We start from the raw sequence: 144179 nt of genomic DNA on the forward strand, positions 1-144179 counted from the left end.
TATGGAATGATCTCGTTCAACATGGTTCCTAGCAGATTCGGGTACTACGGAAAGCATGGAAATTGGAAAAAATACAGCCCCTGTTGAAAGTAAAAAAAAATCTAAAGCCAAAATAACTGAAAACAAGTTATGAACTGTAAACAGATTTATGATTCACATAAAAATGTAAACACTAAATATTTGAGATATTATAAAATTTAATTGATTTGGTGTTTTTGTGCAAATTTTAGTGTGATTTACATATAGAACATTAAATAGTCGCTCACTTCGCCTATTAAAATATTTGTTTAGGAGAAAATAAATCCATTATTTTGGCGCCAGATGGCTGTCGTGATCGATATCTCGTAAAGTAGCGATAAAAAAATTTAAAATTGATGCTCGTTTTCTAGGTGGCATTTCACACTAAAAAAGTTTTTTTGTTGTTATTATGAAAATGAAATAATTAGACGTAATTTGCTTTATACCGCCATCTTGCGACCTTTTAAATAAAAAAGAAAATATCACAAATACTAAGAAGTACCAAAATCCCCGAGTACAATTTTGTATTAAGAAAAACAACAGTGATAATAATTTGGTGAATATTAATCTTCATATTAGCTTAATATTAATTAAATATAGCTTTTTGTGCATTTATGAGCCTCGACATTGACTTTAGTGCGCTACTGTAATAGACTTTCCTCTTAGAATTCTATATATAATCTGAATCTGCTAGAAATGATATTGAAGCAGATTTACCCGCCCTAATGTATAAGTAAATCTACAATCGAATTATTTGTTTTGATTTATTTATTTATTTTTTCCTTTGGAGAGTTCAAAGGCAAATATTAGTTTATCTCGCGTGTTTCCTCTCCTCATTGCCGTTAGCTACGGTAGCGGCGATGCTTATTTGCTAATGTAATTTGCGTTTGATTTATAAATTGCAGCAGTAACGACTGTGAAATTGAAACACGTTTTTTGCAAATAATATTTTTTTTTAAATTTTTTTAGTTTTTGTTGATTTTTTTTTAATTGTTTTACTTTTTGTTGATTTTTATTTCATTTTTTTAATGTTTTGTTTAGCTTTTATTTTATTTTTAAATTGTTTATTTTTACCTTAGCAATCATTAAAGTGTACATAATCGTAATCCATAAGTGAGGAAAAAGGGAAATATTTGAACGGAAATTGCAAGTGCTACGCGCACTGCTGGCAAATACCACAAATAACTACAAAACCAACTTAAGCCACAGCTGGTCGCCGTGTGGGTTTTTTTCGCTAAATTCCACATTTAATTGCACGCAACATAGGGGCAAAAAAAATAGCTCCAGTGGAACTGAATTTTGTTCAACCGCTGGCTGCAGGCGCGCGAATAAACCCGCAAAACACAGAATGCAAACATATTTATTAGTATGCTTACACATACGTATGTTTGTAGCGTGTGTTTATGTATGCGTACGCCACTGCATTGCATTTGTTTCCTAGCTACACCACTTGAAAATGAGCTCTACTAATTTTAGTAATTATTAATCGGCTTATTAATATTATTATTTTCGGAAACTGAGTGCCAGATTAAAAAGCAGCTACTTGCTCTGCAACAAATTGACCTTGGCTTTGCATAATTCTGTGGCGTTTAATTGACGTATGAAATCGTGCAAGTGATCAAATTTGTGTGCTTATTAAATGCAATTTAGCTGATATATTAAATTTTGGAACAATTTCCTATTATTATATTATGAATTAATATTATTAAAGAGGAAATTGATAATTGCAATAAAGGAAACCAGGAAACGACTCTTGACTTCTTCAGTCACACTTTTCTGCGTTGAATGGGCTGGTACGAGGGAGTAGATGGGAAATTCATTTTTCATGCCTTGATATACTTCCTCTTTAAGCAAGAAAGAGCATCACTTATCATCGTAGTACAGAGGTAATGTATTTATGAAGGTTCTTGATCAGAGAAGAAATTGTTTTATGAGTGGCAAAGTGCATTCGAAGAACGTAGAGAGCCAATTAAAAACAAGCACCGCCCAGCCTGGCTGATTAAGGTGGCGCAGTTAAAAATTCTTTCGAAAAATGCACATTTGAAATAGAAACACATCATCAACAAATAAATGGAGGATAATCTACAACCATTTTACTTTTCTTGTGCCTGAGTTTAGCCGAACATGATGGGCGCAGTAAAAGCTAATGCCACTTCAGAAGCAATAGAGCGGCAGGCGTACAAGCGGTTTTGCAAATCTGTTTCACGCGAGCATTGATGAATTTGTGAACCTGGGCATCAGCGGGAATGTATGCAGCGACAAAAAAGGTACGTCGCCCTCGTAGAAGTCTACTATGCCACAATCGGTTGAAAAAAAAGCGAAACAAAAAAAAATTTTTTTTTAATTCAAAGGCATCTCAGTTCTATTATAAAAAAAATCGCTATTAAGAAAAATACTACGCTTTCAAGTACCAAATTGCCCTGAAGGCAAAAAGAAGGGAGAATAGGTTCGAGGTGTGCAACTGCCCCACACAAGTGTGGCTTCAAAACACTTAACCACCCACGTTTTTTGTACTATAAATTTAGGCCCTATAAATTACTGTTATTAAAATTATAATTTTATTTTCTTGTTTTCGATCTGTTCGATTCGAAAAATTGTTCTTTTTTCCTTTTTCGTTGTTTTTTTTTTTGTTCCTTTTTTGTTGTTTTCTTTTCCATCAAAAATGAAAAAAGGTTCGCGATGATCGTTATGAAGTGAAGTCGACTATTTCAACCTATTTGAAGGACTAAATAAAACATTGTTTTGCATAAAACAAATAAAATAAAAGGGAAATGTATCGAAAAGAAAAAATACTTCTCATTTGTCTTAATTCCTTAATTCCTTATTTACACTGCATATATATTTTTACAAAATTTTTATGACGAGCTTTTTCGGAAGATTGCCATTGCCTGCCGAGGGGCCGCCGCTATTGGAAATCATTTAATAAAGTTATAAGGTTCAGAGATGGCTGATTTAGCTTAAAAGGCGAACATTAATTTTTTGGGAGGCATTTACAGATTGCCTGAAAGAAGGTGTCCGGAGGAAATACGTACTTTTTAAGCTATACTCTGAAAATATTTTCTATCGTTTCCGAAAAATAAATTTGTACATTTCATGCGATTATTCCGTTTTCATAGGTATACGCGTGATATTGCACGCCTTGAAAAATCTCCGCATTTCAATGTCGCGTCCTTAGTGTGCATGCGACTGAAAAACGCTTAGTAGCGATGAAATATCAGGCTGTCAACAGAGTGGACTATATCGAGAAAACAAAGAAAAAGGCGTGATTTTATTTAGAAAAAAAATTCCTCCGAGAACTGTGTATAGCATTTTGACCAAGTTTTAGGACTTTGTAAACTTACTTCAAAAGTTAAGGGACACAAGCTGAAGGAAGATCACCAAACCGATCAATGATTTTACACCCTGCTCCAAATAATCGGAAATCAATTGAGGAGTTGCTTCGTACAAAATCAGCAATCGGAGAACACTTTTTTTACAGTACTACTTTTCAACGTCGTAATACTTAGTAAGTGTATCTGTACTGAATCTGTTTGGAGGATGATGAAACCACAGAACATGTCTTGTGCACATTGGCAAAGAGAAAACTGCACATCTTTCATCAAGATCAAGTGAATCCGAATGAAATCAAGAATGAATGTGGCTTTCAACCAACTCCCAACCTGAGGCAGGAAACATCCAGGTTAAATAGAGCATTCACAGTAGCAGTGCCAGTCAATCGGACTAGCATTAACTACTTCTAAAACATGTAGTAAGACATAAAGATCGTTTAGGTCGAAGTGTCGGCCAGGCCATTGAGCACACTACAATACAAAATTATTATTATTAAGTGTAGATGTACAATATATACATACACATATACACACATAAGCATATATACCGCAAGGTTTGCATGGATGAGTAACTGATTCCATCCCTTTCCTCTTTGAATAGTCTTACCGTTCGCCCGCTCTATTTTACTCTACCCTATCGCCTATTACTTAGGCATATATGTACATATGACAAAATTGTTATTTTTCAAATATCACACATTTTTCTAATTGCACCTACCAACTGCTGAAAGGAAGCCGCACCCAACGTATATAAATCAAATTTGCATTAAAATGCAAATGTTAATGCAACGCCATTGTATCCCACTAACAAAGTTTCAATATATGCATTTGTGTTTGTGTCTATATAAATATGTATGTGTATGCATTGGGCGGAATAAATATGTGAAGTGAAAATGTGAAAATCACACAAACTAACATATGAACAAATAAAATATGCATACATACATATATGTATTATATATGTGTAAATACCCAGCAGGGAAAAGCCATGTTAATATTGAAAATATCAAATTTAGATGCAGGGAATCATACCAGTTCGTCATTGACATGAATAATTCCAGTAGTTCAATTTGGCTGCAAATTAGTTGATAAATACAAAAGTAGATACTGATGAATAGATATACGGTGTACTCTCTCTTAAGCGGACACCTAAGGGACTGAAAAAAGTGTCCGCTCAAGCAAGGTGTCCGTTTCATGTTTTTCGCTATAAGGCGGAAAAAATAATTTTTTATGGAATATACATACGATAAATTTGCTTTATTTTCTTTTTCCTAATAGAATCGAATGCGTACCGCCCGATAAGACAGTCGAGGGGAGGCCAAAGGTGGTAAGTTCGTCGTGAATGTGTTAAAACGCCAAAGGAAAAAAATACCATATTGATCACAAAGTTCCCAGAACAACCGCCAGGTGACGCTCTAAGTCAACTGAGTTGAGTTCTGCTCTTGTTTTGTTTTTGTTTTTTTTTTTTTGTTTGGTTGCCACACATCTACGATCAACATTATTGCTCAAATTTTACCGCCGTTGTTTGTAGAAGTTACGCCGTCTTGAGTAAAACTACCCTGCGTGTGCTTTCAATTTTCTACTATTTTAAAAATGGATTTGAATTTGGAACAACGAGTTTGCTTTAAATTGTCCGACAAATTATATTCAATGGTTTGAAAAGCTTAGAAATGTTGCGAAACTGTTTCGGCAATGTTACTCTAAAGAAACAGACGTTTACGTGTGGCATAAACGTTTCAAATGAGATGGTGGATCTAGGACGACGAACTTAGTTTCAGGCTATCGACATAGAAAACTAATGAAAACATCAATAAAGTGACAGAAAAGTTGATCAATAACCTCAAATTAACCATCAGAGAGTTGTCAGAGGACTTGAAAATTGCTTAAGGGCCCGTTCAGGGCATTGTAGTTATGGATTTGTCGCTGCGAGGGTTTATTGAATCCCACAAAGCATTCATTAAACGCATCACTACTGAAAAAGAGACGTGAGTACGACACGCCATGCAGAATAAGTGGAGAGCTCCGAATGAACCTTTGGTACTGGTTGTTTTCAGTAAAAAAAGCGATGCTCATGGTTTTTATGGATTATAAAGCTATTGTACACCACAAATATTTGCCAGAAGGTCAGACAGTTAATAAAAACTATTTTTGGGCATTATGAAAAGTTTACGTGAAGCAATTTGCCAGAAAAAGAAGGGCTTGCTAAAAAACATCTCGTGGATTTTGCACCATGTTAACGTACCGTCCCACGGAGCCATCATTATCCCTAAATTTTTGACAAAAACGAGACGAATACCATCCAACAGACATCGAATTCACCTCATTTGGCTCCCCCTTATATCATTCTTAAGGAATAAATTTGTATTTTGAATTTTCCGAATATATTCCGGTAACTTTTTGATCAAGGTAATTTATCCATATATATTATATTTGGCACGTACACCCTTTTTGGGTGTTTGGCCGAGCTCCTCCTCCTATTTGTGGTGTGCGTCTTGATGTTGTTCCACAAATGGAGGAACCTACAGTTTCAAGCCGACTCCAAACGGCAGATATTTTTTATGAGGAGCTTTTTCATGGCAGAAATACACTCGGAAGTTTGCCATTGCTTGCCGAGGAGCGACATCTATTAGACAATACTTTTTCTTAATTTTGATCTTTCATCGAGATTCGAACCGACGTTCTCTCTCTGAATTCCGAATGGTAGTTGCACACCAACTCATTCGGCCGCTGCAATTGATCCATATACTTTGAAAATAATATAAGATCCACTATTTTTGCCACAACTAAAGTTTTTTTTCAAGCAATTTATTCCTAATTGTTCGCAGAAAAATCTTCTCAGGCATCGAACGCATAAAATATACATACGAAATTTATACAGCATTAATTTTATTTGATCCTGAAGTAAATACCTAAAATTTAATTTCTTTAATAATTTTTTTTAAGAATTGGTTTTAATTTTTTAAGATTACTTATAATGTTAGTACGAACCAAGCACTGAATGTTAAACAATTACTGTGCCTGAAAGAAATTTCATTTAATTTTCAGAAAAAAACATATTCTGTATACCTTTTAGAATGAAATGGAATATTTTAAAACGCTAGAATCGAATGGAATGGATGGTTTTTATCTTGCATTTGACCTGGTCTGAAACTAGTCTTGACTATTACAAACTGGTATTTTGCTGGCATTAGGTAGGACCTCGCCGGGTAAAAACTAGTCACTTTCCCCCACGGAAAAACGATAGATTACGAACTTGTTGAGCTCAAGAATGAACTAGTGCTATTCTCGCGCACAGCTAATATAGTATTTTCCCTGCAGGGTAGATATGGATCCTAATACGAGTATAATATTTGCTTGCTTTATTGTTGGAGGATTTACAACTATAAGATCGACTTAACGACATCAATAGATGATACTAACTCATATGAATGCATTGACATACAGAGACGTGTTCGCACGTTAGTTATAAAATGTGTTACAAAATGTTTATTTTAAAAACACAGTCTATAATTTATTGCACCAATAAACTAGTTGAACAAGCTGGCAATTTAGCAAAAAAATGTAGAGAGAAATGTAAAGAAAACTCAACACAGATGCCTAATGTACGACACAAAATAAAATTTACGTGCCTCAGCGTTTCTGTGTGACATTTTTGCGGTCCTACTGTGTTATTATTTGCTCTAATTCATCCAAAACGTCTGATTTTCAACACAAATTGGAAACAAGAATTTTGGAATTTAGAATCTTTTGCATTTATGAACTAGATCATTAACATGCTGATACGGAAGCTGACTAGTTCATTAACTGTGTAAAATATATTGATGTCATCTTAAAAAATACCAATTTCTAGCATTAAAACAAACAAAAAATTGTACTACTTCAGCAGCAAAGCAAACTGATAGTAAAGCAGTTCAAGATTACTTAGTAGGTTTGACTACAGGGTAGCACTAAAGTACTAACACTCACACCACAAGTAGAAGCGCAAATACTCGTAAATATCCACTCGCGACAAGTGGTTGACACTCAATCAGCTTAGCATCAAATTCTTGCCTAAGTATTGTATTACTCAAGTAACCACAATACGGTAGACCGATATTTCAGCTATTTCGCACACACTCTCTCGCTCAGCCACCCACTCACCCATGTGTAGTTATCTTAACAGTGCATACTTGCACGACATACGCACAAGTGTCAAGCAAATCGAACCAATCGGCTGGCAAAATGTGTAGACATGTCGGCATCGGCTATTGATCGCCTTATCAAAGAGATTATGACACCGACGGCTGATTTGCTCATTTGTTATCATAGGCGCTGCTTCTGTTCCATTGTTTATGTGTTATTAGCGGTATTTATTGATATTATAAGCACACTCACCTGCAAAGTAAGAAAGAGAGAGAAAGAAAGGCATAAGTAATGGTTTGTTTAAATACATGAATAAAGATAAATATAATACTTATATATGTATGTAGATAGTTTGAAACGAATAGATGAAATATTTGGAATATGGAAACAAAACAAAAAATTTAGGAAACAATTTTAGTTAGCCAAATATTATCTGACAACAGATAAGGCATTGAGCATTTTTGAATGCTTGATGCTTATTTGAACAAAATTTGCCGAAAGTATATACCTATGTAGAAGACATAGCAGACCGGTGCATGCATACTCTCTTAATTATCTCAAATGAGAATTGGTCGCGAATCCAACAACAAATATGTTACAGATTTTCATGCAATTATATTTCAAATAATTTTTTAAAATTTATTTTGATCGAACTCTGATCAAGTGCAATTTCTTCAAACAAAATTTTATCGGATGACTATCTAATGGAAGGCACATTGAATAATTTTTGAGAAAATGTTAAATTCAGTTACAAGCCAAAACCGTTTGTTACTGTGTTATGTGAGTCATTAGGATGATGCAACAAGAATGGTCTTTATTTTTATTGGCGCAAAGTGCATGCATATCTACTTTAGATGCGATGAGATTCAAAAGTCAATAGAGGTACTATGGAAAACATATATAATATAAGTAATATTATCAATATTTTCCGTGTAAGATTGTAATTTAGTTCTTACAGCGCTCATCCGCAATACTAAACCAAAAGCTTAAGAAATCGTTTGATACCGAAATCTGCGCTTCAAAGGCTACTTTGGCAGAACTCTAAATGTCTGTATGAGTGTAGATATGTTAATCAGAAAAACTCATCTCGCATCTAAAGATCTTTAAGGCGGTACGATTGCTACACTACGGCAACTCGAGTTACCCAAACGAGTGCAAACGATAAATAAGATGAAAAACTGTTTTGTTCCCACGACAGTCGCATTCCTGCATCCGTCCAAAGACTGTCACTTCAGCAGCATTCCCCGTATATGTATGTGGAAAGTTTATCTCGCTACAACAACAACAACAAAAACGAAGAACTCTTTTAGGAGCTGAAACTAACACCCACACATTTCTTTAAATGACGAACTAATCTTCATTTTAATATAAGATCACTTTAGTTCACTCGAGTTGAAAATTAAAGACATTTTTTGGAAAATTTTTTTTGATACAAGCTATGATAGTCATCACCTAATTGCGAAAACGACGACAAAGCCCAAAGTCTTTATTTAACTACGTTATTTATGAAGGTCTCCTTCGTTGCTGCAGCAGCCTAACTAAATCCTGCTTCGATAGGTGCTTCGAGGTCATCTAAGGATAGACCCAGAAAACGTGCTGTTTGCACGAGTTCGACCCAAGGGAAGGAGTATTAAATGAATTGGTTTGAGTGGGCGCATGAATGTGTTAATTTGTTAAATTTTTGATACTTTTGTACAAAGTTAGGAGCTTTCAGTTATATGGTTTTGTTTGATTTTTCACTGTAGAACAGACTATACTTTTAATAAAAGCATAACAAAATTAAATACAAAACACAATAAATATGAAAAATAGATACAAGAAAATTAGATAAAAAAAAAGTATAAAATTAAATATAAAAGAAATTTTAAAACATGGTAATTCGTCGCGCTCCTATTATTTTGAACACATTTGTATAAATATAAACAGCGCTATAAATATACTTCGCTTTCACTAAAATGATTTGTGTCGAAATGTGTCTAGCTTTTCCTCCCTCACTTTCAATACCTCAAGCGAATTTAAGATAACCAATTTTTGCCGGCTAGCGTTATAGGTACTACTCTTCACTACTCACATACGCTCCGAATGATACGACATAAATCTTCATAACTAAGAGTGCGCACAACATCCGTTTTTTATGTGGGTCGCTGTGTACGTACATTTGCCAGTTATTTTTGCAAGAAAAAATAATAAAAGAAAAAATTAAAAATTCAAAATTACAAAAAAAAATTAAAAATTAAAAAAAAAATTGAAAATTACAAAAACAATTTAAGATTACAAATGCAAAAAAATTTACAATTGAAAAAAAGAATAAAAAAAAAAACATTTTATCAAACAGATAAAAATTAAAAAAAAAAATTATTAAACAAATAAAGTTAAAAAAAAATTTACAAAAAATATTAAAAAATGCAAAAAAAAATGTACAATTGAAAAACAAAATTTAAGAAAACATTTTTTGATCATATAAAAATTAAAAGAAAAAAAATCCGAAATTAAAAAAGAAAAATTAGAATTAAAAAAGTATTAAATATTAAAACCAAAAACAGTATTAAATATTAAAAACAATATTAAAAAACATAAATAAATAAACAATAAAAAAATTACAAAAATAAATTTAAAAAAGTATACACAGAAAAAAAAGAATATAAAATTTTTCGCCTTCACGCGATGATGAGACATTGCATGAGACATAGCACTTTTGGTTTCTTTTCCAGTGCTACGGAAGTACGCAGCATTTTTCACACATTTTTTTATTGTAATTTAAATTTGTGTTTGTTGTATTCTAATTATGCGTATTTTTATGCGACACTCGGACTTTGAAGTTTTACTACACTCACGCAAAGGCAGGGTATACGTGCGTGCGTGCGTGCGTGCGAGGGCATGGAATAACCTACACACAGCGCAGCGCAGTGTTGCATGCAAATGGCATGGCGCGCGTTGAAATAACTCCAATTGCGTTCAAGTAGAGAGAAGTAAAGAAACCCGCCTAGGCGAGTTTCTATTGCGTTCAAGTGCAGCAATTTGTTAGTTCCAAAAATAAAATATATGCAAATATACATACATATTTGCATGTGAGTGTACGAGGTTGTAGTGTTTTCGAGCGCCTTGAAACGCAACCCACTCGAGCACTTTAAAAATTTAAAAGATAATGTTGTACAATAATAGTGATGACTTTGAGTGGTGCCTACTTACTTACTAACTTGAGCAACTGCTGCTTTGGCAAAAGTCAAATGCCCCAGACATTTATTATAATATGTTTAATAGTGAATCGGATGCGTGTCCACCTACTTGCAAAACTAAATACGTAAATAAAAAAGGAAGTAAGTTGTTTTTACAAAAACAAATGACACGGCAAAGAGCATTACTGCACTTGAAAATGCGGAGAAAACGAATCTCAAGTTGGAGTTTACAATTAGCAAAGGTTTCAGTATTTTATTTTTGCATTGCATGTAGCCACGCACAACTATCGAAGGGCTTCGGAAACTTATTTTATTATTTAGTTTTCATTACTTTGGCTCTACCAGTGTCGCTGGTCTTTGTCTTAGACAGACCTGTCACTGTCATACTAAACAAGTGCGCCTTCGCTTTCGTTTTTCTTTTTTCTTCTTGTTTTTAACTCAGGTGCCTACGACATTCATTACTCATATACCTAATATGTGCGTACGGCCAGCACACGCACCGGTTCACATTTTGTTTACCTCAACAGTCGGCGGTACGCTTACAAATCGCGGTCACTTAGCCGCCTCTGATTTGGTGTCTCTTTTTGACCATTGCCATTTCCCCTTCTTTTTTTTTATGGCTTAACAATAACTTGGAAAGACAAACTATTTTATGTAGGTTGCTGTAATATGTATATTATTAAATATACAGTTGTGGGCAAATTAATAGGATCACTCCTAACTATTCTTTAAAACTAAAGAAAAAAAAGGAGTCGTTATTGATTCAATTGAAAATTGTTTTTCATTTTACTTTGGGTGTTTCCTATTTCCCAAAAACAAAAAGTGCAGAAAGAGTTACACGTAATAATTTCATTGGACATACAACCCTGGTCAAAGCAAGAAAATATTATAAAACCAAAAAAAAAAAAACGTTATGTGTACATTTTTAAATTAATTTTTCGTAGAATATTCTTTATTATCTATTCAGTCCATGCACTGTTTTTGCATTGATTTCACTAAATCCTGTCCCGTTTGTCAGCAGAATGGAGTACCAGGTATTTTTTACTGCTGCCCACAATTCATCACCCTTATTTTTAGGCTATATTGGTCCCACTATTTTCCACAAATTCTCTATACGATTTAGGTCGAAGATTCTGCCAAAGCCGTTTTTCGTTTTGAGTCGTTATAGTACACCAATATTAAGGCATTTCCCTATCAGTAACAGACAGTATTAGTTGCTGAAGTATTTGAACGTGAAGCTATTTGTCCATATTTCGCTTAACTCTTTCCGTCTCGGTGGTTAGCGTTGCTAACCACCTATTTTTTATTTTTTTTACGACGGTTGGGGACATTTATGTTTTTAATTTTGCACGAATATTGATTATTGCTTCCTTTTAAGTGAAGAGGACGCTAATAGCTAGAAATTCACCCACCACGTGTTGAGAAAATTTAAAGTAAAAATCGGTGGCCGCGCGTTTTTGTGAAAGCTAGAAGTAAAAATTCATAATAAATTCAATAACGCAATTTATGGTTTGATTTTTGTGCAAATTTAGTTCTTGTGGTGTGTTTGATACACAGTGGTTGCTTTCTCGCTTAAATTTCGATTATTTTACGAATATTTCTTATAATCAGTGGTGGTTAGCAACAGTAACCACCGTGACGTAAGTGTACCTAGAATTTGCTTTTTTATACGGTCACTATGAGTGGGACTTTCTTTGGTATTTACAATATTTTAGGCAATTATTTCAATAATGCAACTATCATTGACGCAAAGGGAAATTGAAGAATGTTTGTGTGAAGATTTACCTTCAGGACCTGATTGTGAAGCCAGTTCCGATGAGGATGAAAATTTAGACTCGCCTGAGTGGCCAGTGTCAAAATCGATATTGGATGTGCGTGGGGCAGATGTACAGAATATCCATGAAGAGCTATTCATTTCATACCATTATCAAACTTTGTAAGTCAGAATAATAATGTTAGCTCTACGATCTTGCAGCCTCCTAAATGGAAAGGACCTTCTCTATGGATATACCTGGCGAGTTTGTTGAGAGTGTGGGCTTAGCTGATCATATAATGGAAGATGTAACACCATTCCGATTGTTTCGCATGTTTTGAACAGAGGACTTGGTTGAGGTCATAAGCTTTCAAACTAACCTATACGCAACACAAGAAGGTAAACCTTTTTCTCCTACCAGTTCTTCTGAAATACAAACTTTCTTGGCCATAAATATGGTGATAGGTATAAAAAGCTACCGACAAAGATTACTGGTCTTCTGCTCCTGATTTACGTGACTCCTACATTTCCTCTTGTATGCCCCTAAATCGCTTCAGCTGGCTTCTTGGATGCTTGCATCTGAATGACAATAATCTCATGCCTGCTAGAAAGCATCTAGACTATGATAAGTTATATAAAGTCCGTCCAATGCTTGAAATTCTTCGCCGCAACTTCAGAAATAATTATAAACCATCCGCTGTAAAGAAATACAATAGCAATATGAACTTCGTTGATAAATTCGATCAATTAAAAGCGTGTTACTCCATCGACGGAAAATCCCAAAAGTGGTGGCACCGAATTTTTTTTCATTTCTTGGATTGCTGCGTTATCAATAGCTATATAGCTAACAAAGAGCTTCAGATTAACAGACCTCATTTGGATGAGATGACATTGAAGGACTTTCGCCGCTCAATTTATCAGGGGCTGTTAGCAGCTTGCTACGTAAACAAGCGAGCTCGAGGAAATTCCGCGATCAGCAATGGTTCAAGCCCAAGATCTCCTGTACCAGTTGCTATAAAACGGTATAAGCCTAGCGTGCCTGCTGAAATCCGCCATGAGAGTAATCGACACCAACCGCTTAGAGGCACACCTAGAAGATGCGCCTTTTGCAGTACCAAAAGCGTCCCTGTCCGCACAGTATGGCAATACAGAACATGCCACGCCCCACTTTGCCTCCGAAAAGGAAAGACATGTTTTTCAGATTTTCACAAGAAATAATTATTTGTAAATTTATTACCAAATTTTGTATTGTCTTTTTTCTAAAAATAAATAAAAAAGTGAAGTAATTGAGTGCATTAGTTTTAATAAATTTTTGTACCCTTCAGTCATGGTGGTTACTGGTGGTGACCACCTTGTTTCTCAAAAACCTAACGATAAATATTTTTTTTTTGCATTCGTGTGTTACTTGTATGCCATATTCACCAATTAACAACAAAAAATAAATTTTTTATGTCGCAGTAAAGAGCGTGACGGAAAGAGTTAAACCAAAATATGTGACCAACTCCAAGGCATAAAAAGCATCAAAATAGTTATAGCTTGCTTACATGTTGTAGTGGCACAATGTGGGTTAGACGATTTATTTTTTGGAAGTCTCACAAAAAGTTTTTATTTCCAAGAAAATGTATTTTGCTTTCGTTCGGCAAAAGCGCATTTCGCAACATTTTGCCATTATGAGCTCCTACCCAAACGTTTACTCCTATGTCTAGAAATCAGCGTCCGCCTTTCGCGGAGATTTTCCATACAATTATTATTTTTTAAATAAGAATACAATTATATTAAAGCCATCGATCTTATCTTTTTTCCACGCACTAAAACCGGTTCACGTGATTTTGCGAATCTGTTAGATCTACTCTTTATTTTAAGTGTTGTTAACTAAATAATTTCGAGAGTTGTGATATGCAAGGTTACCAAAAAATTAAATATATATTTTAATGAAATTAGTGGCCCTATGGTTTTGTCGATGACTGTATGTGCATACAAAATGAGTCCAGTTTTGTTTGTAACCGGAAAGCCCACGAATTATTTCAACGTTCACTTTTTTGTTCAACAGTTTTCAATTCCCTTTCATTGGTCAGTCACTTACTCGCTCATTTGTGCTCTTCTTTGAAATGAGGAGAAAGAAAGAAGCTCTGTTTAACTTTAATCTGAATGTCAAATTGACGTTTTCAAGTTTGCGACGACCACTCGATTTGCTTAGAAGTATGTACACTAGACCGAGAAAGTTAACGTACAGAGCCAAATGCAATTTTTTTTTGTGTCGGAAGGCTTTTGTTTATAAGGAAGGAAACAACAAACACGGTCAGATTTTTGAGCTAGTTGTAACTTGCACTTTTTTTACCAAAATTCAACGAGCTATAAAAAGTTGGATTTCTTTATTTTTCAAGGTCCTTTTGAGAAAACTACTGCTGTAGCACAAAGTGTTTTTGAACAGCCTTCAACATCGAATCGACGCTCTTAACAATTAGGCATTCTTGAATCGACGTTTAGCGGATTTTACCTGTGGACGGCTAAGGGTGGTTAATTAAATGATGTTATTTTTCACATGTAATTGTTAAGAGCAGTATTTGGAAAGAGAAGAAACGAGAGCCCGAAATACGTAAGTGCGAGGAGCTCGAGATGCTGGCCAATAGGAACAAAGCCCCAAAATTCTACCCGAAAGTTCGGCGGCATACAGAAGGTTTTAAGACCGGGGCGTTTTCCTGTAAGAACAAACACGGCGATCTGGTAATTGACATCCAGGGCAATCTTATATTATGGAGAGAACACTTCTCGAACCTGCGCATGTCACAGAGAATGTGAAGATCCCGATACCCAATCGTCGACGACGGAATTGAAGTTCCGCTACCCGACCATGACGAGGTGAGAATAGCGATAACGCGGCTAAAGAACAATAAAGCCGACGGACTGCTGGCTGAGCTATTCAAACAAGGCGGCGAGGAGCTGGTAAGGTGCATGCATCAGCTCCTATGCAGAATATGGTCGGATGAAAGCATGCCTACCGATTGGAATTTAAGTGTGCTCTGCCCAATCCATAAGAAGGGCGATCCTGCAATATGTGACAATTACCACGGGACTAGTCTTCTAAATATCGCCTATAAGGTTCTAGCGAGCGTATAGTGTGAAAGGCTGAAACCCACCGTCAACCAACTGATTGGACCTTATCAGTGTGGCTTCAGACCTGGAAAGTCTACCATCGACCAAATATTCACAATACGCCAAATCTTGGAAAAGACCCATGAAAGGAGAATCGACACACACCATATTTTCGTCGATTTCAAACCTGCATTCGACAGTACGGAAAAGAGTTACTTGTATGCCGCGATGTCTGAATTTGATATCCCCACGAAACTAATATGGCTATGTAAGATGACGTTGCTCAACACCAGCAGCGCCATCAGGATTGGGAAGCACCTCTTCGAGCCGTTTGATACCAAACGAGGTTTCAGACAGGGCGACTCGCTGTCGTGGGACTTCTTTAACCTGATGTTGGAGAGGATAGTGCGAGAACTTAATCGCTCAACCATCATTTTTTATAAGAGCGTACAATTGTTGGCGTATGCCGATGCCATTGACATAATCGGCCCTAACAACCGCGCTGTCAGTTCTGCCTTCTCCAAACTGGATATACAGGCAAAGCGAATGGGTCTGGTAGTGAACGAGGACAAAACGAAGTACCTCCTGACATCAAACAAACAGTCGGCGCACTCGCGTATCGGCCCCCACATCACTGTTGACAGTTATGATTTCGAGGTTGTAAAATCCTTCGTTTATTTAGGAACCAGCATTAACACCGATAACAATGTCAGCCTTGAAATTAAACGTAGAATCTCTCTTGCCAACAAGTGCTACTTTGGACTAAGTAGGCAATTGAGTAGTAAAGTCGTCTCTCGACGAACAAAACTCACACTCTACATGGCTCTCATCATGCCCGTCCTAACGTATGGCGCAGGAGCGTGGACGATGACAATATCCAATGAAGCGACGCTTGGAGTGTTTGAGAGAAAGTTTCTGCGGAAGGTTTTTGGACCCTTGCACGTTGGCAACGGCGAATATCACAGGCGATGAAACGATGAGCTATATGAGTTTTACAACAACATAGACATAGTGCAGCGAATAAAGATCCAGCGGCTACGTTGGCTCGGTCATGTCGTCCGGATGGATACAAACGCTCCGGCTCTGAAAGTATTCGATGCGGTACCATCTGGTGGTAGCAGAGGAAGAGAAAGGCCACCTTTGCCTTGGAAAGATCAGGTGGAGAAGGACTTGACTTCACTTGGTGTGTCCAACTGGTGCCGGTTAACACGAGAAAGAAGCGACTGGTGCGCTTTGTTAAACTCAGCCAAAACCGCGTAGGCAGTTATCGCGCCAATTAAGAAGAAGAAGAAGTACTATTTTTTGAAAAAAAAAAAAAAAAAAGTTAATCCTGAAAGTATCACATATTTTATTTTAAAACAACGTCTAGGCACGTCTTTTGAAAGACCTTTTATATTCTTGTACAAGGTAGAAAATGTTTATAATTTTATTAAAATTAAATTTCAAATTACTCAATATAATTTCCACGCCATTTAATTTCAATTATGAGGTCCAAATAACAGAAGTACGATACACCTACATACACACACGACTATACAGATGCAGTTTGTAGCCATAGGCAGCAAATTTTTGCTTGGAATTGTTGGCCCAAATGAATTAGCCAATGAATATCACTTTATCGGTTTTTATTGTTGTTACTGTGGTGTGTTGTCACTGGATCGCGCAACGCTCCGCTGGCGATAGCTTGAATTTTTTTTATATTTGCTGCTTCTGTGCGCTTTGATGTTCTCCAAAAATGGTTAGGACAACTTTCACTTTCTTCATATTTGGGCATCGCCTGTGTTGCGCGGCCGACCAAGTGAAGTTACTACATTTATGAGTATCGTTCGCCCCCGCACTCCCACACGCTCAAAGAGATAGTGTAAAGTTAATATGGCATTATGGTTATTGGCGAGTTGATTCCCAGTAATCACAACAAGAAATACAACAAGAAGTAAGAGAGAGAAAAAAGTTAAGCGAAGACAAAATATCTCAGCAATTTCGAAATAGTTTTAATTAACGAAGCGAATTGTATGTGTGAGAATAACTTAAAATAAAATCAATAAACATTTTTCACCAAAAACAACATTTACCGAAAAACAACAAATGCAGCATTTCACTGGCATCATTTACGGTATCAAAATTTCATACCGTCATAGGCACATGGTTTTCTCAAAATTTTGAAAAAAAAAATTATTGATTAAGGGGGGACCCTCATTTAGACGGTCGAAAAATGCATCATTTTTGGGATTTTTTTTCTCAGGTAAAATAACTTCAAACGTTTTGTAATTCATAAAGTACTTTAATAAATGTCTTGACTGTCTACAAAAATTTTCGGAGAAGAAAAAAAACATTTTAAGTATGGAAATATACACCTCGTCCATGGCACCTCATTCTATCTGTGTACATTCTAGCGCTCTGAATTTTTTTCTGAAATAAAAAAACCAAATTTTTTTTAAAACTTTAGGATAATACCTTCGATGTGACATTTTGATTTAAAAAAAAAATGTCGAAATTGATATTTTTTACCCAGTTTTATGTTGAAAGTGATTTTTCATGCATAAAAATTGACTTTAAAATTACAAAAAAATATGAAAATCTTTTTTTTTAAAAAAACACTTAATGTCACATTGAAAACAATTTAATTATCTTTAAAATGAGCTATTTTAAAGCCTGATTGGTTCAATACAGCGTTCTCAATTGTGTACACAAAATCGAAAAATGATGTTTCGAGAAAAACGCGTTTAAAGTTTTGGATACAGGCGATCAGGCCACCCGTCGCGTCCTGTTAAAAATTTTGTCACTCCTTCAAAAATACAGATATCGACTTGAAATTTTGAAAGTATATTCTTAAATAGTTGTAGAATAGATTAAAATTATTTCCAAAAAATCGATTTTTTTGACCCGATAAATGAGGGTCCCCCCTTAAAAAACTCATATTTTTATGCACATAAGAATGGGAAAACATTTATTTTCAAGCCTATAAAAGTGAATATATGTATGTATATATGTATGCCGTTCGAAGCAGAATTTGGTCATCATATAAATACATACACATACATATGTATAGAGTAATTACAATTTCACATTTTGGCCACACAGATTATATTTTAGTTTTAATTGCTTATATGTGTACCCAAACATACATACATATGTACATACATATATATAAATTCACAATCAACAGACCAAGCCTAAAGTTATTATAGAAGAGTAAGAAAGTAAATAATCGCTTATCTTGCTGGTATTATTTTATCTATAAAGGAAAATGTCACCACGCGTATAAGAAAATAAGTGCATATCTCAGTAATGCTGTAACTAATACAGCATTAATATTCTACGCATACATAGATAAGTCCCTATAGACGAGGGGCATGTGATAAGTGCGCAGGCTAAGTAGTTAGCAGCGATTCAACATTTCGTTACAGATAAACACTAATTTCGGCATTCGAAGGTATTATTACTTTTATTTGTGTACTTTTGATAAAACAGCTTAACTCAAATTATCACTTTCTTTCTGACAGTCACTACAATTTTTCTTTCTTATGCGTTTATTTTTCTTACTCTAAGTCTACTATTAAGAAATTACTCATAGGACTCTTGCCATAAAGTCTTTGTTTGTATCTATCTATTTTATAGTCTGTAAGCATCCTGTTTGTTGTTAAATAAATAAATAAAATTGCTTGCTTTTTTCAAAATATTTAGTGAATCAATTATTTATAGCCCTACGTGAAATAACCATATCAAAAACAGTTCAATAAAATAATTTTGAAAACAAAATTTTTTTTTTATATGACAAATCAAAATGTGACATGAAAGCGAAACCGCTTAAAGTCACATAAATTGTTACGCTCAAAGTGCAGACATGTATAAATTGCATGTACTTTCATGCACAATAAACATCACCATATCGAATGAAACTTGAAATCCTACAATTTGGAGTACTCTAACTAAGAATGGAAATTATGCTGGAAGGACATTTTTGAGGTAATGCCATGGATTCTACAGAATTCTGGCCCATTACATACGATAATCAGAATACTTTCCTAACCTCGCTCATTTCAACAAGCACAAGAAACTCAAAATGATGACAAGCTCCTCAAAATGTATTTCGTATTATTTCGAATGCAGAGCTGCGCTCAAAGACAAATGCATATAGCGAGAGATTTGCTATAGTAAATGGTATAGGACAAGGATTATCCTCTTAACTCTTTTATTTATCGCAGTACTGGATTCTATATTAGGGAGAACAAATCGCGAAGCCCCAGATGGTATTCAATGGCGGCTGTTCCAAAAGCTTGCAGATCTGGATTATGCAGTCGGCATTTGCTTTATGAGTAACACATTTGCTGGTGTTCCATCCATATTTGCAATATTAATGGCAAATGCAGAAACCATACGCCTGAAAGTAAACATACACGCCCCAGATTGTAAACTGGTAGGATTGTTGAAGTAGAAGATATTAGCGAGTGACTGCTATCAGGTTGGCATAATTGCCAAGAACTGAGATATTGAAAGTGACGTATCCAACCATAAAAACAAATACAAAGCAAGTTTTTATAAATCGAGCAAAATTTGGGCTAGCCGAAATATTAGTAGACGTACGAAACTAAAAATTTTTAATACGAGTGTAAAAACGGTCCTCTTGTATGGTTAAGAATCCTGGAAAGTCACTAACAGAATCTGCCAGAGTATGCAAATCCTTGTACACAAAAGACTTCGACGAATTTAATGTTGATTGGGCACAATTTGCAAAAGGAAAACAACGACAACGATAGATGCTGAATGTCAACAAAATGGTAGCTGGCCTTATATTCGTATTCGGAAAGTGACTGTAGCTGAAACATAGTTCAGATTAATACGATCAAGAAGCCAAATGCTAGTCAATGTAATGGCTAAAGAAAGGAGGAAAATCGCCGAAGAAATTCGCTGTTCATGCTTATGGCGACCATCTGTTGGGATAGCAGTGGGATATTGTAAATTTATTATCTATCACCAGGGCGACCACAAATATGTATGTTCCTGTCCCTGCCTCTCATCACGCATACTAGAGCAAAAAGCTGACAAATTTTAGAAAAAAAAATAAAAAAGTTGAGCTTAATTTCTTAGAGTATATTTTGCAATGAATGTATATTTTGTTGTTCAGCTTCGAGGTTATAATAAACGTTTCTGGAATGTCGAGAATTAAATGAACATTAAAGTTCACATACAGCGAATTTATATAAGGTGGACCAAAATGAATTACTTAGTAAAGAAAAGTTATTCAAAAACCAAACTGGATGATAATTTTGCGCCGAAACCGTCGTAGTTGTTGTTGTTGTAGCGTTATCACTAGGCCCTGCCTGTGCGGTGTAGTCACGATTTTAATGTAGATTAAATAACCAATACACTTAGTTTTTCTCTTATTACAGGACTAATTAGCTACTTTACGTAATTTTTTACTACCTTTAGGCAAGAAGGGGAAAACATTTTTCCCTCTTTCTCCATCCTTCGTAAATGCAGCCCTAAAATAAGGGAGTGTCAAAGCGCCCTTGTCATTACTTACCTAACCTTCTATAATTGAATCATGCGGTGTAGTCACCGATCGTCATCGTCTAACTCATCTCGCGGTAGGGCTAGGAAACATGCTGCTTCGACAGAATGGATCCAGAGGGAGAGGAGTTTTAGGTGAGGACGATTAGGAGGGCACATGAATAGGTGGTTAGTATTGCGCAGGGTACCTTCACATACCAGACGCGTATAGAAGATGTCGTGGCCAATTCTGGATACGAAGAAGTTTAACTCGCAACAATATCCAGGCTCTTATCACGAAACAGTGGCAGTTTAAGCTCTTCGTCTGGAATGGGTGGTAATTGGACACCGATACCGGCATGCAGTAGTCGGCAGGAAGGTGGCAAGAGTCTCCCAATCAATGTAGTTTAATGCCTGTTTATATACTGTTCGGTCCGGTAGTTCTCGTTGTGTTTGGTTTTAGATAACGTCGGTATAGTCAAAGAGATGCCTCGACAACGCTGGGTATAAAACATGCAGTGCAGCCTCTATTGTGGCCTATTGTAATTGAACCTGATGAATCTGAGCACCTTCTCAGGCTGTTTGCTCCATGTTATCAATGGATTCAGAGTCATACCACCTATGTGTGCGACAACGAAAACGCATCGCAAAAACACCTACAGCCTTTCGAAAACGACATAAAAACGTAGGTCAATCCATTTAAAAGACAACAACAAGGAGTATCTACACTTCGAACTAGAGGCTGAGGCATGTGAGGCATAAAAGACGCGACGAAGACAAGACAAGACTTTTTCAGAAAAAGTTTGAATGGCATATATAAAATTTTCAAAGTGTCAAATAAGATAGAAAATTTTTAAATTTTTTAAAATATTAAAGAATAAAAAACAAATATTTAAAACGAGATTTTTTTTCATTAAATGCAAAAATTTATATTGCAAGCTCATTCGCCGCCCCTCGTATGCACGTAAATATATCAACATGTTTGTTCGCATGCTTACGCCACACGCTGTGCAAACACACTACAGATAAAGATAATTTCAACAGGTTCATTATGTATCATAAGAAAATATTTATTTCCCGTTGAGTATCAAATAGAGCAATAATGCTTCGACAAACAAATTAGCCAGCGCTACTGCCAACGATACTGCAGCAAAATCGAACAGCGAAGGCTGTTAAGAGTAAGAAAAGAAAAGGAACAGCTAAGGAGGAAACAAAAATGAGAAACGAACCTGAGCAACCCCTAAAATCAACATAACAAAGAAGTGCTTTCATATGGGCGGCCAGGGACATAAGACACAGTACTCTCCATTAAGTGAGCAGCTATAGCTAAATCCAATACGTCGAGGTTATGACCTCTGAGTATAGAAATTATAATGCGTAAGTGAATAGGTATTTATGAAGAGGGTCTTTCTAGTGAGAATATCAATTTTAACCTCAAATTACACAATTACTTTGAATTGGAAATTCGTTGCCAGTTGGTGATATCTGTAGTAGATGGATTACAGTTTGGTTTACAGAATGGTACACATTGATGTATTCTAAACATAGATGACTAGATGTGAAACTCTTTTTCTCGTGAGAGCGCTGAAAAATGTGCATTTTTTATAACATTTTCCAATATTGCCACACCGATGGAAACATGAATTGGGTATTTTTGAACCAAAGGTCTGGAATTTTTAGTTTCCACACAACCATTGAGGTTAGTATTTAGTGTGCGGTTGCCCAATAGCCTTATATATTATCACTCGTAAACACCTACATATACTAAAAATAAGCACAATCCGTATGAAATATGTACACAAATAAGCAAAAAATTTAAAAATTTATATGTAAATGAAATTATTTAAAACTGAAATACAAAAGTAATTTAATAATAATAAAGTAATGAACGCGAAAAACAACACAAATTCAGTTCCCTTACCTACGCTTTTCAACCATAGAATATTTACGTATATAAATACAAATTTACATAAACCAACACACAGTTTTCAATAAAATTACATTATGTACATAAGACTAATTAAAAGTAGAAGTCGAAAAGGATATAACGAGCTTTGGATTCTACAAACTCACTTAAATTCAAAGTATTACATTTCAATTGAATTAATTTTAAGACAAATAATTGTAAACATTTCAACACGTCATTTCTCCATTAAGCAAAAACGAACTTTTTTCGTCTGTTATTTTTGGCGCGTTTCTTCTGGCAGTCTGCCATTTCGCCTATCAGCTGTTCAAAATCCCATAATGTGTGAGTGCTGCCAAGTTTTGAAACGTCCTGATGGGCGCACTCTCTCTCAAAATGAATAAGTTTCACATCTAGTTATCTATGATTCTAAATCCACAATTCCACTGCGTGCTTGCTTACAAATGTCAATTCTTTTGGTGAAATTTTCGCTGACACTTAGGCATAATAAGGACTCTAGGGCGACAATTTCGTGCCAAATTTTTTCGTACAAAACCTCACTTGTTTTCGGTTTATTCACAGAAACTTTATCTTTCAGAAGACACCGTGTGGCTTGTTCCACCATCTTGTTGAATCTACATATCGTTAATATCTACACCATCAACAATACAATTAACATATCACGAAATACTGTGAACACCATTGACTAATCTTCATATCCTTAAATTTTCCTCCTTGCAGCAACGATATTTTCAATTGAGCGGCCGGGACGAACGTGCTGTTGTGTTTTATACCACGCAAGTCGAATTAATTTTTCAATTTAATTTTTTATTCCGGTTCCTTTTTGCGACAATTAAAAATATCCTCCATTTTGCGAAATTCTGAATTCTCGCAGATGCATCATTTCCGGAGTGGATTTTAATGAGTGAAATCAAACTCAGTTTAGTTTGAAAGACCCTTTACTGTTCTGTATGACTAAAGATCATCTTTAAAGTAGTGCTATATTTAGAACGCATGGTAATGTGATTTGGCCTTCGGGCCAGGAGTCGAGAAAATAAAGCGAAAAAGTTAATTGCTGGCCGCCATAAATGTACTCATATGAGTACAAACGATAGAGGCAGCCAATGGAAGAAGAGATTTTCCAGTATTGGTGATTATAACAATTTTTGATTTCCGAAATTCAGCAATGACATTGAGCTGACAGATAAATTTAAATATATTACCACTCGTTGAGTGCAGGGGAGGAGTTGTTTGGATGAAGAAAATGTTGAATTATTACCTAAAAACCTTTTTTTTTTATGTTGTTGAATTTTTTAACATTTTCAAGCAGATCCCTTAGGCTTAAACTCTTGTCATCATCAAAACAATTTTTGGAAAATATATTTTTAAAAACTAATGTTATTTATGACAATTTTTAACTATTTAAACTCGATTTTGAACGCATTTTCAAAACGGTTCAGTTCACGTAAATCTTAAAGTTTTTCTGAAACATTTTAGCAGAAGTCGGTGCAAAATCTGAAATATTTTTGATGTTCTACCGAAATATACTTAGATACATTTGCAGATCAACAGGCATTTTTAATGATCTCCACTTGAGATTCATTTAAGATCCAAAACTGATAAGTATTAAAAATTAGAAGAGGAGGACCTACTTGAGCCCAAATAGCATGGCGGCCACCAGAGCCACTCGAAGTCGGCAGCTTTCCGCGAAACGTGAGCTCAATCCCAATCTGTATCTGTAAAATATCGTTCGAAAATGTTTCCTATAGAACTTTACTGAAATATCTAGCATCGGTATTGATCATTATCATCGTTTGGCGCTACATCCCCTGATGTGCCTTGGCCTGCAAGATTTTTCTTCATATTTCCCATTTTTGTCAGGTCTTCTCCTATTTCGTTACTCCAGCTTAGACTCCTTGGTCGTTCTTGGCTTCGGACGCCTAATAAATTTCACCACGGGTAGAGAAGTTTCAATTCCGCAATGGCGCCATTATGTAGTAGGCCAAGAAATATTAATCAAAGACAGCAATTTATCCAAATAGCTGATTTGTTTGCTATTCCGCATGAGATGAGTTATTTCCAAATTATTAAACATGAGTTTCTGCCTTCTTGCGATAGATCTATGAACTTTAGACCATTCTCAACTGAATGAGATGCCAACCAGGCCCAGGTTCCTTAGGATGGGAGACATTACAATTCTAGATCCCATTCCTATGAACAATACTGAACTTTTCAGCTATTAAAACAAATTCTTCACTATTTCTTCAGCGAAGTGATTACTACTGTCATTCTACCAATAAATTTACTCAGAAACCTGCGGGTTCCTTCCTTCCATCGCATTTGTCGAGCTGAACATATAAGCACTTTTATTTCATTTATTTTTATCACCAACTTCTGTGACAGGCAAGCTGCGATTAAATTCCTACGGTGTAAAATCATCACCTAGAATGCGTTGCTCGAATCCAAGAAGTCGTTGAACAAGCTACATAGGCAGGACGTGTTCCAAGCCTCTGTGGATACTTTAGAGAACTGATGGGCAGGCGAGAAAGAAAAAAAATGTACAAATAGTAAAATCAGCACATAACTCGGACTACAAACTTTCATATATTTAAGCAACTAACAGATGAGTCAAGGAACCCAGGAAAGTCATGTTGGATGAAAAGGCTAATCCAGCTGAGAATCAAAGAAAATGGAGGAGTCTGTTGAATATTACTCCACCGAATCAATAATAGGCAGTAGTGCAAGAGGTTATCTGATGGGGGTGCAAAGCAAGCGAAGGAGTTGCAGGGATACAGGAGGACCCCGATGAACTTCACTGAAGCGGATATTTTGTATTTCCAACATTTGATCAAGAAATACTTCCTTCAAAGAGCAAACTAATCGGTAGACATGTGAGAAATCATCTATGCTATGGCAAGCCAATAGTAGATGGACCCCAGAGCCCACTTGCAAAAAACCTACAAAGGTTTGGCCTAGAAAGAATGAGCATAGAACTAGGTCCCTCATCAATCTCAACCGACCTTCCAGAGCTTGATATCATCGGTGCCTAATGGGTATATAAATTACTTCTGTCGCAGCTGCAAGAACGAGGAGGTAGAGAGCCGCTGCCCCTGCCCCGCTCTTACCAGACCCCAACATCGCTGTATAAACTCTTACTTCTTTGGATGTTTAGCAGACTTGGAATCGGCAGCCATCCACAATATTTTATCGTTCATCTGAATGAAGAGGTGGATTCATCACATTGGGAATGAGAGGCGGGACTTAAGTCCAAACCAGTGGTATCACAATGGGCCTACGCCCTTATGGAGAGGCGCAATCGCTGTAACCTAAACCTGAACCTAAAAAGTTCGTAGTTATATGCCGCCTTCATACAGAAAAATTTCATCAAGACACGGGCTCAATATTGTCTCTTAGAGAAGGATCACTAATAGAAAACATTTTTTTTACGAATATAATTTTCAAATATGCGAAACTACTTCGCATCCATTATCTTTGGACAAACAGACCATATGCCGCACACAAGCACACTTGACAACGACCGCCGCACATACAGGTATTTGAAAGATCTACGGGGTCAAAAGTCCATTTAACAAAACAATAAATACATTTACAAAAATGATTTCCTGAGGTACCTGACCCTTCCGAGAACAAAATCCAGCCCCTCCCCCGCACCCTACAAGCATTTGACATACGATAACGGCAGTCGGAATTCGATCGTATCACCTCGTGTACGTTATCTGTTCTCGGCACTCTTGCAAAACCCAAACTTTAAAAGTGATATTTTATGTTTTTGTGTTCAACAGTGGAGTAAAGAGTTATGGATTCTGAAGCATCAGGTTAGTAATGAATGAAATCAATTAGAATCTTTATAATTTTCAAGTATTAAAGTTAACTTTTCAACCCTATAAGTACACACCTTCTCAAACTACTTTTTTTTTCTTAAAATAATATTTGTTAGTCAATAAGTAATACTATCGAGATAGATCCGGTTAAGATTCGATTGTAATTGTTTAGTGTGTACCTTGTTTTGACAATTCATCAAAGAATTTGATCCGGATAAGTCCGGATAAACGGTATTTTAGTACTTTGAATGTTGTTGGTAAAATTTTATGAAAAAGGTCTTTTCCATTACAAGGGATTAAGCGAAATATTTATTTGTTGTAGGTTCAATGGGAACTTCGGGAATGAAGATTTTGACTAGAAAATACTTGTTTGACCTCATGAACAATGAAAATTTACCCAACATAGAGGCAAGGCTAAATTTCTTGAAATATCAGTTTATGTCTATTAAAGGAGTCTCTGACAATCAAATTGAGACGTTGAAAAGCAATTTTGCACATTTCAAATCAGAATTTAAAAATCGATGGACTAAAGCTCATTATAAAGAAGCGGTATTCCTAAAAAGTAATGAATCTTGGCTGAACGGAACCCTCGCCATTCCCGTTGTTGCTGACAGTCCTTCAAATCGAACAGGACGACCGAGTAAATCTTTTGGAGATCTGAGCGAAAGAAGTAAAAGAAAAACTGAGAAAATGCGCTCTAATTTTGATCAAAACCTTATCGTGCATGCTGCGCAAGTAGAATTAAGAAAGTCAGGAAAACGAGATGCTTCGAATGTGCTAAAAGAAATCATTACTTCGCCAACTCGCGCAACCAAATATAAAAAGGCCTATTATCGAACAGAGTCATCAAAAGATAAAATTTGCCCCTTATCTGTCCAGGAAGCAATGCAAATGTTCATCGATGCAGATCTAACACGTGACCAATACGAGACAATAAGAAGAACAAATAAGAAATTATTTCCTTGTTATAGTCTTTTACAAAAAGAAAAAAAGAAGTGTTATCCGCCACCAGAATCTTGCACTGTAAATAGTACAGGTGCGGAAGCCGAATTGCAACCTTTGGTAGAACCTTACCGTTAGACGATTATCGGACTACCTGGAAGAGGTACTAACAACATTGAAGGTCCAAGAATGTGAGACCCTTAAATTAATTTGTAAATGGGGTTGCGACGGGTCCCAACAGACCCAGTTCAAACAAAAGATTGAAAATGATACGGATTCAGATACGAATATTTTTCAAAGCTGCTTTGTTCCTGTAAAATTAGTATGCGGCCAAAACATGGAAAAGACTATATGGCAAAATCCAACACCATCTTCTCCTCGATTTTGTCGGCCTATAAGATTTAAATTTATCAAAGAGACTACTGATGTAACGGAGCAAGAAATTAATCACGTCAATAATCAGATAAACAGTTTGGTTGCAACAGAATTTGACTTGAGTGGCAAACATTATTCAGTGAAAAACGAATTTATAATGACAATGGTTGACGGAAAGGTCTGTAATGCTACCACAGGAACCACATCAACCAGTCCTTGCTACATTTGCGGCACAACCTCAAAGGATTTCAACAATTTGGATAAAACAATAGATGTTAATTTCGAGGCTATTCAATTCGGCCTTTCGGTACTACATGCCAGGATAAGAATATTTGAGAGCATTTTCCATTTGGCTTAAAAGTTGCCAGTAAAAAAATATAGAGCAAGAAAAAGAGTAACTGAAAAAAGCCTCGAGAAAGAGAGAAAACAAGAGATCCAGGACAGGTTTCGCCAAGAAACGGAATTGTTAATAGATATGCCAAAGGCGAATTTCGGTAATACCAATGACGGTAACACAAGTCGAAGATTTTTCGACAATCCTCAATTAGCATCCGATACAACAGGCATCAGCTACGAATTAATATATAGACTGAAAGTTATTCTAGAAACAATTTCTAGTGGTCATAAAATTAATCCTGAAAAATATGATATTTATGCAACAGAAACTGCTCGATTATATGTGGATCTTTATCCGTGGCATCCCATGACACCCACAATGCACAAAATACTTATTCATGGAGCTGTTATAATAAAGAGTGCTTTGTTACGAAATAAGCATTTCCGCTCTTACCGGCTAGATTTTGACCGAAAATTTACTAGAGAAAATTGCAACAGGGATATTTTTAACCGCCTCCTTTTAAGCTCGGACCCCTTAATGAGCTCTAGGAGGCAAATAAAAAGAAGAAAGTCCCAATCATTTCTGCCAGAAACATTGGAAATGCTCATGCCTGCCGATCCAAACCTAAAATTTTCTTCACGGAGCGATGAAGAAAATCTAGATAATAGCATTTGATTGGATGCTTTTTTTAATTGTTTATATTTTTTTATGTTTGATCTTATAAATCTTTCTTAATTCTCATATTATATTTCATTCAATAAATGTTTTAAGTTCATTATTTTAGTTGGTTTTATTCAGAAACATCCACTAGCACACGTTAAACCCAAAAAATACTTTTGGCCCCTTAGATTGTTCAAATACCCCTATGTGCGCCGCCAAGTCAGCTGAAGTCTAAAAAGAACTTAATTAGAACATGAAAGGAAAGCAATTACGACAAAAGTGTATGAGTTGAGAACAGTACAGATGGCAAATAAACATATCGGATGCGTTGGAATTCAATACAATACGCGACTATGATGCCAACTGGACGGAAAAGTCACGACAAGTCAAAACAAACTAGAAACTTTTTGAGCGATCGCAACTACTACACGTACAAGCACAGCACACAGATAAATGAAATCCATATGGCAAGACATGTGTTCGTTGTGTTCCAAAACCACAACCACACAACCACAATCAATATTACCGGTGCGTCAACATATTGACATCTGATATTAAAAAACGAAATTACAGCGCCATTCAGTCGATTTTCCAAAAGAATTCAACGCAATACCAAAATCTTCTCATCAAAATAGTTGAATGACATCGAAGACAACACATGGACGGCAGACATATTTGTGAAAATAGCGCAAAACTAAAACGGGTGGCATGTCTGCCAGCCTGCCGCCACAAACAAACGCGCAGACACACACAGCAGCAGCGAAATATTTGTACGTATTTTTTTCTTCTTAGGGGCGATCGAATGTTGCTTCTCACATTCACAAAAGTAACGAGAAATAAGCCAATAATATTTATGCATACTCGTATATGTACGTATGTATGTGTGTATGTATGCACAAGAAAAGTATTGAATAAAACAAATTGAATAAAAACAAAAAATGCGCAAAAGCGAAAACAGAGACGATTCCACGGGAGGCAGCCGGTTATTTGGCTATATGCGATCATGCAACACACACTGCAGCCGAGTCGAGCGTGCGGAGCGGGCGGATCGGGCGGATCGAGCATTTGGAACTTGTTGCCACATGAGAACGCCATGTAGGAGTAGCCACCAGATGATTTTATTATACAAATGCACAATTGAGTATGCGTTATTTTGCTGTTACTGGAACTAGTTAGTCACTTTGCTACTGCAAAGCGATCACGCAGACAGACAGACAGTCATACACTTGGCGATCACTTTGTTGGCACGTTCAATGGTTGCGACGAACGATCGCAATTTTAGTTTTTTTGTGTTTGTTTTTTTAACATTGCATTGCGCGTTTGTCCTGCAACAAATAACTCTCAATGAATTTGAGCACTTGGCGAGCGCAGGTGGTGGGGTTTGGTAGGTACAACTTTTTGCTAACGGGATGTTTTTGTGTACTCATTTATTGTATGGAGTTCGGTGCGTTTGTTTTGAATTAGAATAATTCACATACAGATCCCAGTTTCAGATTACCAAAAAGTAAAAGAGAGTTCATTGTGAAACATACTTTCCACTTAAACGATCCCGGGCTGCCGACAGTGCCGACTAAGTAGGCGGGCGGACCGAAGCGGCTTTGAGCTAATGTCAGACATGTTGCTGCATAAACGGCCACAATCAGATACGCGGCTTTTTGTTAATCAACACGTACTATATAAACTATTCGCATGTATGTATGTATGTAGGAATGTATGTATGCGTGCGAACGAGTGTGTTGCAGTTCCTACAAATATCGGGCCAAACATCTTTCGGTAAAGTGTTGAAAGGGCCGTACGCGCTGACAGACAGTCAAACATATGAGCGCAAGATTGTTTTTTTTTTTTTTTTTTTTTTTTTTTTGGTTTTAAGTCAATTGCCGGTTGTGCGGATCTCATAAACAAAGTACACTATTCTTTCGATTTGGGTAAATTTTTTGTTAAGAGATTCTTTTTTTTTTATTTTTTTTTTGAAATCCACATAATTCTATTTACGTACGTAGTTGCTTTTTAGTCGAGTGACGCATACATACTTTACGCGCAATGCTCCACTCCTCCTACCTAGCGACTGATCTTCTTCGCACGATGTTGTATGCGTCTATTTTCATTTCTATTGTGCGTGCGATTATTCGCTCATTTGTGTGTATGTATGTATGACTCGGTGGAGAATAGCAAATTGTTTCTTTGTAAGTATTTCAATGGTGGCGGTATTTTTATAGCAATAACACGTTCATCGTGCTTTGCCGACAAGCGAAAAGCCACAGCATGTCTTAGCTATTAATGTTTCATTGGCCATCATTTGGTTTTCCTTTTCAGATGTTTGGCAATTTAACGCTTCGAGCACATTTGCACGTTGCGACTTTTTTGAGATTTTTATTTTCTGGCCAATATTCCAAGATTTTTTTAGTCTCTGTATGTTCTTGCGGATACCTTGCAGCCCCTGCTGCTTGTCAACACATTAGCGCATTTGGTTCATGTCGGCTTGGAATCGTGCCTTGCTTCTGTTTTTTTTTATTTTATTTTTTTTTTTTTTTGCTGTCTTAATCACTCAAATTCTTGTGTTAACATTTTCTTGCTGTAGTCTTTAGAATTTTTTATTATACAAAAACAAGCACAGCATACTTTTCACAAAAAATCAAATGAGCTTTACTAACCGAGTAGTTAATTTATTTCTTACTTTAAAGTATCCGTTAACTATTTTCGTTTTCTCAGTTGTTAAGTTTATCAGTTCATTTACTACTCCACGGCTGAAACACAAATTCACTATTTCGATGAACTATTTTCATATCCGATAATGCGGTTGAACAAACCCAACAGCTCTTTATGTACTTACGCCGCCTTGATTAACTTCACTTAATTTTACCTCACTTTAAACCCAATTATAATTTTTGAGTAGCTCGCCAAATCAACTACAGGAAAGTGCAGAAACCTCTGGATATGATTGACACTTGCTGCTGTGCGAATGGGCTATCGGCAAATCCCTAAGTCCAGCATTAGATACTCTGATTAGTCTACCACCACTTGATGTTTTCATCCAAGAAGAGGCCTTGAAGGCCATCTGTAGGCTGAAACACAATGGGAGTTGGTACGTCCCCTGTACGGCACTGGACAAAAGGGTAGGCATGGACTTCGATCCAACGGTCCTTGCCATGCCCCTTGACTCCATGCCATCCAGAGTCGTGCTTGACAAGAGATACAGTGTAGCGTTGCCAGAGGCTCAACTGTGGTCAAACTCAGAAAATGAGCCCGGCAAACACTGTTTTCTCAGTGTCTCCGTCTTCGGCTCTGGGGCCTACGTGGAATCCAGCGGGAACTGCTGCACTGCGCTTTGCTCTTGGAATGTATGCATCTGTGTTTCAAGCGGAGGTGTACGCTGTTCAAGAAGCGATGAACTTTGTTGTGGAAAACAGATGGAGAGGCAGATCTATATCTGTCTCCAGCGACAGCCAAGCTGCGCCCCCAACCACTTCAAGGGTAGTCGAGTCCTGTAAATCCAGGCTGAACTATGTCGGTAGACATAATAGCCTGATGCTAACAAGGGTACCGGGACACGTGGGTATCGCGGGAAATGAGATCTCTGACTCTTTAGCTGGGCTGCGCTCTGAGGTCAAATTTTTTTACCCGGAGCCCGTTCTTCCACTCCTTTATGCAGCCATCAAAGCCATGGTTAGCAAACGGGTTACTCTAACCCACAAGCGAGCCTGGCAGGCTGAGAGAGAGTGCAGATGGGCAAAGCTGTTGTCATGTCCGATCGACTGTCGCAAACCCTTCTGTCATTAAGCAGAGGGGAGTGCAGACGGCTGGTTGGACTGATGACGGGCCACTTTCTATGGGCAAAGCACATGGAAGAGGTGTGCATCTCAGACACTGCACTTTGCCCAGCATGTGGAGAAGAGGATGAGACGGCGGACTACTTTCTGTGTCTGCCCCGCCTTCACTCGAACCAGGCTTGAGGTCTTTGGCACTGTTGTGTTAAGAAGCGACCACCTTGGCTCCTTGGCACCACAAGATCTACTCAGATTTCTTCGGAAAAAATTAAAAAGGGAACCCGAGGGCAGTACAATAGATTTAACTGTGTCTGAGTGCTGCACTAGCTAGTCTGTCCCGACAAACAAGAAAAAAAGTAATCGAAACCCAACCAACTGCTTGAAATATGAATAAAACTATGAAAATAGTATTTCTCACACATGAGAAAATCGATATGTTTGCGATAATATTTCCTAATGGCAGTAAATCTGCGTTTTTAGTATTTCGCTATCACGTGGAATTTCTTTGAAGGACCTCAAAATATCAAAGTGAACCCAGAATTAATAATAGGACTATGTTTAAGTTCGTGCGGTTTTTTTTCGAAATTTGAAACTTTATTGACGTAAAATGGTTACAAATTTAATATTCAAAGTATTGTCCATCGCTTACTACTACTTTTTCCCATCTTTCTGGCAATTCACGGATTCCCTTTGTGAAAAATTCGGTCGGTTTTGCCGCAATCCACGAATCGATCCATTTTTTGACTTCATCGTAATTACGGAAGTGCTGGTCAGCCAGGCCATGTTGCATCGATCGGAAGAGATAGTAATCGGATGGCGCAAGGTCTGGACTATACAGCGGGTGGGGTAGGACATCCCATTTGAGCGTTTCTAAGTATGTTTTGACCACTTGTGCAACATGTGGCCGAGCATTGTCATGTTGCAAAATAACTTTGTCGTGTCTATCGGCGTATTGCGGCCGTTTTTCTCGCAGTGCTCGGCTCAAACGCATCAATTGTCGTCGGTAGACATCCCCCGTAATCGTTTCATTCGGTTTCAGTAGCTCATAATACACAACACCCAGCTGGTCCCACCAGATACACAGCATAACCTTCAGGCCATGAATATTCTGCGCCGACGTCGATGTTGAAGCATGGCCAGGGTATCCATACGTTGCCCGACGTTTTGGATTGTCGTAATGGACCCACTTTTCATCGCCAGTCACAATTCGATGCAAAAAACCCTTTCTTTTGTGCCGTTGAAGCAGTTGTTCGCATGCCATAAAACGGCGTTCAACGTCTCTTGGCTTCAATTCATACGGCACCCAATGGCCTACCTTTCGGATCATTCCCATGGCTTTTAAACGTTTGGAAATGGTTGATTGATCAACTCCCAAAGTTTTTGCAACCTCTTCTTGCGTTTGAGCCGGATCTTGATCGAGCAATTCCTCCAATTCGGTATCCATGAACTTTGGCGGCGCACCCTCGCGTTCTTCGTCTTCCAAGCCAAAATCACCACTTTTAAAACGTGCAAACCACTTCTGGCACGTTCGCTCAGCTAGAGCATGCTCACCATAAACTTCCACCAAGATACGATGACTTTCGGCTGCTTTTTTCTTCATATTAAAAAATTCCCGCAAAAACACATTATTTGGCACGAAATTCGACATTTTCAAGTGTGGTAAAAATATTGTTGTTTACGCTTCAAATAAAAAACTTATACTGACGTTTGTGCCTTACGACAGAAGCTCTCCAATGAATGTTTGGAAATGTGGATCGATGGAATAATAATCAAGTTACGCCATCTGTTGTAAAACCGCACGAACTTATCGATAGACCTATTAAATTATCCTAAATCTATAAAATTTTATGACATACAGGTATCAAATGCTAGTAAAATTTAAGAGAAATCAAAGAAAATTTGTTTCCTTCTTCAAAACAATCCCAATCTTAACCGAGTTCAGCCGTTTGGTATAATAAATTAATAATATGAATAATTTTGAAATAATAAACTGAAAGCGCGTTAACAAAAAATAAACAAATTTTGAAAGGAGGTCATATTTTGCCAATTACATTTCTCCGACTTTAAAATATTTCTCACGACAATCTACTGATTAATAACCAATCGTAACTGAGGTCAATACAAAAAAACACTCCGTAGTCCATTGAAATCACTTTGCAATGCTAAGCATGGATTACATGAGAAATAATATGTCCACATTTCGCAAACATTTTTTAATAGATTTTAGTTATTACATACAATCCAATAGCTACGTTAAAAGATTTCGACCGACCCAAGAAGTCGGTTGGGCATAGAGAGTGAGAGAGAGAGAAATGTGAGAGCGATTGCTTTAATTTTTTGGAGCAATCGAAGGTTTTAATTTTTTAATTCCAACTGTTGTTCCTCGGTTAATTATTTGTGCAGTCGAATTTCTGGGTTGTAGGAATAAAACCTTGCAATTTTTTGCCACTTAAATACAATCTTACTAATTAAAAATCGATCAACAGATTGTTTGCATTAAGCTTACCAGAAAAAATTGCAGTGGTTGACTTATACGTGACAGATGAACAGGTAGGTTGGAGTGGCTGGCGATTAGAGCTATAATTTCATCCCCGCTTATCAATTAAAAATATATCAGCAAATCCTAGGAGTTATATTCCGACTTACTCTACAGCCTCCATGATCGCAGAAATTTGAGGCGGGAAAAAACTACAGCGAACTAATAATCAGAAAAAGAGTATATGAGGTTGACCTTGCGCAACGACTCGAAATCCCACCCCTCCTTTAACCTTTTAAAAGTTTTTATCCACAGTAAGACTATAAGAAACGCGTCGTAATTCTTAATCCACACTTTAAAAGTTAAGTTACTTTCTGTGCTGCAGGATTGGAGCATGAAGGAGTACCTGTGGGTTTCATTGACCTGAACACTGAAATGTCTATCTGAAGTCGAGTGCAGCGAGAGTTGTTATATGACGTGCTAAAAGATCTATATTAGGTTGAAGAGATTTACATAAAATTCAGAGCACCATTTTGGCGCTGATCTGAGCGCTTCACTTACACCTGTGCTCACAATAACAGCGGCGCGACTTATTGCAAAGATTGGCCTATTTATTAATTTCATATTTTTTTTATAAAAATATAAATATATAATCATCCTAAACCAAACATTATACTTATGTTTACTCAAAGCTTTAAACTTTATACAATACAAAATAAGAAAAAAACTAAGAAAGTTCAGTCAACATTTGAAACTTTTTAATCGCAACTTCTAAAAAAAATTTCGGCTATGCAGTTTTGTAACGCACTGAATAATTGTAAATTGCAAGTTTGAAGTGACTCAAAAATTCTGTCGATTTGTGAATACTTTTTTTTTGTGATGGCGATCTTGAGCATTTTTTGCATGTAGAAAACATTTTTTCAAGCTTTGACCAGATATAAAACCAGATCTTCCGGTAATGTTCCGACTGCCGTGGAAACGTCCTAGACTTGGTAGCAGATGTTGAGATCTATACTACCTTTTTTTTCCTGTTTGTTTGTTTTTAGAAATTCGGAGGACTATGGCCTATTGACCTTTATGTTCTTTCCAATGCAACTTCTTATTCAAAACAACGCGGAGTAGCGAAGGTCATTTAGTTCTGATGGAGTTGCCGATGGCATTTTTTAACGCCACTTTGAGAAGGAAAGTTTTCTTTAATCGAGTGGATGCTTAAGTCGCCACTAATGGACCATCTGATACGTCTCAAGCCTACGCAGCATCTAGGCTTAAATTTTTTGCGGAAATGTGACTCTTTGCGGCCACGGAATTGTGGCATCAATGGCATAGGCAACACCCTTGGAGGTGCTACCATACTTTGCAGTGTTTTGTATTCAAAGAAAGAACAACAGACAGGCCTCCCATCAATGGGACCATTGTATTGTATGTTAATTAGCTTGACGACTTTACAAAAATTACGAAATTAGGATAAGTGAAATCTTCCTACTTGTCGAAGGAGGTAGCTGCATTTTAGTGGTCATAAAACAAAACTGCCTTTCAATACATAAAGTGGAGTCAACTGTACCAACTTCAAATGTAGAATTATTTGCTCATTTACTTCTTTCTCTTTTAATGGCATCCACGCGGCATACTACAAATCAATTAATTCAGGAAATCAATTAAATAAGCGCGCTCGTATCGATTAACAATTTCACTTTAAAGCGTTTAAGGCAAAAAAAAATAATAACAACAACAATAATTTATTATTGAATGGTGATAGCGGCAGAAGAGAAACAGAAGTTGCGCATTACAACTGGAAAAGCTAAGCAGCAGCAGGGTTGAAATGATCAATTCAGATAAGAAATTAAATTGAATGGGAACCACTCGAACATAGCATAAGTGAAATGCACACAATGGCATATGCAAAGATAAGCGAGCGTTGCGCGTGCGTATTACGCGTGCGCGATATGGTGGCGAATTAAAAGAAATGGAAAGCATAAATGTTAATATATGTGTATGAATTGATGCCTGTATTGACTTCAACTGAAAACGTAGAAGTATGAGAATAACGAAAACTTCTGCTACAGCTGCCACTCAAATTGCAAGGCGGAAAAACAAAACGAAAAAAGTACGAGAATGCTGATACTAGGAAATAAAAAACAAAAGTAAGAAAAAACACCACCAAACAAACGAAGGCCAACAAGTAAGTAAGCTGTGCGCGTAATGTGGGTACAGATACGCCACCAAGCTACCCACAATGAATGCCCACCACAAACACATTCGATTCATGCATGCATACATACATGCATACATAGATACATGCATACATGCATATTTACAATTAATACAATTGTGTAATTAGTACTCGCATTGTTGGGGTGCAAAAGGGTTTCAAAGCTGGAGTGAGTATCAGAAAAGTGAAACAAACCGAGGGCGTCGATAAAAACTTCAAAACGAATTCCAGCATACCAGAGCATTCTGCTGCATGCATGTAAATATCCGCAGCCAGCGATGACACTAAAAATATCCATGTATGTAAGTGTTTGCTATAGTCAGTCAGTCAGTGGAGTCAGCAGATTGAAACAATAGTCCAAACACACATTTGGCGAACATTTGTTTTTGTGCGCTTTTACACAAACTATAAGTACTTGTGAGTAAGTACTCATTACTTTTTATTTGTGATACTTACTGAATACGCTCATCGACCGTCATAGCTCTATATTTGGTGAACAATGAAAAAGCTGAAAATAATTTAATTACACAAACACGCGCCACATGCAAACAAACCTCCTCACACGGCTGTATGTATAGACGATACGCCCGCCAACGCAGCAGCGATCGCACAATTGTCACTTGAGGTAGCTGGAGAGTATCAAATTCCTTAGGTTAGATAAACGTAATGACGTAACTACACAAAGGAGAAGATACATACTATAAATACATGCGTACATATGTACATAAATCTAAGTATGCGCATAGCGACGTTTTGAGGAAGCAGCAAAATGAGCAGCGAAAATTTTTATTATAGGTATGTGCGCGAAAAAATCGCCAGAGCATGACAGTAAACAGATGCGTTTAAAATTTAAAACAATGCATAAAATGATCTTCAAAAGAAGTGGAGCCTCCTTGTTCGCGCTATAGAATACATAAGAGACGATAAATTGTGGCGGCTTAAGTGCAGCGGCTAGACTAGAGTAGCCCATCCAGTACCAGCCCCTCCCTAAACGATAAATCGCGCATGTGCAGGGAACTATAGAGTGGACAAGGCAATATACTCGTTTATATGTATGTGTGTATGTATATGTACCGACATACCCTGGTTTGTAACCTACTAGTTGTGAACTACATACCTTACAACGAGATTGCTTTGTAGCTGAATTAGAGGGTGGTCCATATAATGGATGTTTTTATTCAGTTGTTACCTTGGCAGAAAAAGCTCTTTCCACGCTGAAAATCCAGACAAGAAGTCCATATTATAACTCCGTGGCACGAGATTAATCGCTTTAGGCCTGAACAACTTGCGGAATAATGCAAAGTTAATGTTGCAAACTTATTTGCAAAGTTAGTGTTGCATAGAGCCCAAAAAGTGCATTTTTTGAAAAGGGGTCAAAATTATATTTTCTGTGGAAGCGTATTTTCATCAGTGCGACTATGTTAACAAGCACAACTGGCGCATGTGAGGATCATAAATCCCGCACATGACCATCGGGAGATCAATACATCCCCAAAGAGCAACTGTTTGGTGCGGATCTTGGAACCGAGGCATAATTTTTCTTTACAAATTCTGCTAGAAACACCATTTCGGACGACGGTGAGCACTACAGGGACATGATAACCGATTTTTTTGTGAGCGGAAACCGAAAACATGTACTTGGGCGATCTTTGGTTTCAGCGAGATCGCGCTCCATGCCACACAGTCCATGCCACAATCGATCTTGTGAGTGCCAAGTTAGGTAATCCGGTTAAAAACCGCCTCAGCGATTCCAATTAGCAACTTCCGAGCTGCGATTGACGAACTTTGTTTGTGGGTGCCGTGAAGGACCAGTTTTATACGAACAATCCATTAAAGATTGAAGCCTTAAGGCGAATAATGAGCAAGCCATTCGTGAGGTGGAGCTAGAAACACTCACCAAGGTTTGGGCGTTACCGGAACGAGCCGGATTTATATCCGACCAAGGACTGTCATCCCAGCAATATTTTACGTTCGTGTACGAAAAATTTGTATGCTGCTACACCAACAAAAACCAAAGTCTCGGAAAATGGGCATGTTTGCTCCTTTACAGAGACCATTAACAGATGGAAAAATTGTTTTGTTTTTTAATTAAAAAAAATTAGTATATGAACCACCCTGAATTACATCTGCTACATTCTGGATTCAAATTCAAGTTTTAAGATGGCGTCATTTGCCATATACCAGTTATTAAACTAGTCAAGCTATGTACTGGTGGAAATTAATCATCCAATTTTATTTTTCAATTACCTTTTTATTATATAAGAGATACTTTACGCACTCCATTGCTTTTCTGTTTATATACTGCAGCTGTAAGCTCACTAGTGCATACGCGCCATTTGCAAAAACTATACAGCTTCCGATAGATGGATTTATTTTGCGCCACCTGTTATCATCATCACACCATTTAACGAGCTGGCTGGTCGACTTCTGCACCAGTTTTATACCAGTTAACGAACCAATTCGTAATGCCCAAAAAAGCAAAGGTAGGTTAGGTAGGACTAGCTGATCTGCAAAAAGGCCTCACTTAGACACCTCAATGCCCTATTGTATTGGCAGAAAAAAAAGAATTGTCTCCAAAACCACTAATATTCGTCTAGTGCTAGTTTCATTCATCCTTAACGCTCAGAGCATTCTTATGTATATTAGTAAAAGTACATTTGTACTACCCGGGAGCTGTCGTTTGTTCATTTTGCAACTGGTACAATTCTAGTCACTTTCGAACTAGTATGACTGCTCCCATTATATGACATTTGATGAACTAGAATGCCTGTCTTAGTTTGGCTTTTCTATCCAAAGCTATATGCACACACATACACACTTACATATACCTATGCAAACATACATACTTACATGTACTATATTAAAGGCGCGCATTGAAACGGTCGGAAAATGAACGATTTTTTTTTGTAATTGACAACAAGCGCAACAATTGTCTACGATCGATAGAAATACAATTATTTTATTTACGGCAAATGAGAAAAATTTAATTAAAACTCGTAAGTGAAGCAGTGAAAATTTCAAATTATCAATTCATTCGCTTGATTGAACGAATATAAATAAATACATGCAAGGGGTAAATTAAATGAAAATCTAAATATGCAATGAACACATAAATAAGTCTATTAAATGTAGAGTATTGTGGATAATGTCAACGTCATGAACGATCAGCGTCATTGTCAGCTGGTGAAATCATCGACATCATCGCTGGCAACAAGTCAACTGCCAGCGGAGAGATCAGCACCAATGACAGCAACCAAAATTCGTAAGGCATGACACCGTTGGCGTTTTTATGTTTGAATGCATGTATACATATATAACTTTGCTTTGTATTGTGAAGTTAATGTTTTTGTTGGTATTGTACTTTTTCCATAAAAGTGACAGCGGAAATAATGCAACAATTTGTAAACAAATTTGTTCAACTAAATGTTTCCAGCAAATAAGTGAGCAAATGACAGAGATAATATGCCCAACCATAATTTGGAGTAATTAAAGGGCATTACTTCGGAGCTATTTAGGAGCTTTTAAGCTCATGATGACCTCATGTAAGAGTACGAAAGGAATGCGTTTCCCTTCCAGAAAAAGTCTATATTATAGATTATAAATAGACAATTATTTTTGAATTATTTGTAATCTCGATATCGTTTTGGACTCTTTCTTATTCCACGATATGAAGTCTCGAATCAAAGCAACTCAACATGGCGGCGTACAAGAAATCAAGAAAGCTGTAACGGCGGTGTTAGAAAGACATAGTTTGAATGGCGCCATGACGAGTCGTAATTTTACTGAAAATCGAAGTTGGAATAGGAAGTATAAACAAAAATTAAAAAAAAAAAATTTATGGAGAATTCTTTAACATAAGTATCTTCGATTTTTTCCACATTTTCATTTTTTTAGCTTTTTTTAATTTTTTATTTTATTTTATTTTTTAATTTAATTAAATTTTTTAATTTTAATTTTTTTTTTCTTTTTTTAATTTTTTTATATATTTTTGTTTTTAATTATTTTTTTTTTTTATTTTTAATGTTTGTTTTAATTTTTTATTTTTTTTTAATTCTTTTTTTTTAATTTTTCTATTTTTCTTTTAGTTTTTTTATTTTTTTTTTTTAAATTTTTTAAATTTTTTTTTTTTAATTTTTTTATTTTTTTTTTTTAATTATTTTTTTTTTTATTTTGTTACATATTTTTTTATATTAATTTTATTTTTATTTTTTAACATTTTTTTACTATCAGCAATCCGTGGAAGCTTCATAGTGCAATTCCCATACCTTTTCAAATAAATGCAAATACATACAGCGAACCAGTCAAAAATACGATGTATCTGCTTAGGAATGCACATAGCGGCCGATTTGAAAACGGAGTATTTAGAATTCATTTCTCACTGGTTCGCCGTACGTATTTGAATATAACTCGAAAAGTTGTGGGAATCCCACTATAAAGCTGGAAGGAATTACCGAATATAATCGGCCGCCGTAGCCGAATGTGTGTGTACATGACTGCCGTTCGGAGTTCAGAGAGAACGTAGGTTCGAATCTCCGTGAAACTCCAAAAATAATAGGAAACGTTTTTTCTAATAGCCTTCCCCCTCAGCAACAATGGCAAGCCTCCGAGTGCTTTCTGTCATGAAAGAGATCCTCATAAAAAAATATCTGCCGTTCTAAAGCGGCTTGAAACTGTTAGGCCGGATTCACACTATGATACCGATCACGGTCCGCTCTCGGTCCAGTCTCGGTCCGGTAAAATATTCACAAACGAAAAACAATGACTGTATTCACACTATCCGTGCTGTTCAAGTTTCGGTACAGTCACACTCCAGCATCGATCAAGTTCGAAGAATATTTTGCTGGAGCGTGATCGAACTTGCCGCAACTTGTACTGATAGTGTGAATAACGTTGCGTTCTCGGTTCAGTCTTTCGACAATAGCAAAGGAGTGCAGATCGAAGTTTTTACAATGACAGCTGAAAAATCTTGGTCTTTTGAAAAAGGTAAGTAATTGCATACAGGATTTCACGCGAGGAACGATGAATCTCGACTGGACCGATGTAAGAACACAAATGTAGATGTCGAAAGATTTTACCGAACCGAGACTAGACCGAGAACGAACCGTGATCGGCACCATAGTGTGAATCTACCCTTAGTCCCTACATTTGTGGTACAACTCGGAGCTTGGCCAAACACCCAAAAAGGGTGTAAGCGTCAATTACGTATGTATGTATTGCCACCAAAAATCGGCAATGTACCGGTAAAATTAGTCGTCTGACAATCCTTTAGGTATATAAAATCTATAATTTCAAAGCAGAATTTCACTTTCATTTAAACTACCCATTCGTGCTATCGTGAAAATAAGGTTCATTACTTCTCTTAGCATATTTCGGATATACTCGTTGTGATATGCGCATATGTTGCTCCTCCATTTTTTATTATTAGCGTTTGTTTAACGTAAATGTAGATGACTCACACGCTTGATTAATTTTCTAAAATTCAATTAAAACCCCCTTTTGTGCGAATTATTTGTCAACAACACGTCACCACAATGCCACCAGCAATCGCCAGTCAATCCAACTGTGAGCCAATCAATCGCAACGACTTCTGGCGGCCAAGTGATCCCTTTATGCTTTAGTATTGATCAACTATTTGTGCTATTCATTTGTTGCTTTGTTGTACAAATTGGAAACTACCAATAAATGCTATCTCATCGAGGCCCATCAAGCGGAAATTTGAATATTGCCATAGGCTTGGAAATCACTGTCATAATCGAACCGACGGCAATGGCACAGCAGTAACAACAGGCAGACAGAGAACAATGTGAGGTTTTTGACGTGCATATATGCAAAAATGATGACAACAACTCAACATATGGAGCGGTGGGTATGTTGACAACAAAAAAATACAAACAAAACAAATAAAATTAAGTCAAAATACGCGCTCGAAGTTGAATGGACTGCTGCTGTTGGCTATGTTGTTGAAAATATAAAAAGTAGGCTATGCATAAAATTTTATGGCGTTTAATCGATCGGGCGCATGTGAACAAACGATCGATTACTTGCCTATCAACGACAATCGCTATTGGACAACACAGAGTTGCACAAGTTGCACGTCGTATGCAAAATACTTGTACACTGATTGTTGCGGTACTTGTACTAAAGTGAGAGCGAAACTGCCAAAAAGCGTGTACGATCAACGCGCGATCACCACAACGCATGCTGGCCGGAAAGAAGCAGTAAGTGCTGCATGTAATGTGCTAGCAAATTGTCGACTAAATTAAATTTAAATTTAAAATTAGTCGAAAACACGACATGGCAGATAAAACAAAAGCACGGCATACGGACAGTACATGGCGATCGACGATGGAGCGCGATCGCTTCATGCCTTCGGCGTATAGGCGTATGCTCGGTTAAATAAGGTAGCGGAATGAAATCTATAGACAATGGAGGAGTGGTATGCGCCACAAGCCTTTCAAGAGCAGATGTGTTAGCATATTTGGTTTGACCAAACACTCGATCGATCCATGCATCCATCAACTGGTCTATTGATCGCACAACTTTTGAACTGATTTATGTATGAGTAGCCTGCGCAGATGGAAATGCTGAATTGGCTTGACGCTTCGTTAAGCGCCGTTCGTTCCTCTTCACCATCAATGCCAACAATATCAACACCATACTCTCCGCACAGCACATCTGTTCTGTTCTTAATGGCTACTGTTTACCAGCCGCGGCTACTGTAAATTTGTAGTTCGGTAAAAATTTGTACACTTTCGCGGTTTCGGCGTTGGGATTCGTCGGCTTTTGACGCTTCCACATTGAAATTTAACATGTCCGATGCTGGCCGAGTCAAATGACTCGTTTCTACTTCAGTTCAATCGAAATTCGTTGTGTTCACGATATTTTGTTTTATTTATTTATTTATATTTTTATGAGCCTCAATTGTTTTTAAAGCACTAAATTCTAAACTGATCGCCAATGAAGTGTGACACGCCGCCGCCATATATGCATATGAGCACAAAGCACGAAGCAGGGGCAGCGCAGTAGAAATAAATGTGAGCTAGTTCGAAAAAAAAGGATGGGCGTAGCACAAAACCGAGAAGCTGTATTATTTTTATTATCATTTTTATTTTTCAATTTTTCTTTGTTGTTGTTTTTTTGCACTAACTTATTTTCATTTCTGCATGTGGGTGCCATATCGTCGCTGACCCAAAATCACTGCCTAAAATGCAAATGCGAAATCAGCCAACAAGTTAAGTCAGCAAATTTTCTCGAACGCCGGTTGTTGCCAGCTGTAGCACAAATCCCAAGAAGCAATGTTTTGATTTACATTTTGAATTTGCTATGTATGTAGGTGTGTGTATCTATACATGTAGGCATATATGTTTGTATGTACAAGCAGCTCCTGCATGCCCACTAGCACAGAAATAAATGCTTTAATCCAGCCCGAAATTCAGTAGGTACTTAGGGTACCAAACACGCATATGGCTGGCTGGCTTTTCATTTCTCGGAGCGTCATTAGATCAAATCTCGCTCTTCATAACCGACCAGCAGCCATGATACAGAACACAACATCAATTCTAAATTTAAATATAAACACATTTTTAGGTGAAAATAATTTCTGTTTTTTTTTTGTAATTTCCTCGCACACTCATTTGTCTATAAGGCACGACGAATGAACGTACGTCGGCCCGCCTGTGGCCATGTTGTTTGCTTCGCAACGTTGTTGTTGAAAATTAGTTTTACGATTTCTTATATGATCGTATGCGGCTGTTGGCTGACTTTGTAGCGAGAGAGAGGAGAGCTCACACATTTTTTGAAAAAGTAAAATTAACGACAACAGCAGCAGCAGCGGCGGCATCAGCATCAATACCGGCGAAAACAGTTCAAAACGAAAAAAGTGGAAATAAATTCAAAGAGATAAAAAAAAATGTATATAAATGTATCAGGTGAAGTAAAAGGTTCTTAACGTTTTTTTTTCGCTTTATTTTGACGATGAAAGAAGAAAGTTATAATTATGAAAAATTTTTGCAAACATTTTTTTAAGCAATCGCCAACTTTTTAGACAGTCGAATAAGCGCTCACATGCCGGTTCGACTCGGATGATTTTTACGATTATAAGGACTTACTAAATTTTCTTAGATATTTTTATTTTTATTGAATTTATTGAAATAAAACTAATTTTGTTCTCTTATTAATTATTTTTATTTTTGAACGATATAAACTTTTTTATATAAATAAATAATAAAATAAAAAAAAAACCTGATATTTTTGGTTACATTTTTATGAAAAAACCGCCCGTCAAGTGGTTAATCGAGTTCAATAGAATTTCAAAATATGTCGAAATTGATTTTTCAGTTTCTAAAATTCATGGATTCAAATCATGGATTCTATGAATCCTTATTAATAGTTAGGTTAAGTTTTCTCTTGTTTTTACTAACATCGAAAATATGTATGTACATCCTAAATTATAAGAATTTCTAATATTATATTCATGGGCGAGTTAAATAAATAAATACTGGAACTATTGCATCCAAAAAGTGCTTAAGTTTGTTGGGCAGCCTACTCCGAATTTTAATTTTGGTCGCAGTGGTACTCAAGTACATATGTACATATGTATATTACGTCTCGAATATTCGATTTTTTACTCTCATTTTGGAAACCTGTCACACACAGCGAACGAATGTTGGAAGAAAATTACCAGCATCGTCAATAAAAACATTATCAAACATCTGAGCGAATTTTTAGCCACTTTAAATTTATTGCCAATTATTAGCCACTTTATTGAGCCAAAACTTAATGGGTTCAAAAACTGCATGCCCAGAATCTTTCTAAAAATTCTGACTAAGATGCTTGGCATGTTGATGAAAAGTTTATAATTTTTTTTTTTTAATTTTGTACAAACTTTGAAACTATTGTATAAGTTCTATTTTTGTTGTTGTAGTAGAACCTATGATGTTATACAAAAACAAAAAATAGATAAGTGGTCCAAACTTTGCATTATGTCGCGCTGCTATTATTTAGACCTAAGGGTTTTCCAATGACAGGTGTTATCTATCGCTATCGAGAGATGATTAACGATTTTTTATGGCCGAGAGCTTGTGATTTAACACCTTGTGACATTTTTTTCTTTGGGGCCACGTGAAGGAAAAGGTCTACGCCAACAGCCCAGGGTGGATTCAAAACCTGAAAGATGGAATTCGTGAGGCTATCGAGCATATAGGGCAGCCACTTTGCAATTCGGTTATGGAAATTTTCATGAAAAGGATATTGTCCTCTAAGCGTGGTCAAGGTGGTCATTTGTCTGATGTTATTTTCCACTATTAACGGCCTACCTTTCACTTTATAATGAAATAAACATCAGATCATTTAATAGCATTTTTCTTCGAATATCAAAATAACACCTCTTATTGGAAAACCCTTTATAAAAGGATAATTTATTAAATCAGCAATCAATATATTTATGTGTAGCATGCATCAAAATCTAAATAAAAGTGTATGCATTAGAACCTTCTTAACAGCACTAAGAGGCATTCCTTCGTCATTGCTACACATACACACACCGCCGATCACGTTCAATTTACAGCACACTGATCTCTGCCACTATATACATACATATGTACAAATGTGTGTTTCAGTGTGCTGTTTCCACGCTTTATTTTCATGCTACCACAAACTTACCATATACCCCACCAAACACACCGTACCGTGCCTACTGTATACTACATACATACATACATACGTACATAAATATATACATATACATATATATATTGGAAAGATACAATTTGGTTAGTGCATATTTTCGTATTCTTCCGAATAAGTGACCTCAGCGCGCTCGATGATGCTGATGCTTTCTGAACTTTTACTGCTTTCGTTTGTTTTTCATAATATTTTTCGAATATTTGCTTTTAATTTAGTTTTGTTATAATTATTTTAATGTTTTCTTTCTATTTTTTATTACTTCTACGGCAAACTATAGTTTCCTGATGTTTTCCGCTTTTCGTCGTACATACAATGTTTTCGGCAGGCATTTTTGTCGCCATGCAATGCATTTCGAATAAGCATGTGCCACATTCGAAATTAGAATAATGCTCACCCACTCGCACAGCGGTTTTGTGGGACGTAGTGGGGTCGGTTGGCTGTAGAAAAAAAGTTTGCGTGGGTGTAGAAATCTAGAAATATGATTATAGCCGCGCGTTAATATGTTTTTCTCTTTCTTTATAGCGTGTACATTTGTGTGCGTGTGAGTGTGTTGTGTGTGTGTATTTGTGGTTGTTGCAATGGGAGAATATCTTCCGAGGGCTTGTGCGCTCGTCCAAAATTGCTTATTTGCCACCTTCGTTGATTTCAAGTGTTTGAGATTTGGTATGTTTTCTTGAGATTTTATGTTGTATGTCGAACGTGTCAACTGCCAAAATTTATGTTTATGACTATTTTCAATCAAGTTTTTAATAGATATCACACACACACATATATATATATATATATCCACCATACAAACGTATGTGAACGGATACTAGACGATGAAACGATGCCAGAAATAATCAGAGTGAAATAATAAAGTGAATTGAATTCAACGATTCGCGCCTTGAGTGCATAAATATGTATGTCTCTTGGGGTTTCATAAAAAGAACTAACTTTAGAAATCTTCAGAAAATATAAAAAATGTTGAATTATTGCTTCAGAGTTTAATTATTTTAGGCACCAATTTATTTGAAGATGCAACGGCACTAACTGGAATATATTTAAATTTCCTTTTGTATGTACAGTTGTGTGAAAATGAACAGGGGACAGTGATATGTAAAATCGAAGGCTGCTGTAGGTACAATAAAATTTGAGTATTTTAGCTAGTTAACAAATTATTTGCTTATAAATGGCTAACACAATTTCCGCCGCTTTGAGTTATTTTTGGGTGATGTAGATAGTTCTGAGCGTTTTTTCGCTTTATATCGGCGATGAAATTAACAGAGTTATGATTAGACCGAACATCGATTTTTAAGGCTGGTCGGAACAGAAACGAACTTCGGCCAAATTCAGCCGAGGCGGAATCTAAAATTTTAAATAGTCCAAAGTAATGTACAAGTAATGATTTCTTAAAAATCCCGTAGTTTCATTAATAAAAAAGCCATAAACGGGCCAAAGACTCAATCACATTAATTTCAGCTCATAACTTACTTATATTTATAAAAATAGCAAACCCTGTGTACATTTATGTATTATTTCATGCTCATACTTGAATAATTTTATACTGATAATGTAAACAAATTTCCCACACTCATTGGGAGAGCAGATATATTTCACAGCAATTAAAAACAGGGAAATGGGTTTTAATACCACTATTCAATAAATGTTATAAAAACTAAATTCATAAAATTTTGGAGCAAAAAAATTTCCAGAAATTTTCGGCCAAGAGTAGACTCTCTATCGGTCGAAGCCAAACTGAAACCGAACTCAAACTTTGTGGCCAAACATTGCCGAAGTTCCGTCGTTCTCTAACTAGGATATATGTAGGTATAGTACCAATTTATCTGAAATTACATGATCCCTCATTTTTCTTGCTTTTTCACTAAAAACAAAAAAACAGGAAAAAACAAAATATAAAAATCCAAAAAGAAAAAATATAAAAAAACCAAAATAAATATAAAAAAACAAAAATAAATATAAAAAAAGAAAAATAAATATAAAAAAAAACAAAAATAAATATAAAAAACAAGGAAAAACACATGAAAAACAAAAGGCAAGAAAACCAAAAACAACAACTGCAAACACATAAAAAAGAAACAAGAACCAAAAAACCACGGAAAAAAAATTAAATTAATTAATTAAAAATTAACGCTTTAGGTACACAATTACTTGATAGAAATTCTGCGTTTGGAGTGCAATCAATTTTATGCGCACTTAAAAGTAGTGGATTTTATGCAGGAGCTCTTATATTCATCAATATCACTACTTTCTTCAAAGCTGTCGCTATCACTTCATTAAAATATATTCTCTATTTCTGCCATTATGGGACTGTGAATCCCAAATAGGGTTCACCACGGTAGTGAAATTATTCGTTCTGTTGCAACTGATAAAAAGTACTCTCAAATAAACAAGAATGAACATGTTAAATATTGCTTCCAATGCAGTGATGTATCAAAACGTCATGTGCGAATTTGGTCAAATTAATGCATGACGTTCTGTTCAAATGCACCCAAAGGATTAAACAAGTTTTTTACTCATGAAATTAAAAAAAAATGGTTTAATAATAAAATAAAATTAAAAAAATTTGAATAATAAAATATAAAAAAAAAATTAATAAGAAAGTAAAAAAAGTAAAATAAAAAATCTTTTAATATAAAATTAAAAAAAACGGCATTTTAATAACATCATTGAAATTATTATTCCGAAAGAACTCTTTATGCAAAGTGAATTCATAGATAGTAAAAACACTAGAGCTAACAATGTCAGCCTTAAAATCCAACGTAGAATCTCTCTTGCCAACAAGTGCTACTTTGGACTAAGTAGGCAACTGAGCAGTAAAGTCCTCTCTCGACGAACAAAACTAACACTCTACAAGACTCTCATCATGCCCGTCCTAACGTATGGCGCAGAAGCTTGGACGATGACAACATCCGATGAAGCGACGCTTGGAGTGTTCGAGAGAAAGATTTTGCGTAAGATTTTTGGACCTTTGCACGTTGGCAACAGCGAATATCACAGGCGATGGAACGATGAGCTGTATGAGCTTTACGACGACATAGACATAGCGCAGCGAATAAAGATCCAGCGGCTACGTTGGCTGCGTCATGTCGTCCGAATGGATACAAACGCTTCGGCTTTGAAAGTATTTGATGCGGTACCAGCTGGTGATAGCGGAGGAAGAGGAAGGCCTCCTCTGAGTTGGAAAAATCAGGTGGAGAAGGACTTAGCTTCACTTGGTGTGTCCAATTGGCGCCGGTTAGCACGAGAAAGAAACGACTGGCGCGCTATGTTAAACTCGGCCAAAATCGCGTAAGCGGTTATCGTGCCAATTAAGAAGAAGAAGAACAACACTAGAGTAACAGCAACATTTGCGTGTATTTTGTTTTTGCAATTTGGTAGTCTGTTTACTAAATTTCAATGAGAATGTAAGCAAATAAATAAGGCTACGACAAAGAAACAGGTGACTTGACATTTAAGCTAGCAAATCACAAGAAAGCATACAAATCAGCTACTAGAGCGAAGTCATCTTATTATTTCCTACAACAGAAACTCCTTCCTCGTCTTGAAATTGTCACCACAGCGCTTTCCTAGCAGCAATATGCTGCTCTGAACTGAAGGGTTACTATTTTCGATATTTCAGCAAAAGCACTAATTAGGAAGTCTCATAGTTGTACGAGTATAACTCAATTATTCGGATTCTAAATATCTATATTTTTTGTACGATAGAGCACGTACATAGATTATTTTTAAGTATATATATATGTATGTAAATGCATAGGGTGACCACAATATGGTGTTCTCAGACTGCTAATAAAATAATCAGCAGAGGTGGTCATAAAGTAAAAGCTGTTAAATAATTTTAGTCACACGAAATTTCATTACATTGAGTGCAATGAAAGTAAATGTCTCTGTAGGAAAAATGAGCGATGGGAGAAGTGTAGGTAATATACCGAAAACTAGGGAAAGATAATTATTTATTATCTGTATACATTTTTATTATCTTCTCTTTTTTGCTTGTTTTTTTTTTTCTTTCTTGTAATCAAGGTTTCCTTTCCGTATTGCTCAGCCGTAGTTGGTGACTATGAAAATATAATATTATGCTTGATTATACAGAAATGATGAAGTATTTAAAAATTCTACACGCATTTTCATTTCGCTATTAATTGTTCTCTCTTCCTTCCCCTTTCTTCTCTACTATTCGACATTAGGTCAGTAAAACGATTTGGCGCTGGCGCTCGCTTACGAAAGTACTCGTGCACGGGGGGAAAATTAACGCTTTTATTATTCCTGCTAAATAACTACATAGCTATGTATGTAACGATACGATGCGCGCACGCCTGCTGCCAACTTTATTCAGGCACGATTAGCCATTATGAAGATGGCCCATTAAGGTGAATGAAATTATACTCGTGCATAATTATGCTTTTATTGCATGTGAAAAAAGATGGAAAAAATTTATTGAAATAAGCAGATAATTGAGGTCTTTTTTGTAGAATTTAACTGTGTATTAGTATTAGATGAAGTAAAAAGTTGTGAACGTTTTCCGCTGGACGCGTTTAGGGAGCCGTACCATAGTTCATGATGTACATATATATGTATACTTTGTTTTCTTACTGACATTTAAGCCTTTTATTTTTTGTTTTTTTTTTTTACTATTGCATTATTTTCGTAAGTTTTGCTTGTATTCTTTTTTATATAATAGGACTATGAATAAGTTCGTGCGGTTTTACAACAGATGGCGTAACTTGATTATTATTCCATCGATCCACATTTCCAAACATTCATTGGAGAGCTACTGTCGTAAGGCACAAACGTCAGTATAAGTTTTTTATTTGAAGCGTAAACAACAATATTTTTACCACACTTGAAAATGTCGAATTTCGTGCCAAATAATGTGTTTTTGCGGGGAATTCTTCTTCATTATTTTAATATGAAGAAAAAAGCAGCCGAAAGTCATCGTATCTTGGTGGAAGTTTATGGTGAGCATGCTCTAGCTGAGCGAACGTGCCAGAAGTGGTTTGCACGCTTTAAAAGTGGTGATTTTGGCTTGGAAGACGAAGAACGCGAGGGTGCGCCGCCAAAGTTCATGGATACCGAATTGGAGGAATTGCTCGATCAAGATCTGGCTCAAACGCAAGAAGAGGTTGCAAAAACTTTGGGAGTTGATCAATCAACCATTTCCAAACGTTTAAAAGCCATGGGAATGATCCGAAAGGTAGGCCATTGGGTGCCGTATGAATTGAAGCCAAGAGACGTTGAACGCCGTTTTATGGCATGCGAACAACTGCTTCAACGGCACAAAAGAAAGGGTTTTTTGCATCGAATTGTGACTGGCGATGAAAAGTGGGTCCATTACGACAATCCAAAACGTCGGGCAACGTATGGATACCCTGGCCATGCTTCAACATCGACGTCGGCGCAGAATATTCATGGCCTGAAGGTTATGCTGTGTATCTGGTGGGACCAGCTGGGTGTTGTGTATTATGAGCTACTGAAACCGAATGAAACGATTACGGGGGATGTCTACCGACGACAATTGATGCGTTTGAGCCGAGCACTGCGAGAAAAACGGCCGCAATACGCCGATAGACACGACAAAGTTATTTTGCAACATGACAATGCTCGGCCACATGTTGCACAAGTGGTCAAAACATACTTAGAAACGCTCAAATGGGATGTCCTACCCCACCCGCCGTATAGTCCAGACCTTGCGCCATCCGATTACTATCTCTTCCGATCGATGCAACATGGCCTGGCTGACCAGCACTTCCGTAATTACGATGAAGTCAAAAAATGGATCGATTCGTGGATTGCGGCAAAACCGACCGAATTTTTCACAAAGCGAATCCGTGAATTGCCAGAAAGATGGGAAAAAGTAGTAACAAGCGATGGACAATACTATGAATATTAAATTTGTAACCATTTTACGTCAATAAAGTTTCAAATTTCGAAAAAAAACCGCACGAACTTATTCATAGTCCTATTAATTTTTTTGTTTAATTTCTCTTATTCGTTGTTATTGATTTTATAAATTTTTCCTTTTTTTGTATTTTATATATTTAATTCATTTTCTTTTTAACTTATTTTTTCTGACTATTTTATTAATATATATTGTACTATTTTTTTTTTTTAATTTTTTAAATACTGTACTATTTTTAAATTTTATTATTTATTTATTTTATTTTTATTTCCATTTATTTTAATTCAATTTTTTATTTTATTAACTTTTCTTTTCAACATGTAAATTGCTCATTGATCGAGAATTTCACAGCATTGCTGATCGGAGGTGGCGAGTGGAAACTACTTGCGTTACGACCAGACAAATCTGGCCATCCTACAATCTGAAACAGACAAAAACCCTTATAAGTCTTTCGAAACACGAACTAAGGCATATAATATCTCTTATCATCGGTCACTGCCTTTTGGGCACTCACGCACGTTGGCTGTGCAGATACTGTGAGGACGAAGATGAGGAAGTATCGAGCAGGCATTTGCTGTGCAGTTGTCCCGGTCTAGCCAGAAGTCGACTCGCTCTTCTAGGCTTTCCAACAATTGACAATCTTTCAGTACTCTCAAACCTGAAAATCGAATCTCTCATCAAATTCTCGAAACGAATTAATATCTTTGACCAAAATCTACAATAAAAATCTCGGTTAGGTGGGGAAATCATATAACATAATGAGCTCTAGGGCAACACAACGGACCCAACTTGCGGTCTATGTGGCACTCCGATGCGGAGTCACCCTTAAACCAACCAACCAACTTTTCTTTCATTTCTGGTTTTTGTTCTCTTTATTCTTCTTTGTTTTGTTTTCGACTTATAGGTTTAAATATAAATATATTATCTTCATTTTCGAATTTAACTCCAAAAACTGAAATTGAAGAAAGATATCAACCATATAAAATTTCTCTATCGTTAAATAGTAATTATGAAATAATCTCAGATTACTGCGTTAACTTTTCGGTATCCAATCTATTTTAATTGATTATTTTGATTTTGCGAAGAGAAAATCTGTCCAAAATATAAAATAGGTTGCTTATTTTTCAGGAAAAACTTAACAGAGTGGCACGAGGAAGAAACTGAACTTGCTGATCATGGTGAAAAAATGTATAGAGGTGTGGCCAAGATCAGACCATTTACCGGCTCTCAGCGAATTTGAAAGAATCAGCTGATAGATTGACGTAACCGTGGTGATGACAGCTGTTCGTTTCCTCCCAGAAAACTCAAATTGTGTTGATGATGTACGAGATAATCAACACAGCCTTCACTAATGTTACTTCGTTGCTGTCTGAACAACGGCTGATTAGAAGAGTGTGTGAATACGTGTGAAAAGAGCGGGCAGAATTCTGGTACCGATGCCCACGTGAGTTGGCAGCCGAAGTTGATGATAACCTGATAATATATCGTCCTCGCTTGCTGTTTGTGGGAGGAAACTATTGCAGCTTCGAAATACAAACAAACCAAATTTGACAGCTGATTATCAAATGCCGCGTTGACCTGTCTATGTAAACGGATGGATCAATGAACGCGATTTGAACGAGATAATGTTTCAACGTACTTTTAGTTTTATCTTTTAATAATTTTTTTATGAATTTTATTTTATTTTTTTTTTCATCATTTAATATTTCTATGTTTTTTTCTCTTTTTTTCAGTTTCATTTATTATTTTCTGCATTTTTATTTTTTATTTTTTTCTCTTCATTATTATTACTTTTTTTCATTATTATTTAATTAATTTTTTCACTTTTACTATAGAATTAACTTAGTTATCGTTTTGATTTGACATTATAAGTGTTTTGTTTCATATTTTATTATTTTTTTGTGTGGTACAAATTTGTATTGCATCAACTCAAGGCCTGTTTAACAACAAGCAATAAATTAAATTACTGTTATCTGCAAGAAAGCTGTGCTCTTATTAATTTTTTATTTTCCTAGTTTATCTTGTTTTTTATAATTCGTATTCTTGAATTTATGTGTCTATATATATGTTTTTGTTTTCATTTTCATTCATTTTATTTAATTTTTTCTTCATTTTTATTTTTATTTTTTCCCCATTCTCATTTATTTAATTTATTTTTATTTATTTAATTTTGTTCATTCTCATTTATTTAATTTTTTATTTCATTTATTTCATTTTTTTTTTTTTTGCATTTAATTAAAATTTCATACATTTATTTTTTTTTTCATTTCTATTTATTTAATTTTTTTCATTTTCATTTATTAACTTTTTTCAATTTTTTTTTTTTGACATTATATTTGTATTGTTTTATATTTTATTATTATTATTTTTAGATATTTTTATTTCATAATCTCAGTGCCGGTTTAACAATAAAAGCAACAAATTAAATTATTACTTTTATTTATTTGTCGATATTTCGACCTCAATTAGAAGTTATCTTCAGGCTCGTATTTATTTTTTATTTTCCTTGTTTATCTTATTTTTTTCAATTCGTATTCTTGAGTTTGTGTGTGTATATCTATATTTTTGTTATTTTTTTTCGTGATTGTTTTCCTAAACTAAAGAAAGCGGTCTACGAGTATTCGATTAACATAAAATAACACAAAAGTGTTGGCCTTCATTGCTTTAAGCAACAATAATAATTTTAATTAGATACTTTTTATATTTTGTTTGCTTTTCGATACTCAGATCCCAACCACAAACAGTACATTTTTAACATTTAACATTAAATTTTGTTTCGCTGACACTTCCTCCGATCACCAAATATGAATATATTCCATGCACGACTGCTGAGTCAGCCAGTCAGACTCAGTCTATCAGACACCAAAGCTTCCAACCAACCAGCAAAGAATAAATGCAAAGAAATGGTCGACAAAATTTTTTGTATGTCAGTAGGGGCAACAAGTCTATGTAATTCAGGTTCTTTGTACGCACTTTTATACATACATATAAGTATAAGATATGTATGTATAAATAAGTAAGTAGGTATTAAGCAAGCATATCTCTATAAATTCGTTGCTAGCAGGTAACTAAATTAGGTCAGTGTGCGAGTTGGGCGAAAATGAAGTTAGAGTTTTATGAGGCTGGTTGTGGTGCGCGAACAAGCAGACACTTGGGTCAATTTTTGTATTGGCACGGAAATGAAAGCAAAATATATTAAAATGTTTTTTATAAACCACCTGAAAAAGCAAATTTGGCATTTAAGCTTTAAATTATTATTCAAGAATATTCATTCATAGCGTAAATGCTCAACTTCACTTGCTATGAGTAGTGGACATAATTATTGTTGTGTAAGACGGATGAGGCAGAAGAGTGAAAGTTTTTGCTGGTCTACGTGGGCCACTTCTACACCCTTGTATGGAGTGGCAACCACAGTAACCTAACCTTTTCGTATCCGAAAAAAATTCCTATTAAAATTTTAAAGAAAACGTTCTATGAGAATTTAAAAAAATTGTGTCCGCATTGAAAACATAAACATTTTGTACTAATTTGTCTAAATACCAGGTTTTAATACAGGTTTGACTATAGACCACTGCAGATATTTGCGCCTTATTATACTGAAACTTAATAAACTAAAAACTACATAACCGGAAAAAATCTCATTAAAATATTTCGTAAAGTTTTGCTTGCCGTGATTTATACTGTTTTTATAATAAATTAGCAAACCCAAAGCAAATATCTAAATCATTCAGTGATACTCACGATATGTCTGCTTAAGACAACTTCAACGAAATTCAAAGTTGTGCGAATAAGAAAGTTAATTAAAATAGAGTAGCGAAAACTTTTTAAGACAACTATAAAACGGATGTCCAATTAATTCCTGAATCTGCTTCGATTTTAATCTAAGATATTAATTGTAAAAATCAGATCATTAAATAGTCCAACATTTAATGAGCTGAAGTATATCACACTTCCAGCGAACTTTGGAAAAGAGAAAGTTCAGGTCACCTTACGCAAACATTTGACCAAACAAAGGTATGAAGACCCGCAGTTGGGAAGAAATATTTTTTGCGCAACAAATAAAAAATGGTATGAAAATTCGCATAAGGAATAAATATCAAATCAAAACCTTAAATAATGTAACTATAAAAGAGCGCAAACACCAAAAGCAACTCTAAAATACATAAAACGGAAAAGGAAAAAAATTCAAGTAAGGCGAATTGAAAGTAAAAAAGAAATGTAAGACGAAAATAACTTCATTTAAACGGTTTGGAGCAATTTTATGTATTTTCTTTTTATTACGAACTTTATTTTCTTTTTGCGCTTATCAGCATATGATTTTATAATTACAGAGGGTCGCAAAATTACAAAAGTAAAATATCAATTTTTTTTTTTTAGTTTGGACAAAATTGCATTATTTGGTACTGTAAGTTCTCTGGCATCACTTTTAGTGGTAGTGGTATTATTAAATACCGTTATTCTTAAAAAACACTCAGCTTATGTGCTAAAATATAATACTAAGCGACGAAGAATTAATCATCCCATTTTTTTGGAATAACTTTTTTACTAATTAAAAATGATTTCGAGTGATCTGAGCGTCTGCATTTGAGTGTTTGCAGCTCTCCAGTATGATTGGCGTATGACGCCATTTGCAAAAAATATAAATCTTCCCATATTGTGATTAATTTTGTGCCACCTTGTGTATACAGTAGAATTTAACGCATAGGTGTGAAGTAAAAATTTATATTTCCTTCATTAAATTAAAAACTTCTAGGGTATTGTGTTTGTTTTTATATTTTATTATAGTTTTACTATTTCAGATGTAAGCATTTTGTAATAGTAAAAAACAAAATTTTGATTTCACATTTGACATTTGACGCAGCTGAACTCCGAATATTGACCTAAAGAAATATGATCTGAGAGAAAGCTGGACATTCTAACAGTTGCGAAACTGATGGAGATTTATACAATATTAAATCACCGTCAGCAATCCAAGCGAGTTTGCCGAATGTTTCACACTCTAGCGTGCGGAAGCTAGTGAGCGTGGTCCCCGCGGTCTAAACCGCGTAGCATCTCGAACCGATAGAAAATCTGCTGCATAACATGCAAAATTCATCGAAAAACTCGGAAAATTGCTAGAAGTTTTTAGAATATGTTGGCGTAAAGTTATCAAAAAGAAAACATCGAAACGAAAACATTGATAAATTTGTCTTAATAATTAAGTCAATGATTATTACCGACATACCAACAGTACCTAAACAGGCGCATGCAAAGGGCATACGCTGATTAGCATTCAGCACAAGTCAAGGGAGCAGAATTTGTATATTAAAAGTAACTCAAGTGTTATTGTTTACATTGCTGTTGTTGCTATTCTAGCAGCATAATCCATCTCCCTACATATACGACGAATCTTGCTGGAGTGAGAGTCCAAAAAAAAGTCGTCGAGTCGTTTCGGTAACGTAGAACCGACATGAAAATCGTACACTTTTCGTGTGCTTGTCGAATGATTCAGCATTCCAAATTTTTCAAAACAGAATTGATTTTCTCGCGAAGCTTGTTCTTCTTCGGCGTATAATCCAAAAGCTCAATAAATGTCTTACTTTGCCTTTGAAACATATTAATGCCCATTTTTAAGCTTGATTTTAATAATTTGGCCACCCTCTGTAAAAAGTACGCACACAACTACATAGATTCTAGATTTCATTGCAAAATTGTTTAAACATTTTTTCCATCTCTGTGTCTTCTTAATTATCAAAAAAGGAGTGAGATTTAACGGTACGGCGTTTATTTATAGCCAATTTGTTTACAAAAACTCATCACTCCGTAAGTTTACAAAGAACTTTAGCACATTTTGGTTATGGCATTTTAGTTTAACGCTGCTAAATATCAAATAATGAAAATATTAAAGCGCCGAAAATTAAGCTCTTTTTCTCACAAACTCTTATCGCGTGGCGGTCACATCTGGTGGTTTTTGTGACGACCTGGTTTAACCGGTTGTTTTATGGAAAGTAAAAAACAAAATAGCAAAAAACAAATTATAATAATAATAATCTACTTATACTTTATTATACACCCAATATTTGTTGTTATGTTTTTTTTTACTATTTATCCGCTTTTATATTCCAGACAAAGTTCGATTGAATTTAATTATCAAGTAACAGCAAAAGCAAAAGCCGCGTCTTTCTCAGGCGTTAATAGTGATTTGATTTCAGGTTTTGATTTTTATTCGCAGCATTTGACTTCCGGAAAAATAAAAATACAAACATTTAATTTAGTGCACAAATTTGTTCAAATAAATTTGGTGGACGATTTATATCGATCATAGTGGAATTCGGAAGATCTACCTACTTAATTTAACATTTTGAGATGATTGTAGATATAAGCCGTGAATTGCTTAACTCGTTTTATAGAACATCTTAAATTTCGATGTTTCGCATAAGGGCAAAAGTAGGCGGTTAGCGAAGTTAGTGAGGCATAAAAAAACTCTCCTTTCCCCAATAGTGAAGCCGTCTTACTCCCACTCTTCACGAAACACCTGGCCCCAGCCCCACAACAGCACGGTTTCCGACGAGTGCACTCACCGCCATAAACGCCCAGATAAACCGCGGGCTTAACCAAAACCGCCCCTGCGAGAGGACTGTCGTAGTAGTGTTGGACCTGAAGAAGGATTTCGACACAGTCAGCCATTTCACGCTCCTAGATGATATTTATCAGTCGACACTCCCGTCAGGGCTGAAGAGGTGGTCCGCAAACTACCTGAGCGGTCGTCACTCGTCAGTGATTGTTCGAGATCAAACATCAAATCAGAGGAAGATTAAGCAAGGTGTACCGCACGGTGGTGATCTTTCTCCCTTGCTGTTCAACTTCTACTTCTCGAAGCTCCACCAACCACCAGAGGGAGTCTCCCTGGCGAGGAGACGCTGACGACTGTACGATAATGGCGTCGAGCAATGACATCGATGGCCTGTGTTCCAAAGTGAACAACTATCTCACCGACCTTTATCGCCTTTTCACTGCGAGGAGTCTCCAACTTTCCCCCACTAAGTCCACGGTGACCCTCTTTACCACCTGACAAAGGAGGTCAAACTGTCCCTTAAGGTAAAAGTCGACGACACACCAATTCCGACGGTAAACAACCCCAAAATTTTGGGTGTAACCTTCGACAGATTGCTCTCCTTCTCAGCGCACACAACCACAATTGCCACTAAAGTCCAAAATCGCAACAAGGTCCTCAAATCGCTTGCCGGCAGCACTTGGGGCAAAGACAAAGAACTGTTGCTATCGACATTTAAGGCAATTGGTCGGCCGGTTCTGAACTATGCTGCGCCTGTCTGGTCGCCTGGAACTAGTGACACGCAGTGGATAAAGCTGCAGACAAGCCAAAATACTGCCATCCGGACAGGGACCGGTTGCCTCCTGATGTCCCCTGTTCAACACCTTCACAACGAGGCACAAATCCTCCCTGTAATGGAGCATAACAAACTGCTCAGCAAGCAGTTCCTGCTAGGATGTTACCGCAGGTTTCACCCCCGCAGACACCTGCTAGAGCCTGAGCCGCCTCCCAGGCACGTCAGGAGACACCTCTTAAACTACGCCAACGAAATCCAAGACAAAACTGACAGAAATTTACGATATTCACCGAGAGACCGTCACCAACTTATTAAGCTCCCGCCCTGTGAAGGCCGTAATCGAAGTCCAACCACCACCTATAGCAGATGAAGAGCTCCAGCTTCCCCGAGATTCCCGCGTAACCTTGGCACAATTACGTTCTGGATACTGTAGCAGGTTAAACTCCTAAATTTTTTTAATGCGATTTTTTTCTACATATGGCCGCTGCGGCTGCTCCATTCGATCAGTCCAATAAATCGATTGTTAAGTGCACTGTATGGCAACTGTATGTTGGAACCAAATGGCATCGATGTTTAGCTGATTAATTTTTGGAATTAAAAATTCAATCAGCATGGCTCGAAAGTGATCGCCATTCACCGTAACGGCAGCTCATTCCTCATTACGAAAGAAATTAGGATCGATGATGACGCTAGATTAATTTTTTTTTCTGAATAAATTTTCACAATTTAGAAGGGTGTTCTGGCGTTAACGACTCATGATGCCTTGCCAAACCTTACTGCACAGAAATGTCAAGACAGTTCGCCATTATCAGCTGCCAAACCATAGTTGTCGAAATCGACAGTTCTCAGGTAGCTAAATACAGCTGATATTTATTAAGAATCAGACAAATAAAAAGTTCTTCATTTAAACGAACTCAAACGCAATACTATTTTTTAGTTGTTTTTAAATCAGACTGAAGAGCGAAATTTAGTTAAAGGCACTGCATCTTAAGCAAAAAAAAATATTCGGAAAACGTGAGGCAAATGTATAGGTATAATATACAAATAATAGTGAGTTCAATGTCCAAATTTATTTATACGTAACTACGAAAATCCGGTTTGGCATCATGGTAACGCCGAAAGTGGGATTTGAGACCATTCTTTCATAACAACGTGGCGCATCTTTTCTAAGATCGTAAACTTACGTCTTCCAGCGTATACTCGATAAGAAAGATTGTCCCACATATTTTCGATCGGATTTAAGTCCGGGGACCGTAATGGTCACTCTAATACTGGAGCCCACTTGACGCATGCATGGCACCGTTATCCTACTGAAATATGGCGTTATTTGTCTGGCAGGTCCTCGATAAAGTTCACCAAGACTTTATCCAATAAATTAATGTAGCCTTCTGAGTTCAAACGTTTTGCCCATGTTTGTTATGCTATGGAAACTTAAACCAGTAGAAATCATCAAAGAACAACAGAACCAAAGATTCGTTGGTAAATAAACACTCGGAACCATTATATGATTTTAATAGTAGTAAATAAGACAATCAGACACATGGAGATTGAATATTTTTCGTCTGCAAATATCACATTTTACTACTAATCGGCCTACAACATGTTAAGTTTTATAAATTTTAGTCTAGCATATGTCACGAATGTTGCAGCCGAGTTTGATTTCCAAGCACGCAAACATTGTTAACTGAAAAAATAGTTCAGCGCGTACGAGTATAAATCACATGATTCTGAAGATCAAAGACTAGATATAATTTTATCACCGAACAGTTGCCTCAATAAGTCGATGATTTCGCAAACAAAATCTTGCTTATTACAAAATCTCTGAACCAGAAGTGGCTACACTTAACTTACACTTTGTTGGAAGTTTTTTGGAAATATATGTATTTCTGCATTATGTAAACGGTGGTTGGCTATGTTGGAGGTTCTGAAATATAAAATGTGAAGGAAAACTGAATAAAATAATCGTTTCTACAATAGTCGGTTCTGCCTCACTGGAACGACGCGGATTTATGTGTATCTGACTGAGGAGAGGTACTTCAGAAAAGTTCACCAAACAATTAGGAATAAAGTTTATGTTACGCAACATAAAGAAAACCAACGGTATTAGCTGTCAAATTACTTGATCGAAATAGCGTACCACCAAAAGCACGTACCACATTAACTGTCGTGAAGAACTGCAGAGAGCTTTTTAAAAGCATCCATCTGCCAAAGCAAATTTTAAGTAATTTTGTGCTAAAACTGTCTGCATTTTTTACACTTCCTTCGTCCAACGTAATTTAATAATAATTTTATATAAATATTATATATGGGAAGTCTTTCGTAGCTAGCTGAATCAACGTTCGCTTCTGTAAAAACCATTTTCAACTACCAATTTTGAAAGCGCACCTATTTGAACAGACCTTAGGAAAAGTTTTTTCCATAGGGACATACCATAGCATAATTTTTTCATAGCCCAAAGCCCAAAGAAAAAAGTCTGGACGCTTCAAATGATCAAAACTTCACTTCTCTGGTTAATCTGACTTTGTAAGCCTATAAACCAATATTTTACTAAAAACCCAGCACCGCTGACTATTAAAAATGGTCGAATTCAAAACCATATAGTTCTTGCTAAAATTATACATATGTATGTATCTATGCATGTATTTGTAAATAAAAACAAATTCAGAATGAGCTCCAAAAAGTTTATTTCAAAAATGTATTTTAACAGATAATTTTATTTTTAGGTGTTCGAAGACTTGCAACTTCAATATCTTCAAAGTTTCAACTAAAACTGCTGCAGAATGAGAGTGACTTGCTTCTTTCAAATGAAATGAATGTGAATATTAACACCAATTTGATTTTTATGCCGTTATGTGTGTGTGCTCCCCCAATTTCCATACAAATTCGTAAACATTTCCAGAGTAAACAAATTGAGAATCTTTCAGCAGAGAATCATTATTTGCAATTCATCCCACATCCGCCTCGATAGTTGTTTACATTCCAAAAATGATCTTCGAATTACATACACAAAATATTTCGCACTCTTTGCCTGCTACTCGAGCACAAAAAATACTGTAAAGAATTGACAATTCAAATTACATAAAAACAAGGCAATAATTTTATGCGTAAATAAGCAAAAGTCAAGTGGGCAGCAACAGAGCACTCGTCACCATTATCCCGCCGGTATTGGCACTTTACCCCATGCCAGGCTGCATGACTGGGCATCGAGAATTGACGTACACACACCGAGAAGAAAAACACGTAACGAACGAATGAGAGACACAAAAGGCAATCGGACTTAAAGTAAGGCAGGCAACATTCTTTAGCATTGCAACTTTGAGAGTACGTTGTCTGGAGATACGATACAACGGACCAAGCACATGCCACGATCCACTACACAAACAAGCACACAAATATACTTGAGTGCAAGGGCAAAGCAGAAACAAAGTGGCATAAAGCAGTGAAAATGCAAGCACAGAATCTGCTGCTTAAGCAGATAAACAGCAGCAATGTGACAATGTCGCAACGTAAGCACACAGTTGCAAGAAGACAAACGTCATCAAAAAATGTGCTGCATACTGTAAAGATACAGCAAAATAATGCGAAATGTGCCGTCGAGTGAAAAAAAAACATCGAAGAATAATAAGGGAAAGAATTTCATGTATAATTACAAGAAAAGTGAGGGAGAAACAAATCAAAGTAGCGCGAAAGGTGGAATGAACTGGCTCATTTGGTGCTGTTTACTCTAGGATCCAAAAGCAAACGCAAAACAAAAGCAAAGACAAAAACCGGAGAGTAAGTTGTAATGGTACGAATGATTTTTGAATGGTTTCGATCTGGCTTTCTACATTTTTATTTTTATTCCCTCCTTATATGTAAGCCGTTTTCCCCACTCCTTTTTCCACGTAGTGCTGTATAGTTTTTCTGAACGCATTCACTTAACAAAGCAGCGATGCCTTGTTGCGGCATACAAATCTTTACAGTAATCGAACAGAAAGTGCAAATGACCAAACAATAAAGGTTAACACTTCAAAAAGTACTTTTTACTGCTTGTGCTGGTCATATTTTTGCGCATAAAGAGTTTTTAATTAAGCTATTAAACAGTTGACCATGCGAGACTGAAGCGTAAAATCAGTTTAAAAAAAAACAAGGAGTACCAATTGTAGACAAAATGTGTTAAAGCAATTCCAGTTTGTCAATTAAAAGGTAAGGGAACATTGTGAAAGAAAGTAGTTGTGTTAACTGCGAAGCTAATGTTTGTTGTTGTGACGGGATAAAACATTCTCCATACATTTTTGTGTTTATTAGAAATTGAAAAATTGCTGGTGCTCGTCACTTGATTTCTTCATCGGCATCTACGACAAAGTTTGTATTCCAAACAAGGCATTGCTCGTTAGATGGCAGTACTAACTCTGCGTTTATAGAATTGAGGCCAAATTTGTAATGCTGTCATGCTGGCAAATGGCTTCTTTTATCCTTGCTCGCGGAAGGCTGGCTAGGCAGTCCTATTATTTATTTATTTCATTTATTCATCACAATTTAAATAAATATACTTTCAATTATCATAAGTACTCAAGTGAAAAATATGAAATGATAGTTTCAGAATTCAGAACTTTTAGTAAACTTTTGGTGATCACTGAAAGGGAATGTGAACAGAACAGACTCTGCCAGGAACCCAATTCCTAATGCCCTTGCAAGAATTGGTGAATATTTCTATAGGATCTAATTTCGAAGTACAAATGAAAAATGCAGAACGAGAAAATTTTTTGCTGAACACATCTGCCATCTCTGTTTTATTATGTTTCTAAGAAATCGTTATCTTCCTCATACAGGGTCCGGCACTCGTAGTGTAACCAACTTCAGACCGCACGAGCATAGCTGCCTGTTAGTTGGCTAAATGACAGTTAAGAGTATTGTTTACAAGCGCCCGGAAACATTTTGCCCAGAGTAAACGTAATAACAAAAAAAAACATAATAGTGCGATTGCATTATATTTGGCTGGAAAGTCACAACCAGCAATTGTTCGTGAGCTCGAGCAAATTAAAGTAAATAAAGTTTTTGTTTACCGCACCATTACTCGTTACAATGCTACTGGTAGCATCGTGAAGCGTCATGGAGGTGGTCATCAGAAGACTGCAACGTCACGTGAAATGGTTCAAAAAGTGAAGAAGCGACTTGAGCGAATCCCCGACGAAATGCCATTCAAATGGCGAAAGAACTTAAAATATCTGACCGTAGCATCCGCCGCATACTGAAAAACAATCTCAAAGTCAACCCTTACAAGATCCAAAAGGGCAGCAACAAGTCAGAGTTGTGAGGGCGCAAGAGTTGCTTTGCTTGGCCGAAAGTGGTCAATTTCTGAACATTGTGCTTTCTGGCGAGAAAAATTTTATAAACGAGAAAAAAATTGAGTAAACTCCCAAAACAATAAGGTTTATTTGACCGACCGTTCATACAAGAGTTTGGGTCATCGATTGACCACCAGGAGGCAGCACTCGCCACAGGTAATGATTTGGGCCGTAAGCGCAGATGGGCGCTCTCCAATCATTTTCATCGAGCCTGGCGTCAAGGTAAATGCGAAATATTATCGGGAAAGTATTCTGGAGGTTGCTTTGAAGCCAAGGGCAAACAAACATTTCGGTGTCAGACCATGGACGTTTCAATAGGACTCGGCACCGTCTTACAAAGCTCGAGTGAACCAAGAATGACTTAAAAAACAACATTCTGAACTTCATAACGCAAACACACAATGGCTCTCAAACTCACAATGCGCGAATCCGATGGATTATTCAACACGGACGGAGAACAAGGCCCGAACTAAAAGATTCACCAGTCTCGAGGCGCTGAAAAACACCATAGTCTGCGAATGGGCCAAAATACCTGCGAGTTACATTTGGGCAGCTTGCGATTCGTTTCTAAACTGTCTCAATACAATAGTCAAGGTAAATGGTCACATCGAGTAAAAGTAAATTGATTCTTAATTTTGCATTACTTTCACACATTTTTTACTTTGATTGAATAAAAGTAATTTGTCAAACTACAGTGCCGGACCCTATACTAAAATAATTTACGTTCATTTTATTTTTCCCTACGGAGACGCACGGGAAAAAATAAGCGAGTATCCGTAGTCGCCCAGGTAGTTGAGTTGCGGCTAGCCGGTGCATCTAAAACTGAGGGTGTAATTCCATTGCAAATAAAGATCTCGCTGCTTCAATTCTTATATCTTTATTATCTTTAGTTTATCTCAATATTCTACTACTTCATGCTAAAAATATTTTTCATCCTTTCAGTGCGAGAAATACTTATGCATGGGTATGGTGAAGCCGATAAGAATGAAAAAAAAACTTAAATAGATCATTATTTTCCATTTTTACATACCTTCATCGAGTAGACGTTCTACATGATTGAAGACATTTGGAAATGCTGCCATTTGTTTGCGATCCTTCAGCAATTGGGCCAAATAATCGGCTATGCTTTGTGTACTCTGATGTTGCTGTTGGGGCGTTTGTTGAATAGTAATGGCGCTGACATCACACAGACTCATTTTGAAGCTGTTTTTGTTTTTTGTGGGTTTTTAAGATTTGATTACAAAAAATTGTTTTGATTTATTTAATTAAAATTTTGCGGTTTAAAAGCAATTCTTAGATTAGATTTTGAATGGCTTGATAAATGAAAATTCACTAGCCACACTTTTAACTTGTAAAGTTCTTGGGGTTTTTAATTCGATTTGATTTTTTGATTTTCAAAGAATTTATTGCACACTTTGTTTTTTTTTTGTTGTTGGGTTTTATTTAAGAAACACGCGTGTTATGAATTTTTTTTTTGCAATTATTAATGCGCAAGCAGTAAAATTTCTTTGTTGAATGCACAATTTTTGTATTTTCATATGTATGTATGTATGTGTATACTTATGTCTGTATTTGTATGTTTGCGGTTGTGACACGTTTTTCTAATTTACTGGAATTGTAAGAACAATTTTTAGAATGAATTGAATTAACTTATAATTTTTTGTTTGTCTTTGGAGATTTAGTTTTCAGTTGCAGAAGTTGGCGACAACGGGTTTTACGATAGTGTAATACGTACACCAAATCGGGGCAAACCAACCAAGGAATATCAACCCTATCACACCGCCAATATACAACTACCACGCAGGTAGATGATAGAAATGTGATTTTCAATAAATTTATCTAAACAATTCGCTGAATACAGAAATTAAACTAACTTCCCACCATATGCCAGAAACATCTGTATGGAAGAGTGCCTCTAGCCAGAACATAAGAACATAACTGAGAGCTAAATACAAAAATATTAAAATGCAAACAGCGAATTTGTGCATATAATGCAAGTGGCAAAAATTACTTGAAATGCAGCAAAAGCAAATAGAAGTCAAATTTTCACATGGAGCGCCGAAAGTGCGGCTGCCAAGAAGGCGGATCGCGAACAGAGTCGGAATGGTGCAAAGGGACAGGGACAGTGAGGTATAATAAAATTGCCAGAATAAACTTAAAAAGCAATTTATTGAATACCATATTGTAATTCATTTTGTATTTGTACTTTTTACGCAACATTTGTAGCGAATCGAATCCAGTTGATCGTATTTCTTGCCTTTTCGCTGCCTCCCATACGCCTTCTGTTCAGCGGCATTCTCCTGTTTTGAATGCGAACCAAGTCGCTGCCGACGGAAACGCCAGCTTTGCAGTCAACGACAGCTTCTCGGCAGTTTCATTCTTTACTTTGCTTAATTTGTTTTTGCCTACGTTTTCCAATTCCGCTTTGTTCAATCAATTCGTATGGCTCGCCGTCGTTCAATCCACACATTTGGCCGTTTGCTGTAGCATACACACATATACTCAAGCATGTATGCGGACAAAGCGGATAAATGACGAGATGAAAGCGGAATGTCAAACAGATTTATTTCTCGTTTCTTTGTACGCTGCTGCTGCCCATGCCTTTTGCCTCTATGTACTCGTATTCTACTACAGCGCCTCGCTTTGCTTTGCGTCGTTTTTCCAAACGAGAGTAGTAAATAGTTTTCTAAAAATATTTAGATTAACTAAAAATACACTAAACGGAAGTGGAAAGCGCGCTTGCAGACAATGGTCCCCGCCCAACTTCACTACACAGCACTAAGAATTTCCAAAGAGAATTTTTAGATCTCAAAAACTAAGTATAATTTTTGTAAATCGCGCTGCGCAGTCGCTTCGCAATGCCGTTTGGAATGAATAGAGATGACTGCGACGGCGACGCTCGCTGCTGAATTGTTGTTTTCTTCAACAATTTATGCCATTATTCCTGCCCTTTGAGAGGGTAAAGAAATGTGAAGTTCCAAAGCACCTCTGCAACTGAACACTAGTCATTAATTTGGTTTTATTTTATAAAATTGTTCACTGTCCATACATTTTACACTTTGCCAAACGTTGCACGATTTATTTTGTCACGATTCGAGTTTCCAAAAGAGAGAATTTATAAATTTGTTTGTGTGAAATTTATTATTTAGGCACACTCAAAATTTCCTACTAAACGCGAGTTGTAATTTAAAAATTAACTAAACGCGATGACTCCAAGAACAAAACTGAAAAGACACGACACGAAAATTTCGCTTTCAAGCGATCGCTTGAATATTTTCTTCGCAAACGAGATTGCATTTGTTGTTTTCGTGTGGGTTTCAATTCTTTTCATACACATATTTAGTTATCCCGCTCGCACAGTTTGTTAGTGCGCGCCGGCTGAGTGAGGTGTAAGCGAAGCGACACGAGGGTTGCAACGATCGAACCAGTTTGTAAAATGTACCATGTGGGAACAGTTTGAATGAGTCAAAAACAGTATTTGGGAACACTTTTAGTATGTGTGGGAAGTTTACTAAAAATAAATTATTGAAAAAGGGTCATCCATTTAGGAAGATGCAGTATAATGATGAAAATTAAATGCTTAAAGAAAATGAGAAAAGCGCACATTGGAAGGTCGAAAAGAGAGTCTCTCTTCATAAACAACGCAATAAACATAATTTTGAGTAAATCGGTGTTGGTTTTTTTATTTTAATTTTTAGTTTTAGCGAAGTCAATTGTATACCTTAAAACGATGCAGTTGGCGAATTCGACAAAAAATCATTTGTTATTCTAAAATTTGAAAAGACAATTTAAAAATAAATCGTGAAAAAACAAATTATCACATTGAATCGCGTACATAAAACATCGTTGCACAACAGCACGAATTAATAAAATGATGCCACACAAAATACATCTCCAATATCCAAAAAAAAAATATCTTTTGCCTGATCTAAGCAATCCCTCTATCGAGCCTTCCCTTGAATTGTCCATATCCACGGATCCAGATCTTCGAAGTACGAGGTATTAGTAAAGGAAGTGCTGAATGGCCTCCACCTCTTCCTCTCATCTACAGCTCTTACATAAATCGTCATGCAGAGCTCCGAACATGTCCGCCAGATTATAAACAACTTGTGAAAAGCCGTATATTTTTTTTAAGTGCTTTAGTAAATTCAGTACCCTTCGCTCATGGAGAATTAGTCAAAGTGGAAAGGATACTCTGCAGGTGTCCAGTTTAGTGTGACTACTGTTAGTAGCTTATCTAGCCTTCTGAGAAAAAATTCATCAGATCACCAATGGAAACATCATTGGTACACATTTTTTCAAAACTCCGTTACTCTTTTAACACCACTGCAAATTTTTCAAAAGGTATCTTGGAGTGATACTTGACCCCAAACTCTATTGGAATCTGCAAATTGAAAATCGGGTAAAGAAGGCCAGTGTAGCCTTGAAAATCTATATTCGGCAAAAAATGGAAACTCAAGCCACAAGTCATGGTGTGGATGTATAACGTAGTGGTTCTGCCAATTTTAACGTATGGATGCCTGGTTTGGTGGAAAGCTCTTCGAAAGGGCTATAATATCACTAAACTAGGAAGGGTGCAAAATATTGAGTGTATTGGCATCACCGGAGCATGTAAAACTTACCCCAGTGCTACCTTCAATGTCGTTTCGCACTTACTTTTACGTTCTTTCGATCGCAGCTCAAAGTGCAATCACGTTAAAGGAGGTTGGCCTTTGGAGGTAATCTCTCAAGGGACCTGGTAGCATTTTGAGCAGTTAAACTATTGCTCCTAGTTTCGGACGATCTCTCCATCCGCATGCTGGAGTTTGAGGGTCGTGTTAGGGCAATCTTTCTAAATAGGCAAGATTGAATAGAGGCGAAAACCTGCGCCAAAACTTGCACCTCAGTCTTCTCTGACAGCTGCAAGATGGAATCGGAAGTCGGATCAGCCAATTTATCTATCTCCCTTAAACTGCCGAATACTGCTAGTGTTTTTGAGGCAGAAGTCTTTAGGATCCTGCAGACATGCAAAATTCTCAGGGAACGTGGGATCGAGGGAGGCATTTACATGTCATTCTCAAGGCTTTAACGACGCCATTGTGCAGAACTAAAGTAGTGAACTCCTGTAAGGAGGTGATCAAATCTCTCGAGTGTGCAGGTAACATTTCTTTGATCTGGGTTCCAGGACATAGGAGCATAGAGGGAAATGAAATTGGTGATGAGCTTGCCAGGAAGGGGACTGAATTGGCCTCAGGGCATCCACGCTGCCATCGGCATCTCCCTCACAGTTGTTAAAGGGGAACTGCACAAATTATTTCTCAGGAAAGCGCAGAAAAAATGGAGCTCCACTTCTTCATGTGCTATTTCGAAAACCCTTTGGCCCCAGTACAATATACGGATGACTCAGAAAGTCTTGGAGGACAATATACAAAGGACTCAGAAAGTCAATTTCCAAACACGCAGCTGTATTTACCGGTCATTGAACGATTGGCACGCACGCAGAAAAGTTAGATTTACCATTCAACCCCATTGCAGAAGCTGTGGGGACCTTTCAGAGAAGGAGACTGTTGAGCACTTTCCCTGTAAATATCCGGGTTTGGGAGCTAGACGACTAAGATCACAGGGTGCTCCTTTCTTCGACAGCCTGGATTGGCTGTAGATATCTTCCTGCTGTAGGTATCATAATGGTATCAAAACGGCGCTTTAGTGATACTTAGGGAGTGGCAGTGGTTTTCTTCAGCCACTTCACCCTAAAAGGTACATATGCACATTAAGCCAAATAATTTGGTTAAATATATCATTGCTGGTAGGTGCTCAAACTTTGAAATTCGGTGAAAGTCACGTTCGTAAATTTTTTTTTTTTGTAATTATTTTAATTGAATTATAAAAGAATTATAAGGCTTTCTATCCATTTTTTTTCCTTCAAATACCAAATTCAGTTGACTCTAACCTCAAACTGATGCCTGTGCTTACATGAAGCGCGCGACGTTGTTCTCGAAGATATTAAAATCACATCATTTTGAGTCTTAAAGTATACGAGCACACTTTAAACAATTTATGCTACTATTTTAAACTTTTTTTAGATTCACGTCTAAAATTTTGTCTTTAAAGATTCTACTTTACCTGTGGTACTTAAAACTTAGAAGGCATGCCGTTGTTTTGTCTTGTAACGCCTGCAATTCGTCTACAACTAATGTACTTATAAAATTGAGACACATACACGCATGTACCTATGTGTGCATAAGTATGTGTTAATATCGTCTAATGTTGATGTTGTTTACGGTCACTTCCTCCATAGCTGATTATTACCAAAATCACATGCAAATTAATTAAGTACTTTGAAGCCGTTTGTAACTTTGTGTGCGATCAGAAAGTTTTGTCACTCAGAGCGGACAACTTTGAAGATCTGAAGAGAATTGTTCATGATATAACACCCTACTATTCTCAAGCATTTCCATTTGAAATGTGCGACAGCCACAAAGTGCTCGAGCGTAGGAGTTACATATACATTTGTATGTATAAATATTTGTTTAAAAATCTAAATACAACAATTCAAGGAAAACAAATAAAGTAGTTAAAATTAATAGTGGTATAGCCAATTCATCCTCCTCCTCACAGAAGCACCTTTTAAGGAAACTGGTACTTTGTCTAACTTTTATTAAGCGAACTCTCGCCAAAGCGCATGAAAACCTGATTTTAATTCCAGAAATAAGAAGTAAATATGTATTTAGAGTATTAGAAAATGAAATATATGTAATACTAATAATAATAAGGGACTAATATTGATTTTCTGTAGTTTGAATAATCTGAGAATACAGAAAGTTATGCAAAACACTTTGAGACTTTCGACAGCCAATGAACAGATCAATTTCAGAATTTAGAATACTGTCCCCAATTATAAGTATGCTCAGAATCTCTTTTTTAATAACAGATGCCGATATTCCGGTACACATCTCTGGATTATGAAGATGCCAGATTTCTGTCTAAATGGCTAGGAAAGTCTGCTGCAGCAAAGATATCAAAGTTAACATTTTCGATGATGAAGTTTGGGAAAATAAGTTCCCATACATTGATTCCAGATCCAGATCTTGATCAATCCAACTGAAGCGTAGAAAATGCATGAGGGAATGCATGAGTCAGGTGGCACAAGTAGGGATTAAAAGCTAAATCAAAAAAGAATAACTAATGATAAAAATTTGGCAATTGCCGTAGCCGAATGGGTTGGTGCCCGATTACCATTCGGAATTCACAGAGAGAACGTAGGTTCGAATCTCGGTGAAACCACCAAAAACAAAAAAAAAAAATTAAGAAAAACATTTTTCTAATAGCGGTCGCCCCTCGACAGGCAATGGCAAACCTCCGAGTGTATTTCTGCCATGAAAAAGCTCCTCATAAAAAATATCTGCCGTTCGGAGTCGGCTTGAAACTGTAGGTCCCTCCATTTGTGGAACAACATCAAGACGCACACCACAAATAGGAGGAGGAGCTCGGCCAAACACTTAACAGAAGTGTACGTGCCAATTATTTTTTTTTTTCATAACAAAAATCGATAAGACTGTTTTGGTTAACGAATCGATTATCGCAAACTAGATGGCGCAATTTTGGTGCAGTTAACTCAAACGAGAAAATAATATTATAATTAGTAGTTTTAATTAAAAGAGTGAAATTATAATACATTATAAAAAAATTATTTTAAAAAACCCCGAATACGTTTTTCCAGTATTTGTCTTAAGATTTATCGCGTGGAGCGGAGGTAGTGGTCCGGGGATGAGGTCAATCCCTTCCATTTGGGTTCCATAGAGGTTCCAGAGTAACAGCGATTTCGACTGAAAAACAGCTACTAAAATTTACAACAAGCTGAAAATAGATGAAGTTGTTCAAAACATATGCAAAAACAAAATTTTAAAGCTCCCAATCGATCCGGCCGGGGGAAAAAATTTGACCCGAGGTCAGAGGTTAAAAAAAATGGGTTTTTCGTGAATTTCTCGAAAACAGTTAGTTTTTCATCGCAAAATTAACTCAGATAAAAATTATAGATCATAAAATCATCTACAAAAAAGGTATCAATGATTTTCCCCCTAAATACCATCGTTTCTAAGATATAACGAAGTAAAGAGTGGCAAGTGTCATAATATGCACACATTTCCACGCCACCTCGGAGGTAGTGTACTAAGCGCGCTTTTTTAACGTGGTTTCCCCAGTAGGCCTATTCCAAGTGAAAAATGGATTTTCCGGATTTAGAACGGAATTAAAATTTAAAAATCGTAGATAAAAAAAAATACCAGTCTAACGGTTAGACTCGATAGAAGTGAAACCTTCCGTAAAACAAACTGAGAGAGAATAAGACGAAAGCAGCATTAGGAGCGGGATAATTATAGGTTCATTATAATATTGCTATAAAGTTCATATTTTATTTTCTTCATTTTATCATTATTCATCCTCAATGTTTTCAATTTCAACAAATGATACGAGTGGCTTATGAAAGATAAAATATGATACAAATGCTTTGGTTTCGATGTTGTCAACAAAAATACCCAAACGGACCGAAGAAACAGACTTACAAATTTCTTCCATTTTCGTCTACTTGTATTCATATAAAAATTTATGTCTCTTCCCACCAAAGCTAAATGTATTTGTATATTTCTTCTTGTATTTATTCAAGGCCGAAATCCCGGCGGTACTGCAATACCGGGCCAACCCGTGGCAGAGGTGGAGCAAGCTCCTAAAACACTCCGCCCATTTCCAAAAATCAGTTTAACATTAGTTGTCCTCCGATGGAGGATCTATCAGATGTTAAGATGATAAGAACAGATACCACACTACCTAGTCAATAGATTTTCTAATAAACCTTTTGAGAATTACACGCTCACAAAAATTATTTATATCAACATATAATATAACGTTTCGTAACTAAATAACTTTTAGGCCAGCGACGACAGCATGGCGCGGTAGCCGAGCGACTAGCAATGTGAGCTTCCGATCCAAAATCCTTGGTTCGAATCGCAAGAAAAAATAGAAGTTATTTTTATTTAGTTCGTCGCTACGTTTATATCAACATATAGTATAACGCTTCGTAGCCAAGAGGGTCGCTTTTTCGTTTCACTTTTCCTCAAATCCATCCCAACTATTCTAAAGAAGTTTTCACTTCAAAAATTTATTATTCCGGGTTACAGTCATATATGTTACAGTCTTCATCTTCTTGCATCATCACGAATGATAGCTGCAGCTGCATCTAGAATTCTGTATCGCTCTACTCTTTTATCCATCTTCTTTTTTTCATACCAAGCTTGATTTAAAATATCGTGATGATTGTCTCTTAAGCATATAATTGTTGATGCTCCTGCTTTTCAGTGATAATAAGTTTATCACCATACTTTAGTTTTAGTCGCATCTTAATCGTCCTGTTGGCCGTTGAGCCATCAGTGAGTTAAGGGGAATAACATGCTTTTTGGAGCGTGCCGTAATTGACTCTCTGATGGAAGCCTGAGCTATCACCTCCACGCGGTAACGGCTGGAAACTTCTGTGTATTTGTTGGTTGACGTAGTTTGTTATTTTGTTAACAAATGCTTTAATCGATAAATACGCAGAAGGCTAAGATAGACAGACTCCTAATCCAAGGCGGAACAGCATATGCCGAGGGATGCGTGGCTAAGAGGGTGCTTAGTCGTGAATATGCGAACTCCGGATACCTGGTGACCTCCGGTTTTAATTAAATGCCTTCCCGCGGTACAAGGGCTCTGCCGTGGGTGACCTCCCTTCCCTAACACTCGTGGGAATCACATGGAAAAATTAATAGAAAAAACAAAAACCAAACACGACGAATCTGCTGCTGGGCAATCGTCGTCGGTCAACTCGACCGAATCAGCCATCGGGCTGAATAACCCTCTTTCGGCTGCGCGCAGCGTTGTTGGACATGCGCCTAGTCAACCTTCAACAGCATCTACTTTGGCAGGTGCTGCTGATAAGAAAATCCCCGCATCAACATCCACACAGTCTAATGAAGACCGACCTTTCCTGGCTCCTAGGCCAACGTCGGAACATTTAGAATCCGGTCATGAGTCGATGGACTCCTCTGATACCGACACCCTGTGTGGAGACAACAATAGTAGTCTCAGAAAAATCTGGATGCACGGTCATTGGTTCAGACCTTGGTAAACTGAACCTAACATCTGGCTTCGTCAAAATGAAGTCAGCTGAGAAAAGGCGTTTCAAGCAAGCGATGGCAAGTGGTCACTCTAGAGAGAAGGCTCTGGAAATAGCAAGAAATGCCTCCACGGCGAAAAGAGTGCGCTCGGAAGAGTCAGCCAAAGAAACGCCAGGTGGCAAAAAACCCAAAACGTCTTCGCACGTGGGAAGGCCAACTTTTAGCCAAGTGGCTAGCATTGTTCGGCTGGGTATTGTCCCTTCTGATCTAGCTAAGTCACCTTTTAACAAAGAACAATTGGTTCTTATTCAAGAAACGGTTATTGACGTAATGATCGAGGTCGACGACAATAACAAGCCAGTATTTGAGGGTGCAATACACAGGAACGGTTGGTTGCTGTTTCTTTGCTCCAATAATGACACGGCCAAATGGATGCGAAGCAATTTCGATCTTATTAAGAAGAAATGTGGGTTAGAAATGATGCTCGTGGAGGAAAATGATTTTCCTAAAACGTTCATCGTGAGGGGTTTCTTCCCACAGAGTATTGAACTCTCTAACGAGAAAATTCTTGCGACCATTGGGGTCCAGAACAATCTAGCAGCCAAACACTGGAAAGTGATTCAAAGGTCGACCGAAGGTGCCTTACTTCACCTTGTCATGACGGTTGACGACGAATCGCTGAGTAGGCTAACAGAGCTGAAAGGCAAAATTGCATATCGCTTCGGCCATGTGCGCCTTATCCTCAAAAACAACAAAGCGGGGGAAAAGGCAGAGGAAAGCGTTGGTACAGCAGAGCCACTGGGCGCGGAAGAAGTACCTGCCGCAACATCCAAAAGTAGTGCTGTTGGGCATACTGATGAAACGGCACCCAAAGAGGTGGAGAAACCCTCAACAAGCAAAGCGGCGTTAGAGCGACAAAACGCGATAAAGGTCGTGAAAAAGGCTACCGCTGCAGCTCGGCACACACAGGTGCCAAAGCAAGCAAAACCACGGCCGGAGGTCATAAGGACCACAAAAACAAGGGACCTCGGGGCGCAAGGCTCCAGCACCTTGTGGCAGAAAATAGCCAAAAATGAGCACATTGAAGGTGCTACAGGCGAACTTGCACCATGCCATAGGAGCATCAGCCACCATGTGCAAGAGATTCGCCGAGGAAAAAATATCCATAGCTCTACTACAAGAGCCGTGGGTATTTGGTGGTCAAGTTAAAGGACTATCTAGCAAGGAATGTAAGTTGGTTTATTATCACTGCCCGCGTCCAAGGGCTGCGATAATGGTAGACAATAACACTAACTACTTTCCACTTTCAGAGTTTGCCAGCCAGGATCTGGCAGCTATCCAAATAGAAATCGCAACGGAAAAGGGGACACAGGAAATTGTCTGTGCGTCTGCCTACTTCCCGGGCGATTCCAACGATATACCTCCTGTAGAGGTGCAGGCGCTTATTGAGCACTGTCACTCACGGAACATACAGTTCGTGATTGGATGCGATGCAAACGCGCATCACTGTATCTGGGGCAGCTCGGATGCCAACAATAGAGGTGAGTCTCTCTTAAATTATCTGTTAAGCAAAAACGTAAACATTAGTAATAAAGGTACTAAACCTACGTTTATTAACGCTATTAGAGAGGAGGTACTAGACCTTACTCTAACAAGCCCATACATTGCTAACTTTGTGAGAAATTGGCATGTGTCTGATGAAGCCTCTTTATCAGACCATCTACACATAAGGTTTGATCTACCAGGCAGAAGTGATCTCAGAAATGAGGTCTTCGATCCTAAAAGAACAAATTGGAAACGATATCAGGAATTACTAGAATCAAAGGTTGATTCACTGCCTATCAACATAAGTTCTGTTGGTGAACTAGATGAGGCAGCGTTTCAACTAAGGGATACAATAATTTCAGCATACCACGAAAGCAACGTAGTCAAAACACGTAATGTGACTAGAAAGGTCCCATGGTGGAATGATAAGCTTGCCAAAATGCGTAAAGAAACAAGACAACTTTTCAATCGTTGTAAACATACAAAGGTATGGGACGACTACAGGGTTGCTCTAACAATTTACAACAAAGAATTGAGAAAGTCTAAACGCGAGTCATGGAGAAGATACTGTGAAAGTATTATGGAGGCGCCAGAGGGCGCCAGGCTCCTTAAAGCTTTGTGCAAGGAACACTCAAACGGTGTTACAACTTTAAAAAGACCAGATGGGTCGTATACAAAAAATCGGAAAGATACTTTGGAATATATGCTTCAAGTACACTTCCCGGGACCTATAGATACGTCATCGACAGTGAGGGATGATCAGTTAACACCAGACCAAGGGGTCGTGGCTAACAAAAAATCCTGGAGTCTGTCAGGACGTATCTTTACCCCAAACAAAGTACGATGGGCCGTTGGGTCCTTCCAATCATTTAAAGCACCAGGGGTAGACGGTATTTTTCCAGCCCTCCTCTTACGAGGGATAGAAACACTAATAAAACCACTTGTTGCCATTTTTAGAAATAGCTTTAGTATGGAATACATTCCAAACGTTTGGCGTAAGGTCAACGTGATATTTATTCCAAAAACGGGCAAGAGGTCCAGTGAACTTCCAAAGTCATACAGACCTATTAGTTTAACTTCGTTTCTCCTAAAAACAATGGAAAGATTGGTGGATCTTCACATTAGAGAAAATCTAGAAAAGAGCACACCTTTGCATAAATCGCAATACGCATATAATAAAGGGAAATCTACAGAAGGAGCTCTTCACTTTCTCGTATCAAAGATAGAGAAAGCTCATTTTTCTAAGGAAATCGCCTTATGCGCATTTTTAGATATCGAGGGTGCATTTGATAATACAGATTATCGCTCGATTGATAGAGCATTACAAAATAAAAACATTGACAAGCCGACCATAGGGTGGGTAAAGGCAATGCTGGAAAGCAGAGAAATCAGCTCATCTCTAGGAGATGTATCAGTCTCAGTCAAAGCATTAAAAGGATGCCCCCAAGGTGGTGTTTTGTCACCTTTATTATGGTCCCTGGTTATTGACGACCTCCTAGTCAAACTAAGTGAGTTAGGCTTGGAGGTAATTGGCTATGCTGACGATATTGCAGTGATTATTCCTGGCAAATTCGACAGAACAATATCCAGCATTATGAATCAAACATTAAATTTCATTCTAAACTGGTGTCGTGCAGAAGGACTTTCTATAAATCCCAGCAAGACTATTATTGTACCTTTCACAAACAGATATAAGTTGGACCTTGGTTCAATTACTGTCGAAGGAACAAATATAAACTATTCCAATGAGGTCAAATATTTAGGAGTTGTTCTGGATAAAAGATTAAATTGGAACTCTCACCTTAAATCGGGGATAGATAAAGCCACCAGAGCCATGTGGGCATGTCGCAGTCTCCTGGGGAGAACATGGGGTATTGACTCCAAAATGATTCATTGGATGTATACAATGATGATTCGACCAATCATTACCTATGCGTCCCTTGTTTGGTGGCCCAAAACCACACAAGAAACAGCCAAGAAATTACTGGCAAGTCTTCAAAGGCAGGCCTGTTTGTCTATAACAGGTGCCATGCGAAGTTGTCCCACAACTGCAATTGAAGCGATAGTAGGACTATCCCCACTGCATATATTCATATGGAAATGTGCAGCTAGAAATGCACTAAAAATGCAAATCTTGTCAAATAAGGAATACAGTGACTTTGGTCATATGAGTATTCTAAGAAAAATACCGGATAGGGATATTAGCTGTTCAGTAACAGACTACATGATTCCGAAACGGGTCTTCAATAGAAATTATGAGATAATTATCTCAGACCGTGATGAATGGGAAATTGGAGGACCTTGGGTTAACCCAAAAAGTCTAATATGGTTCACTGATGGTTCAAAAACAAATACTGGAGTTGGTGCCGGGATCTTTGGACCCAACACAAAAATTTCAGAACCCATGGGCAAATGGCCCAATGTCTTCCAGGCCGAAATCCAAGCGATTTCGATCTGTGCCCTGACAAATCTAAAAAGGGGGATCAAAGGGGCCCACATAACTATATATTCGAACAGCCAAGCGGCACTGAAAGCACTAATGTCTCATTCTTTGGAGTCGAGACTAGTGGAAGAATGTGTAAACAATCTTCAAAAATGATGTACAAGAAATACGGTTGTACTTTGCTGGGTTCCAGGTCACTCTGGAATCGAGGGTAACGAAATTGCTGATGAACTGGCAAGGGCTGGATCGACATCAGACCTTATAGGACCAGAACCATATTGTGGTATCAACTGGGCGGAAGCTAAATCCAGGGTAGACCAATGGGAACATACTCTCAGAATAGCTTACTGGGAAGATAATCTGAAACTTCGTCAAGCCAAGAGGTTGGTTAGACCTTTTACCTACAAAAAGGAACTGATTAACTTACGGAAAGTAGATATCAGGAAAATAGTAGGCTTTCTTACGGGCCACTACTATCTAAACTATCATCTTAACAGAATTCAACTCCTCAGGGACACCGAGTGTAGACTCTGTTTTGAAGATGATGAAACAACGGAGCACTTATTGTGCGAGTGCGTTGCACTGGCTAGAACCAGAATGCAAATTTTCCACCGTGATCAACTGGATCCGGAAGAAATAAAGAAAGCTCCTATTACAGATATACTAAGGTTTATACGTATAGCAGAAAAATTGTTGGAAGAACATGGCTTTCAACCAACTCCTTTCCAAAGGCAGAGAACAACTAGGCAAACTAGAACCTGATGTAGTGGTCGGGTAACTTTCGCGGATGATCAGAAGGATCATCCATATTAAATTAGGTAGCTTGACACAAAAGATCTTTTAGGTCGCAGTGTCGGTCATTGGACCACCTACTAGGATAAATTAATTATAATTAATTATAATCGTCCTGTTATCTAAATTTGTAATTTTACAAACATCTCTCAGTTCATTCAAAGTGAACTGACAGTCATTGCTATTTTCTATGTAAGTAAATATTTCCTCCATTGTCAGGCCTGTAGTTTCTTCTTTAGGACGACCGACTTTAGCTCCACTGAGAGGAGGGTTCATAAAAGTAACACAGCAATCACGATGATATTTAGCTTCAGCAGCAACTAAATCATATTCAAATTCTATTCGCGCGACAACAGCTTCTTCTTGAATCTTTGAATTGAAGTGTACTTACATGGCTAATTCGACGACGACGTCCCACTTCTTTTTTCATTTCGCGCTCTTCGTTCGTTTCCAGACCACAAAATATGCATAATGTTTTAAAACAAAAATCGGATACACGTGATGTAGTACGAGGAGGGATTACTTCAGATGTATTAGCTTCTTGTTCTTCACGTTGTCTTTTTTTAGCTGACGCAATAAAAGATTTTCGAGTATAATTTTTACGACAAGTATTGTGTAGTATCACAGATTTTTGTTTTTTAAGATATACCGAATATTCATCTGCTCGTTCGATACTTGCATTGATTAATGTCGTCATACCACGTTCGACAGTAACATTTGCATTTTCAGTTAAAAGTTTAGCGCAAATAAAACAATATTCTGACATTTTTATAATAAAAATTAAAGCAACATAAAATAGGTTAGATTAAATACATGTTTTCACTACGGAATGACGCTGAAGACTAACGGTAGTTCAATTAGGGGGAATTCTCACACAAAGCAGGTATATGACCGACCATTGAACAGATGGGCAGCTGTCGTTTCAAGGTTACACTAGCATATAAAATAAGGGACTGGGTTTCATTACGCCTAATTATACTTATGTGTGTTTTATATTTTAAATATAAATAGCTTCATCATTACGTTTTACTTTGACTAGTTGTTACATTTAAGTTTGTTCATTTCTAAATTTTTCCTTTATATTACTGGGTTTTAGCTGTATTGCGATTTTTTGCAGCTGCTTTTTATCAACGAGCCGTGGATGAGCAATTTGGATTATATATGCTCCAGTTGTCCATTAGGCGTAGCATACTTCGTTAAATAGATACAATCAACCGCTCCATGTTTTGCCCAAAGTTGCGGTTTCCTAAGTAATAAGTAAACATTAATTTCAAATAAATTACAATTTTTATCGAATTTTCATAAGTCTTGTATAAAGGTGCTACAGGTGCTGCAGGTGCTACTTTCGTTTCTTTTCAGCCCTAACTTTCCATACTATAGTCTGATATCCACCCGAAAAACATACCTTTTTTTCAAAAGTCCGTCATTTTGTTAATTTTCAAAAAAATGTTCCCATTGTAGCACCTGCCACAAAGACCAGCCTACAGAATAATAATCAGTTTCACTTTTTCATTTCAGATGTCCGGAAGAGCCAAAATCCTGTATACAGGCCACCTATCATTTTTTTAAGAAGCTTACTTTGGTGCCACACTACTACAAAAAAATATGTAAAAAAAATGTTTTTGAATACTATTTGATGTCAATAATAACATACTCTAAAGTCAAAACGATCGCATTTTATTTTCTTAAAAAAATTATTAAAAAATATCTATAGAAAATGAGTATTTGACCAGTTACTACCTAAAGTATGAAACTTGGATTATTACGCTATTTTTTATAATAATTTCACTTTTTTAACAATAAACTTAGATAATCATCTTGGGACAATCTCGGGATCCCGTGATTACAAAATAAGACCAGAAAAATCCCGAAAATGTACGTCTCTAACATCCACATACATACACACAAGTCTAATGCATGTTTTTGGTGAATAACCAACGCCAATTTTTAATGTGGGAAAATCGCCATTTAGCAAAGGAATTCATGAATTCGACGTGTTAAAAGCATATTTTTCGAAAAGAAACAAAAACATTTTACAAACATTATGTGCATGTGTGTTTATGTATAATACATACATACCTACATATGTTTTTCTATAGGATCACATTACATATTCGTTGTTGAATTATTTAACGCATTTTTTTGTGAATCAAACAAGCAATATAATCAGTTACTTGGTATGTATCGGGTAGTCCATGGCCTGGGGAATTTTAACTATCCGTTTGTTCCTTTTTTTGATTTGGACAACTAAAATAACGTGCGTGATGTTATAGAATGGGTCGCATTTCGTTTGAACCATTTCCACCCAAAGGACTGAAGAATTCTCGATTCAAGATGAGCATTTTTCAGATAAAGCTCATTGTGATCTCAGCATTTGAGGGTCGAGAAATCCACACGTCCTTATGGAGAAGGCAATGCATTCCCACAAAGTGACTGTTTGGCGGATTTAGGACGGGCGGCACCATTCGAAGATAAGCAAGAAGCCCCCGTTACAATCAAAGGCGACGCCACCGTGCCATGTTAACCGAATAAATTCCAAACGCTTGATGGATCACCCTGTAGTATGGTTTCAATGGTCGATCTGCAGCGCATGCACAACGACTTAGCACTTGTTTTATCCAGTATGTTTATAATCGGTAGCCAATGGCTGGCAACTGGCGTCAACGGTATAATGGCACAGACCATTTATGGCACAAACAACAAATGTTAAGGATTCTCATAGCAACTAAGTAGTACATGGATACATAAGTATGTAAGTGCGTAGCTCGTAAATTACGGTGCGTTTAAACTTTGGAACATAGTACAACAACAAGAACAACGATATGAGTATTTTTATTGTATTGTTATAGTATTGTTGTAAATTATTTGAAAGTGTCAATATAAAAATTTGTTAATTTTTTTTTTAAATTCAGTAAAATTTAAACAAGTGAAGGGAATACAATTTTTTTTTTCATTTTAGTTTTTTAATTTCAAACGAAAGTTCGCGAAATTTATTTTTCACACGAGCAAAACAAATTACCAACTTTTTTTTTTCTTATTTTCTCATACTCATCGTTTGGTCAAATCCAAAGCCAAATTAATGCAATTCTCATTTTTTCGGTATACTATAGGTACACACCCAGCAGGGCAATCCAGCGGTTTCGAACTGGTGCCCTTCTAGAAAACACGGAACAAATTCTGCAATTATATTTTTCCATGTTTTCTGCCATGAAAGAATAAGGAAAGAAAAACCCGAGTTGTGGAAGAGCCAAACATCTACTCTCCCCCTGAACAATGTGCCGACTCATTTCGGAACGCCAGTCAAGAGGTTCTAGCCAAGTCCAGCATTGCCGGGTTAAATGGTTAATCATATTCAATGGATCTTGCACCAGGGATTTCCATATGTTTCCTATGGTGAAATCTGTATTGAAAAAAAATTCGAGTCCATTGAAATAATCAAAGAAAAAGTGTCTCTTATCCTATTCCAGCACTGTTAGGAACAAAAGAAATTTCCGAAATTTGTATATAGAAGGTGTTAAAGAGTAAATATTTATAAAAAAATAAAATTTAATAGCCACCAGCAGTTACAGCAAAATACTTTTTGATCTCAGCCACAAGGCAGAGAAGCGATGTAGTAGACCTACTGTGGTAAGAATCGTCTATGGTCAGTCTCCTTCGTTTATTTCAAGTCTAAAACATAATTAGAATTAAATAAATAAATTAAATTATAGCTATATAAATAAATTACAATAAAAAAAGAGTTTAGAAACTCATAAAATTCATTCTTAGACACCAAAAAGTCAAGCGAAATAGTAATCCAGGTATCATTAAATTCTCTTAGAGCGCGGGATATAGGAGCATTACCCGTGTTATTCGTGTTGAGATCTAGGGATATGGAAGGAAATGCTGCGTATTAGGGATGAACTATCAATTTCTTCTTTAATTACACTAAAAACAAAACACAGTGAGAGTATAGACCTTCGACTCTATAGAGACTTTAAGTAAATTAAAATTAAACGAAAATTATAAGAATACAATTTGAGAATTTTAACGATCTGAGAACATATTTAAAGAACACCTTCTGCGTACGTTCAATTCTCTTAATTGCAAATTGGTGCCAAGGCCTTCAGATAAATGCTGCATATTCTAATCTAAAGCAAACAAAGGAAGTAAAAAGTAATTTGAGAGTATAAGGGTCCAGGAACTTCGAGCTAATACACCGTATAAAACCTAAAATTTTTTACTCAATTGGATACAAAAAAGTTAATGTGACTATTGAATATAAAATGCGAGTCAAAGATCACAACTAGATCTTTGAATTTATGAAGTAAAGTATTATAAAGTACTATAAAATCATTGAAAAATATTTTGAGTTTTGGTGAAAGTAGCATGAAAATATTGCTTGACATTTGGAGAGATGTCAAAGTTACTGAACAAGCGAAAGAGCGCATTAATTTTCGATTGCAACATAGGAGTATTCTTATTTCTAATCGCAGAAAATATTTTAAAATCATCAGATCATAAAGTATAGAAAAAAATTGGCAAACGTAAAGCAGATACTAATATCATCAATAAATATAAGGAAGAGTAGAAGCCCTAAAATATTGCCTTGTGGCACTCTTGAAGTTGCAACTAACTTCCTTCTAAGGGAAACTAGTAAGCTTAATTAGGATAAAAGAATTGCCTTATCTCTAAATCTACTATCAATGAACTTATAGTACCTAAAAATATGACCCCAAATTGTAAAGCAAAATTTCATGCAGAGCTGGTTAGTTGCAGAAGAGGTGACAAAATGTTTATTTTGCCTTCCCAACGCTCTTACAGTTCCAGTAGCAGCTGTGGAAAAACACACCCGAGAACAACGAGTTAACTAGCTTAGATTTCTGTCAAATCATAACTAATTATTTCACTAGTTTGTTCAGATGTTTACCAACATTTCTCTTCTATGACTCTGACTCTGTGGCTTGGAATCCAAATTCTCCCATAAAGATGAGCATAAGTCGATCACTGAAGATAAAATCGTAACCTTTCATTTTTTTAATCATTCGCTCCGAAACATGGTAAGCTTAGGTCGGTTAAATTTGATAAGTAACCATAAATAAATGTTCAGAGTCAGGTTCCGCGAGAAGATACCATCACCGGTCTAGTCATTAGGATTCAAGTCATCTGTACAAATATTTGAATCATCAAGTGGACTAAATTAGTTGTCTGTTGCATTACAATACCCTCTCAAGAAAGGAGATCGATCTGTGCTTTACTCAAGAGAGCTAAATAATAATAAAATAAATTTTAAAAAATTGCGCGTTCCTGAGTGTTTCATAGCCCCATCGACAAGTCACATCAGATACATTTTCAAGTCTAGAATTTGGAGATTTAGAATCGCATCTGGTGCTAGAATATAGAGCCCATACAGAGAGCTGCCAGTAAACGTCCGATAGACAACCAATTGGACGGAGAGGGAATGCTGGAATGCTGGGTTGTGACGTCACAGCCGACCTGCCGAAAATGAGGATCACAAACTGGAAAAACGGAGTAAAGGATTGATCGGAATGGAGAACCATAATTGATGTATCGTAATTCTAATGATGATGATGAACATATTCTACAGCGTTGTGTTTTAAAATTTAGTGTAAGACTTAAGCGGAGGCCTGCGGGAAATGTTACGTTGTAGCTTTCGGAGTCCCGGTGGTCTAGAGCACGAAAATTTATGGTATTTTCATGAACTTTTTTTTACAAAAAAAAAATTTAAAACGATATTTAATTTTTTAAATTAAAAACGATATTTAATTTTTTTAGGATATTTTTTTTACTTAACTTCTGAAATGAATGAAAAAAAAAATTGTTTTTTGTAATTTTAACAATTTAAAAAATGGCGCTGAAGTTGACCCTCCCGAAAAATTTAACCTGGCTGATGTTCTCCATTTTGGCTCTTCTATTTATCTGAAACACAAAAACCATAAATATTATTAATCAGTATGACTGTAGTTATATTCTGTACTAGAATTAAAAAAACAGATTTGACAAAATGGCGCGGTTCTGAATTTGACACTCTAAAAATCGGTTTTTTTCAGTTTTTAATCACAAAAATACGAAATAATTGAAATTATAATATGATTATAGTACGGCCACATATTAAAACTTTAAACGATTCGGTTGAATAGTTTTTTTCTTTTTCTACAACACCAGGCCGAAAAAAGTCGTTTCGAGATAAATGAGTTTAAAGTTTGAAGTACAGGCGGGCGCGGACCGCTCTTTACCTATATACTTAATGGCTGTAGAAGCTGTAATATTGGGAATTTCCGCGTGAAAATTTCACAGTATATTTTTAAGCTATTATTCTTTCGAAATTTTGGAAAAACAAAAAATCGATTTTTTGAAATTTATAGACCACTGGGTCCCCTTAAACTGCATTAAAAATCTTCCGTTGAAGTTGTACAACGCATTAAAATTATTGAAACTTATTATGAAAATGATCGTTTTTTTATAATTCGTGACTTTTTTGGTGAAATTAATCGTTCGAATGAGTCGAAACTGGTTCTGTTGAGTACCTATAGGAAAAGGACTAGCAGACCAAAAACTGGACATTCTCTGGAAAATATTGCTGCTGTAGCGCAAGGTGAATCGAATATTTGGCGGTTTTTACCTATAGATGTGGTCATGATGTAGTTTTTCACATATAATTTTTAAGAGCCGTATTTGTAATGAAAATATTGAAACCTGAAAGAAACTAAGTGTTTACATATTTTATTTTAAAATAACATCTAGGCGCGTCTTTTGAAAGACCTTTTATTTTCCGAAATTATGGAATATCACACCCTGCAGTGGCAAAGCAAATCTCTTTCAATCAGATAGATGTCGACTTATAAGTACATACACTTGTAGGTGCATGTCGATTTTTTGTTTTAATGATATTTGAGATCAACTGGAATATGTTAAACTATTGATATTTAAAACACCCATTTGGTCTCCCCCATTCTCTACAGGGTACTCACTTTAATAAGTGCGTACATACATAACGACACATTTGCAATCTCACACAACACCTTTAAGTGGGTATATTTATATGTTCATACACGTATCCATACACACATACATACATATGAATGCACACACAAGTGTAAAAGTGTCCGCGTAGTACAATTAATATCTGTATTTCTTGTTGTCACTCGTAAAATGTGTGATTATTCAGAAACAAAAATTCAAGTAGGCTGTAATAAGCCAACACCCACACTTGCTTTTGGCCGCCTCGCTTTATTACGTTGCGCATTTCGGTGTGATGTTGTTTTGTTTTTATCGCGTTGTCGTGTTTCTGTGGCTTTCAACTGCAATTGGTAGCTCGTTGCTGTTATTGTTTGTTTGGTGGTTGTAGTCGTGATGGTGGTTTCATTTCGTTTTCTTAGCCTTCGACTGAATATTTTTAATATCACTTGATGTTGTCATTTGTCGTTTATATTTTTGTTATTGTTATTGCTTATGTATTTCCTCTTCTATTTCCTTTTCGTTTTTTATACATTATTTTAATTTTAATTTGTATTTTTATTTTTTTAAATCCACGCAAGGGCTTTTTTGCCCCCAGTGTGTGGGTTTTTGTTTTAATTTTTTTTCTTTGTTTCTTCGTTTATTAGGCACTTTCTAAGACTATACTTTTCCAACCGTTATGTGCAATAAATAACAGTTAACCTATTTTGGTAGCAACTCAGTCATACTAACTCTTTTTATACATATATCTATAGCTTAGGCTTGTGGATGTATGTACGTTGTAGATACCAAAACCAAAACCATAGCACTTTTAGTGATCCATTCCGAAATATATATACATATATATATATTTATTTTTTTGGCAATTTCGCAAATATGACTATATCTTTCATTTGCAGTGCGCGATTCCATGTCAAGTGATCCAGGCGCGTTTGAACACCATCAAGGGCATTAGTGTTATAAAGGGTACCTTCACTAGGTGGACATATGTAAGTGGGTTTACGTCAGCCAATTAGCTGATTCCTGACTGATCTCTAAAAATCGTTTCAACATTGTTGTTCAGACGGCAACGAAGAAACATGAGCGGAGACTGTGTTAGTTTTTTCGTATATCACCAAAGCAATCTCAGTCTTTTCGTAAAAAAACGCTTTCGTCACACATGTGACGTTAGCCAGTCAGCTATTTATTTCAAATTCGCTGAGAGCCGCTTAACGATCTGATATTACATACCTCTGAAATCTTTTCACTGTGAGATTTTCGGGAAATGCCGTTGAAGGTCATTAAAGATTTTGCCATGACAGCTAGAGATCGACCAAACATCGAATTCGACCACAAAAATTCCATTCAGTTTTAGTTCTGCTTCGGCCAAAAATTTCCGAATTTTAGTCAAATATTTATTACTTTTGTTTTTGAATATTGCATGAACTTTTAGTTTTTTTTTAAACATATTTGAATACTAGAATCAGTTGAGAAAATATTTCTATCTGGGAGTTGTTAAAAACTTAGACTAATATTTTTTCTCAATTGCTTACATTAAGTTAAGATTTATTTATTTTAGAAGTAGTTTCGCTTCGTTTTCAACCAGATCTTTTCATGCTCATTTCTGACGTCAGAAGCATTTAGAGCCCTGCTGCGTTCACTTCACTGTGATATCGAAATAATGAAATTGTGTTGCATAGTATTTTAGTGCATATGTATCTTTACGTGCCTACTTTTTTGTATGATGCCATGACGGAATAATCTGTGAATAATCTATTAGCGTTTGAGTCCTCCAAAGCGAATGTCGAGCAAACCATTCGTGAGATATTGCCGTAAACCTCCACCAAGGCCTTGGAAAACCTGCCAACCCAGGGTGCGTTACTGCGAAGCCGTCACTTGAATGGAAGCGTGTTCCATAAATAATTGATATGTTTGCTTTTTGAATATAGCAATAACTAAAAAAATGTAACATAAAAAAATATTTTTATTAATTTTTTGCTTTATGTGAAGCTTTAACAAATTAATCAAAAAAAAACCACCAATAAAGAATAAACTCTAGTACAACTTATAAAGGATAAGTTTAATAAAATCAAATCAAATTAAATAAAATCAAATAAAATCAAGTAAAATCAAATCAAATCAAGTAAAATCAAATAAAATCAAATAGAATCAAATAAAATCAAGTAAAATCAAATAAAATCAGGTAAAATCAAATCAAATCAAATCAAATCAAATCAAATCAAATCAAATCAAATCAAATCAAATCAAATCAAATCAAATCAAATCAAATCAAATCAAATCAAATCAAATCAAATCAAATCAAATCAAATCAAATCAAATCAAATCAAATCAAATCAAATCAAATCAAATCAAATCAAATCAAATCAAATCAAATCAAATCAAATCAAATCAAATCAAATCAAATCAAATCAAATCAAATCAAATCAAATCAAATCAAATCAAATCAAATCAAATCAAATCAAATCAAATCAAATCAAATCAAATCAAATCAAATCAAATCAAATCAAATCAAATCAAATCAAATCAAATCAAATCAAATCAAATCAAATCAAATCAAATCAAATCAAATCAAATCAAATCAAATCAAATCAAATCAAATCAAATCAAATCAAATCAAATCAAATCAAATCAAATCAAATCAAATCAAATCAAATCAAATCAAATCAAATCAAATCAAATCAAATCAAATCAAATCAAATCAAATCAAATCAAATCAAATCAAATCAAATCAAATCAAATCAAATCAAATAAAATCAAGTAAAATCAAATAAAATCAGGTAAAGTCAAATCAAATAAAATCAAGTAAAATCAAATAAAATCATATAAAATCAAATAAAATCAAGTAAAATCAAATAAAATCAGGTAAAATCAAATAAAATCAAATGAAATCGAATCAAATCAAATAAAAACAAGTGAAATCAAATAAAATCAAATAAAAACAAGTGAAATCAAATAAAATCAAGTAAAACCAAATAAAATCAAGTAAAATCGAATAAAATCAAATAAAATCAAATAAAATCAAATAAAATCAAATAAAATCAATTAAAATCAAATAAAATCAGGTAAAACCAAATCAAATCAAATAAAATCAAATAAAACCAAGTAAAATCAATTAAAATCAAATAAAATCAAGTAAACTCAAATCAAATTAAATAAAATAAAATCAAATCAAATGAAATCAACTAAAATCAAATAAAATCAAATAAATAGGAGGAGGAGCTCGGCCCTAAAAAATATATTACATATATAATTGCAGAAGGAGTTACGCTACGCATGTAAAGCACTTTTAAGGAATAAACACACAAGAGGCTTACTGAATAACTATCGGAAATTAGTTTTTGTTGCACACGCTACCAAATTTGAAATTAAGTTGCGACTATTTAAACGGAAGTTTTGTCATTTCTCTTCTGCCAAAGTGGTACTTACGACGTTGGATTGGTTCTGAATCAAAATCAAAACTTCTGATGAAGATGACTTTGCAACCACAAAAATAGAGGAAAATTATTTGTAGACCTGTGTAGTAGGAGTAAAATAATAAAATATTTGCGAAGCGATAGATTTGGATAGCTGCTTCTACGTGTATCACATCCCTTTTTAGTTTGGACCTGGCACCAAGTAATTGTCATCTTTTCAAGGATTTGTAAAATTTTCCTGATGATATAGGTTTTTTATCTTCTCTCAAAAAGAGAATCACTTCTTCAATCATGGAATTATGAAAATACCTTCTAATTGGACACAGATTATCGAACAAAATGGCGCATATGTTATAAATAATATTAATAAGATATTCTCAGCTGCAAATGAAATAAAGCAAAGGATAAGTCAGAACATTTTGCTTGACCTAATGCACAGGCCTGCGAAAAGGAAAATGTATTCAGTTAAAAGAACAATCGGAAATATTTTTTGTGTATTTTCTCGTGGTCTTAAAAATGGTCCACCACGTTAGGATTTTGTATAATTCTTGACAAATTGTGGCAAGAATTTCTATTTTTGCCGTTTTTGTGAATTTTTTTAAGGGCCCAAAAACAGACCTGATTCATATCACGCAAAAAAATTCACAAGAAATACTTTTTTTACAGGTCTGTTATATTATTAATAACATTATTTTTCTGCAATGCGAAGCCTCTATTTTAGTGTTGAGAGATGAAATGTACTGCGGCTACAGTGCCTCGCACGCCGTTGATCGGATCTTCTCACATATTATATAAAGCCACAGTTGAGGAACTTATGTAGAGTTCCGAAAAAGTTATCGCCAAAGATAAATGTCAATCGGATGGGTGCAGCCAGTAGATGAACATTCCCTTCTAGCTCCACCAAACCCTCGGCAAAATGTTCTCAGTCGGATTAACATCCAGGTTTGGCGATAGTTATAATCGGCTCATGGCGATTTTTTTCGTTCAATTTTAGAAAGCTGTAACACACAACTGGCTTCACGAAATACAAACCTATTGTTAGTAGTTTTCAGCTTGTTCAGCTCCTCCTTCGATGCCGTCTTTACATCGTCAATCGAGCGTAGCGTCGTCCTTTCATGGGCCTCTTCAGTTTCGGGAACAAGAAAAAGTCACAGGGGGCCAGATCTGGGGAATACGGTGGCTGTGGCATCATTAAAAAAAAAAATAAATAATTGGCGCGTACACTTCTGTTAGGTGCTTGGCTGTGGCATCATTAGTGTGTTGTTTTTGGCCAAAAAGTCGCGCACAAGCAACGATGTGTGAGCAGGGGCGTTCTCGTGATGCAAGAGTCAATTTTTGTTCTTCCACAAATCCGGGCGTTTCTGGCGGATTGCTTCGCGCAAATTACGCATAACTTGCAGGTAATATTCCTTATTGACCGTTTTACCCTGTGGCAAGAACTCATGATGCACAACGCCCCTGCAATCGAAGAAAACGTTAAGCAAAACTTTTACATTCGACCGAACTTGGCGCGCTTTTTTCGGTCTTGGTTCGTGCGGCAGCTTCCATTAGATGACTGAGCTGTGGTTTCCACGTCATAACCATAAACTCACGATGGAACAAATTTGGGTCGTCGTCGACAGAGTCTAACATCTCATTAGCAATGTTCATGCGATGCTGCTTTTGGTCGAAATTGAGCAGTTTTGGTACGAATTTTGCGGCGATCCGTCTCATGCCCAAATCATTGAAAAACAAAAATCGAATGGAACGAGCTAATAGATATGTCTAGGTCCTCAGCAACTTCTCTTACGGCGATACGACGATTGGCCAATACCATTTCCTTCATTTCATAAATTTTTTCGTCTGTTGCTGAAGTGCTCGGGCGTCCGGCACGCTTTTCGTCGTTCACATCGTCTCGGCCTTCTGAGAACATTTTGTACCACCGCTAAAGTTGCTTTGAACACATCGCACACTACATAGTGAGATATGGCTCACTAAAGACGTCTAGCAGAAGAAGCTCAGAACTGTTTGATTCACCCAATATATTTGATAGTTCGAGCTCCCGACATCTTAAATTAGTATAGGGACGAGCAAGTTTCATAGTATAGAAGTCAAAGCTGTGGTTCAAGTCAGTGAGGTAGGTTTTCGCGTGTCAGTCATTCATAGATGAGGCACTAGAAACGAATTTAAAAATGACGCTTTAGCTCACTTTCGCATAGCAGCTGACTGTTAAAAATAAATCATCAAATAATGATTAATTTCTACTTCGTCCCACCGCAACCATCGCCTCGCATTGATTCTGATAGTTTAATTCTAAGTTGTTCGGCTTACTTGAAGTAACACAAATTACCATATGAGGATGGCATAGTCGTTCAATATTTCTAAATTTGTAGATATAGCGTACTGAATGCCCAACGACTGATGCTATATTTGTCTGTTCATACATATGTAAATTCATATATTTAGATATGAGTTCACCGGTTCTCACCCACCCCTTCTGAATGCAATAAGCTCAGCGCGAAGTGCTCAATAACCAATCGACTGAACGTTTTACATTTCAGACGAAACGATCAAGACAATTACAGTCACCGGTGCATTGATTCATCGAAATGTTAGAAAATTTTCTTAGCCAATAGCATGCCTTTGCATGTCATTTAGCGACGCATTTTTCATCTTCTCAGAAGTTCCCATTTGTGTAATAATTAGAGCAAAAAAAAAAGCAAATCTGCTAAATAAGTGTTATGGGCGGCAATGGCCAATAGTTCTTCCCACTTGGCCCACTAGTTGGCAGATGCTGACAATTTACACATACACTTTTATAAAGGGTGGTCCAAATAAGAGTTTATTTAAAAAAAAATACTATAACAATATTAAATTTTTTAAGTGTAATGAGGCTTTATTACAAGAGTTATAGATTTTCGCATGCGGCCAAGCTCCTCCTCAAACTTGTAGTGTACATCTTGAAGTTACTTCCCAAATGGAGGAGCCTGCAGTTTTATGCCGCCTCCGAATGACAGATGGTGTTTTATGAGTAGCTTTTTCGTGACAGAAATACACTCGAAGGTTAACCATCGCCTGTCAAGGGGTGGCGCCGCTATTAGAAAAAATATATATTTTATCATTCTATTAGAGTGGGTTGCGAATCCGAAAATGGAAAAAAATGTAAATTTTCTATGTTGAAATTGTAGTCGTTTGAAATTTATTTGTGGAGTGCCGTCAAATATCGATATGATGCAGATGATCCAGAGCCTATCGTCTGAACTTCTCGTTTGATAAAAAAAAAACACCATCTGAGAAAATTAGGTTGACAACAAGAATGATAGAAGTGGAAAAATGGATGTAACTACTATACTTTTTCGTTTTTGTACATGAGCTATTTGAGAGAACTAAGAAGAGATTGTCAACATATTGAAAGCTCGAAACAGAATTGTTAGGGTAGGAAGAGAATAGAAAAAAATAATATAAAAGTAAAAGTTGTTTATAAACGAAAAAATTTAAAGACAAATCGAGAATTACGCCTGCTTAATATCTGATTTTGTTAAATTTATCGAAAGCCGTGTGGCCGCACTGCGGTATATGCAATCTTTTGTATTCTCTCAACCATTCAAAGAATTCATTGGATAAAAATTCTGACATATTACTGCGTCATTAGCACATTAATTCAATTTTTAAGACATTTTAACGGATACTGGCTCCATCTCACTAAAAACCCTAACGATATTCACTATAAGAGACTAAATCGTTTCTGGATTTGCCGTATAACATCCATATTTCAAGGCAACCCACATTGAAGCTTCGAGAAGCTCAATAGAACATCACCAAAAAAGTTGATGATACAAATATTGAATTCGGCGCATAAAAGATGAATAATTTAATGACTTGTGTGGCTTAACGGGAAGTCATATAAAAAGGAAAGTACCACATATTAAATTTTAGTTCAAGAAAAAAGTATAATCGTGGCTTGATTGCTCTCTCGCTTAACTGAAATGGCAATGATGCAATCATTTTCGAAAAAGTAGACCAGGAACGCCACAAAATCTGCACGAAATTTTCACTCTGTCTCCTCCCAAAGGATAAACTTTTGCCTTCTCTCCATAAAAAAGTGGAGACGTTAACTTTAACAACGGTGTATGACCGATATTATTCCTTAGCCACTACTCTGATCTCTGTTATTCTACGAAATTCAATCGCACACTCCCGGCCGCAGCAGCCCCATTGATTTTATGCGATCTTTTTTTTATTTCAGCTACCCTGAATATTTCGGTGCGTCATCAAAGGATGCAACCTTAGGTAAAGTGAGAAAAATTATTGTAAACGTAACCGTTAATTTGATTTGCCAACTGTGGCAATGTTGAAATTTGCCAAAGAAAAAACAATATAAAAGTTGAAAAGTAACCAGATGCATAAATTTGTATATTCAAATACGTTTACAAGTGTATAACTCGATTTTTGTAAGCTGGTGAGCTGGTGTTCTTGCGGCAAGTAGGCATTGGCAGTCGATCGGAGGCTGGTAGCTGGTGGCTGGCGCTGTCGTGTGGCCGCCCGTTATGGAGCCGTGGCGTCGTCGCCGATACCATTTTTGGGAACTAACTCACAAATTGAATTTCAAAGTGTTGGCATATCTCTTTGCGGCTTGCAATTGTGTCGCCATTGTTGAGGCTACCAAATAGTTGTTGTTGCTGTTGCTAACAAGTGGCAAGACCAAGTTACCGCTGCTACAATTGAATTGCATTTAAATATTTTATTTTTTTATAAATTTTTTCAACCAATTTTTATTTTTTAATTCTTTTTTTTCTTGTTTTTCGTGCGGCGGGAGTTTGGATAACTTGGATTAACTTATTTACTTTCATGCACTAGCTACAAATTATGAACTCCACTCCAAACTCTATTGACTAAATTTGTAAGTGTGTCAATTTTCAATGCAAATCAAATGTGAAGAAAAAATGTATAAAAAAACAATGTCTAAGAAAATCAGGCATGTGCCTCAAGTACACAGATCGGTCACAAATAAGTGCAGTTCACTACACTTCATTTCACTTCGGCCCAGCTCATTTTGGGCATCACCCACCACAGCGGGGGGTGGCAGGCACTGAACTGAATATCAATTGGCTATTGAACGTGCACTTGTATTTTCAACAGCAGCAGCGGCAGCAGTCAGAGTGGCAGACGCCAAAGCGTTTCGCAACATTGCACAGGCGACGAATATTACCTTACCGCCTTCAGCACCCCCACCACCACTACTTCAACCATACGCGGCAGCATCAATTGCAGGCGATGGCCGGTGTCTGTGTTTTTTTATATATTTTTTTATGGTGCTTTGCGGTAGCTTACCGACATCGATGGCGACGCCACTAGTGGCATGTCAACGTCGACTGACACGAAATTGTGTCTTTTAAGCCACTTTATTGGAAGTCTTGGCAGCCGTTTAACGGCAACGACAGCAACAGGCCAAAAGAAATCAAAAATATTTTAATGCAATAATTGAATAAAGTGGCAGATTGTCTTAGACTGAAATAAGTGAAAATAAATAATAAGCGATCGCGTCGCTTAAAAGCTAACAAGTATTTGCTTTTTCCGTCGAAAATATTAATCGAAACCATACAAGGATATCTGTATGTACTCGAATAGTTATTTATATGAAAGATAGTGCAATTCTAAGCTGGTATTAATGTTTCGCCTGCAGTTACTTTTTTACGTGTGCTTCAACCTTAATAATTGAGTGGGATTAGAGAGCAACTACAAATTAGGGAAGATATTTCGAACAGGCGAGGGCGCAGATAGTAAAATATTTTGCTCATTTGATGAAGTTTTGTCTCTTTTGGATAAGTTGGTGTCAACCCATAATGGAACTATGCAGGTGAAGTAATAAGAGCAGTACGATAGATTTGGCACTGCCTTATTAGAAGTGTGTGCCTCTTAGGTTTTCTAAAAGGGATAATGGACAGAACTATAAAACATGTTACCCGTTTTGATAAAAGGGTTTCTACGAGTAAAAGGGATAATGTACAGAAATATAAAAAATGTTACACGTTTTGACCATTAAATGGGCTTTTACTTGAATGTTTTTTGTAATAAATATTTGTTTTTCCTTGTTCACTCCTCTCGGGAGCATAGGGCCTCGACAAGACTTGTCTTGAGTTGGTTTCGTTAATCTATTTGATTTCTGACAGGATAGGTGATTAGCCTGCCGGTATCAGTCCTAAGTAATGGGAATGCTAACCTGTCGTTGATTAGGGACAAGACCTTCTTACTGCTTGGAACGCCATCTGTGTGTCACATTTTTCTACCAGAAGGATCGCACAGATGGCTGAGAACTTTGCTAAATTTGGTGTGTATGTGCTATTACCGCGGCTGCCTACTTACTCTTGCTGGCGAATTCTTGCTGCAGAATTGTAATAAATATATGGTTAAGAAATACTTTTCGGTATATTCTTCACAATGGAAAATAATTAGGCCATATCAACTGGATAATTTTAAGCTTACGCTTTTATTTTTTATTCAAATTAGATATGAGCTAACCAATTCTGTGGATTATGCTTGTATTTAGTACTGAAAAACAAGCACTAACAATATCGAATGGGCTATAAAGATTTTACAACAAAGATTATAAAAAATAATTTGTAGAAACTTACTTTTAGAATTACATTGAGAACATTACAACCTTCAGCGCAGATCCACGGAGACTTCACTAAATACTCTGGTCTTTAATGTTGAGGGACTCCCTAAGGGGGTGTTTTATCGCCACTTTTCTGGTTGCTAGTTGTAAATCATATAGTCACTCGATTTGAAGGTAGAGCTCTAAGACTGGTTGCTTATGCAGATGACATTGGAATAGTTATTACAGAAAGGTACCTATCTACATACGCTAAGTGCTCTAATGAGCTGGGCTAGAAATGCTAGTCTGAGTGTCAATGCTGAAAAACGGACTTACTACTCCTTACATAGAAATACAAAGTTCCAGCATGGACATTACTCTCGCTCTATGGCGTTTCTCTATCGCTGAAATCTGCACTAAATACCTAAGAGTAATAGTGGGCGATAAATTGACGTGGAAATCCAATGTTGAAGAGAGGATGAAGAAGGCAACGAATGCTTTATACGTATGTAAAGGGATGCTTAGAGGTACATGCATTCTCTCGCCCGCTCTTACACACTGGAGTTACACTGCAATTGTTAGACCTACAGTGAGTCAAAAATGTATTGGCACACTCGAAAAATCAAAGTTCTCAGTGCTATAACTTTTAATGAAAGTATAAATAAATAGAAAACGGTAGTTTCTAAATGTATTTATCACGTATCTGGACAAAAAAAAATTAATATCGACATAGGTTAACAAACTCAACCTTGAAAGGTAAAATAAGGCACAAACTCACATCAAAAAAGTATTGGCACATTCTTTATGTTAGCTTATGCTTTTGGAGTCGTAACGGTAAACTCCCGTTATTTTACTTATTCGTAGGTTTTAGGAATTGCATACGGTCGCAATCACTTTTGATCGCAATTTCAACGGACATGGACCAAAATGGGCCGCGAACGCTTTTTGGAACACCACCGTATTTAGTGATGAATCAAAATTCAATTTATTTGGGCCAGATGGAGCACAAACGATTTGGCGAAAGCCAACTAAAGAACTTCAAGAGAACAACCTGCTCAAAACAGTTAAACACGTTGCAGGAGTGGTTGATATACCATTGCAAACAGCTTGAAATACCCCCCAATCGCCGGATTTAAATCCTACTGAGCATGTGTGGAATCTTCTGGAACGGGAGATACGATCTCACCACATAAAAGGATGTTCTAAAAAAGCCAATAATTGCTGAATGGAATAAAATAACACCTTCTGAAACTTTAAATCTGGTAAATAGTATGAAGAGACGTTTACAGACCGTTATTCAGTCTAAAGGACTACCCACAAAGTATTAACGCGTTACAGCTGCAATGGAGCAAGATGATTACGCTGCCTGTGCCAATACTTTTTTGATGTGAATTTGTACCTTATTTTACCTTTCAAGGTTGGGCTTCTAAGCCTAAGTCGAAATTAATTTTTTTTGTTTAGATACGTAATAAATAAATACATTTAGAAAATACCGTTTTCTATTTTTTTATACTTTCATTAGAAGAAAAGTTATAGCACTGAAAACTTTGATTTTTCGAGTGTGCCAATACTTTTTTGACTCACTGTAGATTACTGTATGGTATATAGGTGTGGTGGAAGGCGGTAAGGAAGAAAAGATATCTCAAGCCATTGGTAAAAGTTCAACTACTCTCCGCGTTTTGCATTACGGGAGCTATGAAGCCAACTCCAATGGCACCTCTCGAGGCTATCCTCAACCCAACACCGATTGATCTTTACGAGAAAAATCGGGCTGTAAACTCAGCTGTGAGGCTACAAACATCCGACCGGCTTACCTCTGGAACCTTCGCCTATAGCTGCATTTCTGGGAATGCTACGGTCAAATCAGACTACGTGGTTCCAGTTACGAGTTTTGGAAAACCGCTTAAGACCATCATCGAAGACGATGGTTGGCGCAAAGGCTTAGTTCCGAGAAGTAGCACCATCAATGTAATCGAAATGAGATACTGGGCGAAATAGTTAAAGAAGACGCGTGACTTTCAGGGACCTGATCACATGTTAAGAAAGGAAAGGCAGATGGTTTAGTTTAACGAATTGCCAGGATCATGTGCAAGCGTGCAAATTATGATAGATATACTAAATCGGTTATATCGTTCGATAGAAGGAACTCTAGAACTTTAGACTGCCTAATCTAACATAACTCTTAATCATGCTTGCAAAAAATGTAATAAGCGGGGTACAATGAATCTCTCGAAAACTAGACTACAGGTACACTACCTGGGTGCGAACGGAAGTCTTTGCTATCTTTTTGGGCAACCATGCAGCTATAAAGGCTCTTGGTATTATAACAGTGACTTCAAGCGCTAGGATATTTTCTAATTTTCTCCAGGTGCATTTCTGCCATAAAAAAAGCTCATTGAATAGAAACCAATAGTCAATTATCAGTCAAACAGAGTTTCGCCAACTTAGGAATCAAACTTCTAAAACATCTCGTTCTTCCAAGAAGGCTTTCTTCCTTAAAGCTCAGCAGAATCTTTCTCTCAAACACTCCAAGGGACGCTTAGGAAGGGCATGATGAGAGCCTTGTAAAGTGTTAGTTTTGTTCGTCGAGATAGGACTTTACTACTCAATTGCCTACATATAGTCCAAAGTAGCACTCGATGTCAAATCTCCCCGTTGCATTTTAAACCTGGCATTGCTATCGTTGTTAATGCTGGTTCCTAGATAAACAAAGTCTCTTACAATCTCGAAATTATAACTTTTAATAGTGATGTGGGTGCAAATATGGACTTTTTTTACTTTTACTTGACTAATTGCAATATTTTTTCCCTATTTATATTAGCATTTAGAATGATAAGAAAATCATTTATTGTTATAATAATAAAATATAGCCGTCTTTCTGTAATCGGATAACACTCATTGAGTGACACACTTTTTATATGAAAAGCTAAAAAAATGTTTAGTAGTTTCTTTTTTTCACAGAGTATCATTTAAATTTACAAGCAAAGACCCCACACACATTTCACGGCTTCAGATTAAGTCATTACTCCAATCAGAATGTGTGGGTATTACGAGCTTGTTAAAAAAGAGAAAAAGATATGTGAAGTAAAAATAAAACCTGAAATAGAGAAATCATCTCAGTGAAAGTAATAAAAAATTTTGTCAAATCCAACACCGGAAACCCACAGACACACGCACACATACAAACGTCCTGCTGAACAAATCATTTATGCAGTGACAAAGCGCAAACAATAGGGCTGAATAGGTGACAGCAGTGATACCAGCCAGCACCAACAAATGCTTACATGGCCAATAAGAAATTAACGGATACAAGCTACACCAAATTGTTGTCATTACGTTAAAGATATTTTATATAACTGATAAGCGGGCGATGTGAGGGCATTCGAGCATAACACAAAAGCAGCCAGCAAGCAGCTGGAACAAGCCGGTGAACCAATGAGCCAGTGAGCAATGCGTAGGAGCGCCACTGTACTGCGCCCCACCTGCAATGCAATGCATCTATGTTAGCAGTTAGGTACCGTATATTGTACACGTACCGGTGCATGTGTATGTATAAGTACGACCCATATATACATATTTACACACAGTGTAGTAGACAGCAATTGCATGCAGAATGATGGTGATTGACGTTCGCTTTCGAGTCTGGCTAGTGGTGCTTTTGCTCTTAACGTTGCCGCTGCTGACACCACTGCCGTGGCAATGCGAATGAATTGATACTCGTACTGTTGCCAGCTATGGTGTATGCGTGTTTATTGCGTAGTATTTTAACACCACTTACTGACACCCACTCACCTTTGACTGGCTTTGCCTAATTATTGATATTTGTAGAAAATATTATGCAAAACTATCTCACAAAACGATTTTGATTTTCAAAACGTGAATGTGAAAAAGAGGTGGGCGGTAGAGATGTGAGATTACTCAGGTGTTGATCAGTAGAGGAGAGCTCTTAAGAACAGATACATACAGTAACCTTTAAAGCGTCTAACTCGAAAATTTGTTTTATACCCAGCATTACGAACCGAGAGAATTTTTGCAAGACTAACTTTCAGTTGACCTCGGTTTCGATATGTACCCCAGACGCCAAGAATATGATTGGTCGACCGCTCAGCAATGCGACCTCCGAGTTTATTTCTACCATCTCGTGAAATTCATCTGCCATTCAGAGGCAACATAAAATAGTGGAGATCTTCATTTATAAAAGGTATGGTTTTTTCGATACGAAATGCCCCATTTTGCGCTTAAAAAAGGTTTTAAAATATTGCAAACTTTCTTCCTAAAAGAAATCGTGATCGAGACATGCACAGAGCGTGCTTTGTATAGAAACGTATGTACATATATATTTTGTATGCTTAATATTCAGAGGGAAGATAAGATCGCTCCTGTTGCCGATTGTGCGCCCATAAATCGAAGAACATCAAGCCACCGCTGACCTCAGCAACTCGATTTAGCCGCAACAACCGGAAGAAAATTTTGCACAAAGACCTCGGCTTTAAGCATTTATTAGACTCAATTAAGTCATAAATTGAAGGCAAATGATCATTCACTTAGACTTTTTTTTCTATCCAAGCTTTGGAGTTGCTGGAAAATAATGGCGAGTTTGTGTAAAAAATTACATTTTTAAATGAGACTCACTTCGGAGGATACGTTGTTAACAAGCACAATTGGAGCATTTGGGGCTCTAAAACCCCATGCATAGTCGCAGAGAACCTAATGGATCCTGAGAGCTTGACTCTTGGAGAGGTTTTTAGAGTGATGATATTATTAGCCCATTTTTCTTGGAAAGTGCAGACGACAACAGCTTCATCGTCTACGGAGAGTGCTACAGACATACCTTCTAAAGTGGCCAATGATTTTAGCACTTCATTTAAGCTCAGTGGTGATACGTGGAAAGTGGTGTTACGTGCGACAAAAAGGTTGTTAAAGGTCGATGTTATACTGATAATCTAGAAACGCTTCAGACACTTAAGTCAATATCTGTCAACCAATTTCTAAAAATACGAAAAATACGCCATTGGAAATGAGCTGAGAGTTGGCAGGATGGGCTACAAAACGATCATCAATTTCAATGAAGGTATATTCCACAACCAATGATTTTCTTTCGTCAGTGTAGGGCTTTGACCCCTGAACATCCCGTCAATGTACTGATCCCCTCCCGATACTACTATTAAGTAAATTGTTGGAAGGTGGTTAAGCACTAGTCGCTACGTCAATTATTCTTGACATGCAGTCCGTCAAAAGTTGCATGTACTTTAATCCTCCCTCAGTACAGTTTATTCCCAAAGGAAACTACCCCTTGCAATCATACTTGTCACACGTCGACTAAAGAGTATTGTCTGATTAGCTGCTAGTAGACGTCTGCGTGCTTTCATGCATGTTGCATATAGCTGACTGCTCACGAAATCTTATTCGACGCATACTTTCATACTTTGAAGGCATCAAGATATCGACTATGTTTTCTGGTACTATCGGATATTAAGCCAAATCACCTTTGATACAAAAATTGGTTACGAAATTATAATTGTGCACTATTCTGTACTCTAAAATTCTCTATGGTCAAAATTCCGCTTTGCAAAATTCTGTATTAAAATTTTTTTTTTTTGTGGGCACCTGCAGTTTAAACTTCGAATTTTTCTAAATTTAAGTAGGAAAAAAATTCCTTTCCTTTTTCAGAGGCTTGCGATTTGGAAGTCATCGACCTATTTACTTTCTTCAGCTGGTTTTCATCTCGCCGAACTATAGTATTTTAAAAAGATGTTTTGCGCCTGAAAAAAGTAAAATTTCATTTGGAGCCTAAATCCTTCAATACACCAACTCAATCCTTCAATACACCAACTCAAACTTCACTGATTCTTCGAAATCGTTTTGTGAAAATCCTACAAATACCATTCCTCAACCAGCGTATTCGTCTAACTTAGCACTAGATCTTCCTTCAGCTAAACAAGTCACTCGGAAGACACCGCTTTGACATTATTGAAGTATAAAACTCGAAACCCTTGGGTTTCGAAAATTAGGAAAATCGTTGGCTTAAATGTATTGTATAACATCCGGCGGGGAAATACTTCGACGGGGATGAAACAGATTTGGAAGAATGAACTGACATTTTAAAAGTTATAAGTAATTTGTCCTTACTTTCTGATCTCTGTAGTATTTTCAAAGATATCCTAGTGAGTGGTAGCATTCGGCGGTCGACGGGTTTTTCATTTGAATTTGCTATGAAATAAATTTCCTTTGAGTATAATGAAAATTGAAGTAGGAAACCGAAATAATAAACGACATTATAGTATTTTATATGTAGTACAAATATACATATAGAAAGAACAAAGTATACAGTATCCGCATCCGAGTGTGTCCGTAGGCTCGATTGCAACTCCGGACTTAAATTGTCTTAGTAAAAATTTTGTCTATTAACCGTCGCCACTCGTTAGGTCAAAATCATGTGCTTATGGAAGGAAGTTTAACATAGAAACTATCTGCCATTCAGAGAAGGCACAAGGCTACAGCTTTCTACACTTGCAAAGGATGTTTTTTGAGAGGTGTAAAAGCTAAAATGGAAACAAAACAGCGAAAAATATGTTTAATATCCGTGAAATTAGCTTTATGATGTGTCAATATTATGAGGAAGGGCCCAACTCAATTGACCGATACATGTCGTAATCTGGAAATCCAATTTCAATACACTCTTCGCAGTAAATTTGCATGTATTTGGAAAAAACCGTGTCAAAAGTCAGCTTCCAAGTTTTCAAAGTTAATAACATCTCTGTACCACTGACCGTTGGCTGTAACGTTCGCAATTGCAAGATAACCAAGAATTTCCAAATCGGCTATCACAGAAAACAATGCGGCCAATTCAGAGTTCTCCACCTCTTTTAAATAAAAAGAGCCTTTATTAATAAACTAGCGTACCCTCGCCTGCTTCGCTAGACGATAAATTCAATGATTTGCTGAAAGAGAATAAAATTAATACGAAACAAAGCAAATTCTTTGATACAATTTCATTCGAACTTTATTGTAACACTTTTTGGTGGACAACGTTTTTGGGTTTTTCATCTTTCGCGTGAATAATGGCGATGGTTTGCCAACTCGTGAACAAGCTACATACAATTGTCTATGAGAAAAAATTGGGTATTCTAAATTAATACCGCACATTTGTAGAGACTGTCCTTGCGCCTTATTAATTCTCATAGCGAAGGCAAGGCGAATAGGGAACTGCAAACGTTTGAAATCGAATGGTAAACCCGTCGGAATCAGTGATCTTCTCTTTTGTACTTCCCTTTCAAAATTGTTGCTTCGATAACGTTACCCATTACCTTCTTCAAAGCGAGTCTGGTACCGTCGCAAAGTCGTGGCACATTACTATTGCGCAGCATAATAATCGGTACTCCAATTTTTAATCGTAAATTATGAGGTGGCAATCGAGTGTGTTTAAGAATTCAGTTGGATAATTTACGACATCATCTTGATCAGTAATAGAGTCCATTGACTTATATGCAACTATGTCACCAGGTATTTGATCCAAAATAGCTGCATTTATACCATTGACGTCCTTATTTTTCCCAGCTAAAATTGCTCTTTCGCTGAGCCAATCATGGTTTTTGTAATGTTGAACTATGTTTGGAAATACACTCTGTATCAATGCCTCTTTAGACAGTGCAAAAGTGCAGAAGTTGTTAGGCAATGTAATCATTCCTGTTGGATCGACAGACATTTGGCCATTTCCCATTTTCAGTAATTGGTGTGAAAATTCAGCTGCTGACGGATCCTTCTGTAGTTGAACACGTACGTTTGTAGTAAGTGTAAGCGTGTTTACATGTCTCCATAAATACGATGATTTTAAGCATGCATTGATTTCATCTGCAGCCGTAGATTTTGGGATCACAGGTAATGTTTGCCTGAAATCTCCAGCCAATAAAATCATGGCACCTCCAAAGACTGTTTGACTTCCTCGTAGATCTTTCAAAGTTCTATCAAGTGCTTCCAATGGTTTCTTGTGTGCCATAGTACACTCGTCCCATACGATGAGCTTACATACTTTAAGAACTTTTGCCATTCCAGATGTTTTCGAAATATTACATGTTGGTGTTTCATTTACCTGCATATTCAAAGGCAACTTTAATGCAAAGTGTGCTGTGCGACCGCCTTCCAGTAATGTAGCCGCAGTTCCGGAAGAAGCGAGTGCCAATGCAACGTTATTATCTGATCGAAGTGTTGCTAATATCAATGAAATCAAAAAGGTCTTTCCTGTTCCCCCAGAAGCATCCAAGAAAAACAACACATCAGTTCCATGGCTAACATTATTCATGACTGTATCATAAACATGTTATTGTTTATGTTTACTCCCCGTCGAAAAAAATTTGCAACTTAGCAACACGACACAAATCGTTTCACAATAACGAAAAATTCGCATATTTATTCAAAAAAAGTTGTACATATAAAATGAATGTTAATTCGAAACTTAATCTAAGAATCGAGCAAGTTCTGCGGCAATTTTCACTAAAAACACAATTTGTACAATATTTTAATTTTTTCTTTTTTTTATATGAAGAAATTATTAAAAAAACATTTTTTTTGCTAAAAACCTTCCCCTAGTGGATCCCTATAATATGAAAAAAGAACGAATAAAATTGGCCTCGTATCGGCCAAAAAAAAATGCGTACAAACGAACATCATTTCATTTTTATATATATATATTAGATTTAAGACGCACGGCACAAATTAGAGAAGCCTAAGTAAGTAGCCTTATGAAAAGGTAAATGTCGAGAATCGCAACACTTTCAATACTCTATAGTATAATTATGGTAAGGTTCTATATTAACTACATATATTAGAAAGTTGCATTTTTAACACCCACTGTACTCACTTACATATTTGCATAACATTTTCAAAATATTTTGCATCCATTTCATTAACCATCTGCGTTACGTTCAGCCACTGCACAACACATCCCACTGCACTTCCATTCGGCGCAGGTTAATTCATATCTACGAAAAGTGGAGTTTACTTAACAGATTATATACGATCGTTCGTGTTTCATTCACTACGAATCGACAATTTATGAATGAAACAGACTTGTTTATGACCTTGTGACCAGCAAGTGGCCTCATTAGCCGCATTAGCCGCGTTGGCCAAATCGTATCTCAATACGTGATCGCTGATCAGTGGCCATTCATTCAAAAAGTAGTCATGGATACATTTGCATTGCGCAGGCGAACAACAATTTGTGGTTTGGTGCTGAATGATGTAAACCACATATACGGGTATGTAAGTACATATTATACATACATACATGCATAAATACACTTCTACATATAAATATTGCAATAAGAGTCACAAACGAAGTTGTGATATATTCAAGACGCTGGTAATTTGGCGCCACAACTGTCGCAAAGAGAGAATATGTGTGTGTAGGTGCAAATCGAAGGCTTGTGCCATATACGGGGTGGTTCAAGTACCAGTTTATTTTTAAAAATTAAATTATATGAATAAAAATACAATTAATTTTGTTTCTTTAAAGCTTTATGCAACCAACAAACATTCCAATTACACTATGCTCCACCTTTGTGTTTTTTGATAAAGATTTTGATAGTTGCTCTTAATTGTACTTCATTGGAGCCTTTTAAATTCATAAATTGGAAATTCGAAATTCGAATTTAGCCAGATTGACTCCAGTTCTCGTAATAAGGGGATTTGCAAATTCATTTTGGTACGGCTAAGAGTTTATTGAAGAACCATCTTACTTCATAAATTTTGAGATGAGAAACCATTTCAGTATCAGATACAATAATAATCATAATAGAGATTCATGCCGCAACAAAAAGCCCGAATTAAAAAAAAAGCGAGTATGCTTATTGGTTTGAGTCCTAGGAGGTATTGAAAACGCACTGTCTCAAACAGCGCAACAGCGCTTTCTCTGAATGAGTGCGAAAAGACCAAGGAGGGCTTGTTTTATTTTACGTCGGGAAGTGTCAATATCAATAAAAAAATTGGTTTTGTAATGAACATATTATTGCATAATTATAGTACTGTTCCATTTGTGGAACAACATCAAGGCGCACACCACAAATACGAGGAGGAGCTCGGCCAAATACCCAAAACGGGTGTACCCGCCAATTATATATACATATATATATATAGTACTATTCTGCGCACTACACATATTATTTTCGAGAGATGTGATGAATCGAAAGCAGCTAATTTTTGTTTTTTTTGCTGATAGTGCTTCTGCTTCTGCGTTCCATTTTTAATGGAATAACTAATATTACCCTTTTTGCATTACCAGTTTTTTCATCGAAAAATTTAATTAGGAACATTGTGCTTCAATAAATTAGATGCAAAAGCAATAAAATCTTTATAAAGGGTGGTTAAATTTCAAGGGCCGATGTTGAATGTGAACCACACCTAAACACTAAAACATTTTTCAATTTCAGACCAACTCAATTTGAACCATGGAAAGATACATTTGAGCAACGCGTTAAAGTTATTCAGGCTTGTTTTGAAAATGGGCGTTCAAATCAAAACGGGCGTTCGAAGAAAACCATCTTCAGTGTTGAGGCACATTTTCACTTCAGTGGATTCGTCAATAAGCAGAATTGCCGCATTTGGGGGAATGATAATCCAAGAGTGATTGCCGAAAAACCAATGCATCCAGAAAGAGTGACTGTTTGGTGCGGTTTATGGGCTGGACTGATCATTGGACCGTATTTTTTGCAAAATGAGGCCGGTCAGGTAGTTACTGTGAATAGTGTTTGCTATCGTGAGATGATAACGAATTTTTTATGGCCCGAATCGGAAGATATGGATGTGCACGATATGTGGTTTCAACAGGACGGTGCCACTTGTCACACAGCTAACGAAACAATGGCTCTTTTGCGCGAAAAATTTGATGGCCGAATAATCTCACGTCGTGGCGATGTCAATTGGCCGCCAAGATCATGGGATTTGACACCGTTGGACTTCTTTCTTTGGGGTTAAGAATAGGTGTACGTCGATGAGCCAGCAACAATCCAAGAGCTAAAGGATGAGATAATTCGGCACATTAACGGCATAGAACCTCAATTACGCCTCAGCGTCATCGAAAATTTGGACCATCGGATGGAGGTGTGCTGCCGAGGCCGCGGCAGCCATTTGGCCGATATTTTGTTCCATACGTAATTGAGTCATACCAATATTATCATAGTAAAGAGAATTGACAATAATTTTCTAAAAAATTGTATTTTATTCAAAATCAACACCGGCCCTTGAATGTATGTCCTCGATGAACTCAAAAACTACTGGACCGATTATTATAAAAATGTATATATATATGTATTTTTCCACGGAGAAGGTTTGTAGAATATGCTCATTGCTGTCACTCGCCACCAGGTGGCGCTGCAGAGTAGCAACTTCCGCCCCGTTCAACTGATGTTTTCGAAATAAACAAAATCAATAAAATGGTTTAGAAAGATTTGAATATTTGTGTACTGATTTTTCTTTAAAGTTATTTTTCTTAAATTTATTTTAGTTGTTGGCGTAACAACGCGCGCCGGGTACAGCTAGTAGAATATAAAAATAAAAAAAAAATTATTTTCCAGGTACAAACCTTTCTGAATCGATTGCCGGTCTAGTTTTGTAAATTCATAAATTTTAGCGGGAATTATATTATGGTATTTTGAATAAAAGCTGGCAAAAATCTTCGATTGTTAATAATAGTAACACAGGCCTGCGAAATCTCGCTTTTTTACAGTTTCTACAACCGCTATTAATCGCAAAAACATTTTTAAAAATGGATTTTAAAGCTGAAGAATAGTAATTTACGATGCCGTTGTGGAAAATTAAAAAAAAACTTTACCTTGCTCAAAAAAAATGTAAAAAATGGACAAAATCTGCATTTTTTGACTATTTAACCTCAAATTGCCAAAAATCCTGACGCGCTGAAGCATTTTCAAGGTCATATTCGTTTTCAGCGCCTTCAAGAAACACCCATAGCCGTTTTAGAAACTGTACCTCGAAGGATTGTGAAATATATCCGATACATTTTGGTAAATAAACTTTATTTTTACTTAATTGTAAAATGTGAAAAATTGATGGGTGATATAACTTTTTAATAATATTTTTCGTAATCAGGACACCAAATTACAAAGTAATTAGTTAAAATTATCGAAAAAGTTTTTTGGTTGTTGGCAGGTGTAATCTTCGTTTTTTACTAAATAAAATAAAATGATTTTGAGTAATGGAAATTTTTATTTTGACCTCACGTGCTCCACTGCTCTGTTTGTATCCTGCAGCTGTCTCGTTCCCAAGTCCAGATGTGATTTGCAAAAATTATAAATCTTCCGATAGGGTGATTACATTTATGCCACCTTGTATTAAAACCTACCTATTGCTCTTAAATTTTACGAATTTAAAGATTATACATATAAACTTATTTCAACCACAAAATATGTACGAATGTTCACTTTTTAATTTATTTTTTTTTTTTTTGCATCGAGGTTTTTTCGACATATCTTAAGCTACTTTTTTAGATAATACCATAATTCCAAGGTATTATTAAATGCATTTAAATTTAACTATTGATTTTTTTTTTGTTCCTAACAAAATAATTATCACTTTAAATAGAAAAAAATATTTAAACCTCATTTATTTATTATATGGTGGGAGACCTTCTCAAACAATTGATGCAATTTTTCACGAGTTAAGTTCTGCAAAAATAATGAATATTTAAGTCCCGGAATTTCAGAATTGCGGAAACTAAACATTCATCCCTTCAGTCAACCCATATCTTTTCGTTTGCATATATTTCAAGTCTAAAACATAATTATAATTTTTCAGACCACTTAGAGCGTATATGAGCTTAAATTACTAAAGATAATTAAATAGCGCTTAGAAATTTATAAAATACATTCTTTGACCCCGAAAACTCAAGCGCAATGGAACAAAGAAAACTTATTGAATTGTCTTAATGCGTGGACAATAGGAGCATTACGCGCATAATCGTGTTAAGCAATTTAAGATTAAATGAGTTCTAGTAGGGATATGAAAGGGAATGCTCCGTAATAGGGATAAACTATCAATTTCTTCTTTAATCTCACTAAACACAAAAGACAGTGAGAGCATAGACCTCTACTCTCAAAAGATGGTATGTTAGTTAAAATCAAATGAGAATTATACGAAGGAATAGAATTTGAGAGAGCACACAAGGTTGTGCATATTGCGGAGCAGTTACTCGGCTCTCAGTGAATTTGACGAAATCAATTATTCAGCTAAAGCAATTGGAGAATTTTGTTCAGAGTTTTTTTTCTTTCCATTCTATTTTCTATTACATATTTACTTATGTGTTTACATTTATTGACCTAGCTTTTAATTTTTTATGCAAAAGCTGACTATTTTGATACACTATCTCAGTTATCTTGGCCACCTTATCTGCAATTACGTCCCACACATTTTCCATTTCAATCTGTCTAATCAATTTAATCAACCAAATTTTCTAAGATTTTATTAAAGTATTTTTCTTTAAAAAACGAATGGGACAGATGATGAAGTCTGCCTCATTGCGATTTGCATAACATCGATGTTTGATGGCACACAACAAATTCATTTCGGACGGCATCAAATCGTCGTGCCCCAACCTGAGGCACTTAATCGACATTTACTAGATGAAAAAGAAAACTTAATGCGAAAAAGATCGATTTCTTGATGGGTTGTCTAATATTGTGCGGCATTTTGCTGAGGCTAAAGCCAACAAAAAATCGATAAAAATAGCTCTACAGCGGTCAACGGTAAACGAAATAGGGATTTGCAGCAGCATTTAAAAAAATGCCAATGTTACGCCATTCTGTCAAACTGTATGTGAATGTACTAACTTCTCCCCAATGTGTGTGTGTTTTCTGATACTCAAATGCGGCAATTTTCTTTGTTGGCGTGGCTGTCGAGACCAAAAGGAGCCTCGTTAGAGGGGTTCATTTAACTCAATCAAATCCCGTAAGAGAATCTCTGGCTGATGTATGAAATGTTGAATTTATGAGATCCAGGGTGAGTCGATTTTAATGAAATGAGTTGCACAATTTCGGCCACAACAGCCATATTCTCGTCGGTAGGCAGCGTACGACCAGGAAGTATTGTCCTGTCCACTACCAAGCAAGCCACATGAACTTTTCACATACCATAAATTTATTTCAATAATACTTACTTTGGAAATAAGTTTTCAATATTCCACCAACGTTGCTTACGGTTAAAGCGATTTATTTCGTTTCGCAAAGGCCCACATGATAATGGAGGAACGTCAAAATTTCAAGCAGAAAAAATCTGTCATTGTCAAAATAGCATATGAATAAAAAAGATGCCTCTATTTGAACCGCCCGTATGTAAATCAATATATATACTACACATAATCTCACCTATGCAGCTTAACTCTGGTTTCAGGTTTAGAATTGAAAATTTGTTTTTGTTTCTATTTGCACTCACACACATATTGTACAAGAATGTATGTACGTAGGTTTGAAGAATTTTTTACTACTCACAAATAACTAACTAGCAGGTTATGTGCCTCCCTCTTTAATAGGCACATCCGACTTAAACAGTTTATAAAATTATTTCTTAAATTAATAATTTAAAGTAAATTTCATTTAGTTTAGAATATTTGAAAGAAATTATCCTATATTATGCTCTGTAGGCCATAGATTTGAGTGGATGTAATAGAAGTATTAAAAAGAAAAAATATGGAGAAGGAGACAAGTTTTTTTTTTATTTGTCTACTGACTCCCAAGAGTAATTCTCCAAAGAATTTCATCTCCCACAAAAATGGTATTAACCCACACAAAATTATGACCTAACCTTAGCGGTACAACTAAATTTAAGTAAGATTACATAGGCCAAAAAAATTAACGTGCATGTTAAAACTTGTTCAAGCATTGCAAGGCGTGGTTATTGAATGACGAAGCTAACGTTGCTAGAGAGAAGTGCGTATACGGCTAATGCTGAAAACAGTGACCGACGTACGTAGTCCCTTACCGCAGCCCCTAACGAGCACAAAACTGAGCAAAACTCTTCCCGTAGAGAACAACTGTGTTCTTTTAGTTACATATTTACACAATACATCGGTTTGTGTGTTTATGTGTTTGGTGTATCTACACAATGTTGCCATTGATATTTCTGCTTACACACTTTTACACACATCCGCGTTATCAGTTACAATTTTTCATTGTTTAATTAACTAAAGCTAAAAACCAATAAATGCAAATAGTTCATTTATCTATAATAACCATTATTCAACAGTGTTTTTAAGTTTTTTTTAATAAAAATTATAATTTTTCTAAGTTTATTTCGTAAATGATTTGGAAATGTACTGCTTAGCAACACTGTGTGGTGAGAGAGCAATCAGCTGACATGGTTCTACGGGAATTTTCAAAAATCCTGCAATAACATCTGCGATACTACGATACGGAAGGAAGAAATTTTTAATTTACATGGGGTTCTCATTAGTTTGATCGTAACAGCTGACAGGGGGCTGCGTTTACGTCGGTGACTGTTTCCAGCATAATACCAGCCACCGTAAGCTATATAACGTGAGGCCGTCTTTTTCCAACACAGTACCTCACGCTGCTATAACCATGTCAATTCTAGTCATAGTCTTCGTTCACTTTGCCCTAAGAAATGTTAAGTGTAACAATATTTCCCATTATCGCTTTACGGTCATATCGGTAGAACGGTGACAATGACTGCAATCTGTTAAGAACTAAGTAATGGATTTATGCCAAGGATAATACATATAATAAAAGACTATGCCGATTGAAGAAAATTTGTCAACAAAGTAAAACGTTAGGTTGGATTAAAAAAAGAGCAGATAATTATTGGGTTCCAGAAGCCAATGATCGGTATCCGGATAATAATTTACACGCAAATTCAACAACAATGATGGACAAGTAAATATAAGCTATACACTTTATATTCAATGGAGTTTTTTTCCACAAAATATTAATGAAACCCTTTTAGGTATAAACTATTACGACAAACTGATAACTTTTGATTTGAATTTTTTTCCTTGTTCACTCCACTCGGGAGCATAAGACCTCGATAATACTCTTCGGCATCAGCCAGCTCGCGCATCATCGACCTTCTCCAACTATTATTTGGCCTACCGCGACCTCTGCTGCCTTGCGGATTCGAGTGTCATTCCGTAATGCTATCTGGTGGTTTTCTAAGCGTGTGACCTAACCATCGCCACTTCCTTCGTTTGATTTGCCATAGAATGCGTTCCTCAATCATTGATCTCTACAGCGCGTCGTTGCTGATAATGTACGGCCAGAATATTCTACAAAGGTTGCGGAGCATTTGTTATCGAAAGATTGTAGCCTCTCTGCATGATGGCGTTAGAGACCAGCCATGCTTCTCTACTGTACAACAATACTGACTTCACACGTGAGCTGAATAATCGCAGGTAAGAGCGCTTGGAAATTTGATTGGATTAGCTACTGCAAAAAAATATTTCAATAGAACAGTCTTCGACCTATATTTCCAAATTTAACAGAACACAAACAAAAAGAAAAATTTATTGTACGAATTTCATCACAACAGTCAGCTGTTTGATTATTTCCTTTTCATTCACGAAATTGGTCTTAACTGCATCTTTGATTACTATCCCTGATTTATTATTACTACCAAAACAGAAGTTTTATATCACAGCTGCCAGCACCCATGACCCGGATCGTTCCCGTGAAAATTGACCGGGATACTGAGCTGAATAGCCCAAGAAAACAAGAAAAAAGTTATCTATATTATAAACAAAAAAAATATATACAAAACAATAGAATTACCTCAGCTCAACAGCAGAGTGTGCCAAATTGCCTGAGTACTGAGTTAGGTGAAATGCGCATTCTCACAATTGGGTGCTTAGGTCGGGCAAATCTACAATTAGACAGATTTTTCGAGTGCATTAAATATTGGAAAATACTCTAGGCAAATAAATTGGCAGCCACTATCTTTTCGTCTACCTGAAAGTCGCTTTTAGTAGCACAAAATTAAAATTTTGTGTATTAGAACGAAGTTTGCTGGCCATCACCTTCGTCAAGATTGAAAAGAACTTCCATGAAATTGTTGAAAATAAACTAGATGTTTGACAAGGAGACTCACTTCCTTGCAACTTCCTCATTTTGATATTAGAATGCGTAAACCATACAAAGATGCTGCCAATTTGAACAGATCGGTTTCTCACACAGTAAAAGTACGGTAGTGCTGAGTCACGTGCGTAGACGTGCAAGTGTTGTGGTCATGACTTTCTGCAATTCAGTGTAGCAACTCGTGTCAATTTTGACAGTTATACAAGGCGAAGTCCAAAATAAACAAAACTGGCCTCATAAAAATGTTTTTGGTGGCGCCATCTTTTTAGTTAGTGCGTTGGAAGTTACATCCCTAGCTGACTTCCAGTCAATGATTGGTGACATTCGGATCAGTGAAAGCGAAGTTATTGTGTCTAAAGGGTCACTATGTTTGTGTCATCGCTACAAAAACGAGTTCCAAACAAAGCTACTATCAAATTTTGTTTAAAAATCGGTAAAACGTTTACCGAATCATTTGAATTGATGAAAATATTGTATGGTGATGATTGTGTATCTCGTGTTCATGCGTGGTTTACACATTTCAGAGATGGTTGTGAGGACATAAATGACAATGAAATACGGGCCGCCCAAAATCAGTAGTCACCAAAAACTCCATTGAAATTGCTTATAAATCATCGTTGAAGTTCATGGAGTTCGTGCCAAGGCATCGCATTCGTCGAATTCGCCCTGAATACCGCGGAGGAGGAAGCAGGCGGTAATTCCATAATAATGCACCATCTCATAGATCCACTCTTGTGACTGATTTTTTGACTAGAAATCGCATCCCATCAATCACTCACCGTATTCACCTGATATGGCTCTTTGTGACTTCTATCCATTCGGAAAATTGCATTTGGCCATGAAAGGAAAACGATTTGTGTCCGTAGAGGTCATCCAAAAGGCTTGAACCGACATCCACACACACGTCCTGAAGGACATTCCGGTCAAAGACCTCTAACACTCTTTCGAAAAGCTTTTAGATCACACAAAACAGTGTATCGAGGCCCTAGGAGACTATTTTGAATAAATAAACTCGAAGTTATCAGAACAAATCTCGTGTCGTTTATATTTTAGCTCAGTATTGTTTATTTTGGACTTCACCTTGTAAGTTAAATAGTGTTAAGAAATTTATGTAGTTAAGACCCTCACAATGTCAACCTTTCAATCAAACGAGTAGACGCTTTTGCTAGCAGTAAGTTCTTTGGGATGACGTACATTTATAATATAAATACAAATACAACAACTGTGTTGGTTTGGCCATGTCAGTCGTATAGACGATGATACTTCGATGAAAACTGCTTCGGTTTATCACGCATGGGTAGACAACAAAGCAAGAAGGCTAGCGAACACTTTGGAAGAGCCAAGTATACTAATATATCTCTGCAATTTGTGTGTATGAACAACCTTTCTAAAAGACGAAGGCAATTGGCGAGTGCTTTGATCTGGGTGCTAGCAATCAAACGGTTCTGGATTCTCATTAAAAGAATGTAAGTACAATTAGTAAATATGTAAAAAAAAAAAATAAGTAAGACCTGTGAATATTTTTGTACAGCAAAGTTTACTCTGAATTTTAAACTTTTATTAGTTCGCTCGGAACCAGAAATATGTTCACTCCTATACACACATAAATACATCTATACTTTCATACTTAGTTTAATGTCTCATTGCATGGAAAAAACTGTAACCCGTTCCTTCATGAATGTGCAACGGCTGTGTGGGCTTCACCTTGCGGCCGTAGGCGTTAATCCATTTAGTTTTTAGAATTAATTTGTAAGCTTTATTAATTGTTCTAAGGCAACAACTGTCGTATTTATATATAAGTCGAATGCAGGTCTTGGCTACAATGCTTACGCATCTAAGCAAGTCCAAAAGTAAGAATGTAGAATAAAAGCAGATTGAAATGCGGCAGTAAAACCGTTGTATTTCAGCATCAAAATCAAATATATACTTTAAAATCTTTATTCCATTATAATAATATTTTATTACATAATATAACAATTTAGCAAGCAGTTAGAAAGTCCTTAGGCCAACCCTCTACTCTAAGATGTTCTTTACAATTTTTTTTTAATGGGAGAAATGCCCCCGAAGACGATTACTATTAGAGAAAGTAAGCAATTAAGATATAAATTAATATATGAACGAGCTATTCCGCCACAGCTTATTTTTAGATATACATATATCCTTATCAGCTCCTCCTTCTATTTGTGGTGTGCGTGTTGATGTTGTTCCACAAATGGAGGGACCTAAAGTTTCAAGCCGACTCCGAACGGCAGATATTTTTATGAGGAGCTTTTTCATGGCAGAAATACACTCGGAGGCTTGCCGTTACCTGCCGAGGGGCGACCGCTATTAGAAAAATGTTTTTCTTAATTTTGGTGTTTCACCGAGATTCGAACTTACGTTCTCTCTGTGAATTCCGAATGGTAGTCACGCACCAACCCATTCGGCTACGGCGGCCGTCGTAGTAAAAATGATATATTACACTCAATGGATAACGGTCCAAATTTTCTAAATACTTCTCTTTTCAATTTTGGGGTAGCCCCACTCAGTTCGATGCGTACCGTATCGAAAACCTGGTCTAGAGCTCGAAAATTTAGAGTATTTCCAGGAATTTGTTTGTACAATAAAAAAAATGAAAAACGATAGTTAAATTTTTTAGGCCTTTTATTTAACTTCTTTTCCATACATTTTCGCTCTTCTCTTGATCAGTAGGACTGTATGATTGTAGCTACATCCTGCTAATAGAATAAAAAAAATTAACGAAATGGTGCGGTTTTGAATTAGACACTCTAAAAATCGGGTTTTTTTCAGTTTTTTAATAAAAAAAAACGAAATAATTGAAATAATAATGTTGTGAACAACATCGATTCGGTTGAATAGAAGTCGTTTCAAAATAAATGAGTTTAAAATTTGAGGTACAGGAGCGCGCGGACCGCTCTCTACGTATTTAATGGGCTATAGAAGATATAATATTGGGAATTTCCGCATGAAAAATTTTCACAGTATATTCTTAAGATACTATACCAACAAAACATCGATTTTTTTAAGTTTCTAGATCACCGGGTCCCCTTAATATATACATAAACTGTATAAACTGTAGATGGATTTTTTTTCCTTGTTCACTCCACTCGGGAGCTTAGGGCCACGACAAGACTCAGTCTTGCGTTGGTTTCGTTAATCTACGGGTGAACGATATGAAGTGTTACCAACTTCACACTGCTTGTGTCTGTAAAACAGCTCAGGACATCAACGTCAAAATTGTTCTAATGACAGTTCAATATATTGTTTATAAGCCATCAAAAGCATTTGCGTCTCAGTTTTGTCGAATTTTTTTTTTCTGTGATGGAATTCAAACGTAATAGTGTGATTGCGTTTTATTGGGCTGGAAAATCACAACCAACCATTGTTCGTGAGCTCAGTCAACTCAAAGTGAATAAAATGTTTGTGTATCGCACTACAAAACGTTACAATGATACTGGTAGCATTGCAAAACGCTATGGAGGTGGAGCAAAAAAAACCGCAACAACGCCAGAAATGGTTCGGAAAGTGAAGGCTCGACTTGAACGAAATCCACGTCGAAATGGAAGAAAAATTACCAAAGAACTGAAAATATTGCAAGACAACATTCGACGCATATTGAAAAATGAGCTCAAGGTCAAGGTTTACAAGTTCCAAAAAGCACACGATCTTTCACCCCAGCAAAAAAAGTTCGGTGCGAAAGAGCAAAGGAGTTGTTGCGCTTGCACGAACGTGGCAAATTTCCTAACATTGTGTTTTCTGATGAAACAAATTTCCCAATTGAGCAGTTCATAAACACTCAAAACGATCTTGTTTACTTGACCGAACGCTCATACGAGAATTTGAGCCTACGCATGGCCACTCGAAGTAATTTCCCATCGCAAGTAATGGTTTGGGCCGCAGTGACCGCTGATGGACGCTCTCCAATCGTTTTTATCGAGCCTGGTGTCAAAGTGAATGCGACTTATTATCTATCGGAAAAATGTTTTAGAAGCTGCTTTAGAGCCGTGGACACGCAAACATTTCGGTCGTAGACCATGGACGTTCCAACAGGACTCGACACCGTCTCATAAAGCTCGTATGAACCAAGAATGGTAAAAAAATCATGTTCCACACTTCATTTCGTCCACACAATGGCTTTCGAATTCGCCAGACGCAAATCCGATGGGCTATTCCATCTGGTCATTTTGGAGAGCAAGGTGAGGACTAAAAAATATGTCAGTATGGATGCGCTGAAAAAAGCGATTATACGAGAATGTACCAAAATAAGTAGCGGGAATGCCCACCTGTCGTTGTTCCTAAGAACAACGCCTTCTAACTGTGTAGCGCGCCATCTGTGTTTCTCATTTGTCTGTCAGAAGGATCACACAGAAGATTGACGGCTTCGCAAAATTTTAGATGGATGGAATTTTTTTAATTTGTTTTTTTCTTCGGAAGTGGACCTTTCTTTACGGAGTTAGATTACTGTAAAAATTTCAAAAACAAATTTTTTTTGCTTAAAAAATCCTCGAATACATTAAATTTCATATACTCAAGGGATAAAGGTCCAAATTTTCTCAATTCTTCACTTTTCAATTTTCAAGCTGGGGGCTAGCTTAAATGCCTTTTTCTTGAAACTACAAGCCAACTGGAATAACTCAAACAAATTTTGGCTTGAAATTTTAAATGCGAATTCACAATTATATTTTGAATGGAAGTACAGTTGGATATTTTGGATATACCATTTAATTTTCTTATTAATTTTTTTTTTTTTTTTTTGTGTTAATGTTATATTTTTTCTAATGTGCCGTTTTTTGAAAATCGATTTATCGAAGAACTCCAACGTACTGCTATAAATATTAACATGTATATATTAGTACAGCCGAAATAAATTTTTTTGTGCCCCGTAAGTCCTTTCCAAAAGAGGCTTCGTCAAAAGAAAGTCGTGCAGCCGCCAATCGGTCTCATATTAATTTGAAAAAAAAAAAAAATGGTACTAATTTATACAGCTTTTGAGACGTAAATGAAAGCACGTGTTTCCAAAATTTTAACGTAGTTTATTGTTCCACTGAAAAACGTTCCCAAAATAGGTTTTGTTTTTCACCGCTATAGTGGCCTAAATGCTTAAGAATTTTGATTTCAAATTGAAACACTATTTTTTCTATTCTATGGTTATTTAACCTTATATTCGCGAACAGTGATGTTAGCAGTTAGTTTGAAATCCGAACAAATATAATATTTCTTTGTAAGCCTAGACTCAGAAATATAATTAAACCGTCCCACCCAATACATAATATGCACCTCGTCTGAAGTTTTCACTGGATGATAAAATATGAATGTCACTGAACGTGAAATATTGAAATGTTCTAACAAGTCCCGGAACACTGCCACCGTAATATGCTCATATTAATACCTATAACTCCGAAATCCCGGGCTTCATAAAGTAGTACGGGATTGAATGCTTTAGTATGCATACGTTTGGTCATTTACGTTAAAAATTGTTTTCCTTTAGAAACACTAATCAACAATGTGTGTGAATCATCAGCACAATTAAAATAAATGTCGCTCTTTTATATATTTGGCCAACATCGTCGCCATTTGCATTTTCAATTTTGTTGTGGGTGCGTTGATTGCCAAATCAAGTATACGCAACGTGTGGCCGTACAGCGATGAGCTATTTGTACGAGTATAATACCGCCATGCGCGTGTGTGTTGTTAAGGTAAAATAATAAGTAATACATACAACGAAATATAAATCTGTGACACAAACATGAAACGTAAAAGGCGATCCGTAAAACACGTTCAATAAAATGCCAAATTGGGTGAAATGTTCAATTTATCTTGCAACCAAAATGTATGTAATCACAAATACTCACACACACTTGCACATGACGCGTTGGATTGAAATTTAACATTTTTGGATGTAGCACACATCGTGTGAAATATAGAATTGTAAAATTTAATTCAACGATAAATAAAAAAGTGCCAAGAATAAATTTTATTTTATGAGAGTAAAAATAAAATTTAACAAAATAATGAATCCATGTATAATAGATTTTTTTTACTAAATGTATGGCTGCCTTAAGGAAGCCCTCTAAGGGATAAACCGTAGAGGATTTTAATACGATAAAAGGCCTATTGAAGATGAAGCAAGTGGTATAAATAAATATATCTTGGCAGCACTGGAACAGAGCTGCCTAAAATTACATTTGTTTGTAAAATAGTGAAATTTACCAGTTTAATGAGGTATAACCATAATGGCTAGCGGCGAATTTTGCTCCATAACTTTGTTGTTGTTTTCACATGCAAATTTTTCGACAAATGAGTTGAGAAAAGTGTCTACTTAACATTGAACAAGAATCTTATTTTGTGGCAGTAAAGAACCGTTTCTATGAAACTGAATATAATTGAAATGAAAATTAAGCATGCTCTTTGCTGCTACCAATGGGATCACAAGTTCAATCGAAAATAAGTAAATTCAACTGTCGGTAAATTGGTTATCGGACTCACACCCATGAAAAATCACCATCGAACAGATATTATCCACTCAACAAACTTTCGGAAACCGAGAAATATTTACTATCTCTGTTCACTCCTATTTCAAATGATTTTGAGAACATAAATGAGAAGCAAGCATATCCATTATTTACCGAATAAATTCTCACTCATGCGGCTGTCTCGGCTGACTTTGTGCTCATGGAGTCAACCGTATTTGACAAGACCTTATTAACCGCTTGTGGCTCAACCTGTTAACATGTCGGATTCACATTGTCTGGAGATCTTCGATCTTTTAAGGCGCTCACAAATATGTTTACGGAGTCAATCCGTAGCTCGGAGTCGACGAACTGGCATCGACAAAACCGCACGATTACCAAAGTCAGCGCGGAACAGATGTTTTTTTTTTTTGATGGGTTGTGTGATATTGCACCTTATACTGTTGAAACCAAAGGTTCTGCAGATCCATCTATTCAATTTCCGCTCAAAATATGACATAATTATGGCTCGATAGCCCATCACGGAAACAAAACAAAAAAAAAACATATACCGCAATTACACCAGTGATGCCATCACTCCCAAATGCATATAAACTGTCTATGGCTGCATGTTTTTTAACCACATAACACCCACGTCTGCAATTCTCACCCGGCTTATAAAACTATCAACTGAGCGATTGCCTACTATAATGAGGCTTATAATCATACTACAAGGCCCAAGAGCCGTAGGGTTCATCTTGAAAACTACTAGTAAAGCTGATGAAACTCACAATAACGATAATACTCTTAAAAATCTGAAAAGATCTTAAGCCAATAAATGAATGGTATATCGGCCACATCCCATATTTATTATCACGGTTTCTCATTAGACTTAAGAAAGGAATGTCTGACTCGGTGTGTGTTTACTATTCATAACACTGCAGAAAAATCAACTAGTACTGAACTAGTGTGCTATTATAACAATAGCCCTTTCGTTTTCCTTCTAAGGAAGTGATATATTTTACCGAAGCCCTGAGATATGTCAACTGGCATTCTCTGCATGCTTTTTTATATAATTCGCAACATTACTAACTTTAGCAGACGAGATCTAGTAAGTTATTCACCCCCTTTTCATTAGTTCTGAACCAGTGCCATAATTCCGTAAATAAGTATTCGAAACTCGAAAAATAAAACTATTACCTAGCTTGAAGTATCTCCGCTCTGGAATTGATTCATAAATTAGGGCATTGGCGTAGAATTCGAGTGAATCAAGGGATGCGACGAATAAGATGGATGTTCAGCATTAGCATACTGCACCTGGTAAGAAACATCTTCGGAATCAATGGGAAACTATAGTCAAGAACCAATAGATAGTCACGATTGTCCATGAATAGTTTCCGAGTTCTGGCTGAGTTGAAAATCAGCGCATTTATATATGATGACATTATCGGCCAAATTCTCCAATGATAACGAATTCAGTTACTGAGGTTATTGGATCTTAATATATATATATATAATTGGCGCGTACACCCTCTTTGTGTGGCCGAGTCCCTCCTCCAAATGGAGGGACCAACAGTTTCAAGCCGACTCCGAACGGCAGATATTTTCTCATGAGGAGCGTTTTCTTGGCAGAAATACGGAGGTTTGCCATTGCCTGCCGAGGGGTGACCACTATTAGAAACAACTTTATCTTCATTTTGGTATTTCACCGAGATTTGAAGCTTCATTCCCTCTACGGCTACGGCGGTCGAATGGACCTATTGGTCCTTATAAGTGAATAATTCAAGGATGATCCATACAAAGTAATAGAAATAGGACAAAACAAAATTTGCATGCATTTTTTTTTTGTTTTGGAATTTGGTTGCTTGAATATCAAAATTTCAATCAGAATGAAAGAAACAAACAAAAAATTAACTAAGGAGACGGTCACTTTGACATTCAACCAACACATCGTATGAAAACAACAAATCAGCTGTTGTACTGATATCTCCTTTTATGGATTAGAAAATTCTCAAGTTGATGTTCCCGGATTGACTAGCAAACTCTTGGTCACAGCATTCACATTTTCATCGGTAGACACTAGACGACGACGGAGTCACTACTTAGTATGTCTGCCTCTCAAAGTAGTCGAAGTAGACCCTTCTATTGACTTGCAGGACTTCGTCGGCGGAGTCGATTGGTCAGTACATCCTTTATTAGGTGTTTGGCCAAGGTTTTCCTCCAATTTGTGGTATAGATCTTCGTGATGTCCTGCAAATAGAAGTAGAAGTGCTGATTGATGCCGGCTCTGAATCGCAAATAACGGGTGTTTTTTAAAAGCTATAGGAAAGTTTTTCAAAAAAAGACACGTAAATATAATTTAATGTTTGAAAATTATTTCATGCAAATGTTGATCGCGACTGCGCTTCAAATAGTCCATCCGCTTAGTCCAATTTTGGCATACTCTTTCCAATGTTTCGGCCAGTATCTCACATATAAATGCTTTAATGTTGTCTTCCAATGCGTTCATTGAAGCAGGCTTGTCTAAATAGACATGAGCTTTAACAAAGCCCCACAAAAAATAATCTAAAGGCGTTATTTCGCACGATCTGGGTGGCCAATTGACAGGTCCCGAAAGGGAAATAAAATGTTCACCGAACTCGCCTCTCAACAAGTCCATTGTTACGCGTGCTGTGTGGCATGTGGCACCGTCTTGCTGAAACCACATGTCATGCAAGTTCGATATCATTTCACGGTAGCGCTCACCATTCACAACTTTCCAAGAGCCCATTCACCAAAAGTTCTGCGTTGCGGTAGGTCGTTCGGCTTCAATTCTTGCACCAGCTGTATTTTGAAAGGCTTCACACATAAATCCTTTCGAAAATTTTCCACGTTGTTGAGTAACAGAGGCCTAATTGCTGCGAACGACGACGAATCGATAATTGATGGTCATCATTAACACTGGCCGATACAGTAAGCGTGTTGGTGGTTTGATGTCCAATAATGCCGCTGCAGTGGGTCGATTAAACTGACCATAAAATGGAAGAAGCGCGCGATAAACTTTCTTGACAGAACACGCATTTTTATAATAAAATTCAATGGTTTGTAAGCGTTGTTCGTTTGTAAGACGATTCATGGTTAAATTATAGACCAAACTGAAGATGTTTGACACTGAAACAAAACACGAAACGTGCGTCAGCTGTTTAAACCAACTGTTTAAAAAGATAATAGCTAAAAAATCACCCGTTAGTTTTCATTGCAGAAACAGCCGAGCTGAGTCGCCACCATTTGACGCTGCATGCCCTCAATAGATTTCGAACCCGGGGCAATCGAGTGATATTTACGCACAACTCATTTGGCTACGACAACAGAAAAAAGAAGAGCACTCTGGAATATTTTTCGGTGAAGCATTTAACGCTTTAAGATTTTGAGAACCAGTGAAGAAGAAAAATTAGAAGAATAAAAAATTATTTTAGTTTTGCAGTTCATGATTGAGAGAGACTGCAAGTATTATTTTGATAAATATATTTATGGATGTGTGTATATAAATACATATGTATGCACACGTGTATATGATGAAGGTATATTCATATGTACAGCGTTTATTATATAATCCAACAATAAAAATAACAGTCACTTATATATCTCATTTTAAAATGCTAATATTTATTTGATACATTTATGGTCCGATCAAATAATAAAATTCTAACAAATATGGTGTGAGTGGAGGCAGCAGAAAAGCCATTAGCCAATCCAGTGTAAGGGAATCTGTATGTAGGAGTGAAGCAACGACTTTCAATAGCGGATGTGAACATTTGAAAAAATATATAGATAGTTATCTGAAGTCGTAACATACACAAGGAAATACAAGCTCGAAGATCTTAAACCAATTTAGTTAGATGGAATTGAGGTAAAATGCAAAGGGAATAAAATTCTTATGAATAACATTTGGCCAAAAATTACTATGGAAGGCACACATATAATAGATGGTGAAAAATACCATTAGAGTTTTCATGACGTGTGCATCGATTGCAAGGACAATAAGAGGATGTACATTAAAATTACTTCGATGGATCTACACGGCTATGGTCAGACCTTTGATATTGTATGGGGCAGCAGTCTGAGAGAACTGCACGACGAAGCATTCAATAATAAACACACTAACAAGTTTACAAAACTTGTGTGTGTATGCATTACGGAAGCCATGCGTACATGTCCCACGGCATCAATGGACGTTCTTCTAGAGCTTACGTCTCTTCACCTTCATATCCAATCGAAAGCGAGGAAGGCTAACCTGAGAACAATTAAATGTGCCATTGTTCAGGTATTTATCAAAATCGCAGAAAGCTTAATATTCTTGCCCCACTAACCTCCGACATCTCAATGCCATGATGTGACCAATATTTAGTTTTGTCAAACGCTTCAAAACTGAACTGGGAAGTTTTATCTAAAATCTTCAAGGTAAATCAGAACTTGATAGCATGGCACCCGGACAGATCACGGGCAGATGTCTGTTGACCGGGGAAAAGAGAAGCGGAATCGGTAAGCAAGAATTCAAATACATTTGAAACGGAAGTCTACGCAATAAAAAGTTTGCCCTCACTTTAACCTTGAACTCAACTATAAGAAGAGAAACATACAGTCCGGTTCACTTGATTAGAGGCAATGCCTTTTATGGAATATAATGATCTAGTAACACAGGGGTTTCTGATAATTCAAATGAAGGCTGTACTTCCCTCGAATATAAACCTGTATCGGAATATTATCCATCAAACAGTATTTCGTTTTTTAAACAATCATTGTGTTTGGTCGAAAACTTCCTAATTCTTATAAAATGGGAAAGCAGAAAGGTTTAACAGGTCGCGAAAAAGGACAAATCGATATCTTGACCCTCGCCTAATTGCCCAAAAGATTGGTAGAGACCAACTGATGTGAATCTCTACGTGAAATAAGGTGCATTCTATGGTAAGAACTGCAAAGGCAGAACTGTGATGACTTTAACAACTAAGGAAGCCCGCAAAATCTTTAGGGTTGCATCAAATCCCGCCCTTCTAGCAGCAAAAATGTAAGAAATGGCAAATGTTGCAGCCAGCAAATCCACTGTTCGAAGATCTATTCGAAAAGCGCTACATCTGAAGAATGAAAAATTACGCAAAAAACCACCTTTGAATAAATTTCGCAAAAAATGCCGCCTCAATTTTGCAATGGACCCAATAGCTTGGAGTTCTGTGACAAATAACGATCCCGGTGAATGGACAAACGTAGTATTTACTGACGAAAAAAGTTCAATCGAAATGGGGAAAGGATACTTGAGTCGAATTCACAACCGTGTTAAGGTATGGGGAGCTATATCGTACTTTAGCGCGTTCGAATTGAAAATTTTAGACTACAAAAAAGCTATAAAGCTCTATTGGAAGCATATTTTCCAGAGCTTCGTGAAGAAAATGGATTGCGTCCCAAAACGATGAAACTTTAGCATGGCCACCATATTCTCCAGATCTGATCATTATTTAAAATCTATGGGAATGGCTTGCTTGTAAGGTTTGTGGGAATGGGCAACAGTTTGAAGACAAAAATGCTTTAATTCGAATCATTAAAATGGCCAAATCTAAAATTTCATTCGGCTATCTGGAGAATTTGTATAAATTCATTCATCAACATATTTACGAAATAGTTATTAAACAACCTTGCAGCACAAACTATAAATCTTTAAATAATCATTGTAAACACAATTTCCTATATTACTATTTTTTCTTGTTTGGTTATTGCCTCTATTCAAATGAACCAATAGGTAAGTCAAGCACATTATTATTATGCTTATTTTCGAGCAAAGTACAGTCTTCATTTAAATTATCAGCAAACTTTGGATTACTAGATCAAATACGACTGCTTTAATAGCCATTCCTAGCCTCTAATCAAGTGAACCGGCCTGTATCTCCAGCTGAAAATCGTGATTACTGGGATGTGAAATATTTGAACACAACAGAGCTATGATCTGTACTTTTCTATTCCAACTTATATTGGGCAAGAGCCTCGGAATCACATGATTTCATTTTATGAACAATAATTTGTTCCATTTCATCATCGCTGTCAGATGAAGAACATTCCATTAGCAATTGCAATTCGCAAATTTTAAGTCGTGTTTATTTTTACTTTGCGATCAGCTGTTTTCAACTTCCCCTCAAACTGAAATGTCATTTTGCTCTCTCACTTTCCCCTACTTTTCAAGTTTTTTGGGTACCTGAACATCAAAACGTGATAATTTCTAATAATTCTTACAAACTATTTGCTTCATGAACAGGCCTAATATCCACACTTACTTTTTAGAGAAAACTCCAGCTTCCTAACTGACTATACTAACAGCAAAATTTTAACGCTATCTCGTCAGTACCAAGTACCAACCATTCTACATATGTATCAAAGGATGCAACTTGTTTGGAAACCAAATTCTTTTACGTCGAACTTGAGTCTGCTCTTCAGCAAGCAAATTCAAATCAATTAACTTCCGTAATTATGCTGATGATGGTATTTTCTATATATATATATATATATATATATAATTGGTGCGTACACCCTTTTTGGGTGTTTGGCCGAGCTCCTCCTCGTATTTGTGGTGTGCGTCTTGATGGAGGGGCCACAAATGGAGTGGCCTACAGTTTCAAGCCGACTCCGAACGGCGCATATTTTTGTGAGGAGCTTTTTCATGGCAGAAATACACTCGGAGGTTTGCCATTGCCTGCCGAGGGGTAACCGCTATTAGAAAAATGTTTTTTCTTAATTTTGGTGTTTTCACCGAGATTCGAACCGACGTTCTCTCTGTGAATTCCGAATGGTAGTCGCGCACCAACCCTTTCGGCTACGGGGGCTGCCTTGCTATATACTCTATACTAAGTCTAAAGATCCTTCAACAATGGAAAGGAATTTCATCAACTTGATATATGATATCAATGCTTGGGCGCAACACTCAGGGGTCAACACACTGACCTATAGCAAATGCAAGGTATTATATGGTGCTTTCCATTTCAATTCAACCGGGCTATTCGGTCAGGTTCTTCGATTTCGATGCAACTCAAATATGTTGCTCTCTGGTCAAAATAATGAGACACGTATTTTTTTGTTCGCCCCAAAAAAAATTTTTTCAGAGTTATCGGCAATTTTGTTTTTCGGCTCAAAATCGATTTTTTTCATTATATTAAGATATATAAGAATTTTTTTTTTTTAAATGCTCATAACTTAGTCAAAAATGATCCGATTTTAATAATTTTCAATTCAAAATGATCGCCATTACTTACACGAGCGATTTCATGTAGAAACAATTGCAAAAAAGTAGTTGCAGATTTTTTATTTTGCAAAAAACAAAAAGTGCGAAACAGGTTTTTTACTCAAAAATTCATTACTCAAAAACAACTCATTTTAGCAACTGGGCATTCAGCTCAATTGAAGTTTGAGGTGTTCTCTTGATTTGGAAAAAGTTAAAAAAAATACACTTTTTGAAATATTGAATTTCGAAAAAATTTCGAATCTTTTTTGTTTTTCCAAAATAAAAAATTTTCAACTACGTTTTTGCAATTGTTTCTACATGAAATCGCTCGTGTAAGTAATGGCGATCATTTTGAACCCAAAATTATTAAAATCGGATCATTTTTGACTAAGTTATGAGCATTTAAAAAAAAAATTCTTATATAATTAAAAAAAATCGATTTTGAGCCGAAAAACAAAATTGCCGATAAATCTTGAAAAAAAATTTTTTCGGGCGAACAAAAAAATACGTGTCACGTTACTTTGACCAGAGAGCAACATATTTGAGTTATATCGAAATCAAAGATCATGACCCGAATAGCCCGGTTGAATTGAAATCACATACATATATGCCGAAACGTAAACAATTCGCCATAGCGTAAACAATTCGCCAATAGAGGCCAATCTTAAAATACTTGGTGTAATTTTTGATGATAAGTAAACTTTTAAACTCCACTGTTCAACACTAAGAACTAACCTTTTCACCAGGCTGAACATTATTAAATATTTGGCACCAAAGCACCTTCGTATACATCAAAGCACAGTTATCACCATTACTCGTTCCCTCGTATTATCTAAAACCGATTTCTGTCTACCCAAATACGGCTGGTGTGCCAAGCAGCATCTAAACCTACTCAATGCCCCTTATCATTCAGCGGCCAGGCGTAGCGTTAACGTCTTCCCAACGTCTCCTATCAAGTGTGTTTTAGCTGAAGCTGGTCTACCACTGAAAGATGTCAAATAACTACTCTTAAACTTAAAATAAATAAACTTCTTTTTAGCAAATTTAAGACCGCTTCTCGGCATAATCGCTGTTTCAAAATTTGGTCGGTCATCCGTCGTTGCATCTACAACTGCAACAAACTAGGCATATTTTTACCGGCATCTTGCTCAAAAATTAGTAGTCAGTGTCCCTGGAAACTCCTTACTGCATCAATAAATGTCGACCTTCATGATCTCAGTAAAATTAACACAAATGTGGTAGTTTTTATATTATATATATATTATATGGAGGATGGTTCCATGTGTAGAAGCCCACGCAAGTGGGGAAAGTTACTGATCGCCATTCACTTGGGAATGGCCAGGACGATTCTTCTGCATATGGTTCAAGCAGCTCACAACGGCCGGGATTAGCCCACGTATCCTCTGGGTAGCTTCCGAACATCCGTTCGGGAGTGAGCTAACGTGAGAAGGCGAAATATTCCAGGATAGCTGGTTGTGCGTTGGGTTTGGGACCCGCCACTTAAAAATCGCCCCCAATGAAAAGTGTAAAAAAGCCTCGGATGAGACCTCCCTATACTGATGACGACCCCTGCAAACGAACTAAGGATTATGATTTGAGGGCATGCACCTGGAATGTCCGGTCCCTTAATGGGGAAGGTGCCTCTGCCCGGCTGGTTGATGTCCTCGTGAGAGTAAAGGCTGACATCACTGCCATCCAAGAGATGCGATGGACGGGGCAAGGTAAGAAAACCATAGGACCTTGCGACGTCTACTACAGCTGCCATGTAAAGGAGCGCAAATTCGGTGTCGGATTTGTTGTGGGAGAGAGACTTCGTCGCCAAGTACTGTCGTTCACTCCGGTGGACGAGCGTCTCGCAACAATCCGCATCAAAGCCCGTTTTTTCAACATATCGCTAATTTGCGCCCACGCCCCGACGGAAGAGAAGGACGATGCGACCAAAGATTCCTTCTATGAGCGCCTGGAACGTTCCTATGAGCGCTGCCCCCGCCACGACATAAAAGTCGTGCTTGGCGACTTCAACGCCAGGGTGGGCAAGGAGGGAATTTTTGGTCCCACAGTCGGAAAATTCAGCCTGCACAACGAAACATCCGGTAACGGACAGAGGCTGATCGACTTCGCCGGGGCCCGAAACATGGTAGTCTGCAGCACCAGATTCCAGCATAAAAAGATACACCAAGCTACCTGGCTGTCTCCTGATCGAAAAACGCGAAACCAGATCGATCATGTTGTGATAGATGGAAGACACGCTTCTAGTGTATTAGATGTACGCACGATCCGAGGACCCAACATCGACTCGGATCATTACCTTGTTGCAGCCAAGCTGCGCACCCGCCTCTGTGCAGCAAAAAACGTACATCTACCTACGCAAAGAATGTTCGACATCGAAAAGCTGCAATCACAACAGACAGCCAGAAGATTCGCCACTCGACTCTCACTCCTGCTCTCCGAAAGCACTGCCCAACAAATCGGCATGCGCGAGCAATGGAGCCACATTTCTCGTTCCCTACGTACCGCCGCCGAAGAAGAAATCGGATTCCGGCGAGCCCGAAAAAACAATTGGTACGACGAGGAATGTCATGCTGCCGCAGAAAGAAAAGATGCCGCTTATAGAGCCACGCTGCGATCGGGCGCAACGCGAGCCATGTGGGATCGCTACAGAGAGCTGAAAAAGGAAGAGAGACGTATTATCCGAAAGAAGAAACGAGAGGCCGAAATACGTGAGTGCGAAGAGCTTGAGATGCTGGCCAACAGGAACAACGCCCGAAAATTCTACCAGAAAGTTTGGCGGCTTACAGAAGGTTTCAAGACCGGGGCGTTTTCCTGTAAGAACAAAGACGGCGAACTGGTGACTGACGTACAGAGCAATCTTAAATTATGGAGGGAACACTTCTCGAACCTATTAAACAGTGACAGCTGCGCATGTCACAGAGAAAGTGAAGATCCCGATACCCCAATCGTTGACGACGGAATTGTCGTTCCGCTACCCGATCATGACGAGGTGAGAATAGCGATAACGCGGCTAAAGAACAACAAAGCCGCGGGCGCCGACGGACTGCCGGAGATATTCAAACATGGCGGCGAGGAGCTGGTAAGGTGCATGCATCAGCTCCTATGCAAAATATGGTCGGATGAAAGCATGCCTGCCGATTGGAATTTAAGTGTGCTCTGCCCAATCCATAAGAAGGGTGATCCTGCAATTTGTGCCAATTACCGCGGGATTAGTCTTCTAAATATCGCCTATAAGGTTCTAGCGAGCGTATTGTGTGAAAGGCTGAAGCCCACCGTCAACCAACTGATTGGACCTTATCAGTGTGGCTTTAGATCTGGAAAGTCCACCATCGACCAAATATTCTCAATACGCCAAATCTTGGAAAAGACCAATGAAAGGAGAATCGACACACATCATCTTTTCGTCGACTTCAAAGCTGCATTCGACAGTACGGAAAGGAGTTACCTGTATGCCGCTATGTCGGAATTTGGTATCCCCGCAAAACTAATACGGCTATGTAAGATGACGTTGCTCAACACCAGCAGCGCCGTCAGAATTGGGAAGGACCTCTCCGAGCCGTTTGATACCAAACGAGGTTTCAGACAGGGTGACTCGCTGTCGTGTGACTTCTTTAACCTGATGTTGGAGAGCATTGTACGAGCCGCAGAACTTAATCGCTCAGGCACAATTTTTTATAAGAGCGTACAATTGTTGGCGTATGCCGATGATATTGACATCATTGGCCTTAACAACCGCGCTGTTAGTTCTGCCTTCTCCAAACTGGATAAAGAGGCAAAGCGAATGGGTCTGGTGGTGAACGAGGACAAAACGAAGTACCTCCTGTCTTCAAACAAACAGTCGGCGCACTCGCGTATCGGAACCCACGTCACTGTAGACAGTTATAATTTCGAGGTTGTAAAGGACTTCGTCTATTTAGGAACCAGCATTAACACCGATAACAATGTCAGCCTTGAAATCCAACGTAGAATCTCTCTTGCCAACAAGTGCTACTTTGGACTAAGTAGGCAACTGAGTAGTAAAGTCCTCTCTCGACGAACAAAACTAACACTCTACAAGACTCTCATCATGCCCGTCCTAACGTATGGCGCAGAAGCTTGGACGATGACAACATCCGATGAAGCGACGCTTGGAGTGTTCGAGAGAAAGATTCTGCGTAAGATTTTTGGACCTTTGCACGTTGGCAACGGCGAATATCGCAGACGATGGAACGATGAGCTGTATGAGCTTTACCACGACATAGACATAGCGCAGCGAATAAAGATCCAGCGGCTACGTTGTCTGGGTCATGTCGTCCGAATGGATACAAACGCTCCGGCTTTGAAAGTATTCGATGCGGTACCAGCTGGTGGTAGCAGAGGAAGAGGGCGGCCTCCTCTGCGTTGGAAAGATCAGGTGGAGAAGGACTTGGCTTCACTTGGGGTGTCCAACTGGCGCCGGTTAGCACGAGAAAGAAACGACTGGCGCGCTTTGTTAAACTCGGCCAAAATCGCGTAAGCGGTTATCGCGCCAATTAAGAAGAAGAGAAGGTAGTTTTTATACAACGTTTTATGGAAATAATTCATTCGCAGTCCTTAAAGGGTTGGGTAATGATTTTCACAGATGGTTCGCCATCTGACCATAGTACTGCTTTCGCGGTGGTAGAGAATGAGGGAAGCCTAATATTCAATGGTTGGCGGACTCCGAATAGCTCAATTTTTTCTGCCGAGGCATTGGCCTCCTTCAAGCGTCAGAGTATGCCAAAAATAATAAGGAAAAATATGTACAGGCAGCTTGTCAGTCTGTCTAGCGATAAAAAATATCTGTAATGATAATCATATCGTTTGTTGTACCAGGGATAAATTAATAAAATAAAGATTCTATGGATACCTAGCCACATAGGCATCCCTGGAAATGTAAAAGCCGATGCAGTAGCCAAAAATACATATTCCAAAACCTCCATCACTTTCGACAAATTCTCCTTGAATGACATCCTTAAAACTATCAACCTCCATTCGTCTCACTTGAAAAAGGTTGAATGGTCTCAATTTAATCATCCATACACCCTTATAAATCCTGATTGTAAAAAATTCCTATTCCCAATTTCCCTTTCCAAACACCAGATCACAACTGTCATACGTCTGAGACTCGGTAATACTAAACTAACACACGAACATCTTCTCCTCGGCTCTCCTTCCCGGACTTGTCAGTTACGTGGAGGGCATCTCTCAATCGAACACATCCTAGAACTCTGTCCAACACTAACCACAAAACGGACTACTGCATTCGGAACTGTGGTACCATCCACTCTATTAAATAATGTTACTTTTGATAATGTAGCAAATTTTCGGAAATGCACTATGAGTATTGCTACCTATGCTATCTACATACATATGTATGAATGTATATCTTAATCTCGTCTGCACTCACTTTGTCTTTATATTCTTTCCAATTGTTTAATGGATATTCATGTACATCTTGATATTTTTATTCTACTTATCTTTTTTGTACTGTAAAAGTTATTGTTGTACCACTTAAAACAGTGATGCCCAAAAAGTGTTTACGGACGGGCAGGTCTCATACATTGAAATAATTTGTATATTTCTTTGTATAAGAGCTCGGGAGGTTTACTACCTGCTCGACCTAACCAACATCTGTGGTCATCTTGTAACATTAAAACGAGACAATGGAAGCAGGTACTGCAGAAGCTATGGCAATAGTTACGACTGCTCACTTGTATCTGTTCAAAAATAGTTTTTGTTAACCAATAGAAATTTTTCGTGAATCTAAATACAATTTTATTTTTTATGGTCGCTTATACCCGCCTGTGTATTTCATTATTAATATTATTATTATTATTTTTTTTTTATTATTTTTTATAAGTGAGCATTAGGGTCGATTGCCATACAAAACAAAAAAAAAAAAGAAAACGATCGCTGTAAAAGGCCACCACTGTATTTAAAGCCTTTGCTGAGAGGATTTCGGTACTAAAAAAATTCTGTTTGGTTCTTCAAAACCCCACAAAAAGGTATTTTCATTACATCTTGGTTATTTGTTGCCCGATTTTTAAAGGCAATTCCATATGATATAACTTAGCAATCCATGAATTTAGCAAACCAGTTTAAAAACAAAATTTTAATTACTTTTAAAGCACTTGAGATTGATGAAAAAGGGTATCTTAGGGTGTCCCACTCTGTAAAAACAACTTCGGAGTTAACAAGGACATCAGAACGAAATATAGAAATCCTTATCCTTTAAAAATCGGATAATAAATAACCAAGTTATAATGAAAATACTTTTCGACGGGTCTTTTTAATATAAGCTTCAGTCTAATGAGCGTAAGCGGCCAATGTTTTTGGAAAGCAAACAAAACTAGCATGCAAGCGAAATGTTTGGGCATCACTGGCTTAAAAAAAAATCTATAAGGTGAAGTCCAAAATAAACAAGACTGGCATAAAAATGTTTTTGATGAGTTAGTGCGTCGAAAGTTACATACCTATCTGACTTCCAATGAAAGTTTGGTGACATTCGGTTCAGTGGAAGCGAAGTTGTTGTGTCTAAAGTGTCAGTATGTTTGTGTCATCGCTACAAAAATGAGTTTCGAACAAAGAGCTAATATCAAATTTTGTTTAAAAATCGGTAAAACGTTTACCGGATCATTTGAATGGATGAAAAAAATTTATGGCGATGATTGTGTATCTCATGCTAGATTTCATGAGTGGTTTACACGTTTCAGAGATGGTTGTGAGGAGGACATAAATGACAATGAACATACGGGCCGCCCAAAATCAGTAATCACAGAAAGCTCCATCGAAATTGTAATCGTAAATTTATCAAAAATAAACCGAAATCATCAATATCTCCAAAATATCAATTTATCGCATTTTAACTGATCACTTGGGCTTACGAAAGGTCTGGGCACGTTTCATTCCGCACAAGTTAACTAAGAACCAAAAATTGCTCAGAATTCAATATTCGAAAGACCTCATTAAAGAGGCGAGAAAAGACGAGAGTTTCCTTTACAACATTATAACTGTTGACGAAACGTAGTGTCTCTAACATGAATGGAAGGACTCAGACGAGCCATCACCCAAAAAATCGCTTTTGAAGAAGTCAAAAATCAAGTCGATGCTCGTTTGTTTTTACGACTCCAAGGGATTCATCCACAAGGAGTTCGTGAGAATCGGCCAAACCGTCAATGCAATTTTCTATCTTGGCATTTTGAAGCGTTTTTTGCATCGCATTCGTCGAATTCACCCTGAATACCACAGAGGTGATAATGCACCATCTCATCGATCCACTCTTGTGACTGATTTTTCTACTAGCAATCGCATTTTACCCATCAATCACTCAGCTGATATGCCCCCCTGTGACTTCTATCTATTCGTAAAATTGCATTTGGAGATTAAAGGAAAACGATTTGCTTCCGTAGAGTCCATCCAAATGGCCTGAAACACTCTTTCCAAAAGCTGTCAGATCGCCCAAAACAGTGTATCGAGGCCAGAGGAGACTATTTTGAATAAATAAACTCGAAGTTATCAGAACAAAGCTCCTGTCGTTTCTATTTTAGCTCAGTCTTGTTTATTTTGGACTTCACCGTGTATACAAATTTTCGTCCTAGGAACTATTTCTTTTAATTTGCATTTATGTCACAACTCAATGTATGTATTTTAACGCATCCTTGAGGAATCGGTATTATTATTATTGGGATGGAATTTATCGCTGTGACCTGAAAGATCTGAGCTCAGAATATATTTGTGAGCTCAAAGTATTTCTCTAAGCCCAACTTTCTCAATAAATTTAAGTATTTTTTTTTTATTCTGTGGAATTTTATTTCCTCCTTTGGTAAAATATGTTTATCCAGGTGTTCGTGCCGCTTATGTAATAATTTTGGATACGATTGCGATTTCATCGCGCCCTTGCGAAGCCTGCAAGTTCCATAGTGTATTCCCAGGTCTGTAATATGATAAATCAATTTACACTGTCCTGTTACAATTCCTATGACGATTCTAAAATTATTCTTATTTAATTCCGTACTTTCTTTAAATCGATTTAAGTTGAAGCTTTCTATTATTGATTTTGATTGCGATAAACTCGGCAGATTGTCCCAGTATGACCTTCTTTGCCATTCCTGTACTTGCTGAATAGGAGAGGAGAAACTACCGTTTCCTGGTCATAAAATGGCTCTAGGCCCCTTTCCTGTTATTTTATCTGCCATTTCGTTCCCAGTAATTCCTATGTTTCCTGAAACCTATAGGAGACGTTCCTGATTGTTCATGCTAAAGTATTCAGCTTATCAAGAACTTGGATTTTAAGAAGGCTTAATCCGCGGTACTAATGCAAGCACCAAAAATGCCAAGTTTAGGATTGGCGTACACTCGTATCTGGCGAAAGCCATATCTCAATCCCGGTCATTGAAATCCAATACATTTTTTGAAACCGCATCTCGTTGAATGATATTTTGAATTCTTTTCATGAAGTAGCTCAAACAAATCTTGCCAGGTTCAGGCCGAACTTTTTCTATAATTTAATAGTTAAGACTAAATGATTGCTCTAAAAGTATGAAGCAACTCTTGATCTGTTTATGAATCTTTGCTAATTGAACAAAGGAAAAACTAGTGGCCAGCATTCTTTAACTCAAGCACAAACTCTGCGACAGTTTCAGCATAATAAATAGCTTTCAATGAAGTTCTACAGTATGTTTCCTCGTCGCATGAAGATTATGACTTAGTGATATAGGAACGCTACGATGAATACTTGAGAAAACTTTATCAAAGTTTCCGGACATCTTCGTCTAGCTTCTCTAACGGTAGCCCCAGGAAACTTGCTGTTTCGACAGGTTAGGTCCAGAGGGAGAGGTATGTTACATATGTTTAGTATGGCGATGTTAATTCTGGATAGGTAGGAGCTTAACCTGCTACAGTATGCGGAACACAATTGTGCCAAGGTTACGCGGATCTCTTGGAGTAGCTGGGTGGTGGTTGGACTCCGATTACGGGATTCGGGGGTCGGGAGCTTAAGAAGGTGGTAAATGTCTCCCGGTGAATGTCGTTTAATGTCTGCCCATATATGGTCCGGTCCAGTAGTTGTCGATTCGTTTTGTCTTAGATTTCGGCGAAGTAATTGAGAAAGTGTCTGGGAGATTCAAGCAAGTGTCTACATGGGTGAAACCTGCGATAGCACCCTAGTAGACACTTTTTGGTGAACAGTTTGTTTTGCTCCTTCACAGGGAGCATCGGTGCATCATTATGTAAGTGTTGTAGAGGGGACATCAGGAGGCATCTCGTCGCTGTCCGAATAGCAGTGTTTTGGCATGTCTGAACCTTTGTCCGCTGCGTATCACTAGTTCCAGGCGACCAGACAGGCGCAGCGTAATTTGGAACTGGCCGGCCAATTGCTTTAAATGTCACCAACAATATTTCTTTGTCTTTGCCCCAAGTACTGGCAGCTAGCGGATTTGAGGACCTTTTTGCGGTTTTGGACTTGAGAAGCAGTTGCGGTGGTGTGCGCAGAGAAGGAAAGCAAACTGTCAAAGATTACTCCCAAAATGTTTGGGGTTGTTAACAGGCGGTATTGGTGTGTCGTCGAGTTTGACCTTGAGTTGTAGCTTGATCTCCTTTGTCCAGGTGGTAAAGAGGGTCGCCAAACTCTCAACCACTAGACACAAAACGATAACGGTGATCAAAGCAACATAACAAACTAGCAGCAGACCGCTGAACTGAGGCATTAAGGCACGGTTGCTTTCGGTAGCTCGGAATGTAGTTTATACTAGGATGCTACCGTGAGGGCTGTCTCTTTAGAGTCGTACTTGTAAGCTTAGTACCCGATATTGGGATATCGGAATTTGCCCGTGCAATCTGAAGATTATTAAAAGTTGTTGTTGTAGCAGCATAAACATTCCCAGTATATGTGCGGGCAGTGGCAGTCCTTGGCCGGATATAAATCGGTGTCTTTCCGGAAACGTAAAACCAACTGAAGTGAAGAACCGAAATTCTTGCATCATTGGCCTCGTGATATACTCCTTTGCTCAGTTAATGGGTTAATGGGCATATTTGTCTCTTAGGTAAGAGAATGAAAAGCAATTTCCCATTTCATTGTAGTTTTCCTGTGCTTTAAATTCAAACTGCATTAAAATAATGATAAACTACCGCATCCGAATGTGAGGGTTGAGATGGAATAGAATGATTCGAGATTTGCACTTCGACTCCATGGCCTTTTGTGTCCTCTACTCACCACAGTACCTCATCCAAACCCTGTTCACGTATTAAACTTAAGATAGAGCTGGGTTGGGCTGAGCGTATATGCCTTTCTTCTGGCTTCAATTGACCGAGATGTCTAAGCCTTCTCCGCGCCACAGCGCCTCATTCAAGGGAAGGTGTATTGAAGGCTCCAGAAATTGGTCGCAGAAACAACAAGAGTCAGTCGACCATATCCTAATTCTGTGCAGATGACTGCGCAATCTCACTTTATCCTTAGGAAGGGTTATGAGTTTCCTAAACCCTCGATGTTTGTGCTAATCAGATAGCTTCTAAAGCCTTGAAATGTAGAAGTTAAGCAAAAAGAGAACACCAAGAAGAATCTACGTACTTTTTTGCTTGGATATTAATATATTGACGAGACGAACGCCAACAGCAGCAGCCCTTTTTTAAATAGCTCTCATGGCGTTTTCATAGACTTCAAGCAAGACAAAAGTATTGCTGTGAAATGCGCAATTGTAGTATTTCTGTATTCTCTCAATTCACAGTCCAATAAAATAATTATAAATATAAAAAAAACTATTGTCGTGCGTATAAAGCCACTTAACTCTATAACAAACCACACCCACGTCTGCTTTCAGAAGACCACTTTTTCCAATGATAGCTAATTAAATTTCAATTTTAGTAATTGAGTCGATACATTTTTGGTGATCGTTGTCTGAAACGTGGGAAACAATTTCTTGCGTCTTCTGCATGTACGGCATTGAACTCAACTGGAAATGCAGTAAACCCCATTACTTGCCATTCGTCATAAATTCGCGTAGGAAATTGAATTGGTGCTTCTAAAAAATATATTTGTTTTTGTTATTATATTTGAAAACATATTTATTTTTATTTTTGTTTTACATTAAAACTTCTTGAAGTTAAACGAAAGTAAAACATTCCAATTAAACTAACTATTAAGTCTGTAAATATCAAAAACTTTATCGCATATAACTTTTATTCTTTTTTAATTGATCGCGATTAATTTGCTTAAAAATACGCTGTTTTGGATTGTCATCATTCATTTGCTTGTAGTAACCGAATCCACCGCCACCAACCCGTTTCTCTGGTCGCTTGCGCTTAGCACCCACCTTCAGGTCAACCACTGGTGGTACTAAGAAACCGAAACTTTTCGCTACAGCTTGCAAGTCAAGCGTATTGATGTCGAATATTGATTTCAATTGGTGTGAATCATATGCCCGTACGTACGCCTTAAATGCTTCCTTGGCCGATTGATTTAGAAAATAATTTTTCGAAATTAGTTTTTCCAGCTGTGAATTCAAAATGAATTATTAGTTCATTTATCATTATTAAAATGTAATTGAATGCTTACCTGTAATTGAATATCTGCAATTTTCGCCCAGGAAAACTCAAACTCGTTCAGTGGCACTTTGGCGGCTTTTAGATAGCGTAAAAATCCTAACTCTTCGGGGCGTAGTAAAAGCAGAGCATGACCTGAGCTGCCAGTACCACGCGCGGTACGACCAACACGATGAATATATTCCTAAAAACATATTTTTAATGTTAAATTATATTTCTATGAATACGACGGCAGACGCAAACAAAGGCGTATGTGTATGACAGATCTGCAGCAGGTACAGAGCTCAATGCCCACTGCGGACATAAAACATCCAAGTGTATATTTATATGGCGCTTACATCGGTTTTTGTGTGCTTGGCTGAGCTTCTTCAATTTGTTGTATGCGTCTTGCTGCTGTTTCAGAAAAGGAGGGATCTACATTTTATGCACCCTCGGTATGGCAGATGGTTTTCTATGAGGTTCTTCATGGCAGAAGTAAACTTGTTGTTGTTGTAGCAGCATAAACATTCCCCATACATATACGGGGAATACTGCTGAAGTGCGAGTCCTTGTCCGGATATAAATCCGGGTCATTCTGTTTAAGTAGAACCGACTGTCGTGGGAACGCAGAAACACACTCGAAGGTTTGCCATCATCTGCGGCCGCTATTATGTTTCATGCCCTCATTGGGTTTCGAGCCCTACTAAATAGTAATCACACTCAAATGCAAATCACAGAGGAAGCTTGGCCTTGCCAACTTTCACGATTGTAACCGCCAGTCTATTATTAAAATTAGTTTTTGCCGTCGCCACTGCAATCTACATACCTTTGGATCATCTGGAGGATCATACTGCACAATCCAATCTACTTGCGGAATGTCTAGGCCACGTGCCGCCACATCTGTACATAGTAAGATACCCTCAGACGCATTGCAAAACTGAAAGAACGTAGTTGTACGTTTGGTTTGCTTTTGCTTGCCCTGCAAATAATTATATTTGAACAATTCCATTAAATATATGGTGAGCAATTGAGTTAAGTAAAAAAACAAAACTTACATGTATAGAAGTTACAGGTAAATCTATGTAATTGAACAGCTCATGATGGTATTTTACAGACATGCAGGATGAAAAGAATACCATCACCTTCTTCCTGCGATTCTTTTTCAGGAAAGTAAATAGCACCAATAGGCGTTTCGCAGAGGGGCACACGATGTAACCTTGTTCCAAACCACTAACCGTTGCTACCTCTTCATGGTCATCGACACCCACATAGAATGGCTCCTTTTTGAGCGCCAATTTGGAAAGCGCATCGATCTTATCGGTTTGAGTTGCAGAAAACAACATTGTTTGGCGACGTTCTAAAGTTGAGAAAGTTATTAATATTTTTTTAATTTTTTTTTCAATTATCATTTACTTACTTGGAAGTAAGTTTACAATTTGTTTCAATTCTTCTTCGAATCCAATTTCCAGTATACGATCCACCTCGTCAAGAACTAAGCATTGCAAATTTTTGTATAGGAAATCTGGTGAATTTTGCAAATGATCCAGCAATCGCCCAGGAGTAGCTACCAAAATATTAATGCCTTTTCCTAGCTTTTCACTCTCTACTTGACGATTGGAGCCACCCATAACTAAACCATATGTGTGGTGATGATGCGCCATCAATTCCTTTAGTACACCGAAAGTTTGCATTGACAATTCTCTTGTTGGCGAAATAATTATTACTCCTGTGCCATTACGTGGCATGAATCGTAATTTGTATATTAACTCCACTGCTGGTATAAGAAACGCTAGTGTTTTGCCCGAACCAGTCTTAGCAGCTCCAACCAAATCACGCCCTTGGAGCAGAGGTGGTAAAGATTTCGCTTGTATTTCCGTCATCTCTGTGAAACCCATCTCTGCAATGGCTTTCAGCGTCGCTTCGGATACGGAACCTTTGAGCGAGGCAAATGACCGGTCATTGGGATCACGATTGGCAAGAGCCTGCTCAGGATTTGGATCTACCGCTGTAGCCGATTCTTCTTCACATTGTTTTTTTGCTTTTTTCTTATTTTGTTTACCATTTAATGTTTTTTGATTGCTTTGTGGCTCATCAGTTGCCACATCTTCATCATCAGAATATTCACTGTCATCAGCTGCATCTAAAAAAGGCGCCAATTTAATTTGAAGAAACCCAAAGATTTGCGATAATATACTAAGGAGTTCAGTATGTTAATAAATTTCATATGTTTGTTTTCCTTCAAAGCAATAACTCGCTTTAAAGAAATCTCAAATTCGCCTTAAACTCATCATTTATTCAATTAAATTTGAATATTAAAAACTGTCATTTCACCTTGACGTTGATCCTCCTCACTATCCGAGTCGGAATTTACTACTTCCATCTGAGGTTTCTGCTTTTTCTTTGTGATTTTTGCTCTCTTGGCTGAAGGGGCAGGGGCTTCATTGAAGTCAGCGTCTACTTCATCTACAGGATTACGAATCATTAATAAAGTTTTCCAGAGAAATTGCACGAGAAAATATGTACATACCCGCTTCAACTTCTTTTGGAGGATTGACGCGCTGCTTTCCCTTTTTCTCTGCAAGCACCTTCTTCATTTTCTCACGCTTCTTTATCTTTTTCATTAACAACTTTTCTCGAATGGACATTTTACAAATTTAATTTTGCGCTATTGTCTATAAAAAATTCAATCCAGTACAGCAGTAATACAACACGTGTGTTTGCGAAATGTGAACAACTTGCGATCAAACGTCAAAATTTGTTTATTCGCATTTCAAGTCGTACTGTACATTTAGGGTTGCTTCTATTCAGTGTACTCACGCAGCAGTGATGCCAGAACACAGAGTTCCACTGGTAATTTTTAATAAGAAAGGGAAAATTAGATATTTATATACCTGAAGAGCAAAAAGTGAGGATTTTGGTAATATTTGGTTTCACACAAATTAAACGAAGATTACTCAATTATCATTTGGCAACTGTTTTTAAAAAAAAATTTGCAATTGTTAATGCACCTCCCTCGCGTTGAGAGGAAATTTACAAAAACTGCGTTAATTCCTTAGCCATGGAACTGCATCCCACTGGAGCGACTCATTTTGTTGATGTTGTAGATTCGTGCTACAATTCTTAAATTCTTGCTCGAACGCAAAGAATAGAGTCGTCACGGTTGACGATCTATAATATAAGAAATACTTAAATTTGCGTTCTAAAATTTTTTTTACATATTCTTAAAGGATTATATTAACATTTTATAAAAAAAAAAACTACCCTTAACTACTGACATTTCTGCATTCCCATGGCAGCCGGTTCTACGTTACCGGAATGACTCGGGTTTTCTTTCCCGACCAAGGGCTGCCGCCCCAGTATACTAGCCCTGTCTAGTGTACCGTATTTTACCATAAATCTTACGCCACAGGAGCAACTCATAGCAGCCAGTTTGCTCCGAATACTTCTCTTCCGGGCTGGCGTCGAACCCAACCCCGGACCTGAAGTATTTTACTGCTGCATTTGCCATAAACGGCTCCACCCGAACTCCACCTCGGTTAGGTGTAACCAGTGCAACGGGTGGTGCCATCTTAAGACCTGCTCAGGCCTTAAGACACATAGGGAGTGGTCCACAAGGTATGTGGCCACGTGTTGCTCCCGCTCACAGGCGGCCCCTGCCTCTACGGCTACACTGCCCTCAGTGCCGGCACTTCACACTGCCGCCACAAACAACACCTCCACGGTAAGGAGCCCCCAAGAGCAACACAACTCCCTTTCGAACCCACAACCCTCCTGCTCCTACCCCAGTGCGGGGACAAACCAGCAGCTCTTGGTCCCCCGCACAGTCTGCTCCGTGTGTCAGACCGTAGTGCCTCGGAACTTGTCAACAGTTCAATGCAATTCTTGCAGTGGCTGGTGCCATTTTCGGAGGTGCTCCGGCCTGCACACCACCCGTGAGTGGACACGTGACTACGTTGCCCCCTGCTGCAGAGCTCTGCGCCCGCAACCGCCTCCAGAGGCGCGGCCATCAGACAGCATCAGGCCACTACCTATTTTGCGGAATGCACAGCAGGACCAACGCAGACAACATCACGCATCCCTCACCCCCCGAATTACGACGACCCTCCCGCGAAGCTTCAAGCTTTTGCAACTGAACTGCAACGGACTAACGAGTAAGATTGACGAGATAGTCGACTTCATGAGTCGGTTCGGAATTAAGATAGCTGCGGTCCAAGAGACAAAACTGCACGCTAGCTCCCCCCTGATTACCAGGGACGGCTATAACGTGCACCGAAAGGACCGCGAGCGAGACAACGGTGG

At 37.1% G+C, this 144179-nt stretch overlaps 2 protein-coding genes and 1 non-coding gene across 4 annotated transcripts; all 3 read right to left on the minus strand.

Moving 5' to 3' along the window:
• Positions 1-7569: 7569 nt before the first annotated feature.
• On the minus strand, positions 7570-68939 carry LOC129235643 (protein held out wings-like). The gene is made up of 3 exons (XM_054869588.1): positions 68780-68939; positions 66761-67339; positions 7570-7721 (listed from the first exon to the last, which is right to left on the minus strand). Exons 2-3 carry the CDS (start codon positions 66924-66926, stop codon positions 7687-7689), a joined length of 201 nt encoding a protein of 66 aa, XP_054725563.1. The 5' UTR covers positions 66927-67339; positions 68780-68939; the 3' UTR covers positions 7570-7686.
• Positions 68940-74362: 5423 nt separating this feature from the next.
• Positions 74363-74556, minus strand: LOC129236656 (U2 spliceosomal RNA). Its single transcript, XR_008581703.1, has one exon. It is a non-coding gene; the product is annotated as a U2 spliceosomal RNA (small nuclear RNA).
• A 64908-nt stretch (positions 74557-139464) lies between these two features.
• Positions 139465-142622, minus strand: LOC129235648 (probable ATP-dependent RNA helicase pitchoune). Of its 2 annotated transcripts, none has more exons than XM_054869593.1 (7): positions 142408-142622; positions 142212-142343; positions 141298-142014; positions 140936-141237; positions 140707-140859; positions 139915-140085; positions 139465-139852 (listed from the first exon to the last, which is right to left on the minus strand). In XM_054869593.1, exons 1-7 carry the CDS (start codon positions 142523-142525, stop codon positions 139523-139525), a joined length of 1923 nt encoding a protein of 640 aa, XP_054725568.1. In that variant the 5' UTR covers positions 142526-142622; the 3' UTR covers positions 139465-139522. The 2 variants fall into 2 exon arrangements, with proteins under 2 accessions (XP_054725568.1, XP_054725567.1); XM_054869592.1 differs by having other exon boundaries at positions 139466-139852; positions 141298-142020.
• Positions 142623-144179: the final 1557 nt, after the last annotated feature.

Source organism: Anastrepha obliqua, chromosome 1 (assembly GCF_027943255.1).
Source record: "Anastrepha obliqua isolate idAnaObli1 chromosome 1, idAnaObli1_1.0, whole genome shotgun sequence".
NCBI classification, from domain to species: domain Eukaryota; kingdom Metazoa; phylum Arthropoda; class Insecta; order Diptera; family Tephritidae; genus Anastrepha; species Anastrepha obliqua.

Bases quoted from the DNA above. Each gene is read 5' to 3' on its own strand.
- LOC129235643 (XM_054869588.1), bottom strand. From the start codon at position 66,926: ATGAGTCTGTGTGATGTCAGCGCCATTACTATTCAACAAACGCCCCAA. The intron at 7,722-66,760 runs GTATGTAAAAAT...CTTACTTTGCAG, and splicing joins AGAACGTCTACTCGATGAAG to GTGAGTGTGCTTATAATATC.
- LOC129235648 (XM_054869592.1), bottom strand. From the start codon at position 142,525: ATGTCCATTCGAGAAAAGTTGTTAATGAAAAAGATAAAGAAGCGTGAG. The intron at 142,344-142,407 runs GTATGTACATAT...GTAATCCTGTAG, and splicing joins TCCAAAAGAAGTTGAAGCGG to ATGAAGTAGACGCTGACTTC. The intron at 140,086-140,706 runs GTATGTAGATTG...ATATGTTTTTAG, and splicing joins ATCCTCCAGATGATCCAAAG to GAATATATTCATCGTGTTGG.